We start from the raw sequence: 144179 nt of genomic DNA on the forward strand, positions 1-144179 counted from the left end.
GGGCGGTCCCCAGAGGGGCGCTGCGCCTGGGGCTCGGGCTGGCTCTCCGCGCGCGCAGCCGTCCGGGACAGCCTTCCCACGATGCCTGCTGCGCGCGCACACGTCCGGGACAGCCTTCCCAGGGTCCCGGCTGCGCGCGCGCACACGTCCGGGACAGCCTTCCCAGGGTCCCGGCTGCGCGCGCTTCCGCACTGACGTCGCGGTCTCGGGGAAGTCACGCTCGCCCTCCCCGGCCCCCCCTCCAGCCTCTGCTTTGGACCCTTCCGGCTTCCGCCTTCCACGGACGGTCACGTGGCCCGCACTCACGTGACCTGCGCCCCTGTCATCCTGCGGCGGCTGCGGCTTCTTCCTACCTGTGCTGCCCTCAACGTCTCCGTGGTTCACGGTGGCCTCCACGCTCCTTCCTTGACTTTCCGCCGCTGCCCCAGGCTCTGGACCGGGCCGGAGACGCCGGTGTCCCAGCCCCGCTGTAGTCCCTACGGCCCGGACCGCCGCCCCCTCGCCCGCGTCCTTCGGGTGCGTCGTCGGGCCCCCTGGGGTCGGTAGGTCAGACGGTCCGCGTGTAATTTGGCCTCGGGCACCTGTCCAGGTGAGGTCACCCCGTCGGGTTCTCAGCTCTCCGGAGGCGTGCTGGTCCCTAGCCTCTTGACCCCTTCCGTCCTTGGCCGGCCCCAAGTGGTCAGATTTTTCTTCCAGGCCTCAGCCAGGTCTGCAAAACGGGAGGGCGGGAGGGGGTGGTGGGGCGCGGGGGGGGGGGGGTGTCGCTGTGATGGGCTCAGGGCCTCGCCTGTTAAAGGCACCAGGCGTGAGGTGCCCTGGGCCTCCCCAGGAAGGCCGCTGCTTGGTTCCATAGTTCTAGCTGGGCCCGGACCCAACCTGTTTATTCCAGAAATCCAGCAGCTCGCACTGCTTGTTTAGGCAGCAAATCCCAGATACAGAGATTAAGTTCCAAACAGACTAGTCATTGTGAACCCGGAATGGAATTTGGAGTATGATTTTCGTTTCTTTGAGGTTGAGGACCAAAACTTCTATTTAGCAAATGGAAACCTATGTTTTGTGTCATGATAAAATCAGGTCTAAACTTGTTTGCAAGTTTAAGGGTGAGAATTACTTAGAAGCTCATTATTATTGTAGGTTTTTCTCATCGGACTAAATTACCATTGTTGGTTCTATCTACATTGTAATAGATTTTTAGTTTCAGAAATGTCGCCCCAAATTGAAACAAATTGCATTTGAAAAGGGAAGAATCATTTTCTGAGAATTTACTTCCCCACCTTGTATATCTTATGTATAATGAATAATTTTAGAAACACATGATGGTTTCTAATGGGTTACTCCAAATGATGCTTAGTGAATGTTGATTAAGTACATGCAATACATGGCCTTATCTGTATTATACAGGTTTTTTATTTTTTCTTTGTCAGAAGAGGAAAGTTGAACTCAGTCATAAATTTAAAATAATGTTTTTAGCATATGAAGAGCCTTGAATCCAATCCTTAGCACCAAAAGAAAACTTTCCTTTTTTATTTTGTATCACTGTTCCATTCAGTCATGGTTTCTGATATCAGTTTCATAGCTGATAATTTAAAAAGTCTCAGTGTAATTATTAATGCTAATAAACTGTCCTGTAAAAGAAAAAGCCTATGGAGTACCATTTTATGGAGAAGTGTATAAGATTTGAGATGTACTAATGTTTTTAGGTAAGATATTTAACATTTTAGTTGAGTTCCTGGGAGAGACTAAACAATGATGATGAATAGTGGGAGTTTTGAAAAAAAAAAATTCCTGTTTTTACTTTGCACCTAAATTGACGATCTGCTGAAAACATTCAAGATCATAAAGTGTTGATGACCAAAATGGATATTCGAGGTGCTGTGGATGCTGCTGTCCCTACCAATATCATTGCAGCCAAGGCTGCGGAAGTTCGTGCCAACAAAGTGAACTGGCAGTCATATCTTCAGTAAGTACTAATTTGTGATCATCATGTGCTTTTGCATCAGACTTTTTCATGGTCACGCTTATATGAGGGAAAAAGTGAAATACATGCTAATAAATGTGGAAGAAGCATTTCCTCCTTCAGATGATTAGCCATCTTAGGGAAAGATCCTAGTGTGATGAAAATACACTAAGGTCTCTAATGGGGAACAGTTGCTCACAGTGTCTTTTTTTTATAATCTTCTTGGACAGGAAAGAAAGTCCGTTTGAATGAGTGGGAAGCATGGGAGGAATGTTCATTGCCTATGGAGGGAGGAAGAGGACCTGTGTGGCAGACCAGTGGGCCCTGGTGATCACAGTTGGGAGAAATGATTGCTAACACAGTGTAGATGTTTTTGAAGTTCTCCCCTTCTCCTATGCAAGGCCTCTTACTTGTGGGCCAGTGAGCTTAACCACTTAAATAACACCCTGAACTCTTTTAAGTTTTGAAGTCTGGATTACTGTGGTTCTTTTCAGTAGCTTGGTGATCTTCCGTTAATCACTTAGTTTCTTTGAGGTTCATTAAAGTGTGAAATGAGGATCTATATTCTACAGGCTTATGTTGAAATAGTATGTTTAAAGTATTTGTATATTTTTCTTTATTATAAAAATACTGTACAGAGGGGTTACAGTTACATGAGTAGGGTAATGAGTACATTTCCTATCGAGCATTGTTACTAGTATGTTTAAAGTGTTATCACAGTTGAGTACAAAGCATTAATGTGTTTGTTTCTTCCCCCTTTCTCTTGTGTGTATTGAGATTTACTGTACTGATATTTCAGTATTATGTATTTATTTGTAAAGTAAGCACTTAATCTTAAACATTTTATCATGTTAACTTTAGTTTCTATGTGATTATTTTAACGTATTTGTAACTGGAAATTCAGTTTAGGTTTGTGTATACATTTTGAAAAAACAAATTTAGAGATTTTTTTTTTTTTTTTTGGGTCCGGTCATGGGGCCTGAACTCTGGGCCTGGGCACTGTCCCTCAGCTCTTCAGCTCAAGGCTAGCACTCTACCACTTGAGCCACAGCGCCACTTCCGGCTTTTTTGTTTATGTGGTGCTGAGGAATCGAACCCAGGGCCTCAGGCATGCAAGGCAAGCGCTCTACCACTGAGCCACCTTCCCAGCCCCAAATTTAGAGATTTTTAAAAAATATTTTGAACAGTTTATTTTGTAGTAGGAAGAATATGATTCTTCTATAATTTTGTCAGCTATCATAGTGATTTGGGGCATTTTTTTTCTAGTCTTTGTGGCTATAAAAAGAATATACAGTAGCATCCTGAAAGGAACTCATATGGTATAAACACTTCATCTTACTTTAGTGTATTAACTGTGATACTAGAAATAGATCCAGGAGCTGATGTACACAGACAGGACTGGTAAGTCTACCCTTAGAAGTTTTTTGAAGGGAACAGTCCCTGAGTGGGGTTTTCAAGCATGAGTAGCATTTGGCTAAGAATGGTCTTTCAAGTAGAGCAGCCTTTGCCTGAATAAAGACAGGAAGGAGACAGTATGGTATGGTGGGTAGAAGTCATTCATGTTTTGCAGGTATCCAGTATAGAGAGCTGTGAGACATAGCTTATTGTGAAGGTTCTGGGTGCCCTTGGGTGAAGTGTGGACTTAATCCTTCCAGTCAGTGCTTTTATTGTATGTGTGTGTTCTAGTCCTGGAGCTTAAACTCTGTCTGGCCTGGGTGCTGTCTTTGAGCTGTTTTGCTCATACCAAGTGCTTTACCACTTGTGCTACAGATTCACTTCCAGCTATTTGGTGATTACTTGGAGATTAGAGTCTTACAGACTTTCCTGCCTGGGTTGGTTTTGAACTGGGATCCTCAGATCTCAGGCTGAGTATCTAGGATTACATGTGTGAGTGAGCAGCACCCAGATAAGTCAGTTATTTTATTTTATTTTTATTTTTGGGTTCGGTCGTGGGGCCTGAACTCTGGGCCTGGGCGCTGTCCCTCAGCTCTTCAGCTCAAGGCTAGTCCTCTACCAGTTGAGCCACAGCACCACTTCCGGCTTTTTTTCTTTTTGCTTATGTGGTGCTGGGGAATCGAACCCAGGGCCTCATGCATGCAAGGCAAGCGCTCTACCACTGAGCCACCTTCCCAGCCCCTAGTCAATTATTTTAAAGGTGATTTTATAGCCATGAAACTAATGATTGATTTGATGTCTAATAAGGAAGCTCAGTATGTAAAACAGATGAAAATGATAGTCGAATGGGGGTGAGTTATGTGTGCCTCAGAGCCTTTTTTTAATAAGGCCATTCACAATCCTAGTTAGGGTTCAAGGTTCAAGTTTAAAAATCACTTCTGGGGTGGGGTATGTAGCTCAGTAATACAGCACTTGCCTAGTTCAAATGAGACCCTGGTACCACAAGCTCCCCAGCACCATAACAAAAACAAAAAAAAACAGCCCTAAAAATAGGTGTTGTAGCTGTTGAAATTTTTAGTTTGGAGTGAGACTGTTAGATTTGCGTCTTGGTTTGATTATTTTGTGGATTGTGTTATGAGTAGACTTGGGAGTAACAAGTTTATATATGGAGAAGTAGCTGTAGTAGGTAAGATTGTTAGATTGGACAGAATTGGATAGATTTGAGAAAGTTTTAGTGATTAATGTATGGGCCTGAAAGAAGTCTAGGATGATTTTTAGATTCCTGCTTTTGAGGAACAGGGTTATTGTGGGGCCAGCGACTGAAGGAGAGGAGTTGGAGGAGAGGGAGGGTGGGGTCAGTTACTGGAGGAGGAGAAAGAGGAGGAGGAGGAGGAGGAGGAGGAGGAGGAGGAGGAGGAGGAGGAGGAGGAAGAAGAGGAAGATTTACTGAGGTTTACCTTGTTCCTTGTATCTTGCCATTGTATAAGTCCCCTGTAAAATTAGGATTCTGAGTTCTGTTTTGTAATTTCTTTGGTCAAAAGTGTGTTTAGATTAAAAATGAGTTCCATGTTTATAAAGCCTGAATTTGTTTATAATGTAAATAGAATAATATTGTTGCTCATAAAGCGCTAACAGGACTTTCTCAAGCTTTGGTATTTGGAATGTTTTTAGTGATGAGGTGGTTTTCAGTTGCTTTCTCTTCTGTTTTTCCTGTGCTTGGAATTTGGAAGAACAGACGGGTACTATGTAAATTGTATTCTCCCTTCTTTCATAGTTTTGTCCTTTATTCTTTTACCCATTTCATATCTTCCTTTCCTTTCCCTTTTGCTTCCTTTCAGCTTTTCTTTTTTTTTTTTTGTCGGTCGTGGGGCTTGAACTCTGGGCCTGGGTGCTGTCCCTCAGCTCTTCAGCTCAAGGCGAGCGCTCTACCACTTGAGCTACAGCGCCACTTCCGGTTTTCTGGTCGTTTATTGGAGATAGGAGTCTCACGGTCTTTCCTGCTCGGGCTGGCTTTGAACCGCGATCCTCAGATCTCAGCCTCCTGAGTAGCTAGGATTACAGGCGTGAGCCACCAGCGCCGGCTTTCAGCTTTTCTTTTTTGTGCTGGTACTAGGGCTTGAACTCAAAACCTAGACATTGTCCCTGAGCTTTTTTGCTCAAGGCTAGCACTCTACCACTTGATCCACTTCCAGGATTTTGGTGGTTCATTGGAGATAAGAGTCTTATGGACTTTTCTGCCTGGGCTGGCCTGAAACATTGATCCTCAAAGCTCAGGCTGAGTAGCTAGGATTATAGGCAAGAGCCACTGGCATTCAACTCCACACATTTCTTTAAAAAAACCCTCTCCTCTGTGTCTAAATGAGTAGCATCGTCGTATTCTTGCTAGGCCTAGGAAATGTTGTGGGAAGAAAGTTATGTTAACACCAGTGAATATAATGGTAAATTGTGTTTGGCTCATACATCATTTAGTGAGTACCAGTGAAGAGTGGAAATCAGTAGACGAAACCACCTATAATAGCAAACACGGCTCCTATGGATAAAACATATGGAAATGAGCGACTATGTAGTATGTATCGTGGAGAACAATATCGAGGGATGAGTTGGATAGTACAATTCCAGTTAATCCTCCAACTGTAAATAGGAAAATAAATCCTAGAGCTCATAGTATGGCTGGGGATCATTTGATATTTCCTCCATGCAGTATAGCTAGTCAGCTGAAGACTTTTATCCCTTTGGAATGGCAATGATTATAGTGGCCGATGTAAAATAAGCTCGTGTATCTACGTCTATTCCTACTGTGAATATGTGATGTGCTCATACGATAAATATTACATGTTAACTATGTGCCTGTTTTTGACCTTGTTGACCTTGTTGATATGGATCTCTGATGGGTGGAAATGTGCCTTCTTTAAAATACCTTACAGATTGGTGAGAGCTAGACATGACATGTAGTTAGTCAGAGAATTTTGCATCATGGAAACATGTAGAAACATGTGGAAACATATAGAAGAGTTTCCAGTGTGAGAGTGGCAATGTGTTATTTTTCCTTCATGAGTTAATATGTTGTGGAAATAAAGGATTTAAACGTGTTTATATGTAATTAAGCTTTTTACCTAACTTGAGAGTACAGAAATGAGTGGGTATGTTTCTAGCCACACTGGAATCCAATTTTATTTATATATATATATATATATATATATGTATGTACATACATATATATATGAATATATATTTTTTCCAGTACTAAGGTTTGATCTCAAGCAGTAGTCACTTTACTGCTGAGATACATCTTCTGTCCTCCTCCCCACTCCCACTGGTTGTTTTTGAGATAGGATCATGCTTCCTGCTCAGGTGTGTATCTGGACACCTGTCTGTCGGCCTGTTTTAGGTAGGTAGGATGACAGCTATCACACCTAGGTTCTTTCATTGAGATGGAATATTTCATATATATATATATATATATATACGTATTTTTTTTTTTTTTGCCTAAGCTTGCCTTGTACTATGATCCTACCAATCTCAGCCTTACAGGTGGCTAGGGTCATAGTGAGCACTGTGTGTGTGTGAGAGAGAGATGATACTGGAGATCACTATAGAAAAATAACTGTCTCTTTTGGGTAAAGAGTAAAGCAGAGGGAATTTTATTACCGTGCCATTGAAATGAAACTGTTGGGAAAATTTCTTGTTATCTATTGATTTCTCAGGGTCAAATAAAAACTCAGTTTCAGTTTGGCGATGTGAGACCCTGTTTCGATTTTGTATCCTTTTGTGATTATCTGTCTGCCTTCCTACCTACCTACTACCTGTGCCTTACTGAGGCTTAAACCCAGGGTACTGTGTGTGTGCCTCTACTACTGAATTAAATTCTTTAACCCTTTAAAGATGTTTTATTTTGAGATAGGCTCTCACTAAATTGCATAAAGCAGGCCTTGAACTTGTGTATTATATATAATATACATAATAATATGTTTATGTTATATATATATATATATATATATATATATATATATATATGAGACAAAGGAAATATATACCAAGGGCATTGCAAATAATGTCTGGGAGCCCTAGGAACAGTTAGCAGAACACATGTAGCTAAGGTTTGGAAGAACTTGGAGTGGTTAGGGGAGCTTCAACTAGTTTATGTTGGCTCCGTCTGATCTGCTTCATGCCAGCATGTGTCCTAAGGTACCTAAGGCTTACAGAAGTCAAGCATGGCTGTTCTGTTGACCTGTCTTTTATTTTAAAGAGTATCTTTCAGGAGACGGGGACATGGCTCAAATTGTGGAGAATCCTGAATTCACCTCCCAGTACTGTCTAATTTTTTAAAAAAAAATTTTGCTTTAGAGATTAGAATGAGGATGGAGAGATATTTCCTTGATATATTTTATAGTACTGGATGAGTGCAAAGGTTGGGAGGTGAAGCTAGCTTAGAGCTGTAGATGACTGAGTCAGTGGTAATGATGAAAAATTTGTTTCTGTATAGAGGTGAAGACAGTTGGAATGAATTTCTGTGAGAGGGAAGACAGGACTGTAGATTTGAATTCTTATGAAGTAAAGAATTTGGGAAAAAAAAAAACCCAACAAGTTTATAGGGATCAAACCATGAGGAGAAGTCTTGAAGAACAAAGCTGAAATGCTGAAAGACAGGATGGGAAACAGAGAAGTGTGGGATGATTTCTGAGTGGAGAAAAATTCATAATGGAGAGATTATTTTTTCAGAGAGGAAGAGGATAACTTGAACAAATAACAAAAACCTGGAGGACATGATCGTAGAAGTTCATTGTGAACTGGCTTTGGTTGTGGTGAATTAGAAGGCCAAGCAATATTTTTGCTTGGGAGGAGGAATGAAGGATGCTAAATGATGACATTTTATTGACTGCTTCCTATGGACCAGATGCTATTTAACTATTTTATTTGAATTGTGTATTTTTACCTCAGTACAAGTCCCTTGAAAACATTATAATTACATTTTGTAGATAAATTACATTTTGTAGAGGTTTGAACTGAAGCTTTGAACTGAAGCATGGCTCTTAGCAAGGCCTCAGTCAAAACTTGTAGTTTACTATGATCAAAAGACAAACTTACAAAGAACTTAGTGATCTTAATTAGCTTTATTTGTAATTCAAGAATCACACTTCATTTCATAAAATAAGTAAGTATTCTGATGGGCTTAGCAAAAGAGATTAGTTTTATAGACAAAGGCTGAAGAATGCAGAAAAATTTCAAGGTTACACTCCTCCTGAGGTATAGGGACAGAAATAACAGTAGAAAAATAATTCTCTTTTGGATAAAGAGTAGAGCAGGGGGAATTTTATTACCATGCCATTGAAATGAAACTGTTAGGGAATTTTCTTGTTATCTTTTCATTTCTCAGGGTTAAATAAAAGCTCAGTTTCAGTTTGGTGATGTGAGACTCTGTTTTAATTTTTAGTTAGTCTTTTGAGGTCCAGTGCAGGGACCTATCCCAAAACAATGGCCTCCTACAATTTTTATTGAACACTATCACAGAGAGAGCAAGGAGATTAGGATTCACTCTGTCCTTTGCTCACATTGGCTGTCCATCTCTGATTGAATAAAATAACTTATTTTTATTTTCTAGGGGCCAGATGATATCTGCTGAAGATTGTGAATTTATTCAAAGATTTGAAATGAAAAGAAGTCCTGAAGAAAAGCAAGAGATGCTTCAAACTGAAGGCAGCCAGGTGATCCACATAGATACTTTGTTGTGATGCATACTTGCAAAGCCATTCTAGAAAGGGTTGAAAAGATAGCTGAGTAGTTGAGTGCCCGATAAGAATGCACAAAGTCCTGTATCCTGTGTTTAACCTTCAGTATAAAAATAAAAATCACAGAAAAACTTAAGGACTATATGACATTACAATGTAGGTATGCAATTGTGTGTGTGTGTGTTTGTGTGTGTGTGTGTGTGTGTATGTGTGTGTGTGTGTGTGTGAGAGAGAGAGAGAGAAAGAGAGAGAGAGAGAGAGACTGGAGATCAACTCAAGGCTTTACATATGCCAGACAGGGTTTGTACTGCTGAACTCCACAGAAAGTGTTTTATTATTTTCAGTTTTCTTTGTTAATTTGGGGGACAAATGTTATGTTGGGTGTTTATTTTTGTATCCTTTTTTGACTATCTGTTTATCTGTCTGCCTGTCTACCTACCTACCTAACTACCTACCTACCTATCTATCTACCTATGCTGTACTGAGGTTTAAACTTGGGGTACTGTGTGTGCCTCTACTATTGAACTAAATTCCTTTTTTTTTTTTTTGAACTAAATTCTTTAACCCTTTAAAAATGTTTTATTTTGAGATAGGCTCTCATTAAATTGCCTAAGGTAGGCCTTGAACTTGTGAACATTTTGCCTTGGTTTTGCCTCCATATCAGGGTCTTTTCTACATTTAAAAACATACAAAATTTAGACCTTGTTAGAAGGATTTCTAAGGGGAATCTATTTCAAAATATATGGAGTTCTAAAACTAGCTTTTCCTTTACTTTCCTCTCCCCTCCTTCCTTCCCTCCTTCCTTTCTTTCCTACCTTCTTTCCTTCTGCCTTTCCCTTTTTCTTGGTTCCTGGGGCTTGATCTTAGGGCCTGGGTGCTGTTCCTGAGCCTTTTCATTCAAGGGTATGGCTTTATCATTTGAACAACAGCTTCACTTCTGGCATTTTTGGTGGTTAATTGGAGATAAGCATCTCCTGTACTTCCTGCCGGGGCTGGCTTTGAACTTTAGTCTTCAGATCTTAGTCTCCTGAGTAGCTAGGATTACAGGCATGAGCTACCAGTGCCCAGCAATATTTTTCTACTCCATATTCTTCATAGTTATATTTGAAATACCTAAAATAATTAAATATTTGAATTTATAGGGTCTATTCATGAAATTGTATTTTAATAATTGACTTATGAAGTTTTGGTACCTTTTTTAAAGTATATAAAGATTTTGAATTTATAAGATTTTTGCACTTCTTGATTGACCAATACTGCTTCTGTGTGTATGTTTGTGTATTTGTGTATGTATGTATATGTGCATGTGTGTATGCATGCTCTAGGTATTCAACACAAGGCTATGTGCCTGCTAGGCATGGCTTTACTACTTATTCAGAAAAATCTATTAACAAAAAGTCTATTAACATTTGCCATATTTGTACCAAACATGGTTTTCTTATTACCTTTGAATTGCTTTAGAGTTCTTTAATATACAATAGTTTGTGTTTGTATAGTTACATATATTGATATTTTACTTTCGGTTGTGATTTGTTTGTTGTATAAAAATAAAATGCTATTAAGTCAGAAAGAGAAAATAAGCATTAGTTTGCCTGATAGTTTCCTGTTTAAGATGGAACCTGTGGCTCAGTGGTAGAGTGCTTGCCTTGCATGCATGAGGCCCTGGGTTCGATTCCTCAGCACCACATAAGCAGAAAAAGCCAGAAGTGTTCACTGTGGCTCAAGTGGTAGAGCACTTGCTTTGAGCTGAACAGCTGAGGGACAGCACCCAGGCCCAGAGTTCAGGCCCCATGACCGCTGTTGACAATATGCCTATGGCTTTTAAAAATTATTGGGTAGTTTTCCATTTAGTGAAAATGTAGTTTTCCATGTACAGCCATATGTTTTAAACCATATTTCCCCACATATCTTAGTAACTTTCATTTTTTCCCTCTGTATTGAAATCAACGTTTTTAATTATTTCCTCATTATAAGTTCTAGGATATGATTGTTGGTCAAACAACTTGATGTCTATAAGGGTTTTTATACATATCATAAAAATGCTCTCTTGATAATTGACCAATTTGTAATGCCTGTCAGCAATATGTGGGTATGTCCACATTCACCAGGAACATGGACATGCCCACAGAGTGCCCACCAGGTTCCTGGATATCTGGGCCCCTAGGTACTAGTACCTACTTTGGATCAGTTGTGGGGCTTGATCTCAGGGCTTGGGAGCTATACCTGAGCTCTTTTGCTCAAGGCTAGTGCTCCACCACTTTGAGCCACAGCTCCTCTTCCTTCTAGTTTTCTGGTGGTTAATCTGATCTAAGAGTCCCATGGTCTTTCTTGCCCAGGCTCGCTTTGAACTGCCGTCTTCAGATCTCAGCCTCCTGAGTAGCTAGGATTATAGGCATGAGTCACCAGTGCCCTGCTATTATTGCATTCTTGTCATTTTGATAGGTGAAATGGTATCTTAGTACAATAGTGTAACACATTTTAAAGTGGATTTTGGTCTCTTTTTTTTTTTTCCCTCTGGGTGGTTGCATCTCATATTCTTTACTGTTATATAGAAACGTGTATATACTTAATTGATTTGTCAGATTCCTTTATGTGATAAATATATTAGTTCTGTGTATGCCCTTGTTTCCAGCTCATTTGGTGAATTTTAAACTTGGTTAAATGGTACATTAATGAAGTTTTAATTGTGCCATTAAACTTACTCCCTTCTTCCTTTGTGGTGCTAGCTGTGGATATGTCATCCTTTGGGAAAGCTTCCCTGTCCCAGATGCATGTGCATCAGAGGGGACTTCTCATTCAATGTTTATTCAGCATGTGGGTACTGAGGCCCCGTTAAGCACACAATTAGACTGAGGAAAATGTGTTAGTAAAGTTGTTAGTAAGTGAAGGCTCTTCCCTTCAGGAATTAAACTATAGGCTCTTTCTTAATTGCAGTGTCTATGTGATGGATCTTTTATGGATTGTGCCAGGAAATAAGCATTTGTTTTATTCAAAAAAATTGACAGTATATCTGAAAAGCTAAAATAGCAATGCTGTGGGTAATTCATACTTTGTTTTGTGAAAAAGAGTATAAGTATACTTTAATGTTATTGACTAAAATATCCAATTATTCATTACTTTTAGCTTTCTAAATAATTTGAAGTTTATCATAGGTGTATTTTCTAATCTCTATAAAGTTCCACTCTTTTTTTATTAATTAATTAATTAATTTTTACTGTGAGAATCCCATACACAGGAGTAAAGTTCCACTCTTGAGTATGGTAGGTAGACTGTTCACAGAAGATACAACTCAGATCAGAATGAGTATGAGTTTTGACAAGATATGTACTCCTACAGCGTGATCTCATCAAGACTGATGCTGTACTACTTGAGCCATGCTTCCAGCCCTGGCATGATCTTTGTTACATGCTATATGCTGCTGTTGAGGATTTACTGAGTGAATCAATACTGAATGAAGTATACTTTAATTTATATGCCCTTACGTGCTTTGAAAGGGTTTTCAGATCATACCTATTATTGAATACAGTTGGATACATCAGAGAACAGTTTTAATTGTGTTGTATTTGATTTTTATACTGATTTTAAACATAAAACCTAGCATAAACCTAGCTGAGTTTTGCATGGCCTTCTAACAAGATGTAATTCCCTTGCCCACAGATTTTTTGCTGAAGGAGCCTGGTAGATTGAAGGAGCCCATATACAATTTGTTCTGATTCTCACAATAGTGTTGGGAAAATTAGAGGCAACTTGTTTGTTGTTGGATGCAGTTTTATTGAGTTCCCAAGAGAGATCATGTAGTTGATATATTGTAGAATAGAGAGGGATCAGGACCCTTCTGCTTACAGTCTCTAGTACTCTGGTTCTGCTGTTTTGCTTCCCAGTAAGTGTGCGCGCACACACACACAAACAAAATAAAATAGTTACTTTTGTCTATATAACTTTGTGCTGTCATGAATAATCAAGAGTTGCTTAGTGCCTAGGTGTATCTGTTTTAAGCATAGCAAACATTTTGAAGTTTAGCACTAGAAATGATCAAATGATCAAAAATCTGATGAAGTCATATGGTCCTTTATCATGACAATAATTATAAAAGAAATACATTTTCAGCAATTCTGTTTGCTAATTGCATTTGTATCCTCTTTGATGAAAGAAATATTTTACAGAATTTCATTAAAACGGGGTTTGCAACAATTAACATTAATTTCATGTTTTTTTTCCTAGTGTGCTAAAACATTTATAAATCTGATGACTCATATCTCCAAAGAACAGACGGTGCAATACATACTAACGATGGTTGATGATATGTTACAGGTAAGTATATTCTTTTTTATTTTATTTTATTTTTTTTGGTGCTAGTCCTGGGGTTTGAGCAGGGCCCTGAATACTGTCTCAGAGCTTTTGTGTTCAAGGGTGCTCTACCACTTGAGCCACACTTTACTTTGAAGTACTTCACTGAGGCTGTTCATCCTCCCTCATTGAGTTTCTTTGTTTGGCATGCAGGGTATTCACATATCAAACATTGGTATTGGTAGAGGCATCTGAGTAACTTTAGGAACAGCAGAGAAGTATAGGCAGAGAAGTATAACATAATTTCATCCCTTTTTATTTTTTGGTTGGTTGTAGGGCTTGAACTCTGCCTGGGTGCTGTCCCTGAGCTCTTCAGGTCAAGGCTAGTGTTCTACCTCTTGAGCCACAGTGCCACTTCCAGTTTTCTGAGTGGTTAATTGGAGATAAGTGTCTCATGGACTTTCCTGCCCGGGCTGGCTTTGAACCATGATCCTCAGATCTCAGCCTCATAAGTAGCTAGGATTAAGGGTGTGAGCCAGCGGCACCTGGCAGTTTCATTACTTTTGATTTAAAGTAATCGTAGTAATTAAACAATTTTGATTTGTAAAATATGTCTCTACTACCATCCCTACCCTCTGCCCATAATAATATCAGTGACTGACAAGTAGTATATATACATAAAGTGGAAAAAGAACACATACAGATGATCATAAAATGGAAGGTTGGGAAGCTGCACAATCGGTACATTCTTCAGTACAGTTCTGTGAGATTAGTAATATAATTTCTTTTCTGTTTAGGAAAATCACCAGCGTGTCAGTATTTTCTTTGATTATGCAAAACGTAGCAAGAGTACTGCATGGCCCTACTTTCTGCCAATGTTGAATCGCCAGGATCCCTTTACTGTTCATATGGTAAATTTTAATCACATTTTGTGTGTGTGTGTGTGTGTGTGTGTGTGTGTGTATCATATTGTTCAGTAAAGAAAGGACATTGCTTGAGACAGTGTCTGGATTGTAGATAACTGTAGATAATTGGATAATGATGAATTCATTAACATCAAAGTACATGGTGAAGTCATGTATGTAAAAAGTTCATGGTATCAATAAGAGGATAAAGGATATTTTACTATGTAGAAATTAAATTTTTCTTTGAAAAAGCTACTGAGTTGTTTTAATTAAGTAATGAATTGCCTTTTTGTATCTTAAGCACTTTTGTTTTAAACTTAGTGAGAAGGGCTCTAATGTATGAAGGATCTTTTTTTTGGGGCGGCCCCGGGGTGGGGGGTGGAGGGTCTGGTTGTGGGGCCTGGACTCTGGGTCTGGGAACTGTCCCTCAGCTCTTCAGCTCAAGGCTAGCTTTCTTCCACTTGAGCCACAGCGCCACTTCCAGCTTTTTTCTTTTTGCTTATGTGGTACTGAGGAATCGAACCCAGGGCCTCACGCATGCGAGGCAAGCGTTGTACCACTGAGCCACCTTCCCAGCCCATGAAGAATCTTTTATGGAGTCCAGAGAAGTAAGGAGAGAATAAACCATTGTATAAACAAGCCCTTTTTATTTCCAGTGAAGTGGGATTATGAGCGTGATGTGGAGGGAACAGGCAGGAGCTCTGGAGGTTTCTCATTTCAGTGGAAGTCTTTAATTTTTTATGTCAAAGGTCATGGTCTCCAAAATATTTTTGTCCAATTTGTCTTCCTTTTCCTTTCCTCTTTCCCTTGCTCCCCTCTTCTCCTTCTCTTTCTCTTTCTCTTTCTCCTTCCCTTCATGGCCCTCTTCTCTTCCTCTTCATCATCCTTCCTTATATATTTATATTTATATTAGTGTATATATATATATATATATATATATATATATATATATATTTTGTCGGTCATGGTTGTGGGGCTTCAACTCTGGGCTTGGTCGCTGTCCCTGAGCTCTTCAGCTCAAGGCAAGGGCTCTACTGCTTGAGCCACAGTATCATGTCTGGTTTTCTGGTGGTTAATTGGAGATAAGAGTCTCACGGACTTTTCTTGCCCAGGCTTGCTTTGAACTGTGATCCTCAGATCTCAGCAGTAGCTAGAATTACAGGTGTGAACTACAGGTGCTCAGCTTATTAATATATTTTTATATCTGATATATTGAAATATTTGTAAAAAGAAATTAAAAAGGAGGACTCGTGAAATAAACTGCACATTAATTAAAAAAAATCTCCAGGAATGTATGTTTTGACTATTTGGATGTTCAGATGTTGTCTTCCTAGTGTTATAAAACTAACATATATACAGGTAAGGCAGCGTTTACATTAAATGTACAGGTGCAGCCAAGTCCTAAGTAAGTTTTTTTTTGTGTAGTACTGGGAACTGAACCCAGGCTTTGTTGATGCTAGGCAAACTGCGTGCTATTGAGCTGCATTCCCAGCCCTATATTAACTTTTTTATTTTTAATCTGTCATGGGGCTTGAATTCTGGGCCTGGGTGCTGTCCAGAATATTGGATGGGGGAGGGGGTGGGCGTGTAATGTCATAAAGTTTGATTGTGGTAATAGTCACACAACTTCAAAAGTACATTACAAACTGCTGAACTACAAATGGATGAGTCTTATGGCATGTGAAATTTATTTTAATGAAGCTTCTTTTTTGTTTTTTTTGGTCAGTCATGGGGCTTGAACTCTGGGCTTGGGTGCTGTCCCTGAGCTCTTCAGCTCAAGGCAAGCACTCTACCACTTGAGCCACAGTGCCATTTCTGTTTTTTTTGGTGATTAATTGGAGATAAGAGTCTCGTGGACTTTCCTGCCCTGGCTAGCTTTGAACTGGGATCCTCAGATCTCAGCCTCCTGAGTAGCTAGGATTACACGCGTGAGCCACCAGCGCTCCGCATAACTTTTTGATATATAAATGACTTTAGCTAATATGTACTGATATGGTTTATACTAGCTGTAGAAATGTCAGAGTTATTTATCATTATCTTTTTGTTTATGATAATATTTTCAATCTCTGTGTTCTTAACAGGATTCTTTTTAATTCAGTTGTTTATTTTGTGAAGGTTTTTTGATGGTCTTAAGATGAATCCTAAATTTCACTTTTAAAATGCAAAAAGGGAATGTCATGACATTCTTAGAACCCAGCTAGTTTTAGTTTATTTTAAAAGAAGTATTTAAACAGTGCATTTTGAATGTGTTTCAAGATAAGTTAAAAAATTTCTTTTTGCAGGAATTGAGTGTGACAGAAATCATTCAGCAAAGTGGCTACAAGTCCTGGTTTTTAAGGTATGCAAAATGATTTTAAGAATCAATATTATATTCAGATGTTTCTTATTCATTTTTAGGCAGCAAGAATTATTGCCAAATTAGCAGCCTGGGGGAAAGAACTGATGGAAGGTAGTGACTTAAATTACTATTTCAACTGGATAAAAACTCAGCTGAGTTCACAGGTAACATAAATTTCTTTTAATATTTTTGAAAGGAACATAACATTCATGTTCCTTTAAGCTGTATTGAATTTGATAAATATGCTGAACTACTACTCATGGGTGTGGTTACATTTGGGCTTTACTTGTTCTTTCTTCAGTTATAATTTAAACCTTGCTGCCTTTTCTGCACTTGGGTTTCCCGTTCTTGTTTTTCAGTGGTAAGGGAAAGTTTTCCTTCTAGGTGGCTGCCGAGATTGTATAGCTTGGAGAAATGAAAGGATCTACAGAACAACAATAAGCTGCCCCCATGAGGCTCCTGATATAGGAAGAGAAGTGGTCCAGCAGGAGAGAGTGGCCTGGCCAGCTCTAGGACAAGAAGCTTCAGGCACACTTCTCCATCTGTCTCAGGAATCTGAACCAACAAGATTTGTCTGAGAAATATTGGCTTCTTGGAGAGCTCTCAAAGTTTTTAATGAGGTCTGGTCAGCTAACCAGGCTAAGCTGTTCAGCTGGTTGTGCCAGTAAACAAACTGGTCTTGAGTGCTGCCATGGGAATTTCCAAGTGCATGCAGAACATTATAGATCAATAGTGAATATGCTTGTCTTTTTCTTGACCAAGTGTCTGTTCCAGGTTTCCAGGTATCCCTGAGTAAGATTGGACTTGTTCAGTCCAACTGTGAGATGATGAATGAGCAGTGGCTCATTCTCCACAGTGTACCAGTGTGATCATGGGATTCAGCAGCTAAGCCCAAATTGAGACATGGTATCTACTTATTGATGGTTTTGGTTGCTTTTAGGTCTCTCCAGCTATGTTTTTCCATGGAAGAAGATAACTGTTTAGGAACCTAACAAATTTTTTTACATTTTTTCCTTATGGTTGCTTAAAATAGGACAAAAGATGGGGCATTTGAGATGGTCCTTCAGGGTGTTTCTTTTAGGCTTCCAGCAACTGTTATGTGAGGGTAGAGGCTTGGTGGGAATATACTCAGAAAAGGAGAGAAAGGGAGGTGAGTGGAGAAGAGTATTCTGGGGATAGAAAAGGTACAAGAGAATGAGATTTTGCTGTGGAGGTTGTGACATGGGAGAATAACAACAGGAGAAATAATATTGATACTTATAGTACTGTATTAATAATATTTAATTTTTTGGAAAGTTTAATTTTTAATTAAGGCAACGAATAGTAGATTTTAATTTGAAGGATTGAAAGATGCCATGATATTTTGCTTAGATTCACTTTTTGTCTTATTATTGCATGCTTTTTTGGGGCTAATTGCCTTTTTTTTTTTTGGTACCAGTACTCAGGGCCTAGGTCCTGTCAGCCTTTTTTTTTTCCCCTCAAGACTGGCAGTTTACCACTTGTGCCGCAGCTTCACTTCCAGCTAGTAATAGTTATTTGGAGATAGGAGTTTCATGGACTATCCTGGCTGGGCTGGCTTCAAATTGGGATCCTCAGATCTCAGCTCCCTGAGTAGCTAGCATTACAGGTGTGAGCCCCTTATGCCTAGCTCGCTAATTTCCTTTTATGTTTGGATAAAGGTATTTTGGAGTGAATTTGTTAATTTGAATGGAATTAAAATTTTAAAATGTCAATAGAATCAATTTTAACTTCTTATTGACTCAATTTTATAAAGTGTTTTTATAAGAACCATCAGTTTGCAGATTTTACTGAGTTTGGAAGGTATGTAAAATATGAAAAATAGGTGTGTGAAAATGAGATTTTAAGTCTCTAATAAATGTATGTCCCTTGGAATCAGAATGCTTAATTAATTAGGAAATACTCCCTTTCCCTTTTGATCTTTTCCCTTTTTTGATCTTTTTCCCCTTTTAAAACTATCTGTCCTTTTCAATAAACTCCATTTTTATTTTACTGTTATTTTTCTGGTTGGGCTCAGATGTAACTGAACTCATACAATGAAAACTGGTAGGGAAGAGACTACTATAGTAGGAGCACTGTCTTTTTGGGCAGTTTCACTGTAGCTTTTCCTCATGGCAGTGTCATTTGTCTTGTGCCTCAGATGATTTGTCGTTCCTAAATGATTAACATGTGTTTCATGCTCACATGGTGGTAACAATGTCCAATAAGTGGGGGAAAATATTTCTCTCTTTACTAGTGGTAGGTAGGAAGTATTGCAGTGTCTAGAACAGCCTTCATCAGAATCAAACTACTTTGTATTAGATAAATGCTTTCTAAGACCTTTTCCGCATTTCTCTTAGTGCACTGTTTTTAACCACAGTCTTTGGCTTTTATTTGTGCAGTAGTGTTTCTGCTTTGCAAGGCCTTCTATTTCAAGGTGCTTCTTCAGGGTACAGCCAGTCTGTCCTTGCTTCTGAGTTTGAGCACTGCTTCTGCTTGGCTCTCTGATCTTGTTCTCTCCTTTGCCCTGAACAGAAACTTCTTCCATGGTTAAGTTTTAGAACTTATTTATTTATTTTTGTGCCAGTACTGGGGCTTGAACTTAGAACTTAGAGCTCTTGCTTGGCTTTCTTGCTTCTAGCTGTCCCTTTACCACTTGAACTATACCTCTACTTTCGAGGTTTTATTTTCTGCATCAGTCAAATGTTGTGTAATAGTGCTGTATGTGGAAAGTCTCCTTTTCTTTACCATAAATGCTTTCTCCTTCATGTAAAAGGATTCATGATTCTGGCAGAATTAAACTTTGAAAAGCCTAAGTTTTGCAATTTTGGGTATTTTGTGTTCTTTTATGTTATTGTGGCAAATTTTGGAAGATAGCTACTTTATTATCCACTAAGTGCCTGGCAATTCAATGACTATACTTAGTAGTTACTGAATAAAACGAAGTACACATTTTCTTTTAGAAATTCATTATCACTTTTCTCTTGCACATTCAGCCTTTGAATTTCTACCATATATTTTCTTCAGTCATTTCTACGTAACATTTAATTTTCATGATAACTTGTTAGCTTTGTTATGCATAACCAGATTTTAAGTTCATATAGTATCTTCCTCTTTTTTTTTTTTTTTTTTTTGGGTCCGGTCGTGGGGCCTGAACTCTGGGCCTGGGCACTGTCCCTCAGCTCTTCAGCTTAAGGCTAGCGCTCTACCACTTGAGCCACAGCACCACTTCCGGCTTTTTTCTTTTTGCTTATGTGGTTCTGAGGAATCGAACCCAGGGCCTCAGGCATGCAAGGCAAGCGCTCTACCACTGAGCCACCTTCCCAGCCCTAGTATCTTCCTCTTATCAGGCACCTATTTCACAAAGTTTTGCCACTACTGGCATAGTCAGTATATGCCAGTCTTCTGAAAAAGCAGTCTAGTTACTAAATCCTGAGGGAAATTTTTGCTAGTTTCACTTGTGAAACTTAGCCAGAGCTTAACATTCAGTTTGTAATGTTTTTACTAGTTTCTTGATTAATGTATTATCTGGAAGAGTATAATGACAGAATATTTTATATCTTCATGCTTTTTGTAAAGTAGAATTAGTGAAAAATTGTGAAAAAAATAGCAAAGTGTAAAATTCACTTTGCCCTTTTTTGGGTAAGCTGGTAAATTAGGGCAAAATTAAAAACAAAACTAAGTAATAAGTCATTTATTTTGCAATAGAAACTGCGTGGTAGCGGTGTTGCTGTTGAAACAGGAACAGCCTCTTCAAATGATGTAAGTACATCCCTGCTTAATTCACCAGCTTCCTAACACTCAGAAATACATTATTTTGATTCTCAGCCATTTATAGTTTTGAAAGTGTTTGCCAAAATGTAAGCCCATGGTGTTGATATGTTATCTGTCTCCAGTCAGTATAATTGTATTGAAAAACTATACACAGATATATGTGGTCTCTAGTGATTGTTTTTTTCCCCCCTGTGGGAGACTTGAGACTTGTCCTTCCTTGTTTCTGTTTTTTTTTTTTTTTATTTTCCATTTTAGATCTGAGAGTCAAAGCAAGAATCTGAATTCAAATGCAGGATTGGAATAAATAATCATTAGGCTACTGTCCTTATACTTCATTTGTCTTATAAACTACAAAAGAGGACCAGTGAATCAAAACTTGGTAGGAATTCAGCTAACTGATGGCCCTAAACACACCCTGTGCTGTGCTGCTCAGGGATTGTGTGGAGTCCACCTCCTTCTTCATCCCATTGTCTTTTCTTCGTGCTAGAACTAGGGCTTGACCTCAGGTCCTGGGCACTGGTCCCTTGTCTTTTCTGCTCAAAGCTAGCATTCTCCCACTTGAGCCACAGCTCTACTTCTGGCTTTTTGGGAGCTAATTGGGGAGTGAGTATCTCATTGACTTTCTTGCCCAGTCTTGCCTCCAATTGTGATCCTCATGTCTCAGTGTTTTGAGAAGCTAGGATTATAGGCATGAGCCAACAGTGCCTGGATTTTCTTCCAGTCTTTACTCACATTTGTATGGAGGTTTGAGCTTAAAAGTTAAGATAAATTATAGTCCTCTATGTTCCTTTCTTGGGTAATATTATTTTTCTCAGTTTGGACTGGTTTAACTTTATGCTCTAAGGAATCTACTCTAAGCCTAAGAACTAGACACCGTTTAGACAAGTAAGGATGGGCATGATTTGGGACCAACTGAGGTTAAAAAAAAAAATACAGGTGCATTGAGCTTTAATAAAGTTGAGAATACCTCTGGAATGCAGAGCTTCTACATGCCACCTAATGTAGATATAAATAAAGCTCTGATGAAACCATCTAATCTTTATATTGATTACTGTAGCTTTCTTCCAAAATTGGAATGAATAAGACTGAAAATAACCATGGAATTAATTTTCAAAGCCAGGAGCTGGGACCCCACTGGGGCATGGATTGAAAGGATTGACAGTCGTGTTAGGCCAGAAAAAGTGAATCTAAGATCCAAAAAAGGGAGTCAGAACAAGTTTTCAAACTGGAAGTACCGTGATAGAGAGAGGAAGTGGCATATAGGAAGTCCAGTTGTTCAGTGCTAGCGTGCGTGTGTGTGTGTGCGTGTGTGTGCGTGTGTGTGCGCACACACACGCGAGCGAACACACACATTTATATTTGGAGTCTTCATATTTTGTGATTTGTATTTCTACCAGTTTTAAATTTGCAAAATTGTTTAGCATATGTTTTAGACATATTGGTTTATTTCTAACACAAGATATTTTCAGAATGATTTGCCTTATTTTAGTGTTTTTTTTTTCTTTTAAAGGTGTTTATAAGTTAAAGCTAACATAAGGAGGTATAAGCTCTGCTGACGATGAATGCTTATTTTACTCTTTTCTGGAAAAAACAACATGGATTGAGTTGGCTGCTTGTTAGTGTCAGTAGGGTAGTTTCATGCATATAACATTTCAGCTGAGATTAGTATTGTGAGTCAGTTTTCCCCTTTCTTCTCACTAATGTTTCCTTCCTTCCTTCCTTCCTTCCTTCCTTCCTTCCTTCCTTCCTTCCTTCCTTCCTTCCTTCCTTCCTTCCTCCCTCCTTCCCTCCCTCCCTCCCTCTCTCTCTCTCTCTCTGTCTCTCTCTCTTTCTTTCTTTCTTTCTTTCTTTCTTTCTTTCTTTCTTTCTTTCTTTCCTTTCTTGTCCAGTCGGTCGTGGGGTCTGAACTCTGGGCCTGGGCGCTGTCCCTCAGCTCTTCAGCTCAAAGCTAGCGCTCTACCACTTGAGCCACAGCGCCACTTCCGGCTTTTTTCTTTTTGCTTATGTGGTGCTGAGGAATGGAACCCAGGGCCTCATACATGCAAGGCAAGCGCTCTACCACTGAGCCACCTTCCCAGCCCCGTCACTAATGTTTCTTAAACCTGAACCTAGTCTTTGAATCTTTTCAAAGGGTCTCATTTTTCATACTTGAGATTAAGAATAGGGCAACAGCCCTTTTTTCAATGCTTGTAGTGAAGAAGTAGCTAGTACTTATATTGAGCACTTACTATGTGTCTGACAACTGTTTGTTAATTTTACCTTTTTTTTTTTTTTTTTTTTGCTGGTCCTGGGGCTTAAACTCAGGGTCTGGGTACTGCTCCTGAGCTTCTTTTGCTCAAGGCTAGTGCTCTACCATTTGAACCACTGCTCTACTTCTGGCTTTTTCTGAGTAGTTTATTGGAGATAAGAGTTTCATGATCTTTCTTGCCCAGCTAACTTTGAACTGTGATCCTCAGATCTCAGCCTCCTGAGTAGCTAGGATTATAGGCATGAGCCATTGGCTTTCATTTTACCTTTATCTCACTTTGAATAGTCACACTTTGTTAAGTATAGGCCATCATTTACATTTATGAATAAGCAGTGAAACTGCAGAAAAGAGTACCCAGATTAGTTAGTCATATAGCTAATGAATAGCAGAAAGTCTAATGAAGCAAATTGCTCTGTAAGAGGATTGTTCCTGAGAAAATCTAATTTAAATGGATTTTTAGGGATTCCTCAAGCCATGAAGGCTGTTCAGCCATTAAAATAAATAATTAGCCTAAATTAATTGTGCAGAGGGCTTCTTTGTGATTTTTTCATACATGAACAACATGAACTTTGGTCAAATTCTCTCCTTTTATGTCTTTTTCTTACAGACATTTTGATATATCAATATCGTGTATCTTAAAATTCCTTTAGATTTTTGATATGAAAGCAGTTTGGTAAACTGTATTCCATGGTCTTGCCACTTGATGGCAGTATAAAACAGACAAAAAAAACCCAGCTGTACACTGCAAAGTAAGAAACAGTTCAACAGTCCTGTCTTTCAAAATGTCCACAGAAGCATCATCCTAAGTTATGACTAGATCATTGCAAACATTTAATTACATTACACAAACAGAATTTTCTTAAAATATGTTATCTTTAGATAGTTGTGAAAATAATAAACAGCATCATATTACATCTTTGCCATCTCTATGGTTCCCAGTTTTATAATGTGAATTATAATTCTTTTCTTCTGAGGAGACATCATGGCTTGGGAATAGATTGCTGGGCAGATGGCCTGATCAAAGAATGCTGTGATGGCTCATAAACTTTGGAATATTTGGAAAGAATATGGGTGCTGGATGTGGTATTATATGCCTCAGGCAGGGGCAGGAGAATCTTAAGTTCAAAGTTATCCTGGGCTACATAGCAAGACCCTGTCTTAAATTATATAAAATAAGAAAATCATTTAGCATTTTGCCTGGTATATTAGAAGCACTCACAAAAATTGCTACTATTGGGGGAGAGGAGGGTGGATTTGGGGAAGTGGGGAGGGAAGGGATAGTAGGGGAAGAACAAAGGAGGGGGTAGAAATGCTTGATAGGAAATGTTTTCATTACCTTACTCATGTAACTGTAACCCCTTTGCACAGTATCCTAACAATAAAAATATATTCAAAATTGCTACTATTAAAAGAGAATTTGGGAAGTTTTCTTTGTTTCTTTTGTCCTCTGTGGACTTTCACCTACACCTGTGTGCAGGTGAGCAAGATAGCTTCCTTCTCAGGACTTTCACTTTCACCTTTGTGCAGGTGAGCAAGAGAGCTTCCTTCTTTTGTCCTCCTCTTGGCTACTTCTGTTGCAGACCTCTTCTAGCATGAGCTGTTTGTGGATGGACGTTGTAGACTCTAGTTCCTGCAAGGGCCCCATGTCCTGTCCCTGAGGGCAGCCACTAGCTTTGGAGTTGTTGGCAATGTGGCTAGTGTGAATGACAAAGTAACTTTTCAGTTTAAGTTTCTTTTTAAAGCTTTATTAAGCAGGGTGCTGGTGGCTCACACCTGTAATCCTAGTTACTCAGGAGGCTGTGATCTGAGGATCAGTGTTCAAAGTTAGCTCGGGCAAGGAAAGTCTATGAGACCCTTATCTCCAATTAACCACCAGAAAACTGGAAGTGGCACTGTGGCTCAAGTGGTAGAGCACTTGCCTTGAGCTAAAGAGCTCAGGGACAGCATCCAGGCCCAGAGTTCAAGCCCCATGACTGACAAAAAAAAAAGCTTCATTAAAATATATTTCACACGATATAAGATTCATCCATTTGTAGTTCAGCAGTTTGTAATGTACTTTTTTTTTTATTGTGAAAATACCATACAGAGGGGTTACAATTACATGGGCAAGGTAATGAGTACATTTCTTATCAAGTATTGTTGCTTCCTCCCATCCCTCCCCATCTCCCTCCCCCCGCTCCCCCTTTTCCACCTCTCCTCACCCCCACCCCTTGGCCAAAGTTTTAAAGTTCGTTTTTCCACATAACGTCTTGTACATCTCATCGTTGTAATGGGTCCACCTGTATCCCTATTTAAACAATTTGTTTTTACCCTTCCCCTCCACAAATTAGACCAACATGAAATACAGTGAAAACAGGGGTCAGATAAGTTGATGTTAGGCGAAAAGAACCCCAAGATAAGTACTCAAATGTTTTTTCTTTCTTGCGATTGTTTCTAATATGTTTATAAGATGATTTTTTTTTTGCTTTGTCCCTCCACCACAGTATAAGCCCTGTTTTCACTGTATGTTGTAATGTACTTTTGAAGTTGTGTGACTATTACCACAATCAAACTTTATGACATTTCAGTACCTCCTGGCCTCCCTCCGCCCCCCCCCCCCCCCCCACTACTCTCTGCATCAAAAGTCTTCCCCATGCCTGCTCTCCTCTCTCAGGCAATGGAAGCAGTTACCTATTTTTGTCTCTGTATCATCTATTCATTTGTAGAAATAAAATTGCTGCATAGTTTTCTGTGACAGGCTTCTCTCACTCTTTGTAATGTTTTCAAATTTCATCCATGTCTGCATATGCAGTGACAGCAAATTCCAATGAAATTTTTTTTTTTTTTTTTGCTTTTGGACATATTAAGTTGTTTTCTGTGGCATTTCTAATACCTTTGTTGATGGAGGTTGGTTTTCTGCTTTGTCTTGATTTTTAGTTTAATGCTTCAGAGATGAAGAGTGAGTTTGATTTGGTTCTTTGCCACTTTGTTAGGGAGTCTGTCAGGCTGGTAGCAACATCAGTGTTGGTAGTTCCCCCAGTGCAGGCCTGCTCTTAATTTGTAGACTTCTCTAGCTGGGTAGTTGTGAACTCCTTAGAGATCCAGAGAAACTCACAATCAATATAGTGGTTCTTTTCTTGTCTGTGGTATTGCTTTTCAGTTACCAGAAGTAAATAAAGGGAAAATTCTAGGAATGTATAATACATACTTTAAACACCTTTTAAAATTGTAGTTATTATTAGAATTGTTCTGTTTTTTTTTTTTTTGTGTTCTTAATCTCTTACTGTGCTTGCTATAAATTATACTTTGCCTTCATAGAAATGAAAACCAGTGCTTAGGCTTCCACAGGGGACTAGTGGATATAAAGGGTTTACTGTACATATTGTATAAGTTTTAAGAGCACTGTTATTTACTGAGCTGTTTTTGATTTTTAAAAATTTATTGTCCTTCAAACAGCGAGAATCTTTAAATAAAAAGTAAGAAAAAGCAGAAACCAAGTGTGGTGGCTCATGCCTGTAATCTGAGCACTTGGGCATTTGAGGCAGGAGAGTCATGGGTTTAAGGCCCATCTGGACTACATAGGGACCTTGTGTTCATTCTCTATCTTGATCTTCAAAAAAAAAAAAGAGAAAGCTAAGAAATTATGATTTTTTTTCTTCTGATCCTTTTTAGAAGGATTACCTGGAGATTTATTCTGGTAATGCCAAAAAAATTAAAAATGAATTTGAGAGCAAGACTTTGATCATTTAATACTAATAGTTATGATGAGGTACTATAATACGTGTTAGATATGTTCTTGGAATTGTCTATAAAACAATAACATATAAAGTAAATCAACAGTCAAGCACTACTTGATGACTGTAAATTTGTAAAGTAGTAATGAAATTAAAACTATGTCTTAATGTGTCTAAGGTATTTTCTTGAAATATTGTACTGGTGTTTGAACTGAGAGCCTCCTGCTTACCTGAGGACTGTAAATTTGTAAAGTAGTGATGAAATTAAAACCATGTCTTAATATGTCTAAGGTATTTTCTTGAAGTATTGTACTGGTGTTTGAACTCAGAGCCTCCTGCTTACCAGGTAGGGTTCCACTGTTGGAGTCACATCTCCAGTCCTTTTTTTGTGTTACTTATTTTCAGTTAGGTTTTCATGTTTTAACACTGATGAGCCTTTATCTTCCTCAAGGCCAGGATTATAGGCATGTACCACCATGCTCGACTTAATTTGTTGAGAGATTGGGGACATTGCAGACTTTTTGCCTGGGTTGGCTTGTGAGCCATGATCCTCCAGATCTGTGCTTTTCAAGTGGCTGGGATTATAGGTATGAACTACTGTGCCCAGCTCAAGTTATCTCTGTTCATAAGGCTACTTCAAGAGAATTCTTGGGTATTTACATGTTAGTTTTTGAATATAATAGTAATAATAGATTATTATTATAATAGATTATTTTGCAGTTATCTAGTGTTTTATAGAAGTAAATATTGTTACAGCCGCTTTATGTTTTATTTAGGAAGAGTTAGTCTTACTTTATCATTGATGAAACAGTTCTGAAGAGGTTGATTTTCCCAAGATTCCATGACTGTTATGAAACTTCTGATTCTTCCTGTTCCTCCTTCTCCTTAAAAAAAATTTTAGGAAGGGATAAGGTTGAAATTCAGGGCCTTGTATGTTGTTGGCAAGTACTCAATAACCAGCTGTATCAGATCTCTCCCTTTCTTTCCTCTCCCACTCCCTATCTCTCCCATCCACTCCCTTTCCTGTCTATTTCTCCCTCTCTCTCTCCCACTCCCTCTCCTGTCTCTCCCCTCTCTCCTACTGCTCTCTCTCTTTCTCCCACTCCCTCTCCTGTCCCTCTTCCTCTCTCACTCCCTCTCCTGTCTCCCTCTCCTTCTTCTTCCTCTCCCATCCGTTTCCCTCACCCTCTCTCTTTCATGAGGTGATTATTGCACTACAATATTTTACGAGTTTACATTTTCAGCAACATCTGCAAATTTCTATAATAGTATCTTAAATGTGTTAAGTAAAAGTAGTATTTAATTAAATTATTTATTTATTCCAGTACTGGGGCTTAAACTCAGGACCTGCTATTTGCTTTTCCTGCTCAGGTTTGGAACTCTACCATTTGAGCCACAGTGCCACTTCTGGCTTTTTCACAGACTTTTCTACCTGGTTGGCTTTGAACTGTAATCCTCAAGATCTTAGGCTCCTGAATAGTTAGGATTATAGGTGTGACCCACTAGCACCTGGACGTCATTTTATCACTAAGATCAATCTAGTGATAGGTTCTCAGCCAGGTGCAGTGCACAAGCTTAAACGTGAAAGGATTTAGTTTCTAATGCTAACCCATGACTAACTTACCTTTTCCTCTTTTTAAGCAAGAACAATATCTATTATAATCGCTAATTTTGACATTTCATATTAAAACCATGAGCACAGGGGTAGGCAAGGTGGCTCAGTGGTAGAGCGCTTGCCTTGCATGCCTGAGGCCCTGGGTTCCATTCCCAGCACCACATAAGCAAAAAGAAAAAAGCCGCAAGTGGCTCAAGTGGTAGAGAGCTAGCCTTGAGCTGAAGAGCTGAGGGACAGCGCCCAGGCCGAGTTCAGGCCCCATGACCGGACCCAAAAACAAAAACAAAAACAAAACAAAACAAAAAACCATGAGCACAAACAATTCCAGCTGCTGTTATATTTTATCAGTATTCCAAAAATGTGCAGGAAAAAACATCTTAACTATGAAAACATTGAGAGAGAAAAGATTTCATAGAAATACTTCATTTTTATGCATCAATTTTCCTACATGTAGGAAGTATGAAATTTTTACCACTTGTAACATTGTCATCACAATACAATGAGATGATCTGTGTATGCTATGCAGTTCAGAAAGTGAGTGGAAATTGCTTAACAAAGAGAATTAATCTGTCATTCACTAGAAGTAACATAAGGAAAAGTAAGGAAAGTAGCTATTAGGCCATCTCAGGTTAGAATTCCTGACCATCAGATTGTGTTTACTGGGAAGACTTCCTCATCTCATGCAGGCAACATAATATCCATTTAAAATTATAGTAGAAGATGTGGATTAAACAAAAATGTTTCCCTATATGAAGAGTTTTGTATGTAGAAGACACTTGTTTCTCTCCAGCCACCTCTCCTAGTATTTCTTGTTTTCCATCAACATTTTTGTAGTAATAAATTTCTGAGAGTAGAAATAGCAATATTTTAATTTTATTTTCTAGACCCCCTGAATGTTACTGTTATCTTCAATATCTTGACATTATCAAAGCATGTGACATAGCTTTTTCTCCAAGCCTGTGCTATTTCAAGTTGTGGCTCTCCCTCCTTCTGCCCTTCCTCCCCGCCTTCCTTCCCTCTTTCTACCCCTCCCGTCTTCCCTTCTCTTCCTCCCCTCCCTTCCGCTCTTCCTCCTTTCCTCCCCTCCTCCCTCTTCTCCTCTCTTCCTCCCTCCCTCCCTCCCTTCCTTCCTCCGAATCTCCTCTCTGCCTCTCTCTCTTTTTACAACTTGGGGCAATAAAAAGGCAACTCATGGAAGTACCTTGTCTCACTGGATCTCTCAAGGATTCTTTTCCTTCCAGTTTTTCTCTTAAATTATGGCTTTAATTTTAGCAAATTATATTCTTTATTTTATTTTGTTTTAATTTTATTGTCAAGATGTTGTACAGAGGGGTTACAGTTACATAAGTAAAGTAGTGAGTATATTTCTTGTCTAACTTGTTACCCCCCCCCCCTCATTTTTCTCCCTCTTTCCCTCTCCCCAGCTACCCCCATCAGTTGTACAGATCATTTCCTGCATATTTTTTTTTTCTTTTTTTTGGGTCCGGTTGGTCGTGGGGCCTGGGCGCTGTCCCTCAGCTCTTCAGCTCAAGGCTAGCCCTCTACCACTTGAGTCACAGCGCCACTTCCGGCTTTTTTCTTTTTGCTTATGTGGTGCTGAGGAATCGAACCCAGGGCCTCAGGCATGCAAGGCAAGCGCTCTACCACTGAGCCATCTTCCCAGCCCCATTTCCCACATACCGTTTTGTGAGTTTCGCTGTTGTATAGGTTCCCCCTTTGTCCTTTTTCTCACTTCCTCCTTCCTTCCCTAGTTGAGATAATCCCCTTCCCCTCCCTAGTTCAGATAAATGTATATACAATACCCAGGTTACCAAAATTGAATGCTATATTAACTTTTTAGGCCTTGAGTTCCTCATCTGAAAAAATGAGTATCATAGTAATGAGCTGTTAATTTCATTAAGATAAGAATTTTCTGTCCTATTAAGTAAATGATTTGTTAATTTGTAATACTATTTATTTGCAAGTACTTTGAAAAATACAGTTGTCTTTGTAAAAATAGGTTTTTTTTTTCTTTTCTGGCATATTTTTAGGCTCAGCGAGTAAAAAATATTTTGATTATAGAAAATATAAAAATTTTGTGAGAGAATTAATTATATGATGCCATTAAAACAAAAAGAAACAGTTCTCAGGAAATAATATAATCATTTGTAGCTTGACTGTGTTTTTGGGTAAGTCAGGCCAAATACAGATGATACTTGGAGAATGAATTACTGGCTCATTAAAAATTTAAGTAGGAACTATCTTGATAACTTTTTTTTTTTAAAAATTAGTAAATAAAAGCACTTGGCTTTTTTTTTTTTTGGGTCCAGTCGTGGGGCCTGAACTCGGCCTGGGTGCTGTCCCTCAGCTCTTCAGCTCAAGGCTAGCACTCTACCACTTGAGACACGGCGCCACTTCTGGCTTTTTTCTTTTTGCTTATGTGGTGCTGAGGAACCCAGGGCCTCATGCATGCAAGGCAAGTGCTCTACCACTGAGCCACCTTCCCAGCCCATTGGCTTTTTTTTTTTGTCTTTTTCCTTATTATATCCCTGGTATAAAGGGTGCTTCATTGTGATATTTCCATACATGCATGCAGTACACCCTGATTAAATTCTCCCTGTCACTGTCCCTCATCCCTATTTCCCCCCCTTCCTAAAAAATATTTCAGGTTTAAGAAACAGGTTTCTTTGTTTTATTTTCTTTCTTTTCTGGTGGTACTGGAGTTTTGAACTCAGGGCCTCACACTTGCTAAGCAAGAACTTAACACACTGAACCATTCAGCCAGCCTGCCTGTTATTGTGTTGGTTTATTTTCAAGATAGGTCTTGCTTTATAACTGAAGCAGTATGGACTGTGATTCTTCTGTTACTACTTCTCTTTGTTGTTAGGATGACAGGCACATGCCACTGATTGAGATGGAGTCTCCCAAACTTCTATGCCTAGGCTGGCCTTTAACCTTGATCCCTCAATCTTTGCCTCCCAAGTAGCTGGGATTAGAGGCTTGAGCCATTGTGCCTAGCTTCTTGGTCTATTTTCATACATGCATATAATGTACTTGAATTGTATTCATCCTTTTTTACCCTCCTCATTCACCTTCTTGCAACCGGTACCTACCCCTCAACATAACCTGTTATGGGTTCCTGTCATCCATTATCTTTATTTTACATAGGGTGTTCACTGTGATATTTCACAATGCATGTATTATACTGTATTACTTTCTCTTCCCATGTCTCCTTTACTCCTTATCACTCAGTGGCTTCCAGTGAGTTTTGTCATGTCATTTTCATACATACATGCAATGTATTTAAATATTATTTACTCTCCACCATTCTCTTTCCTTTTCCACTCTTGGATGGTCTCTCAAATAGTCTCACAATTGGGTCTAGATTCTACATATGAACAAAAAAAAAATCAAACCTGTGCACCTTTTGTCCTTCTGAAGCTGAATTTCTTTGCTTAACATTATGGGCTCTAGAGCCATCTGTTTTCTGGAAAATACTGTAATTTTATTCTTTATGGCAGAATAGTACTTAATTTTGTATGGAGACCATATTTTCTGTGTCTAGCAGTTGTAGGACATCCGGGATATTTCTGTAGTTTGCCTATTATGAACAGTGTTGCAATGAACATAGATGCACAAGTGTCTTTTTATCCTGATTTACATTCATACACATGTTGTTTCCTTCACTGTGAAGAAGTGCTTTTTTTTTTGTTTGTTGTCGTCTTATTTGTCCATCTTCTCTTATTTGCTGATCTATTGGAGTTCTATTCAAGACATTGCTATGTTAATATACTCCACTGTTTTGAAAATGTTTTTCTGTAATAGTTTCAACATTCAGGTCTTACATTGAAGTCTTCAATCTACTTTGAATTGAGAGACAGATCTAGTTTCAGTCTTCACCATTTGATGAAGATACTGTCTTTTATCCAAAGTATGTTTTTGGCAGACACAGAAAAGTCAGTAACTGTGTGCTTATTTCTGGACTTCCTATTTTGTTCCATGGGTCTTATGTGTCTGCTTTTGTACCAATACCCTGATAGTTTTCTTTCTATAATTTTTTAAATTAAAAAAGTTATTTTTTACTATGGCTCTGGGCTAGTTTGAAACAAAATATTGTGTTACCTTCAGTATTACCGTTTTTGCTTAGTATGACTTTGGCTATTTGAGGTCTTTTGTGATTCCATATGAACCTTATAATTTGATTTTTCTATTTCTGTGTAGAATGTCATTGGAATTTTGATGGATATTTCATTGAATACATAGATTGCTTTTGCAGTATAGTCATTTTTACCATATTGATTTTGCTAATCCATGAGTGTGAGAGGTCTTTCCATCTTCTTTCTTTAATTTCTCTCTCCAAGTATTTATTGTTTTTATGGTAGAGGTCTTTCACTTAGTAAAATTAATTGCCAGATATTTTAGTTTTTTAGCTTTATGAATGAGATTATTTTCCTGATTTCTTTCCCAGTCAGCTTATTGTTGGTATATAGAAAAACTAGTGATTTTTTTTGTATATTGATTTTATAGTCTTTTATGTTATAAGAAGTGTTTTATCAGATCTAGGAGTTTTTTTTGTTTTTTAAGGAATCTTTAAGGTCTTTCTTTTTAGGGTCTTTCAAATATACATATCATCTGTAAATAGAGATAATTTGATTTCTTCCTTTCCTATTGGCATCCCTTCTCTAACTCTTGGTTCTGTGCTCTGAGTAGAATTTCTAGCACTACATTGAATATGAGTGGAGAGAATAGGTATCTTTGTCTCATTCTTGACTTTAGAGACATGATTTAACTTTTCTCCCATTTAATACAATGTTGGTTATAGATTTATCATGTATAGCATTTATTATATTGAGGTACATTCCTTGTATTACTAGTTGTATCAGAGATTTTATTATAAAAGGATGTTGAATTTTAACAAAGACCTTTTCTGCATCTATTGAGATGATCATGTGATTTTTGTCCTGTTCCATCCTGTCCTAGACAATCTTTCTATGTCTCTCAAGGTGGTCTCTAGCTTGAAATCCTCTTGCCTCAGCCTTTCAAAAACTGAGATTATTGGTCCTTACCACCATCCCTGGGTTCTTAACACTAAAAACATTTCCTAGTAAAACAGTATGTCATAGAGTAAATTCAAAACTTATGAGCAGTTTATCAAGGAGAGGCAACCTAAATAATTAAAAAAAAAAAAAAAAAGAGCCAGGCACCAGTGGCTCACACCTAGAAACCTAGCAACTCAGGAGGCTAAGCACTGAGGATCAAAGTTGAGGCCGACCTGGCAGGAAAGTCTGTGAAACTATTATCTTCAATAAGTGACTCAGAATCTCCAATAAACTACTCAGAAAAAGCCAAAGTGGCACTGTGGCATAGAGTGCTAACCTTGAGCAAATGAAGCTCAGTGACTGTTGCCCAGGCTCAGAGTTCAAGCTCCAGGACTAGGAAAAAAAAAAGATATTGCACGGTTTAATAATTGCTTTAGGAAAGACTTTTGACAGTTAGATTTAGTCTTGGTTTGATATACATTGATGATACGACATAACAGTGTTATATTGTATGTATTTTTTCTAATTTTTGTATTATAAAGATGATGTACAGATGATTATACTTCTTTGAGTCAGGTAAAGAGTAAATTTCTTTTTTATTTTTTTCATTTCAATAAATTTTATTTTATGCAATCAGATGCACATAGGTATTAAGCCTTTGTGTTTTTCTCCTAAGAATATTTTCCTTTGGTCTCACTTTGTGTGTGAATGCCAAGAGACCTGTATAATTTATCATGACCCAGTGATTTTTTTTTTTAACCATCCAGTATGTTTGCTCCTAGATTTATAGGCACATTCTACTTAATAAGAATGGGTGTTGTATTTTGTCAAAAGTCTTTTCTGCCTCAGTGGAGGTAATCATGTGGTTCTTGACCTTGGCTCTGTTGAAGAGTACATTTCTTTTTGGACATTATCACCTTCTTCACTTTCTATTGTATATATTCTTGCAGTATTACTGTTATTGTAGCAATTTTAAGCATGATTTTAAATGTTTAGACTATTTATTGATTGCTTTCTATTAGAGCACTGTTTGTTTAGTATGTGTTATAGGGATTATTTGTAATTTATTTTGGGGAGTCAACAAACACTTATTTAGTGTTTCCTAGGTATAGTGCATGAAGTTGACATATAATACTGAACATAATAAATGTGAGTCCTGTCTTCAGAGGGCTACATTACGTTTGGGGATGACAACATTAAGGAATTACACAGTTTATTTTTGTGGCACTGAATATAAGAAAGATGCACAGAGTTCTTTAGTGGTATAATAAACGGGGTCTTTTAATGGGTAGGAGGTTTGCTTAGGCTGTCTTGGGAAAGTTTAAGGAAGGAGGTTGCACCCCTGGGAGAGAGATCTAAATGGTGAAAGAGGAGGATACAGACCCTTTGGAGCTATGTTACTTTGTATTTGGAGCATAACCATTGTAACAGTATGTGAACTGCTTTATTGTGAACAGTAGGAAAGAGTCATTGTTGTAGGACCAGGACCCCACCACTGCTTATTTATAATGTGAGCACTGAAACTAGAACGGAAAAAGAAGAACCCTTACTTGTCATGTAATTCAACAAACAGTGAATGGACATAGAAAAGGCTTATAATGAACCAAGACATTTTTTTACATTGAGAGACCATAGGTGATAAGTGGAAAAGGAGAGAATTCCTTGGGTTGCTTTTTTATTTATGTATAGAAATCTTACTCAAATTCTCTTTCTAAACAAGAAAGATAAATCCTTCTTCTATAGTAGAAGTTTCTACTGCAGACTTAATTGAAAAGATGCATATTTTATTATGCCTTAGATGATTCTTTTAGAGTTGAAATGCACTATTTGTCTATTAATTTCTGCTAATGTTTTGAGTTTTCAGGCAAATTATATTCCTGGATATATTGTGTGAATGATATTTACTACTCTTTAGGTTGAATATAGATAACTTTTGTTTGTAACATTTGTTTATTTAAACCAAATGTACTTATATCATTGTGTTTTTGTATTTGAGTGCATAGAATTTCTTTGAAGAGTTAGTTTTTTTTTTTTTTTTAATAGATGATGTTTAACATAGACCATGAAGTTTACTAGTATCATGAATGTTAGGTTTTTTTGAATTTCATAACATCTATAGTTCTTCTGTTAAAAAGACTGTATAATTATTTTTCATGAAGTCTACAGCCTTAAAATTCCCTTTTGTCCACATAAGCAAAAAGAAAAAAGCCGGAAGTGGCCCTGTGGCTCAAATGGTATAGTGCTAACCTTGAGCTTAAGAGCTGAGGGACAGCGCCCAGGCCCAGAGTTCAGGCCCCATGACCGGACCCAAAAAGTAAAAATAAAAAAAAATTCCCTTTTGTTTCTCTCTCTCTCTCTCTCTCTCTCTCTCTCTCTCTCTCTCTCTCTCTCTCTCTTTTGTGCCATTCCTGGTGCTTGCACTCAGGGCCTAGGTGTTTTTCCTGAGCTTTTGTGGTCAAGGCTAGTGTTTTACTCCTTGACCCACAGCTCCACTTCTGGCTTTTTGTTGGTAATTGGAGGTAAGAGTTTCACAGATTTTCCTGCCTGGGCTGGCTTGGAGCTGTAGTCCTCAGATCTCAGCCTCCTGAGTGGCTAGAATTATAGGTATAAGCCACTGGTGCCTGACTATTTCTCTGCTTCTTAAAGATGTAAGGCTCATTGCGTATATTTTAAATAAGTGTAGGCCTTTTATCTGGCTTACATTTTTTTTTTTTTCAATATCAGTTGTGAGGCTTGAACTCAGGGCCTGAGGCATTGTCTCTGAGCATTTTTTACTCAAGGTAGTGCTCTACAGCCTTGAACCACAGTGCCACTTACAGTTTTCGGGGGGTTAATTGGAGATAAGAGTCTCAGGACTTTCCTGTCTAGGTTGACTTTGAACCATTATCCTCATATCTTAGCCTTCTGAATAGCTAGGATTACAGGCATGAACCACCAGTGCCTGGCATTGTCTTTGGTAAAATAGAGGTCTTTGAGACTTTTTTATTTGAAGTTTCATGTTTAAGCACAATTTCTGTGCTTAAACAGCTACTGAACTGGCAGTATTAAAACCAAGGACTTCCCCTGTCCCTTCCTCCGCAAGTGTTTTTGTAACACTTTTTAATATGCCAACCCTAGCTTTTGAGGTTTTCATCTGGCTGTATGCTAAATTAGTTATTTTCCTTAAACCTAACAGCACCCTTCAGGCATTGTCCCTTGGTAGTGTTTCCCTTATTCTAGACAAAGAAGCTGAGCACCGTTTGGAGAGATTTAGAAACTTGCCAGAAGTTATTCAATTATGAGCTTGCCACAGAACATCCACTTTTCTTTTTACTCTTTTTCTTTGGTATTTTTATTTTTTATTTTTGGGTCTGGTCATGGGGCCTGAACTCGGGGCCTGGGCACTGTCCCTCAGCTCTTCAGCTCAAGGTTAGCGCTCTACCACTTGAGTCACAGCGCCACTTCCGGCTTTTTTCTTTTTGCTTATATGGTGCTGAGGAATTGAACCCAGGGCCTCATGCATGCAAGGCAAGCGCTCTACCACTGAGCCACCTTCCCAGCCCTTTGTTTTTTTTTATAATTATGCAGTGTTATTCTCTCTCTAGAGTGCCTTTGTTGTTCAGGAGTATGTGAAATATGGCAAATCAATATGCTTAGTTATCAAAGTATCAAAGATATCCTAAATGTGTTCAGTAATGAATTCTGTAGATTAATCTGGGATACAAACTTGTCTTCATTTCTGTGAAGTAGAGATTAAAGCAAACTTGAGGATTGGCTTTTAAGAACATACTTGTGAATTTGGGGTGCTCAGAGGCTAAAACATTGCAGTAAAAATGAGATTTTTATGTAGAAATTTGTCTGATCTCAGGACTTTAAGTGCTTTCCAATTTAAAACTGTGCACCTCTTCTTGTGTAGAGTTCTCAGTATGTACAGTGTGTGGCTGGATGCCTACAGCTGATGCTCCGGGTCAATGAGTACCGCTTTGCCTGGGTGGAAGCAGATGGGGTAAACTGGTGAGTGCCCTTTTACTTTTAATGTAGAAAACTTTTAAAAGTATTTCTCCTTGACATTTCAAAGAAATTAATACATTAATTATCTGAAAGAAGTATTTTTTTTATGTCTGGTTTTACAGTGGATTATGTTAACCTTCCTTGAAGTCTATAACTATCAAACTGAATGTTTCCCTGTATTTGAACTTCACTTTTCCTAAGAAGCTAAAGCAGGACAGAACAATCCCAAGTATTAGAACACAGACTCATTATAAAAGTATTGAGTGGAGAATATAGGCAGAAATCAATAAAGGAAGATCTTTTCCACCTACTTTTTATTAATATCTTTAAATAGTTGTACCAAAGAATTTTAATTTTTTAAGTTTATTTTTTAATTTTATTGTCAAAGTGATGTACAGAGGGGTTACAGTTACATAAGGAAGGCAGTGAGTACATTTCTTTTCCATAACATGTTCATTTAGGTATATAATGCATCTTGGTCATTATCACCCTTCCATCATTCTCCCTGCCTTCTATTTATCCCATTCCTATTAATTTCAAGTTTCCTAGCTCCATTGTTATATATGTATATGTGCATACATACATGCATATGAGTCTATACATTTTCATGTTTATGTTTTGGGTCTGACTTCTACATATGAGAAAAAACATGCATCCTTTATCTTTCTGACCTTTACTTATTTTTAACAAATATGATTTTTTTCAAGGTTCATCTGTTTCCCTGCAAGTGATCTAATATTCTTCCTGATGGATGGGTAAAATTCAACTGTGTATACATACTACATTTTCTTGCTCTGTTCATCCATTATAGGGTATCTGGGATGTTGCCATAACTTCACCATGGTGAATGGTGCAGCAATGAACATGTGTGTAGGTGCCTTTATTGTATCCTCATTTGCAATATCTTGGAAAAATACCCCAAAATGGAATATGTGGATCAGAGATCAGTTCTGTTTTTCATTTTTTGAGAAACCTACATACAGATGTCCATGATGGTGGCACTAATTTGCATTTCCACTAACAGTGTATGAGGATTCCCTTTTCCCATACATTCTCAATAGTATTTGTTATTTGTTTTCTCAATGAAGGTGATTCTGATCCAAGTGAGATGGAATCTCATGTTCTTTTGATTTTTATTTCCTTTATGTCCAGGGATGGTGAACATTTCTTCATATGTTGATCATTTGCTCTTCTGAGAAGTATCTGTTTTGCTACTTTGCCCATTTTTTAGTTGGGTTATTGATTCTTCGGGGTTTTAGTTTTTTGAACTTCTATGTCAGTCATTTAGCTAGAAGAGATCTTCTCCCATTCTATAGGCTGTCTTTTTAGCTTAGTGATTTTATCCCTTGTCAATTCTCCACTTTTCTTAGCCCCTGGTCTTTTATTCAGGAAGTTCCCATGTAGACCCAATAAGTTCTTGTGTTTACTTTTTCCTGTAGTCATTTCAAGGTTTCAGGTCTTACATTGAGGTCTTTGATCCCCTTTGATTTCCTATCAGTACAGTACTTCTGTGAGAGACTGGAGTCCAGTTTCACTCTTCTGCATATGGACATACATTTTTTTCTCCAGTACCATTTGTTAACAAGCGTTTTTTTCCCTCAACATTTTTTTTTTTTGGTTCCTTTGTTGAAAATCTGATGGTTATTGGTGTATGGGTTCTTTATTCTGAGTTTTCTTTGTTAATATGAAGTGGCCATCTTTTTGTCTTCTAATTTTGATTGGAAATCTACTTTGTTTGATTTGCCAGCTTTTGGGGTCTGTTTGTTTGGAACTTGGAAGGCTTTTTCTAACATTTCACCCTAGCCAGTGTTTGTTTTTGTTGATAGATATGTTTCTTGTAGACAACAGATGGTTGTATTTTTCATTTTGATTCAACTTGCTATTCTGTTTTTTGATTGGAGAATTGAGTCCATTGACATTGAGTGTGAAGTTTAAAGATATGTAATCATTTCTTCAATATTTTCTTTCATATTTTATGTACATATTCTATGAATGTTTTATTTACTCATCTGGAAGGATATGTTTTCTCTATTTTTTTCATCTGTTTTTAAGAGATCTTTGAGTATTTTCTGTAGTCTTGGTTTATTGGTAATAAATTGTTTTGATGTTTGTTTTGGTTTTCTTTTAAAAAATTGTTCCTCAATTATGAATGAAAGTGTATACTAAGGTACTCTGGACTGGCAGGTGTTGACTTTTAGTGCTTAAAATTTGGAATTCTAAGCCCTCCTTTTAAAACAGTTATTGTGAAATCTGTTTCTATTTTCACAGTTTCCTTTTTTTAAATACATTTTTTAGGAAGTGGTGCTGTGGTTCAAGTGGTAGAGTGCCACCTTGAGCTGAAGAGCTGAGGGACAGCGCCCAGGCCCAGAGTACAAGCCCCATGACCAACCAAAAAAAAAAAAAAAAAGTACCATTTTTTATTGTAAAAATACTGTAAAGAGGGGTTACAGTTTATATAAGCAAGGTAATGAGTACATTTCCTATCAAACATTGTTACCTCCTCCTTTGTTTTTTCCCTACCCTCCCACCTCTACAACTACACTCCCCCCCACCCCACCTAAATTATAAACTTTGTTTTTCAGCATAGTGTCTTGTACATCTCATTGTTAACAATGGGTCAACCTCTATCCCTATTAAAGAATTTTGTTTTTTCCTTCCCCTCCCCAAGCTAGAGAAGTGTATATGCAAGATGCAAGGCACCAACATCAAATACAGTGAAAACAGGGATTATACCATGGGGGAGGAACGTACGAAGAAACAAAAAAAAATCACATGGCACATTATAAATAGGAACAATAGCAAGCAAGAAAAAACCATTTGTGTCCTTATCTTGGGGTCATTTCGCTTAACATCATCTTATCTGGTCATATGTTCATAGCTTTTGGCTTTTTCTGCTTGTCCCAGATACATACTATTTATTGCAAATAAGGGAAACCATAGGACTTATGTTTCTTTGTGCCTGTTTTACTTCACTTAATATAATTTTTTTCCAAGTCTTTCCATTTCCTAACAAATGGGGTGATGTTATTCTTTCTGATGGAGGGATAGAATTCCATTGCGCGCGCGCACGCACACACACACACACACACACACACACACACACACACACACACACACACACACACACACACACACACACACACACACACACACACACACACACCACATTGTCTTGATCCATTCATCTACTGAGGGGCATCTGGGTTGGTTCCATATCTTAGCCATGGTGAATAATGCTGCCATAAACACAGTTGTACTGGTAGCTTTAGTATGGTCTTGTTTGTGATCATTTGGGTAAATGCCCAAAGTTGGATTGCTGGGTCATAGGGCAGCTCTATGTGGAGTCTGTTGAGGAACCTCCATACTACTTTCCAAAGTGGTTGAACAGGTTTACACTCCCACCAACAATGCAGTAAGGTTCCCTTCTGGCCACATCCCCTCCAGCATCTATAGGTTCCTTCTTGTAAGTGATTTGTTTTCTTAGTTTTTTTCTTTTTTTAAACTTTCCTTGTTTTCTTAACTATTTAACTTAACTATTTAACTACTATGTGTGAAGAAGTTCTTTTTTTTTTTTTGGGAGTCTGGTAGTGGGGCCTGAACTCTGGGCCTGGGCACTGTCCCTCAGCTCTTCAGCTCAAGGCTAGTGCTCTACCACTTGAGCCACAGTGCCACTTCCGGCTTTTTTCTTTTTGCTTATATGGTGCTAAGGAGTCGAACCCAGGGCCTCATGCATGCAAGGCAAGTGCTCTACCACTTAGCCACCTTCCCAGCCCAAAGAAGTTTTTTTCTGGTCTGATCTGGTGGGTGTTCTGAAAACCTCGTGTACTTGAACGACTTCTTTTTTAGATTTGGGAGGTTTTCTTCTTTTATTCTGCAGAAAATATTTCATATGCAGTTGCTATTGTCTTTATCTTTACCAATACTCATAAAATACAAATTTGATCTTTTACTTGTCTTGAAAATCTTACAGACAGACTCCTTTTGTGTTTCTTTGATCTTCTTTTCTGTATGTTCTAACTTTCCTGCCATATCTCTTCAATCTTCAGGCCCTAAAATCTGCTTTCCATATTATCTATTCCATGTGAGAAACTTTATACTTTATTTTTATTTATTTATTTATTTTGGTTGATTGTGGAGCTTGAACTCTGGGCTTGTGTACTGTTCCTCAGCTCTTCAGCTCAAGGCTAGTGCTCTATCACTTGAGCCACAGCGCCACTTCTGGCTTTTTCTGCTGATGTGTTGCTGAGGAATCCAACCCAGAGCCTCATGTATGCAAGGCAAGCACTCTACCACTGAGCCGCCTTCCCAGCCCCTACACTTTATTTTTTTATCTATGAGATTTCTATTTGATTTTGTTCTGTATTTCTAATCTCTAATTATTAAGATCATTGTCACGTTTTGCATTAACTTCATTAATTTGTTTATCTTTGTGTTCTTTCATCTCTTAGTTACAGTCTCATTGAAGTCATTTAACTTTATTTGTATCGACTTGAGATTAATCAGCTTCTTATCTGTGCTCTCATTGAATTCCTTTATTTCTTTGTGTTCATGTAGTTTATTGTATTTTCTTTCATTTCATTAAACATTCTTAACATTCTTTGGATCTCAATATGTCTGCTTTCCTCTGCTTTGCTTTCTTTTTGATCCATTTGTTGTTATACTTGTTGATTTTTAAAGATTTTATATGTCTCTATTTTCCCATATTTCTTGTTCTTCAATGCTATACTCATTTACTTGTATTTCTGTGGGTTTTACTCAAAGAATCTTTGTGGTCTTCACTTTTATTTTCCTGAAGTCAACCCATTTGGTAATTCTCCATAGTCTCACTGGACTAGGTGTTGGTATAGTTGGTGAACTGTTTCTTGTATAAAGGTGAATGTCAGCTGTATAAATTCTTCAAAGTCCATCTAAATAATTATACACAGTAAGATATCATTTATAGTTTTATTTGCACTACCAGTCACACTATGTGTACTAGGGGTTGGATATTTGTATAGTATAGAGATTAGAAGTAAATTACGAGGTGTAAGGAGGGTGAGGGAAGAGATATGGAATAAGGAAGATGGTGCCAAGGGTAACAGGTAGGTTTGTAGTTCAGTTGTGAAACAGAGTAGTGACATCAGAAGTTAGATATCAGAAACAGTAAGCATAGCAAGGTAAGAAAAGGTGTAGTTGGGGTAGGTTACTAATGAGGGAAATGAAAAAGAGAAAAAGAAAAAAAAGAAGAAAGCCCCAAATTAAGCAAACAAATGAGCAAAAACTGTAACACAGTAATGAAGTTCTAAAACAGTTTTTTCATTTGGTGTGAAAAAGATTGTTGCCAGCTGGGCTTTATTATCTAAATACATTCATCTCAGATCCTGCTTGGGGATCTGATTTGAATGAGACTAGATCCTGAAGTGGAAGAGAAAGTGTTTGCCTCTTTTGAAAACCACTATTTACCTTGGTCAGGTTGTGCTGTGAAGCATGGAACAGGGAAGTGTCTGATGCTGTTTGTGTAACTGCGCCTGCTATTTTGTTTCCAAACTACTCCAGACTGTGAGTCCTCCCCTCTGCAATTGCAATTAGCTGCTACCTCTTAGGGATATTTGGATGGCACTCTCTGCCACCGCTGAAATTCCCTTCTAATCGCAGCCATCTGATCCACTGGGTCGATACGGGCAGGTGTACCGTGAGAGATGGATTATGGAAATAATGAACAAGAGCTTGTTTTTGCCTGTTCCAATGGGAGCATGGGAATTCTCCCTATCCCACTGCAGATTTAGAAGCTATACTCAGCTGTTTTCCCCTGGTGGAACTGCTGGTCTTTGTTCTTTCTTTAGAGTTGAGCAAGGTTCTGAGTCCTGATGTAGTGACTGTCAGGTACTGATTCATGCTGAGTTAAAAGACACAGAGGTCTGCACTGCATTTTTTTCCTATTTGGACTTGCACTGTATAGTTGAGCTAGTCTGCTGATATGTCTGGTTGTGGTGTGTCACATCAGAAGAAACAATAGAAAAGAAAAAACCAACAAACAAAATCACCCTAAGATCCAGGACTTTGGTCTAGCTTCTGTGATTGTAGTAGAAGCTGCCACATAGAAGGTGTTCTGTTTAAGATACTAGTCTTGTGTTAAGACTAGCACATTTCTGTGAGTCCTCCATATACATTTTCAAACAATCTTAATTTTTGTATGAACTCAATTTAATTCAATAAAGATGCAAATTTTTTCAGCCCCTCCCCCTCCCCCCCCTCCCCCCACCAAAAGGTGTTCTGTTTACTCCAGCCTGGCTCCATTTTAGCAAGGATTTTTGTTTTTGTTTTTGTTTTTTTCTACTTTCTGAGGTTTAAGATGTAATAATTTTGATTTCCACTGGTCCCTGTCATGATTATTTAGTTCTTAATTTTCCAGTAACAATAGCCCCAACAATTATCATCTGGTCTAATAAACCTTAAAAAAACATACTATTTAGTCTTTTTTTTAAATAAAAAATTGACAGAAAATAGTGAAAAACAACAATTAGACATTAGAGAAAATAGTGAAAAACTTAGAAATTTTAGTAAGAATTTATAAACACAAGCACACCTTATTGTAAAAAGAACATTTTGATACACAAATACCATCCAAGATGAAAGAAAATTACAATATATTCTAATTATAATAAATTCACCATAATGGTCAGTATTCTGAAGTTGTTCATGTTTAATGCTAACTAGGTAAGGATACTATATTTAACTTTTTTTCCTTAGAAAAAGCACATTGCTTACTGATCAGTTTTGAATTTGAGGAAGTTCACTTATAATTATCTGAAGACTCAGTTTAATATTTTACTTGTATGGACAATTTCTCCATCATTGTTAGAAAATATGATAACATTTCTTTCTTTGTTTCCATCTTAATAATGGAGTAATTGTCACATGCCTTTCTCTGTTAATTGTCATTAGGGGTAGAGTATTTAAAAAAGTTTATTTATAAAAATGTTAACACTGTGTGTGGATATTCAATAGAGTCATGCTTCATAACCATTTGAGAGTCAGCAATTAGTAGTGCTCACAGCTAGAATTTGTTATAGAGGTGAGCTAAGGAGACCTAGTTGGAGTTGCAGGCTGAGTCTGGAGGAATCTTTGTACACAGGATGGATACTCTTTGGATGCTAGTACAGGATGCTAGTAAGAAGGATGTCCTTCTTTTTTTTTTTTTTGGTCCAGTCATGGGGCCTGAACTCTGGGCCTAGGTGCTGTCCCTCAGCTCTTCAGCTCAAGGCTAGCACTCTACCACTTGAGTCACAGCGCCACTTCTGGCTTTTTTTTTCTTTTTGCTTATGTGGTGCTGAGGAATCAAACCCAGGGCCTCAGGCATGCAAGGCAAGCGCTCTACTACTGAGCCACCTTCCCAGCCCAGGATGTCCTTCTTAGCAGAGCCTAACAGGTAGGCATGTAGTGGAACAGATTTTGCCCATCTCCTGAGTCTCAGACCCACCATCACAAAACCAAGGGTAGCAAAGGAAACAAGGTAAGTATGGTATCAATAGTATAAAATAACATGATTTGGTAGTAGTTGAGATACTGATGCCAATATTAAATAAAAACAAATTTTACATAACAACCCAAACTGGAGCATACTTGAGAGGGAAATGATGTGTGAGAAAATCAAGGACAATTCAGTACATTTAGAACTGCATATAAATCACAAAAATGGACAATTGACAAAGATATAAGCCTTTCACTAAAGTAATCATAGGTTTCCACTATAAAATTAGAGTTTTAAAAACTTATAATATTTAGGTATACAGAAAAATGGGAGATTCAGAGTGCACATATTTATGTTATTCTCCTCCCTACCAAATATTCTACTATTACTAACATATTGTATTAGTGTGATAACATTTGTTTCAATTAATGAGTCAACAATGATACATTATTACTAAAGTCTATAGTTTATATTGTTTCACTATGATGGAGATACTCTCAACCCAAATCATTATTTGATAGTCTCAATTGATAGTTGTTTAGATATAAACATCCCAGGGAAATTTTCTTAGCTCTCTTCTTTTTGTGTTTCCTTCCTTGGGATACTTTCATTTCTATGAACTTTCCTGATTTCTTTTTCTTTTTAATTGTGAAAATACTGTACAGAGGAGTTACAATTACATAGGCAAGATAATGAGTACATTTCTTATCAAGCATTGTTGCCTCCTCCTTTGTTTCCCCTTCCCATCCCTTCCCATACCCTCCCCACACCCCCCCCCCCCCGCCTGATCCTTGCCCCCCCCCCCGAAGTTGTAAAGTTCGTTTTCGATATAACGATTTGTACATCTCATTGTTGCAATGGGTCAACCTGTATCCCTATTTAAATGATTTGTTTTTTCCCTTCCCCTCCACAAATTATACCAACATCAAATACAGTGAAAGCAGGGTTATACTGTGGGGGGAGGGACATACGAAGCAACAAAGAAATAATCTTATAAATATGTTAGAAACAATTGCATGAAAGAAAAAAAACATTTGAATATTATCTTGGGGTTCATTTCCCTAACATCAACTTATCTGACCTTTTCTATTTGACACAGACATATACTAGTTATTGCAAATAAGAGAAACCATGGGATCTATGTTTCTTTGGACCTGGCTTACTTCACTTAATAGAATTTATTCCAGGTCTTTCCATTTCCTAACAAATGGGGAAGTGTCATTCTTTCCGATGGAGGCATAGAATTCCATTGTATATATATACCACATTTTCTTGATCCATTCATCTACTGAGGGGCATCTGGGTTGGTTCCATATCTTAGCTATGGTAAATTATGCTGCAATAAATATAGTTGTGCTTGTAGCTTTGGTGTGGTCTTGTTTGTGATCATTTGGGTAAATGCCTAAAAGTGGGATTGCTGGGTCCAGGGGAGCTCTATGTGGAGTCTTTTGAGGAACCTCCATACTGCTTTCCAAAGTGGTTGAACAAGTTTACACTCCCACCAACAATGCAGGAAGGTTCCCTGCTGTCCACATCCCCTCCAGCATCTGTTGTTATTAGAGTTATGGGTTATAGCCATTTCTAACTAGGATGAGGTGGTATCTCAATGTTGTTTTGATTTGCATTTCTTTTATGGCTAGAGAGGTTGACATTTCTTCATGTGTCTATTGGCCATCCTTCTTTCCTCTTCAGAGAAGTTTCTCTTTTAAGTCTTTAGCCCACATTTATTGGGCAGTTGTTTCTTTGAAGATTTGTTGTTTGGGAATTTAATTTTTTGAGTTCCAGGTATATTTTAGATAAGAGACCCTTGTCTGTTGTATGGCTAGTGAAGATCTTCTCCCAATCCATGGGCTTTCTATTGATCTTGCTAGCTATGTCCTTTGCCATGCAGAAGCTCTGCAACTTCATGCAATCCCATTTGTCCAACCTTTCTTTGATTTCTTGTGTTTCTGGGTCTCTATTAAGAAAATTTCACCCTGTACCAAGGAGACCTAGGATTTGTCCTATTTCATCCTGTAATGTTTTCAGAGTGTCTACTTTGACTCCGAGGTCTTTGATCCATTTGGAGTTGATTCTGGTGCAGGGTGATATATAGGATCTAGCTTTATTTTTCAACAAGTAGTTAACCAATTTTGCCAGCACCACTTATTGAAGAGGCTGTCTTTCTTCCATTCTATTTTTTTAGCTCCCTTATCGAAGATTAGATGGCTGTAGGTCTTTAGGTTCATTTCTGGGTTTTCAATTCTATTCCATTGGTCCTGAGGTCTGTTCTTATGCCAGTACCAAGCTGTTTTGATTACTATGGCTTTGTAGTAGAGTTTGGTATTGATATTCCTCCAGCACTGTTCTTTCTGTTAAGGATCGTTTTTGCTATTCGGGGTCTTTTATTGTTCCATATGAATTTTTGGATTGCCTCTTCTATTTCCTTGAAGAATGAGGTTGGAATATTGATAGGAATTACATTGAATTTGTAGATAGCCTTGGGAAGTATTGCCATTTTCACGATGCTGATCTTTCCAATCCAGGAGCCTGGGAATTTTTGCCACTTTCTAAGTTCTGTTTTGATTTCCTTTTTCAGGTTTTTAAAGTTTTCATCATTGAGGTCCTTCACTTCTTTGGTTAAGTTAATTCCTAGGTATTTTATTTTTCGTGGGGCTATTACGAATGGAGTTGCTTTCCTAATTTCAGCCACACTTCTCATTGTTGGCATACAGAAAAGTCATTGATTTTTGAGGGTTAATTTATACCCTGCTACTTTGCCAAAGTTTTTAATCAGCTTGAGTAATTTGGGATCGGAGTCTATGGGATTCTTTTCTTTTCTTTCTTTTTTTTTTTGGGTCCGGTCATGTGGCCTGAACTTTGGCCTGGGTGCTGTCCCTCAGCTCTTCAGCTCAAGGCTAGCACTCTACCACTTGAGCCACATGCCGCTTCCGGCTTTTTTTTTTTTTTCTTATATGGTGCTGAGGAATCGAATCCAGGGCCTCAGGCATGCAAGGCAAGTGCTCTACCACTGAGCCACCTTCCCAGCGCCTCTATGGGATTCTTTAACAAGATCATGTCATCTGCAAAGAGGGAAAGTTTTACTTCTTCTTTACCTATTTGGGTCCCCTTTATGTTTGCATCTTGTCTTATTGCTGTAGCTAGGCATTCTAATACTAGATTGAAGAGCAGTGGAGAGAGTGGACATCCTTGTCTCGTTCCTGAGTTAAGAGGAAATGGCTTTAGTTTTTCACCATTAAATATAATGCTGGCTGGAGGTTTGTCATATACAGCCTTTATGTTCCATGGATTCCTAATTTTTCCAGAACCTTCATCATAAAGGGGTGTTGGATCTTGTCAAATGCTTTTTCTGAATCTATTGAAATAACCATGTGGTTCTTATCCTTGCTCTTTTTGATGTCACAAATTATATTAATTGATTTGCGTATATTGAACCAGTTTTGTATCCCTGAAATGAATCCTGTTTGATTGTAGTGTATGATTTTTTTGGATGAATTGTTGAAGTCCATTGGCTAAAATTTTGTTGAGAAGTTTTGCATCAATGTTCATCAAAGAAATGGGTCTATAGTTCTCTTTCTTTGATGAGTTCCTGCCTGGTTTTGGGATGAGGGTTATAATGACTTCATAGAATGAGTTCGGTAGTGAACTTTCTCTTTCAATTTCATTGAAGAGTTGGAGGAGTATTGGTGTGAGTTCTACTTTGAAGGCCTTGTAGAATTCCACTGTAAAACCATCTGGTCCTGGTCTTTTCTTAGATGGGAGGTCTCTTATTGCTGTTTCTATTTCAATGCTTGATATGGGCCTGTTAAGATGGTTTAACTCATCTTGGTTTCGTTTCAGCATGTCAATACCTGCTGAAAGGTCCATTTCTGCCAAGTTCTCAAATTTATTAGCATAGAGTTTTGCGAAGTATTCCCATATAATGTTTTGGATCTTGGTTGTTTCTGTTGTGATGTTTCCATTCTCATCTCTGAGTTTATTTATTTGGGTATGTTCTATTCTTTTTCTGATAAGATTTGCTAAGGGTATGCCAATTTTGTTAATTTTTTCGAAGAACCAACTCTGGTTTCTTGATTCTTTCTATGTTTTTTTTGGATTCTAATTCATGTAATTCTGATTTAATTTTATTTATTTCTTTTCGTCTACTGGATTGGGGTTTAGCTTGCTGTTCTTTTTCAAGGAGGCTCAGATGTCTCATTAAATTGTTGGTTTCAGATCTCTCCAATTTGTTGATGTAGGAACTCAGAGCTATAAATTCGCCTCTCAGTACTGCCTTTGCTGTGTCCCAGAGGAGCTGGTAATTTGTGTGCTCATTTTTGTTGAATATCATGAACATTTGAATTTCCTTTCTAATCTCTTCCATGACCCATTGGTGGTTTAACATTGTGTTGTTCAGCCTCCATGTGTTACAGGACTTTCTTTGGTAGCTTTTGGTGTTGAGTTCTAATTTTATTCCTTTGTGGTCTGAGAGAATGCAAGGTATAACTTCAATGTTTCTGAATTGGGACAAGTTTGCTTTGTGACCTAAAATGTGGTCTATTTTGGAAAATGTTCCATGTGCTGCTGAGAAAAACGTGTATTCTGACCTGATTTTTCTTACTTAGGGAAATAAAGCATCAGGCTAGAAGTTTCTAGAGCCTTTTTCTGATCTCTGAATTCTTTGATTGGTTATATCAAATTCAAGCTCATCACTGGTTTCATCCAGTCATCTGAGTTTCCTATGTATTTTAAAACTATGCTTTCCGTTGTTCAAACTCAAAAACATTGCTGTAGCTGGGTGCCAGTGGCTTACTCCTTTAATCCTAGCTATTCAGGAGTCTTATTTCTAGTTAAATAACAGAAAAAGCCAGAAGAAATGCTGTGGCTCAACTGGTATAGTGCTAGACTTGAACAAAAGATGCTCAGCGATATCACTCATGCCCAGAGTTCAGGCCTAAGGTTCAGCAAGAAACAAAAAAAAAATTGCTATAAAATTTGACTTGAAGATACTCATTTTGTCCCCACTTCCTGTTGATTTCAGCTCTATACTGTCTGTCACATTCCTTTTATCATTCCTGCTGCCCTCTGTAAGTTTTGGTTACTTTTTTTGTTGCTTCTCTGGAGCAAGTGTGCCTGTTTTGTGAGGTCTTGTGACTTTGGGTGAGGAAGTAAAATGGAAATAGTCCTTTGTAAGTAGCAGTCTAGCTGAGTGCTATTGGTGGTAAAAAAAGAAACTGAGGACATAGTTCAGAGACTTGTTCTATTAGGGCACAGAGACGAATTATTTCCTTTTTTGTTGTGCCTTCATATTAAATGTTTCCTAAATGTGTTTTTTTTTTTCCAGCATAATGGGAGTTTTGAGTAACAAGTGTGGTTTTCAACTCCAGTATCAAATGATTTTTTCAATATGGCTCCTGGCATTTAGTCCTCAAATGTGTGAACACTTGCGGCGCTATAATATCATTCCTGTTGTGTCTGACATCCTTCAAGAATCTGTCAAAGAGAAAGTGACAAGAATCATTCTTGCAGCATTCCGTGTAAGTGCCTTGTGTTTTTGTGGTTGTTGTTATTGTGTTAGTGATGGCTGCGTCTGTGTATGTTTGTGTAGCATTTTCTACTGTACTGTATATTTGAATTTTTAGCATGTGGAAAAATTGCTTATTTTTTGTGTAGTTATAGAGTTAGAGTCTATTAAAGTGTGTCTTTATGACATGAAGCTGTGGGACAGGTAGAAGAAACCACCTAAGTGAACGGAGTGCCTGAGTTAAAGTCCTTGAAGGAAGTGTACTGTCATTACATTCACATGGAGGGAGGCACTTTGTGCCCCATGCTCATCAACAGACTGTTCTTCAAGGAGTTTTTTTCTTTAACAGTCATAGTAGATAGAGATATTGGATCTACTGACTAGTAATATGTTTCCAAGACAACCACAAATACCTGTAATTATTATTTTTAAAATTTTTAAAAATTTTTTATTTTTATTGTGAACATACTGTACAGAGGGGTTACAATTACATGGGCAAGATAATGAGTACATTTCTTATCAAGCATTGTAGCCTCCTCCTTTGTTTCCCCTTACTATCCCTGTCCTCCCATCACCCCCCCTCCCCTCCACTAAAGTTGTAAAGTTTGTTTTCAACATAACTTCTTGTACATCTCATTGTTGCAGTGGGCCCACCTGTATCCCTATTCAAATACTTGTAATTATATTAAAGAGTAAAATTATATCATTAGGAAATTAGAATCTTCACAATTAAATAAAACAACTTCCTGTCGATCAGATGAGGAAGCTGAGGGCAGAATTGGAGCTGTCTAGAATCTGAATTCTAGGTAGGTAAAATGCAGAAATAAAATATTCTTATTTGTTTCCTTAGAGATAGTGTCTTTACCATCTCTGCTAGTAATTTTGCTGATTCTTTTAGGACTTGATAGGCTTCTGAGACATTGCTGGCATAAAGTCTCATCCTAAAATGGCCATCGTGATGTTTATCTATAATCTCAGCACTTGGGAGGTGGAGGCAGGAAGACAGAAGGTCTAGTACTACTACTTTTGTTTTTTTAAATAAAAACTTTATAAATAATGTCAAATCACTTTTTAAAAGTTTGCTGATTTATATTTTTAGGAGTTATATATTGGGGGTTTATGTTTTTCTGCACTCCTATTTACATTTATTATTATCTTCTGAGTTTTAAAAATCTTAGCTAAAAAGCAAAATCATTGTTTTAATTTGCATCCTATTAATAATGAATGTAGATGCATGTATTTTAATATTTTTATTCACCATTTACTTTCTTTCTATAAATTGCTTATTCATAGCATTTGTCACTTTTTAAAATGGGCAATTTAATGTGTAGGAACTCTTTTTTCAGATGTCTGTAGTTAATAACAGCTGATACTTATTGAGAGCATATACTGGGTCAGAACTGTCCTAATTACTTTAAAGAATTACACATTAAATCATTCTAAAAGCTCCATATAGTGGTTCTTAGGTCATCAAGGGTTAAGTGATTTGCCAAAATAGCCAAGAAGCAGTACCGAGATTTAAAGTCAGTTTGACTCACGCACTTGATCATCAGTTAACCTAGGTTTGGTGCTAAGTGTCATAATTGTTGAATTTTTAAAACTGTATTTTTTCTTGTCTTTTCTTTTTTGGTACTGGGGATTGAACCCTGAACATGTACTTTCTAGGCAAGTGCTTTGAGCTACATCCCAGTCTGATTGTTGTTTTGATATATGTAGCCTTCATAATTAACTTATAGAGCCTTTTATGACTTTATTTTCTCCATGAGGAAATTGAGACTTGAGGGAAAGTTCTTCACTTGGTGGAAGGTTCACATTGCAGGTGCTCTGTCAACTCTAAAACTGCCTTTTTTTGAGTTCCAGTTTTTATTTTATTTTAATATGTATATAATGCCTTCTTCTTAACCATTCCAGCATCATCATCCTCTTTTCTTTTTTGATTCATTTTCTTAGGAACTTTAAAGTGTCATTCAGCGGGGAGGGGGGCGGAACATAACAAAGAAAATTCAAAGGTAATTTAAGAAGTCAAAATTTCTTGCTGTTGGAATTTCTCATCTGTTGAAGCATTAAACTCTGTGTCTTTCCAGGCTTTCAAGAACATCGAGGGGGTGATTGAAGGGTGGAGAAGGGATCAGTGTAGTCCTGTGGAGAGGTAGAAAGGAAATCCAGGTGTGATCTGCTCAGTGCTCACCAAGTGTTAGCTAAGTGTTGCTCTGGACATTAGATTGACCGTGTGTGTGTGTGTGTGTGTGTGTGTGTGTGTGTGTGTGTGTGTGTGTGTGTGTGTGTGTGTGTGAGTGTGTGTGTGTGTGTGTGTGTTAGCTAAGTGTTGCTCTGGACATTAGATTGACCGTGTGTGTGTGTGTGTGTGTGTGTGTGTGTTAGCTAAGTGTTGCTCTGGACATTAGATTGACCGTGTGTGTGTGTGTGTGTGTGTGTGTGTGTGTGTGTGTGTGTCTGGACATTAGATTGACCGTGTGTGTGTGTGTGTGTGTGTGATGTTCCGGGGCTTCAACTCAAGGCCTGGGCTCTGTCTCTGATCGTGTGTGTGTGTGTGTGCGCGCGCGTGTGTGTGATGTGCTCTGGACATTAGATTGACCGTGTCTGGATATTACATTGACCGTGTGTGTGTGTGTGTGTGTGTGTGTGTGTGTGTGTGTGTGTGTGTGTGCGCGCGCGCGCGCTTCAACTCAAGGTCTGGGTTCTGTCTCTGATCATTTTTGCTCAAGGCTGGTACTCAGCTTCACTTTCAGCTTTTTCCATGGTTAATTAGAGATAAGAGTCTCATGGACTGCCTTGCTTGGGCTGGCTTCAAACCACAGTCCTCAGATCTCAGCTTTCTGAGTAGCAAAGATTATGGGTATGAGCCACTGATACTTGGCTTAGATTGGCTTTTGATTATTGATTTTTATTTTAAAAAGTTCTGTGCTTTTTTGGTATAATTTGGGGAGTGGAAGGGAAAAAACAAATTGTTTAAATAGGGATACAGGTTGACCTATTGCAACAATGAGATGTACAAGACACTATGTCAAAATATGAACTTTATAATTTAGGCAGGGGTGGAGGGGATTGGGGGGATTGAGGGGAAGGGGAGAATGTAGTTGTGGAGATAGGAGGGAAGGGATGGTAGGGGAAAAATAAAGGAGGAGGCAACAATGCTTGATAAGAAATGTACTCATTACCTTGCTCATGTGATTATAACCCCTTTGTACAGTATTTTCACAATAAAAATCTAGTTTTAAAAAAAAGTTCTATGCTTTTTCATGAGATTGTTTGGGACATATAGGTATGGCTCAAGTGTTAGAATGCCAGACATGAATGAAATGCCCGGGGAAAGGTCCTAAGTTCAAGCCCCTGTACCAGAGAGTTTCCTCATAAGAATTAGGTAAATGAAATGTTTTCTTATCCCTCTTCCTCAGCATGGTGAATCTGGCATGTGTATTTCCAGCAGTTCTCTCTAGGCAAATTCAATCTTCAGTAGAAGTTGGGTGTCATGATGGGAAACACAAATCAAGCATCTGTGGTATAATACTGTCTTTGCATCTTGGTTATCCATGGCTTTTTTCCTCAACTTCCATCTCTCACTGTACTTAGCGTATAGACTAGGTTTATTCAGTGAGATAACAGGTGGAGTACAGAGTTTCCCCTAATAGTAGTGTCTCTCTCTCTCTCTTTTCTTTTTTCTTTTCTTGTGCCAGTCTTGAAGCTTGAACTCAGGGTCTGGGCGCTGTCCCTAAGCTTCTTTTGTTCTACTAGCTACTTTTGGTAGAGTTAGTGCTCTGCCACCTGAGCCATAGCACCACTTCTGGTTTTTTTTTTCTAAGTAGTTTATTGGAGATAAGAGTTTCACAGACTTTTCTGCCTGGATTGGCTTTGAACCTCGATCCTCACATCTCAGCCTCTTGAGTAGCTAGGATTATGGGTATGAGCCACCAGCACCTAGCTGCAGTGTGTCTCTTAAAGTTCCTCTCTCTGTAACTTGAATCTTTGCTATATTAAGGTTGAGCCCAGGCAAAGATCCAGTGCTGTTTTATAAAAGGCAGCATGAATATTAAACTAATATTTAGTAAGCTATAAAAGGTTTTATTTGAACTACAGTCATACTTTCAAATTTTGCTCATAATGCATACATTTGTCATAATTTCTAGACTTCCATTGTCTCCAATTTTGGATTTCAGATTATTTTAGAAATAGACCTAGGTCATTGGCAGAAGTAATAGCTCTTTTAGACTATCTTGTGTTAAGTTTTGGTTAATACAGTCAGTTATGTGAACATGCAGAGGGCTAAAACTCAAAAGAATGTCTCTAAGACAACCACAAGTTTCATAGATAGGACTGAAGTGTTCATAAGGCTGTAGTGCAACCATTGATTGAAATCGTCAGTCAGGTGGGGAAAATAATATTTTAAAAAATAATCTCAATTCTCTCCGGTGCCAGTGGCTCATAACTCTAATCCTAACTTCTCAGAAGGCTGAGATCTGAGGATTGTGGTTCAAAGCCAGTCTGGGCAGAAAAGTCTCCCTGAGACTTATCTCCAATTAACTACTCAAAAACTGGAAGTGGAGCTGTTACTCAAAGTGGTAAAGTGATAGCCTTGAGGAAAAGACCTCAGGGCCAGTGCCCAGGCCCCACATTCAAGCCTTACAAGGACGACAAAATAAATAAAATAAAAAATAAAACTCAATTCCTTTATCATTTTAAAAGAGGTTTCACCAATCAGATTGTTTGAGGATTGTTTGTTCATTATTTTTCCCACCTGAAACTTTTGTGCTGAAGTGAGGAAGCTCATTGAGCTGCTATGAGCCAAACAAATCTAACAGCTGTTAATTATTATTTCCTTCCATTTAGCTGGATGAGTTTTATTTTTGAAAATGTCACTTACTTATTCATAGTAGGTGCTGAACTCCACGTCTCTGCAAATGTTATTTCTGTTGGTTCGTTTGATTTGTCAGTCTTTAGTTCCTAAAATAAATTAGAATGTTTTGGGGCTGTGACTGTGACAAACATTGGAAATTGTGTTTGTTGTCTAGAATTTTACCTCTGTTGTGAGTTTAGTCAAGAGCCTGCATTTTTTGTCAGATAATAAAGTAAATTATAGTTTTACAGCTGTATGATTTTCATTAGAAAGACTTAAGAATTATAGCAAATTTAAAAAAAAAAAACACTTATCTTTTTTCTTTTCCTTTCCTTCTCTTTCGTCCTTCCTCCCTGCCTGCCTCCTCGCCTTCCTGCCTGCCTCCCGCCTGCCTCCCAGCCTCCCTCCCAGCCTCCCTTCCTTCCTTTCTTCCTTCCTTCCTTCCTTCTTTCCTTCCTTCCTTTCTTCTTCAGTTCTGGTCCTGGGGTTTGAACTCAGGGCCTGGGCAAAAAAAAAAAAAAAAAAGCTCCAACCAACCAACAGCCTTATGGACATATGGGCTAATGAGCTAAAGAGTCTTCTCAGAAGAAGGAGTAAAAATGGGCAATAGGCACATGAAGAAATGCTTAACATCTCTGAATATAAGGAAATGCTAATCAAAACAACATTGAGATTCTACCTCATACAGTTAGAATTGCCTTTAGCAAGAAAACAAAAAAGGGTACCCTAATACACTGTTGGTGGGAACGTAAACTTGTTCATTCACTCTGGAAAGCAGTGTGGAAGTTCCTCAAAAAAATATAGAACTACCCTGTGTTCCAGAAATTCTGCTACTGGGAATGGTCTAGAGGATTTCAAACCAGGATACACTAAAGCCACCAACACAACCATGTTCTTTACAGCACTATTCACTATAAAGTATAGAATCAGCCTAGTGCCCTTCAATGGATAAATGGATGGAGAAAATGTGGTATATATACACAGTGACTTACTCATTCATTAGAAAGAATGATATTATTTATAAAGAAATGGAAAGACCTAAAAAAAATTACACTGTTAAAGTAAGTTAGACCCAGAGAGACAAGGGATACATGTTTTGCTTTACATGTGGAAGCTAGATTTATCTTATAAATCTTTAATAAACACATTGGGCAATATGCAAGTGGTTGCAAATGTCTTAACTAAATACGGTAGATTCAAGGGAGAACTAAATAGTGTGATTAAATTACAGTAATAGCACAATTTTTTTGGAAAGGTAAAGTTCAGAGTTCAACAAAATAAACACCAGCAAGTGGGACTTGAAAGGATTGGATGGGATGGGGTCAAGGGGAGAGGAGTAGATTAATGAAGAGGAGAAGTAATAAGGGAGAATGCAGTTAATAATTGAATGTATATCCTACAAAATTAGGAATGAGGGAAGGAGTGGGCAGAAGAAGGATGAGTGAAGAGTGACATCGATCAAGATTCATAAACTGCTTTGTTAAATAACAACTCCATCATAGTAAAAAACAAAACAAAACAAAACAAAAAAAAACAACCCATCTCTGATACCTAGCCTGGAACTATGGATTTTGTATCTCACAGTTTAGTAAAAATACTAGGCGTCAAGATGATTTCCTTTGCCCAGTGGGTTACATATTGTTATACATTCACATAGAAATTAAAAATGTAGTCTTTAAAGAGGTAGAGTGCTTGCCTGGAGCTGAAGAGCTGAGGGACAGCATCCAGGCCCAGAGTTCAAGCCCCACGACTGACCAAAAAAAAATGTAGTCTTTAATTGAATTCCATTATGAGGATAGAACCTTGTCTGTAAAATTGTATAAACCTTTTGAAATTTGAGACTTGTTTTATGACTCATAGTGTATCACAGTGAAGTACTATGTGTACATGAATGTACTATGTGTACTTTGAAAGAATGAGGAATTTGTAGGTGGGAATAGTGTTCTCTAAATGTCAATTAGGTCAGGGTTGTGGATAGTATTATTTAGATCTTCCATGCTCTGATTTTGTCTAGTGGTTCTATCAGCTGCTGCGAATTGCTAAAATCTCTATTGTAGATTTATTTATTTTCCCTTTAATTCTTTCAATTTTTGCTTCATGAATTTATGAATGTTATATTTGTTTGATGAATGGACCCTTGTGTCCATTATGAAATATCCTTATTACTGATAATATTCTTCGTCTATTTTATCTGAAAGTAATGCTCCAAGCCTATGGTCTTCTGTTTGTGGTTTGCTTAATAAATCTTTTCCTGGCTTTTTTAGTATCACCTTATGACTTTACCCTTAAAGATTACTTCTTTTAGACACTATCTTGGCTCTTGAACTTTTATCCAATAGTCTGTTAAGCTGAGTGTTTAGTTGACTGGCATTTTAAAGTAATTATTGGGTTGGATTTAGAACTATTTATGTTTTAGAGATTTTACTGTTTGTTTACCTCATTTTGTTGTTTGTTTTTTGATCTTAATTTTTTGCCTTGTCTTGTGTTAACTGAATCCTTTTTAGAACTTTATTTTAATTTTTCCATTGGCCTTTAACTGCCCCCTTTCATAGTTTCCTAATTCCTACAGGTTGTTTCATTGTCACAATATGCACCTTTAGCTTTTCTCATTATATTGAAAGTTAATATTGTACTTACTCAGTTTTATGTAGTCCAACAAATAACAGACTTGGCCAAATCTGCTACCACCATTTATATATAAGTAAAGTTTTATCACTTTAAATTATTTTGCTTTGTATTGGTTTTTAAAAAAATTGTAAAGGTGATATACAGAGGGGTTAGAGTTATGTAAATAAGGTAATCAATACATTTTTTTTGTTTGTTTGTTTTTGGGTCCGGTTGTGGGGCCTGAACTCTGGGCCTGGGTGCTGTCCCTCAGCTCTTCAGTTCAAGGCTAGCGCTCTACCACTTGAGCCAACAGTGCCACTTCCAGCTTTTTCTTTTTGCTTATGTGGTGCTGAGGAATCGAATCCAGGGCCTCAGGCATGCAAGGCAAGCACTCTACCACTGAGCCACTTTCCCAGCCCAATACATTTCTTTTTTAAAGTGTTACCTCCTGCCTCATTTTTTCCATTCCCCCTGATCCCTGGACTCTCCTCCCCTCCAAGTTGTAAAGTTCATTTCCAACAGTGTCTAGGGCATATCACTGTTGCATTGGTTCACCCTTTGTCGCACCATTTCTGTGATTCCTCTTCCCTTCCCCAAATCAAATAAACTTATATATAAGACAGTGAGTACAGAAATCAAAAGCAGTGTCAACAGGGAATAAACCAAAGGAACAAAAAAAAGAGGAAAAATAACCGAAAACAGTACACTAAAAAAAATCATTTCCGTTTCTTGGAGTTCGTTTTGATTAGCATCATTTTCTGTGGTCATTTGCGCATAGGTATTGAGCCATTCTGATCCTCTGCTAAGAGGACTTTATTTATTTATTTATTTAGCACTTTAAAGACAGTGTTCTGACTTGCCTGCATTGCTTTGGATGAGGGGGTCACCCTTCTGTATTTATACTAGTTTTCTCTCTATATATACTAGGGATTAAGTTTAGGGTCTTGTGCTTGTTAAGCAGACATTCTATGTTTGAGCCTTTTTTTGCTGGTGTTGTTTTCAAGGTGTGGCCCTGTTCAAAGGCTGTGGTTCTCCTACCTGTGCTTCCCTGTGTCTCTGGGAGTTAAGTTGCATGCCGCTGCTCCCAACCCTTGTGCTTCTCCTGTAGCTGTAGATGTTATCTTGTGGTCACACACTACTATGCCCAGCTATTGGTGTGGCTGACTAACTGCTCTTTCCCTCTTCAACTCTGAACTGAACATTGTGTTTTGGTTGGTGGTTCAGGTTGTAGTTCAGATCTTTTCTCTTTGGCTGAAATGCTTTGAATCTGTTCTGTGCCTGAATGTCTTAAGGGGTTGGTTCCATGTTATCAGACAGTATTTGAGTCCTTTTCCTGACTTGTTTTCTTCTCTTCAACATTCATTGTCCAGGTTCACTATTGTTCTTTTCCAGCACCCCAAACTTACCATTTGGCTTTTTTTTGTGGGTGAGGGGGTTCTGACTGTTATCAGGCCTGATGGGACAAGTGTATTTAATCTCAAAACCTTTACTGACAGAGGCTTGCTTATGTTGCTCCCTGACCTTCCAACTGCCAGTGAGTGCACTCCAAACCAGAGTTCTACTTACTTTCCCGCTGGTAATTGCTTTTTCAGCATGTCATGGTTTTATAGTTGTTTCTTCAGGAGAGAGGTTCATCCAGTAGCTTCATATCTGAGTTGAAGTTCATGTTTTTAGTTTTGAAGCAGTTCTAAATGCAAATTAATTGAGCTACTTTTTACTTATAATAAAAAGTAATTCATGATATTATAGGTAAAAGCACTCAGAAGCAATGTTAGTAAGTTTACAAATATCTTATTGAATTTAAACTCTGAGCCAAACAATAATATAAAGCAAATGAGAAAATGAGACATTAGTTTTCAAGTATTTGAAATTTTGTGGAAACATAAGGGAAAGAGTGGGCACTGACAGTGCTAAGTAAATATTTTTCTGTATTTATTTAGCATAATTATTACTGGTATAACTTTCTTACAAAATTAAAATTCAAATTTTAGTACCATTTATTTTGAGTTGTTGCTATGTGAATATGTGTGTGTGTGTGTGTGTGTGTGTGTGTGTGTGTGTGTGTGTGTGTGTGTGTGTGTGTGTGTGAGGGCAGGCAGTTCATGGGTCTTTTTTTTTTGGATCAAATGGTGAAACTGGGTTTCTTGAGATTGTGGCTATGTCTTGGTTAATCTTGTTTCCAGAATTTAGCTTGCACCTTGTCCAGAAATAATGGTTTCAAAGAACAGCTGATCTTCATAAAGGTGTATGTTCCTTTGGTGTTTTCATAAATACTTTTAAGAAATAGAACAGCATAGAAGAAATGTAGAATTTGACTGTATTCTTGTATAAAAAAGAAAACTTTTTAAGTTTTTCTTTGTGCCTTGTCCCCTTAAAGAGTTGATTGTGGGGAAGGTGGCTTGTTAAACTTGAGAGATACTTGAATGAACAATCTTTTTTTTTTGTGATACTGAAATTTGAGCTCAGGGCCTCACACTTGCTAGGCAGATGCTCTATGGTTGAGTCGGGCTTCTAGCATTTTTAGGATCCTGTGTTCTCTAGGAGAGCAACAAATGAAAAGTTCAATGTGGTGTGCTGAGAAGCAAAATCATGGTCAAGAATTGTGATGGGGATTTAGTGTTATTTCCCTTGTTTGTGTGCGCTATTGAAGTTTTGTACTCAGGGATTTATGGCTGCACTTGACCTATGCCTCTAGCCCTTTTTGTTTTAGTTATTTTATTTTTTAGATACTACCTTGTGTTTTATTGCCCAGGAAAGGATTGTTGCAGGAAACAGGGATTATGGGTAAAGTCATTCACTTAAAAGTGATAGTTTCTGACACCTAGAAGGAGGATATGAAAGGAAGTACAGAAATCTGCAAATATCACATGACAAATTATATTAGGTTTTCATTGTCTCTTTGTCTAACCCAGAACTTTTTAGAAAAATCAACAGAAAGAGAAACTCGCCAAGAATATGCTCTGGCTATGATTCAGTGCAAAGTTCTTAAACAGTTGGAGAATCTGGAACAACAGAAATATGATGATGAAGATATCAGTGAAGATATCAAATTTCTTTTGGACAAACTTGGTGAGAGTGTCCAGGACCTTAGGTGTGTTATATTCTTATTTTTAAAGTTTCCTTATACTGGATTTGTTTGACTTAAATAGTGTTTCGTTTACATTTGGTTTTAAGAGTAATGGGGAGGAGAGTCCTCACTAAGTTACCAAGGCAGATCTCAACTTCATGTGTTCAATATAGATCCTCTCACTTCAGCTTCCTTAATAGCTGAGACTACAGATGACCCACTGATTTACATAGCTTTAAATATAATTTTTCTGTAAAGGTGCTATACCTCTGTATTACAACTATAATAAGTCAGATGAAGAATACATTTTTGAAGAGTATTATCTCTTACCTTGTTCTCTTCTAGTTTTTCCTTTCTGTCTCTATTTTCATTTTCAACAGTGTCTAGTGAGTATCACTGCTACATTTATTTACATTTGTCCCACCATTTTTCTGCCCCCCTTTACCCTCCCAAAGGTGCACGAACAAACAAGACAAAAGGAACAAAAAAGCAAAACAGCAACAACAACAACAAACACCTCTTGTTTCCATTTCTTGGAGTTCATTTTGATAAATACTATTTCACATGATCAGATGCACATAGGCTTTGTGCCTTTGTGTTTCTCTCTTAAGAATGTCCTCCTTTGGTGTTACTGTATGTGTAGATGCCTACAATCCTGTATAATTTATCATGTCCCAGTATTTGTTTTTTTCTTTTGCCATGAGTATGTTTACTTGTAGATTTATAGGTACATTCTAGTTACCACAAATGAGGGAAACTGCAACTTATATTTCTTTCGGTCTGGTTTACTTTGTTTAATATAATTTTTTCCAAGTCTTATCATTACCTTACAAATTGCATAAGTTTTCTACAAAATTATTGAAGGGGCTGAGAATATTTAAAGGGATGATACCGATCAAGATGCATTGTACTTGTAAACTGCTTTGTTATGTTAAATGACACCTCCTTTGTACAGTTACTTAAAGATAATAACACATTTAAAAAAAGAAAATTGGATTGGTTGTCAACTATGAAAACTGAGAGATTTCCCTAAATATCTTCTGTTACCTCATTGTTACATGGTAAGGTGGGTGAGAGCCTTCTGTCTTGTGGAGATTCCCATAATTTTATTTTCACAAAGATAATAGATTGATGGGTACAGCTGGTTTACCTATTTTGGTTATTATAAGGCTTAGGATATGGATGTTAAAAATTCTAGTAGGAGAAGAATGAGGGAAGGGGTAACAAGTTTGACAAGAAATGCACTACTTATGTGTAACTGTGACCCCTCTGTATATCACCTTGACAATAAAACAAGAAAAAAAAAGGAAACAAAAGCATCAAAGATGAAACAAAGCAAATTCTAGTTAACTTCTCATACAGACTGGCCCACATTAAAGTAAGAAATTGTTTAGTCAGGAACTCTGGTTACACAGAATTACCAATGAACATTTAATGGACCAAATGGTCACTTAGATATTTTATTTTCCTTTTTAGTCTTGGAGTAGCTTTCAGATTCTTATGAACTTGAACTTTTTCAAAAAACATTTTATAGTTCCTTTGATGAATACAGTTCAGAACTTAAATCGGGAAGGTTGGAATGGAGTCCTGTGCACAAATCTGAGAAATTTTGGAGAGAGAATGCTGTGAGGTTAAATGAGAAGAACTATGAACTCCTGAAGTAAGTTGTTATTCTGCCTTGTGCCCTGAAAACCTGTGTTTTCAACTCATTAGCCTTTTTTTATTATTCTCTACATTTTAGATGTTGTGTGGTTTTACCATATTTTCTTGCTGGAAAAATGTGATTGAGTGGCCTTTTTGTGCTTTTGTCATTTATACAGATCTTCTTGGAGATGTGCTTGTTAATTTTATTTCTGTTTTATGGAGTTCTGTATTTTGAATTTGAAACTTTTGGTCATATATTCATTTGTTACTCTTTTGTCTCACTCTGTCTTATGCCATTTCACTTTTTAATGGTGCCTTGAGCACAAGCTTTCAGTTTTAATGTGGCTCAATTTATTTATCTTTTCCTGCATGGCTAGTGCTTTTCTGTCTCTTGGTTAAGAAGTTTTAGCCCTCTATGGGCACAATGATTTCTTTCTGTTTTCTTGTAAAAACTTGTTTAGCCTCTTCTCCAGTTAATCTGGAGTTGATTTGGGATAAAGCATGAAATAGAAGTCAGGATTCACTTCTTTCCTTGCCTGATAAATGAATGAACAAGCATCCTATTGTTGAAAGAAGCATTTTATCCCATGATCTATAGACTTTTTTTTATCATAAGTGGCTGAATATCTGTATTTGTATGAATCTGCCTGCTATATAAAGCTTGTATTTGTGCATTTGGGGGCTGTTTTCTTATTCTTACCATAATGTATTTATGGTTTAGTAGTATTCATCATTACTTGATTACTTTTTTATGGTTACATAAATAGTCCATTGTATGAATAGACTACTTTTATTTTGTTTTTGATTAAAATCTAATATTTAAATTAACCTCAAGAATGTTTTAAAAATAATATATGTATTTTTATTATTACCGTAAAGATATGATGTTCAGAGGGGTTACAATTACATAAGTCATGTAATGAGTACATTTCTTTTTGAACAGTGTCAATTCTTCCCTCACTCTCTTCCAGTTCATTTTTAATGTATGTCTAGTGAGTATCACTGCTGCATTTGTTCACCCTTTGTCCCACCATTTCTGTGTTCTCCCTTACCCTCTCAAAGACAGGCAAAGAAAGGCAAAGAAAACAAAAACAGCAACAAAGAAAAAAACCCTTTTGTTCTAAAGAATGTTTTTAAGTTTCAACTATTTTTTCTTGGTTCTTTCATTTGTTTTAAGTTGCTCTTGTTTGTATTTTTGGAGCATTTTGTCTTCATTGACCACTTAGAACCGTTTTCAGACTCTAATTGTTTGGCTTGATATGGCCTGTTTTTGAACAAGGTCGTGAGATGTCAGATATATGTTAACAAGAATTCTACCTGCCAACGATAGAATATTGACATCTTTCAAACCAAAGTATACATTTTGTTTATATTCTTATGTCGTTCTTCCTTCTGAGACAGTGATTTTTTTATGAGCAATTTTATTTGTAATCATGTCATTACTTAAATCCTTCCTCTGATCGCTGGCAAAATGTGACAAAGACATCCTCATGTACCTACTTTAGTGTAACCTCAGATAAACTAAAGCCACATTTTATGTTTAGATGTTTGGATTATTTCTATCTTTTGGTTATTATATAATGCTACCAATAATACTATAAAGCTAATATTTGGACATTTTTATTTCTCTTATTTGAGTAGATAATCTAGGAATATAACTGGTAGACTGTTTTTCAAAGTGGCTGCACAATTTTATATTCACAGAAAATAAAGAGTACTAAGTACCAAATGTTCTTATTCATCTCCTTAACTTCTATCAGCACACAATTTCTAGATGTTAAAATCTCTTATTTCTCCTGCTTTTAGTTAATTTGTGCCAGCAAAAACAGTCTAAATATATGCTACAAATACATCTTCAATTGGTTAAAAGTGGGTTGTTTCTAGGGTAAGAATGATAGCAGTAACCTTTAGTAGAATGGATGTTTTCTTGATATTCTGCATATCCATGAACATGGGAAGTCTTTCCTGCTGTCTTCTTCAATTTCTTTAAAGTTGTTAATTTTTTTTTGTGGAGGATCTTCATCTCTTTGGTCAGGTTTATTTTGGTGATTAAAATTTTTTTATTTTTATTAAGTAGTTTTACAAAGGAGTTTCAATCCAGAAATCCGGTTATAAGTTATTTTTTGCTATTGCAAAAAATAAGTTGTTTCCATTTGCATTGTATATAGAATTTTAATATATTCCTTATATTGAATGTTTTGGTATGTTTACTTAATACGGCTTAGAGTCACTTAGAATAACTTAACCATTTTTAAAGATAGTATTTATGTAGAAATGTGAAAATATTTCTCTAGGGAATATTCCTAGAGAAAGAATTGCTGGGGTAAAGGAGCTATCTATTTTATAGTATATTAGGAATAGGGCTAGAGACATGTTGAAAGTGTAGAAGGCTTACCTACGATGTGTGACACTCTAGATTAAACCCTAGTCCTGAAAAAAAAAGTTAAAGAAAAGTAAAATAAACCAAGGACTGTTAAAATTATTTTTTCCAATGGCATCATTAACATTTATTGTTTTCACCAAGTATTTTCTTAGCTTCTACTATGATTAATACTTTTCTATGTTTTGCAGAATTAATTGAAAATAGAATACAGTCCTTATAATCACTAATCTCACATTGTATTTGAGTAAGAAAGACTAAACATATGCATATGGTCAGGGAATAAAGAATGTAAATGGCAAGTGTTGATTAGTATTATGAAGAGAACTGAAGTAGAAAAAGAGAATGATGGGTCTTAGGGTGATAGGACTCTTAGATGAGAAAAGATATTTGAGCTGAGAAGTAAATTTGTGCTCGCAATGTTCTACTAGGTTGAATCTGTAAGGTTTTTATGTATCATTTTAATTGAGTAGGTCTTTCTGGTATATTGTAATGTAGTAGGTTTTACTTATTAATCTTTTATCTAGCTCTCAAACATTACTCTGATTATCACTGTTCTCCTTTGCTTGTAGAACGAATTGAGAAATTTTCCACGTATTTTTGGGCTTTTGAGGAGTATATCATAATTTAAACATTCCAAGAATAATATTCAAGAAATTACCAAATTCTTGAATGGGAAAGCAGTCTATTTTAAGCTCACTGGATTCTTAGCACTGTGCCTTACCACTTTGCACCCAAGGACATGTACACTCCCAGAGAGAAACACTGCCCTTCTGGCAGTATTGAGGAGGGCAGTCAGACCTTGACAGAGTAAGGCCTTTTCTGCTATTGGTCCCTTGGCTTCTGTTCTCAGAAGTATCTATCAGATGCCAATGGAAAATTCCCTCTGTGTGGTTGTTCTATGAAGAGTTATTAGGAGAAAGTCTAGATGGTGATTTGGATTTCTGTCTCCTAAGAAACATGTGCTTGCCATAATGGATTTAATCTTAGTTGTAAAGCATACGTACTGGCCTTTTGTTAGAATTGGGGAACGCAATGGTAGGTATGTGCACTAGTGCTCCATCTACTGTCTTGAATGTGGGGTCCTGAAAAGATTTTGCCCTAGTACTAACAAGTAGGTACTATGGTTTACATACTGTAATTACCAAAGATCTACTCATAGTTTTATAGTAAAATTATTTATATTCTAGTTTCATTCTAAGCAGAGAAAGAGGAGTAGTTCATGATGTTTGGGGAGTTTTGTGTTGTATTGGTTTTGAATCTGGAGGCAACTTGTTACATATACATATACATACATATATATATAGGTTTGAAAATGACTAACTTGGTGTAATTGTGAAAGATGATTATCTTTATAAATATCTACTTTGAAGATGTCAGTATTATACCTATGCTCTATTGTGTTATTTAGAAATCATAGAATTTGATGTCTCTGTATAAAATTTTTTTCAGAATCTTGACAAAGCTTTTGGAGGTATCAGATGATCCACAAGTCTTAGCTGTTGCTGCTCATGATGTTGGGGAGTATGTGCGGCATTATCCCCGGGGCAAGCGGTAAGGGAAACCACAAAGTACCCAGTTTCTTCAAATTGTCAACATAGAGATCTACTAATGTACTTACGTACATAGTAGAGAAACTCAGCTAGTAAATTAAATCAAGATTACTACAAAAGTATTATATATCCTCTCCTACTGAAAACAAGTATGCTTTACATGTTCTATTTAGTACCATGTTATTTGCATATCTATGTCTAATTTTTCTTAATCTTGCTGTTTAAAATGCCATCTTGATGTAGTACTGAAGTCCTATGCAGCTTTCCAAATCCAAGAGTCTGTGACATGCCTAAGGAGGAAAATGTGTGTGTCAGATAAGCATCTTCCCAGCTGGAAGGAATATAGTACAGGACAAGCCAGGAGAACACCATGTGACCCTATTCCTTGAAACTATTATAGAGGCTCCAAAGTAGATGATTGGGGCCTGTTTAAGGATTTCATATCCTTTATTAAGAGCAGTGGGTGCTGCTGGGTTGTTTTAAACAGGGAAAATGTTATTTAGAATTTTGTGAAAATTATTTTGGCAACAGCAAGGAGTGTATGTTGAGTAGGAATAGCTCTCATACCATCAGCATTTTGGTCAAATAAACTGCTCTGGGCTTACTGTACTGCAGGACCTGGATGTTGTGGCCGTTGATTTTCACAGTAACTGTATGGGAGCTTTTCTTTTTTCTCCATATTTGGTAGGGTGAAATTTACTAGTTAAATGATTTTCTACTCTTAAACTATCTGAATAAAGAGCTGATTTATGAGAACATTTCAGAGCATTGGTCTTATGTTACTATGAATATGAGATAATCTTTAGTACTGATTTTAAGTAAACCAGAAGTATTTGTAAATACTGAAGTTTAACTTCATATTTAACCACCTAAAAACTGTAGTCTAGAATGTTCTAGTCCATGAAGTATCCAGGTAGATGGCATTTTCTTAGAATAAGAAATGAGGATATGAGTTGGATTTGTCATTAGGAATTAAAAAAAGAAAACGTGAATCCTTGAAGTCTGTGATGTAAGTAGATACATACTGGTTTCTTCAGTCAATTGTAACTTTTCTTTAAAAATAATTTGGGTGTTTGAATGTTGTTGAATGAACATAAGTTGAAAAGTAATTGTGAAGCAGGTGGCTCATGCCTATAATCCTAGCTGATCAAGAGGCTGAGATCTGGAGATCGTGGTTTGAAGCCAGCCTGGGAAGGAAAGGCTGTGAGACTCTGACAGTAGAGCACTAGCCATGAGCAAAGTAGCTCAAGGACAGCACCCATGTCCTGAGTTCAAGCCTCAGGATATGTGCCAGTGGCTCATTTGTAATCCTAGCTACTCAGGAGGCTGGGATCTGAGGATCATGGCTCAAAGTCAGCTCGGGCAGGAAAGTCTGTGAGACTCTTATCTCCAATAAACCACTAGACAACTGGAAGTGGCACTGTGGCTCAGGTGGTAGAATGCTTGCCTTTAGCTGAAGAGTTCTGGGACAGCGCCCAAGCCCAGAGTTCAAGCCCCACGACCCTGCCCCCCCCCCCCCCCCCCACACACACACCCTCTCACACTCACACACACACACACAAGTAATTGTAGCATCTTCACCAACTCTTTTCTGTTCTGCAGTGTTATTGAGCAACTGGGTGGGAAGCAGCTGGTAATGAACCACATGCACCATGAAGACCAGCAGGTCCGTTACAACGCCCTACTGGCTGTGCAGAAGCTCATGGTGCACAACTGGTATGTCTTTATGTCTTGCTTATTCCTATACCATGATTTGCAGGCTCTCATTTGTCCATGCTAAAAGTTCTTATGTAAATGCTCTTATAAGTAATTGCTTTAAAATCAGTTATTTCAGTTAAAGTTCTGGTAATGTATTTTACAAAAACAGTGATATGATAATTCTAAATGGGCTGACTTTACTAGGGGTTCTTAAGTAAGGTATCACATTCAAAGTACTAATATTGAAAACAACTACAGAAGTAATTAAATGGGCCCTTGAGACAAAAGTGAACTAGTGTTTCATGTTGAATGGAATATGATTGTACTATTAATTCCTCTACGATTTTGCAAAACTTACTATGCAGTGTTTGGTTAACTTGAATGAATTTTATCAGTTCACATAAAAATGTTCCAAACTAACTTGGATTCTACTTGTTTACTTCCTTCATTATAGCATTTTGCTTTAGAAGTAGCCAAGATCATGCTTTTCTCCCTTCTGTTTAGTTTTAAAATCTAGATTATTGATCTTTTTGTATCTCCTTAAATAAAGAGTAGCTTTAGTCATAATGGTGAGACCTTTGTGTACTAGACAAATTGGATGAAGATTCCCTTTGGGATAGCTGTTTTTAGTTGTAGATTAGCAGTTCAACACTCCTCTGAACAGAGCAAATGTTCCTATATTCCCTGCCTACTTTCATTCCCTGCCTGTTCTTTCATTTTGGACTTTTTTTTGTTGATGTGCTAGTCCTGGGGCTTGAACTCAGGGCCTAGGTACTGTCTCTGAGCTGTTTTGCTCAAGGCTAGCACTCTACCAAATGAGCCACAGCTCTACTTCTGGCTTTTTTGGTAGCTAATTGGAGATAACAGTCTCACAGACTTTCCTGCCTGCACTGCCTTCAAAAGCCTTCTACTCAGCTAGGATTACAAGGGTGAGTCACTGTTGCCTGGCTTGAACTATTTTTGTTAAGGCATAAGGAACAAATGCATATTGCTTCTAACTGACAAAAATACTACCAAAGGAAAGAATTAATGGTGCATTAAAATAAGGACATGTGGAATTGCTGTCAAATACATTGCAGGGAACTAGGCATGTTGTCTGGAGCTCATGTACAGACTTGGCCACAACACTGCCAGTGTTTTCTCATAAACGCTGAAATTTATGCATTTTGTAACAGTGGCTTTTTGAGCATCTTCATTGTATCCTGTATTTTAAGGGTCAGGCTAAAGATAAAATGGAAGAGAGTACAACTTTGCATAAAACAATTGAAAAAGGCTTCCCTGAATAGGACAAAACTGTTAGGCTGAGGTGATAATAGATAAGCAGTATGACCGCTCAATTATTGAGATAATTAGCATTTGAGGTGGAGTGAATAAGACGAAAAAAGGCAAAGCAGGAATGAGCCTGGCTTGTTGAAAGCAATTCATGGTGACATATTTGTTTGTGATACTTAATGGGAATATGGCGCATGGTATGTAGAAACCAGGGATGCTAGTGAACATTCTACTATTCATAGGCAACCCCCTCATGAAAGAACTGTGCCTGTACTGAAGTTGGAAACTAATTTGAAGGGACAGTTCCAGCATCTGCATAGAGAAATACATTTAGGAGGGCTAGTATCTCCAGTGGTCTTGTTGACTAACATTTGACTCTTACAAGATGGATTGAAAGCCATTGACAGGTTTTTAAGTGGTGAAAGGACAAAACTTGATTTGTGTTTTAAAAATATCACTATGGCTACTTTATAGAGAATATATTACATAGGTAACACTGAAAGCAGGAAGACTGCTTTATCTCTCTTGGGTAAAGATTGTTGTTGGCTTACTGTTGGCATTAAAAGTTGAGAAAAGAAGTTGATGAACTTGGGAAGCCTTCAGAGTTCTTGTGAACAGCACTTTGTGAGCTGAAAACATTTTATATTTTCCTATGTTTTGTGTAAGAAGAAAAAGCACAGGGTACTCTGAAATGATATTTTACCTGATTAGTTGGAGGATAAGACTTCACTTGTAAAAACTAAATACACCACTAGATTCTCTTTGAGATAGATATATTTTTTTTTTACAAAAATCAATATCTTGTGACTATTTTTATATATCTTTTATACAACTATTTAAAAAATGTTGGCATTTAATACATCTGGAGTCTGTTGTGACAAGTGAGCTTATATTTGCAAAACTTTTTTCTTCCTGAATGAAGTTTCTATGAAAGGCCCCATTTAATTTTTCCTTAATTTTTTTTGTTGAAATTAAGGATTCTGAAATGTAATTTTACCTTCTTTTTAAAATAAATTTATTGTCAAGGTGATGTACAGAGGGGTTATAGTTACATAAGTAAGGTAGTGATTGGATTTCTTGTCTAACTTGTTAACCTCTTCCCTCATTTTTCTCCCTCTTTCCCTCTCCCAATCCTCCCCCTTCCAAGTTGTACAGATCATTTCCAACATGTTGTATAGGTTCTCCCTTTGTCCGTTGTCTCCTCATATTGTTGTTCACCTTCCCTTCCCTAGTTCAGATAAACATGTATACAATACTCAGGGTACCAAAATTGAACTCAGTGGGCTGGGAAGGTGGCTCAGTGGTAGAGTGCTTGCCTTGCATGCCTGAGGCCCTGGGTTCGATTCCTCAGCACCACATAAGCACAAAGAAAAAAGCCAGAAGTGGCGCTGTGGCTCAAGTGGTAGAGCGCTAGCCTTGAGCTGAAGAGCTGAAGGGCAGCGCCCAGGCCCAGAGTTCAGGCCCCACGACTGGAACCCCCAAAATAAAACCAAACAAAATGGAACTCAGTGACAACAGGGGATAAACTATAGGGAGGAAAACACAAAAGAAATCATATAGTACATTGAGAACAACAGCAATAAAGAAAAACCTCTTGTGTCCATGTCTTAGAGTTCATTTTGCTTAGCATTATCTTACATGGTCATATGTGCATAGCTTTTGACCTTTTCTGCTTGTCTGGTAAGATTATCCTAGACGTATACTAGTTATTGGATATAAGGGAAACCATGGAACCTATGTTTCTTTGGGTGTGGCTTGCCTCACTTAATATAATTTTTTCCAAGTTTCCATTTCCTAACAAATGGGGTGGTGTCATTCTTTCTGATGGAAGCATAGAATTCCATTGTGTGTGTGTATAACTATCTATCTATCTATCTATCTATCTATCTATCTATCTATCTATCTATCTATCTATCTATCTACATGTATACAAACGCACACCATATTTTCTTGATCCATTCATCTCCTGAGGGGCATCTGGGCTGGTTCCATATCCATTTTAATAGCTCTTTTTCTTAAAGAGTCTGTTGATGGGTTTAGCAGTTTTTGTTTTTGTTTTTTTGTTTTTGTCAGTCATGGGGCTTGAACTCAAGACCTGGGAGCTGTCCCTGAGCTCTTTTGCTCAAGGCTAGCATTCTACCACAGAGACATAGCTCCACTTGAAGTTTTTTTTGTGATTAATTGGAGATAAGAATCTTGTAGATGGGCTGGGAAGGTGGCTCAATGGTAGAGTGCTTGCCTTGCATTCATGAGGCCCTGGGTTCGATTCCTCAGCACCACATAAGCAAAAAGAAAAAAGCTGGAAGTGGCGCTGTGGCTCAAGGGGTAGAGCACTAGCCTTGAGCTGAAGAGCTAAGGGACAGCGCCCAGGCCCAGAGTTTAGACCCCACGACTGGACCCTCCCTCCCCCCCCCCCCCCCCCCAAAAAAAAGAAAAAGAATCTCATAGATTTTTCTGCTTGGGCTAGCTTTGCACCACAATCCTTAGATCTCAGCCTCTTGGGTAGCTAGGATTTTAGGTGTGAGCCACCAGTCCCAAGCTTAGGGTGTTTTTTTTTTTTTTTAAATGTATATTCCTGATGTGTTAGATATGTGAGAGAGATGTATGAAAGAGGAGATTGACATGTTTTCGCTTTGCCAGTAGAGAAAAATACATGGTTGAGAGTTTTTGATCATGCATTGAAAATGGATTAAAATTTGATTTTCTACCTTGATTTTAAAACTTGACTTAGTCTCATAGTACATTTTCCATGCATGATTTTCTATGTATATATGTATGTATGTGTCTTTAAAGACAGAAACTAGCTTATGTACTATTTATTCTTGACTTAAGGAGGGTAGTCGTTTTTTTTCTCCCTCTTCCTAATTATGCACCAACCTATTTTAAATCTTAATATTTTAATTTAGATAAATCTCCTTTGCATTTAGTGGTGGTGCTTAGTGTCAGTATTTTGCTTTACTCTTTTTTGTAAAAGAACTCGCTTTTAGTTCAGGATATCCTTGAACTCAAGATCCTCTTCTTTTAGCCTCCAAGTGCTGGGATTATAGGCATGTACCACTACATCCAGCATCTTATACTTTCTTCAAAAAGGAATCTTCATATGAAGATCTGAGTTTGTATATCTTCTTTGACGTTTACATTTTCATAATTTTTGTTCCAGAGAGGGAAAATTACCTAAGTAATATTTATTTCTATGTTAGATTAATATGACACTACATAGAATCTCACATGAGAAGTTAATCTTCTGCAAAGTACATCCATAAATATAAGAGTATTAGATACATATCTTTATGTAATATCTTTATGTAAACCTAGCTATCTTTATTAAACTATGCTGGTAAAGACTGCCTTTTTATCTACCTAAAATGGGGATTGTGTGTTGGGGGGCAAATGTATGTGTACTCATGTGCTTCCTCACAGTTTACCTAAAATGTGCCACTGATATTCTAAATATTTATTTCATTGCTTTTATGAAGGTCGCTGGAAACTGCTTACATTAACACCCAAGTGGAAACTTGAAAACATAGTTGATCTTCTCTTAGCATTTTGCATTTGTTTTGATTTAATAAAGTGGTTTATAATTGATAGGTTTCAGTACTCTGTAATATAGTAAGACATTTATGAATAATTACAAAATAATTGTAGATGGAAGTCTGTCTGCCTGCTGGGTGGCAGTAGCTTTTCTGCATAGCCTGAGTAGATTTTTTGGGCTTCCAGGTTGGGCCTTCAAGTTGCCAGCACCATCTTAGTTTACATTTTATCTCCTACACTAGAGAATTTGTAGGCTTTGGCTTATTGGACTGAATTATGATTTTTGATATAGTAAAATTAAAATTACATGTTAAAATTAAATCATATTTATGAAATCATGGGACTGGGAACCCATGTATCTTGATTTTTATTTTCTTTTAAAAAAGTTAAATATTAAGTTTCATGATTATGTAGGGATAGATTTGGACTTATGTCACATGTATTATAGAACTATACAACATATGAAAGTACTTAATGCTTTTTCAGAGCTTGACTGAGTTCAAAGTTATTTCCTTGAATTTAGTTGTCTTAGAATTGCTATTTTTCTTTTCCCTTCCATTTAACATCTGTATTGACACAGAATAATTGATTACAAGTATTCCTGAGTGGGGGAGGGGAGTGTTGGGGAAGAAATAGAATCACCATAGATTTGGGGGCAGGAAGGCTCCACACCTTGGAGCCCCTCTACTCAGGGGGCCTGGAACTGGCAGTCTTCTGCTCTCCCTCCTTCCACATGACAGCATGCACCTCTGAGTTTTCCTCACTCATTATGGCATTCCTGATGTAGCCCCTGTTTTTTCACCAGTGATAGATTACTATACTCATAACTTTGAGCAAATTATATGACCAGTGACCATTTACTCTAGAGAACTTTTGTACATACTTCTGTTCATACTTTATTAAATAGTTCATCATCATAAAATGTCATCATTTTTTTCCTACAGAATGATTTTAAATGTAATCAGCCTCTAATGCAGAAGCAATAATATGTGCATTTGGACAGCTCAGGACTTCACTGAAAGAAACACTGAATTCTGTAGGTAGAGGATCTTATGTAGAATATTCTGTTTTCTATTTCAAGATTCATTTTCAACCTTGTCTCAAGCAGAATAAATTATGAGTATTAGCTTCTTTAGATCTTTTATATCCATGGGCATGGATAATACTGCTTTGTTCTATTATGGTTATATTAGCTTAGCATATTCTAGTTATTCTGTGTGTAGCTATAAACACAGTATTTACAATTTCTATTTATGCACTGAAGAAAAAGAAGCTGTTATGTATTTGAAGCTTTTGGTACTAGTACTAATGTTACCAAAAGATTTCCTTATGATTTTTAATAAGCACAACATTCTGAATTTAAATATCTTTTAGAATTAGTATTTAAAAATTTGATATCTTTTTGGGAGCCTGCAATTTCCACATTAGTCTTATCATATTGTTAGATGAGGAACCTTTGAAAATGTCTTTGGTATCATATAGTTTTATACATACACAGTAAAATTCTACTCCTTCAGAAAGAATAATAATGGACCATTTGTAAGGAAATGGAAAGACTTGGAAAAAAATTATATTAAATGAAGTAAGCCAGAAACATAGGTTCTGGGGTTTCCCTCTTTTGTGGTAACTAGAATGTGCCCATAAATCTACAAGTAAGCCCATTGGATGCTAACAGACCAAAAATACACTTGGACATGATAAATTACACAGGTCTTGAGACATTCACACAGTAAGACCAAAGGAGAATATTCTTAGAAGATCACAAAGGTTTAAAAACTATGTACATATGATCATATAAAATAATCTTTATCAAAATGAACTCCAAGAAATGGAAACAAGGGGATTTTGTTTCATAGTTGCTGTTTTTGTTTTCTGTACCTTTTGTTTTGTTTGTAAGTTTATCGGTTTTTAGACGGGTGATGGTGGGGCACAGGGTGAGCAAATGCAGCAGTGGTACTCACTAGATATCATATTGAAAATGAACTATACAACTTGTGGGGGAAAAACTGGGAGAGAGCAAGGGAAGGGGTGACACTGTTAAAAAGGAAATGTACTCATGTACAATGTAATACCTTTACAATAACAATATAAAATATTGATATATAACTATTTATAATAATTATTAGGCTGGGACTGTAACTAGTGGCAAAGTGCCTAACTTATATGTGATCCTAGATTCAACTCTCAGCACTGCAGAATAAATATGTATATAGGTATATATATATATATATATATATACATGCATTCATACAAATTCCAAGTGCCTACAGAATTCTAAGATGTTTTCTCATATTCAGATCTCAGTCTAAGATTTCTTCTGCTTTGATAATAGTTGTTTCATGAGGTTGTACATTGTGTGTTAATAATTACAACTGAATTGGCAATGCCAGGAGAGCATAAACTTTAGGTTGTTGCAAAGTGCCAGCTTGTATAATCGAAATAGATAATGGACATTTTGATAATAAAGAAAATGAAGAAATTTATTTTATTTTCTGAACTTCAAAAAGATATTCATAGGGAAACAAGTTTTTTTTTAATTAAATATAATTTTGAGTGCAGATTCACATAGGTCCACATGACTAAGGAATAGGATCACATGATCTGTGGATGCAGTACAGTTGGGCTTTGACAAGCAGATCCTTCATATTCTTTCCTTGAACTCAGGGCCTGGGCATTGTCCCTGAGCTTTTTTGCTAGTGCTCTACACTTGAGCCACAGCTCCACTTCAACTTTTTGTTGCTTAATTGGAGATAAGAGTCTCATGGACTTTTCTGCCAGGCTGGCTTCAAACCACCATTCTCAGATCTCAGCCTCCTGAATAGCTATTACAGATGTGAGCCACTGGTGCCTGGCCACCTTTCATATTCTTGATCAGAGGTTTGAAAAATCTGTAAAGAATGCCTACTATCAACAAGCCTCTGGATTTCATCTATTTCCAGCACTGCAAGAAATCAAAACAGAAAAATGGTGGCATCATTTTCCTGCACTTCATGCACTGTTAAAAGCTCTGCTTGTCATGCCTTGTTTTCTTCAAGGATTTTAGTAAGGCCGGAGACTAGCAGGTACTTGAAACACAGCCTCTTGGATGACAGTTTTCCTACCTTAAAAAAATGCTGTAGAAACATCTTAGGAGAAAACATTTTAGTGTTCGGTTTGAATAATGCTCTATCTGTTCATACTGTTTTTTTCTCAGTTAAGGGGATTGAGGGAGTATTTACTTTTAGCTTTGTAATTAGTAACTTGCAATGATATATACTTATTAGAGAATTAAGTACATGCCAATGCAGAGAAATAGGAAGTAGAATTTCACCTGCTGGACAGCTGAAGGAATAGTATAGCAAACTGCCTGTTACTAGATTCGCCACTTGTAGATATTTTTACCATATTTATGAGTGCTCTCTTTCACTCATGCTCTCTCTCTCTCTCTCTCTTTCTCTTTGTGTTTCTCTGTCTCTCTGTCTCTTTCTCTCCCTTCCCCCTCCCTGTCTTTCTGAACTATTTTCAAGCGATAGTATGACCTTCAGCTTTAAATATAGTGGCTTCCTTAAGTGGCACAATGGTTCAACATACAGCTCAAACTCAAATTTGCCTGTTTGCTATGTATACTGATAGCAAAATGTTTTTCTCCAATCCAGGAAAGTACTGCATTTTGTTGCCATTTTTCTCTTTGGACTTTTTTTGTTGAACAGAACAATTCTTTAGTTTCTCAATGTGGTTCATCTGATGTTTCCTCGTAAATAGATTCAGCCTATGCACTTTTTGGTAGAACCTCTCAGGTGGGATGTGGTATCCTTCTCCATCTGGCCACTAGGAAGCCACTCAATGAGTTTGTCATGTTATAGGTGATATTAACTTTGATCAGTGGTTACAGTAGTTTTTGTTAGATCTGCCACTGTCATTAGTTTATTTTCCCTTTGTAGTGAGTAAGCAATCTTTGGAGAGATTCTGTGAGACTGTAAAAACTATTTTCCAACAGATTGTCCCCCAACTTTTTAGCATTTACTGTAGGTTTTTGTTTTTTCCCTTCCCCCTTCCTTCCTTCCTTCCTTCCTTCCTTCCTTCCTTCCTTCCTTCCTTCCTTCCTTCCTTCCTTCCTTCCTTCCTTCCTTCCTTCCTTCCTTCCTTCCTTCCTTCCTTCCTTCCTTCCTTCCTTCCTTCCTTCCTTCCTTCCTTCCTTTTTCTTTTCCTCTGGTCATTTACTTAGTGGTTTTAAGGGGATTTGAAGTCAGTGCTCATGCTTTCTAGGCTGGAGTGATACCAGTTGTGCCATGCCTCCAGGCTTTTGCTTTAGCTATTTTTCAGAGGCTTGCATTTTTTGCCTTGGTTAGCCTGTGTCCTCCTAATTATGCCTCCTATGCTGAGGGTACAGTATCTGCTATGATGCCTGGCTTATTCTTTGAGATAACATTTGATTAACTTTTGCCCAAACTGGCCTCAAATTGTGATTTTCATATCTCCTCTTGAGTAGCGGGACTATAGGCATGGGCTACTGCATGTATTTCATTGATGTTTCTATCTGAGTCAATTATTGCTGTAAAGGCTGCAAAGTATCTTTTATTTTTAGGTATAATACCTTTTGAGTCAGAAATACATATTGGTCAGTGCATAGAAAACTGAATCTTATGTGTAAATAATGTAATGGTTTAGTAAAGAATCAGAATTGGGAGACTGAGCAGGATGCAGACATAACCGGGCACTTGGCATTCCAGAGCCCTGCTTTTGGATGCCAGTGAAGTTCTATTATTTCTCTGTCTTCTTTCTTTCAGTGCCTAGTGAAAAGTACTTAGATACTAGAAGGAGAGGAGGAATGGAAATAAGATAAAATTGTTCCTTTATTCACTTTAGGTAGTTATCTTGAGAAAGCTGTAGCTTAATATCAACTTCTAATCTCAGTTATGATTTCTGGATATGGCACATTTAATCTCTTATAAGGTGTTTCTTATGATAAACATAATGTCGTTATTAGAGAATTTTCTCCTACTCAAGCTTTTTAGCACAAGTTAGTATCAGAGATTTTATTTGGGATACCAAGAATGAATACACTGTGTGTGTATGTGTGCGCACGTGCGTGCTCGCACGCGCGCTCATGCATATGCGGGCTTGAACTCAGGCCCTGGGTACTGTCCCTGAGTTTTTGTGCTACTTCCTTGAGCTACCACTTGAGCCATAGCACAACTTCTGGCTTTTTTGGTAGTTAATTGGAGTTAAAAGTCTCATGGGCTTTCTTGCCCTGGATGGTTTTGAACTGGTAACCTCAAATCTCAGCCTCTTGTGTAGCTAGAATTATAGGTTTGAGCCACCAGTGCCTGGTTATATAAATACAATTTTAAGAAAATAAATTTTAGCATATTTAGCATATTCACTTGTTCAGTTTTGTTTAGTCTGTATAAGAAGTTCTTGTGGCCTGTTTGTATGTATGTGTAGGCATATACACAAACTTTGTTTTTCTGGTCCTGGGGCATGAACTCAGGGTCTAGTTGCTATCTCTGAGCTTTATGCTTAAGCTGTTACTCTACCACTTGAGCCACCGCTCCACTTCTAGCTTTTTGGTAGTTCAGTGGAAATAAGAGTCTCACAGAGTCTCACACTGGCTTTGAACCATGATCATCAGGTCTCAGTCTCCTGAGTAGTTGGAGTACAGGCATAAGCCACCAGCACCTAGCTGTATTCTTCTTTTCTAAGATATCTTTAGTGTTTTTGTACATTTAAAATCAGATATATCTGCACTTGTTTGTTTTTGTCTTAAGAAGAATGATATTTTAAGGTAGGCATGGGACACATGCCTGTAATCCTAGCCATTCAGGAGGAAGAGATAGAATTGTGTACAAGACCAGCCCAGGCAAAAAATTTGTGAGATCCCTTTGCCCCTTAGCAGATGAACCAATAAGCTGGACATGGTGTAGCGTATGTCTGTAATTTTAGGTGCATAGGAGACATAGATAGGAGACTTATGGTTTGAGGCCAGTGTAGGCAAAAAGTGTCCAGTTCATGCTGAATGTTTTTCTCATGGTTGAACATTTAATATATTGTATTATAAACATGTACTTTGAGGGTTACTTGTAATTCAAGGGCTGTGAATGGAACCAGGTAGTGAGTAGGAAGCACTATAATTCTTTGAGCATGTTCAAGTATTCTCCAGTTTTTTTAAAAAATCAGTTACCATGTGTTTACAGATAGCAGATGGCCACATAGTGAGACATTGCTATTCCAGACTACAGGAAAGACGAGATTTAACATAAGCCAGGCACCAAAGAGACACTGATCAAAGACATGCACTGTTTATCTTCACACAATTATTTCTTCATGATAGATGTTACTATAGATAAGAAGTCTTGGATGTAAGACTGTCTAAGTAATTGCCCATGTTCTCCTAGTTACAAGAGTAGGTTAGAACCTAGGTCTGTTTAATCCCAAATTTGAACTTTGCTGTCAGTCTATCATGCTCCTCAGTAAGCCATACTTGGGACTTAGCAGGCATACAGTTGATTGTACTCTGCCCTTTATATAGGTTCTTCCTAACAGACATTTTCTAGGCTTTACTTTGCATGCAGAAAGCAAACGTCATTCCTCCTTCCCTCTTCCTCCTGTTTTCATTGTCTGTCTAGAGCTTACTGTCTTTATGAGCCCTCTCCCATCCCTATGTCCTTACCTTTGTTATCTCCATTGCAGCTACCATGTCTGCAGTTGGCTGAGTGATTGATTTTTTTGTTTTGTCCCTTCTGTTCTTTTGTTCCTCCCTCACTCTGGCTTTTGTATAGGCAGCTGGCTGTGTAGGTCTTGCCCAGCAATCAGAAGCTCCTTTCCCAATGCTGAGGACTAATGGAGACTAATGGGTTGGCCACAGTAGGTTGATTACCTGGTCTTCTCTTCCTTTAGCTTCATTTAATCACTGCCTGCTATTGCTGGCTCTTTGTTGATGAAAAAGAGGCCATTTACCCCATTTCCCATGTAACTTTAGCTTAGGATGATCATTCTGTTACCACTGAAAAGGCAAGTGACTGACCTCTGGTAAGCAAATGGCTGCTAGGGAAGACAAACTGACAGACTCCCCTCAGCTAAGTACCTTTCTATATCTTTTTAGGAGCAGATGGAATGTGAGTTATGACAATTTAAATCAAGTAATAGCTCTTAACACAGCCTGGCCTGAAGGCAATGGAAAACGACCGTGGGATAGTAAAAAGTTCAACTGTACCATTTTAGGAACGCCATTTTAGAGAGAGTGGTGGCTGTTGGATTGCAGTGAGACTAAAGGAAAGCATGAGTAAGAAGACTGCAGCTCCACCCAAGCCATAGATTAGTATATGTCAACTAGGTAAATGTGTACTGAGTAGACAACTTTTATAAGACCTGGACACTGCTTGGATGGGGATGGGAGACATAAATAAAATTGAAGAAGCCAGCAGTTTTCCAGGTTTATACTTGGTATTATGAGTTACCAAACAAAATCCAAAGTACCAAAACCTCTTCTTGCCTTGTATGTAGAGTTCCAAAGTTACATCATCATTATTTCTTTACATAGCTCTGAAACTCACTGCAAGTGATTATAATTCATGAACAGATCACCACCAGGCCTTATATTTTATCTTAGTTTTTGAGTATCTCATGGAGAAATGGCTCCCTAAAGAACAGTTTGGCATGCTGGGAGATCTCTTAAGCTTAATTGCAAAGCTGATTTAATTCCCATTCTATCAGTTTTCCAGCTGGAATATAGTAGTACATTTCTACAATCCCAGATAGATCATAGTCAGCCTAAACAGAAATGTTAATAAGGCTCTTATCTCAAAAAATAAGCCTTGAGCCCTAGTTAATTAGGAGGATCTCAGCCTGAGATCAGCCCTAAGCAAAACCAGGAGACCTTTGTCTGGAAGAAAAACCCCCCAAAACTAAGGCAAAAGGACTATAGGGATACGATAGAGTACTTGTTAGGAAGCACAAGGCCCCAAGTTCAAACTCTAGTACTTGTTGAATAAGTAAATATAGCAGACTACTAAATATGGACTCTTCAATGTAGAGTTAAGTTGTCTTGTTTTTTTAGAAACAGATTCCAAAGATGATTTTACATTATGTTTAAGCCATTCTGCTATAATGTACTGTTAGATTGTGGAAGAGTTAGTTGGTAGGGTTAACTGCTGACGTCTTTGTTTCTTTTGATATATCAGTATATTTCTAGGAAAAGGATGCTTCCTTTTTCAGGATTTAATTACCCTCTAGGAATTATTCAACTTCTTTTGTTGCTGGAGATAGAACTTAGGGGCACTTGACTGCCAGATAAGCACTCTGACCTCTGATTCACCCTCTCCTCACTTACAAATACTTCTCATAGAATATGCATTAATATCTTAGTTTATTCTAGGCACCTGAATACCAGAGCATGTAAATTTTTTTTATCCTCTTGTGCTTCTGTTCTTACATTCTAAATAGAACTCAAGAAAAAGGAGTCTGTAATATATCTTAAATGTGACTCTGCTTATTTACTATGGTTAGTTTTTAGATGTCATAAATATAAATATAAACATAAATATATCTTTCCCCCACAACCATCATCACATTGCATAACTGGGTTTATATGTGATGTGATCAGTTAAGGATGTGCTGTGAATGGTGCTGTGGTCTTTTTGCTCCTTGCTGATCAGGAACCAGCATCTTTAAAAGGAGAAGGGGGCTTCCTGCCAACTCTGATATTTTCTTTTTTTTTTTTAATTTAATTTAATTTTATTTGAGAACATACTGTACAGAGGGGTTACAATTACATGGGCAGGATAATGCATACATTTCTTACCAAGCATTGCAGCCTCCTCCTTTGTTTACCCTTCACCTCCCTTCCCAGCCTCCCCCCCACCCCCACCCAATCATACCCGCCCCCCCCCACCCCACACACAGACATTGTAAAGCTGGTTTTGACATGACATTTTGTACTTCTCATTGTTGCAACAGGTAACTCTGATATTTTCAATGGCCGAACATATTACATCATCATCATATGGATGAAAAATGAGGACATTTTGTGAAGTATTACTGACCTAGTAGCAGAGGGGGTAGGTTTAAATAGAGACTCCTGATAAGCATATATCAGAACTGAAGAAACTCAGGATTTGGCTAGATATATTTAGATCTTACAACTAGTTGAAAACGATTTGAGCTGGGTACTAATGGCTTATGCCTATAATCCTAGCTACTCAAGAGGCTGACATACGAGGATTGTAGTTCAAAGCCAGGTCTAGCAGAAAGTCTTTGAGACTCTTATCTCCAATTAACCACCAGGAAAAAAAAACAAACAAACATGAGCAAAAAAAAAAAAGAGACAGTGCCCAGGCCCTGAGTTCAAGCTCTGTACTAGTACAAGTGCATGTATGCGCACACACACACATGATTTGATAACTAGAATACTTACAAAAAGAACAGTTATTAAAATTTGCATGCTTCTTTTGTTGCAATTCATTTTTGCTTTCTCATTTCATTTATGTATTTATGTGTGTATGTATTTATTTATGAATGAAAGTATTGGGTTTGGACTCACTGCCTCATGCTTGCAAGGCATGTGTTTTGCCACATAAGCCATGCTCTTGGCTAGTTTTTTTTTTTTTTTTTTTCCAGGAAAAGTCTTAGTTTTTTGCCTTGGATAGCTGAAGGCCATTATCCTCCTACCTACAGACTCCCATGTAGCTGTTTTCATAGAAGTATGCCACCGTACCTAGAGTATTTGTTAAGGCATAAATATTGCTAACTTTTTACCTGGGTTGGCCTTGAACTAAGATCCTATACATCCTGAATGGCTACTTTATTTTTAATTTGTATGAAGCTACATATATAGGCTATAATGTGATCTTTTGGGTCATGTGTATAATTTGTAATGATCACCATATACATTGTGAATATGGTGAGAACATTCCAAATCCTCTTGTGGCTATTGTGGAATACAGTTTAATATAATTGTTTTCAAAATGCATATTTTGTTTTATGATTACTAGAGATTAAAACTTGCCATAACTAGCCTAGGATTAGAATCACTGACTTGTTTTTTTAAATTGTACAGCACACCTTATTAGTGATTCTGCTAATCTGTTATGCTTTGAATTTAGATGCTGACTGAAAATGAAGCAGCTAGTGATTATGAAAATGTATTCCAGAAAATAGAGATTTACACTGTGATTCCAAAGCTCTCTATTCTCATATAGTAATATATAATGTGTAAGATATATAATATGTAAGATGTAATATTAAAAAAGCAGAATAATGTACTATGGCACAGTATTTTCTAGTCATTGTAAGTTTTAAAATCAGACAGAATTGGGTAAAAAATACTTTTCTTACCATTAACTAGTTATCCTAACCTTATTGCATGTCATTTATCATTGCTAATATGTAGTTTCCTATCTATAAAAGTAGAGTATTTCTGTCTTTTATGGATGTTATGAAGAGTAACAAAAATGTGTATTCTTCCCAGTGTGGTGGTATATGGTTATAATCCTAGCCACTTGGGAGAATCTGGGGTTCAAGCTCTTCCTCGTAAATGGTGAGGCTATGTCTCAAAAAAAAGAAAAAGAAAAAGAAAAAAACTGCAGTTAGTACAATGCTTAGTTAAGGAGAAGGCAATAAAACATTGTAGTTGTTGTGATGGTCAGTACCACTTTTCTAGCCAAGTGCTGGTGGCTAATGCCTATAAGCCTAGCCACTCAAGAGGCTGAGGTCTGAGGAGTATGGTTCAAAACAGTCTAGGCAGGAAAGTTCATGAGATTTCATCTCTAATTAACCAGTAAGTACTTGCAAGTGAGCTGTTGCCCAAATGGTAGAGCATCAATTTTGGGCAAAAAGGCTAAGAGATAGTATCCAGAGCCTGAGTTCAAGCCCTAGTACCAGTACAAATCCACTTTCCCTAGGCTAAGACTTAAAAATTTGGGGGAAGCAGTTTAAATAGTACTGACTTTGAGAATTTGTGTTTGTACGTGGTTCTGTTGCTACGTAGGAAAACCAAAGTTTGTTAACTCAAAATACAAGCAAAACTTATATTGTTTGTGATTACTAAAAAAAAATAAATGTTGAAGGACTCAATTTACAATTAAACTATAGTGAATTACCATTAAGATAAGACTATAGAAAAATTTTGCAATTTATTTTTCCTCTTTAATCAATACAAGCCTTTATTCTCAACAACTATAAAGTAAGTAACAGAGTAAGTTGGGTTGACAAGTATCAGATAATTATGAGTATTATAATTTTAATTACCATTGTGATAAAAAGTGGGATATATATTCTAGGTATTAATATTCTAGGTATTAATTGGTTTTGGAAAATTTTTGCACTGAAAGAAGACCAGAGAAAACAATTCAAAAATGATGTTAATAATGGTTTTCTATAGAGCTTGGTAAACAAAGTAGGAAAGAAAATGGGGACTTTGTAGTTTTCATTGATTTGTAAGTTAGAACTTACTTGTTCCTCACCCTAAATTGTAATGCTAAAGTTGCAATGTGTTTCTCATTGTATGGGTAGGGTTAGTTTTTGAGTACTGTGAGTCAGTGTCTTCAACTCTAGTTTTAAAGGAAAAAGGTTGGCCTCAAGTATATGCAAATATGTTTGCATATGTGAAAGTGCAGCACTAATTATAATACAGTGAAACCTCTCTGTTGTTCCAAGGGCTAAGGTAGCCCAGATGCCTGCTCCTGGGTCTTGCTTCTCAGAGAACAGAAACATTAATATTCACAGTACCTCTGTCCAATTGTAGCTGTCTGAAGGGGCCCTATAGGAACTGGAGAGCAGTTCTGAATATTTTGTGATGAGATAGATATTCTGCTATAGCATAATAATCCCTTTTGTATGTTGTTTGCTTGGATTGTGTGTGTGTGTGTGTGTGTGTGTGTGGTGTGTCCTGGGGATTGAACTCAAGGTCTAGACATTGTCTCTGAACTTTTTTGTTCAAAGCTAGTGCTCTATCACTTGAGTCACTGCTCTGCTTCTGTTGTTTTGGTAGTTAATCAGAGATGAGTCTTAACAGACTTTCCTGTCCAGGCTGGCTTTGATCCTTTGAACTGCCTCCTGAATAGCTAAGATTACAGGCATAAGCCATTGGTGCTCATGTTCTTGGATTTTTAAAACAGGGAGTGAGTCTTCAGATTGCCTCTTTATTTCAGTTGCAGAGATGTTGGGGTCCCAGAGATTTTACTAATACATGAAGAGTATTGTACTTCATAAAGATTTCTTCTGGGGCTGGGAAGGTGGCTCTGTGGTAGAGCGCTTGCCTTGCATGCATGAGGCCCTGGGTTCGATTCCTTAGCACCACATAAGCAAAAAGAGAAAAGCTGGAAGTGGCGTTGTGGCTCAAGTGGTAGAGCGCTAGCCTTGAGTTGAAGAGCTGAGGGACAGCGCCCCTGACCAGAAACCCCCCCCCCCCAAAAAAAAAAAAAAAAAAAGATTTCTTCTTAGGCAGTAGAGGAGATTTAATGTCAACTCCCAACTACAGATAGAAACAGCCCTCTTGAGTAAATTACAAGTTAAGTTTTTGTTTTGATCTTCATATATAGAAAGAGTAATTCACTTGAAACACCTTTTGTACTTTATTATAGATGCACTGAAAGCTTTTGAAGCGAGATCCATGCTAGCTTTTCCTTTGACTGACAGTAATGTAATTTGGACCTGAAGAAATTAGTCAATACCTCTGTTTTCTAATCTGTAAAATAGGAACAAATACTTCACTGGGTCTTATGGGAGGCCTGTATCCACACTCAAGAGAAATGGGATGAGAGCCCTGGCCAGGCCATGGGAAGTTACTGTCACTTTCTTAGGCTCTGGTTCTTCCCTTGTGAAATAAAAGCAACCCATACCTCACAGGCTCTATCAAGATGAAGGATGACACAGCACTACGCATGGATAAATTTCTGTGATAGCTTGTGATAAAAGACAGAATGGTAGTGGCCATTTTGTGTTCCCAGGTTCCCTGGGTCTGGAGCCACAGAGGAGTTGAGAGTTGAGCTGGGTCTCTGAGTCTTGAGAAAACTTCAGTTGACCTCATGTTCAGAGGATCCAATTTCCCCCAAAGAATATAGATTAGGCAGCACAGTATTCTTTCACTTGAGTGTGATTCTGATCCCTCTGGTATTTTAACTAGTCTCATGCCATAATAAATACAGTGATGAAGACTGTCTAATTTCAGGTCAAAGTCCTTAGTAGTACTATCTGTCTGTCTGTCTATCTGAAACTTTGTAATAAACATTTAACACTCCCCCTCCATCCCATACCCAAGACCACAAAACAAATAGATGTTTTGTAGTTGCAGGCCTTCCCAGAGTAGCAACATTCATAGTGACCATGAACGTCTGTGGTTTTGTCTAATAAAATTGACAGGCTAGCTTTTCTTTTGGTCCTCACATAAAATAGATATATCTATTTTTGTTGGAAATCAGATTTTCTTTGTCTAAATTGTTCAGGATGGTTCCTGTAACACAAAAATAGTCTACACTTTAACATTTAAAACACCTAAACTTAATGCGTCAGTTGTAAGAACTTTCCTGTTCAGATAGAAAAGACAGAAAACAATTTGGTGATGTGCCAGTCTCAACATTGGAGATCATGGTTCAGTGTCCTCAGCCTGTAGGAGGAATGCCCTATACCTCACACCCAGCTAGCTCGTGTATTCCCTTCTTCTGTGCATTTTACTACAATGTGATATTCCTTCCCTTGATTATTGCCAGAGTTTCCTTCTTCTTTCAGCTTGTTTCAGTTTCTGCTCCTCTGGATGAGGTTTTGACAGCACAGCAGAGTATGAGATTGGTGCAACATGCAGATCCCTATCCCCTCTCTGTGCCTTTGAGGAGGAAGGCAGGGTGGCATTTGCCAGTGATGGTGCAAACATCCAAAGGCTGCTTCCTGGAGGTACTCTAACAAGGGAGAGGCTGAGTGACCAGTTGATTGGGTGAGGAGATGGCTCTGGCCCTGGGCCTGATGCTCTGCCTCCCAACCATGCATTTTCAACATGCGTCCCTTCTTTAGCCCCTAAGGGAGCACTGTGACCTCTGCACACAGCACCATTGTGATGTGAAGTTTCTAGAATGTAAAGCCAGTTTCTATTCCATATTCTATTTCTATTTCTATTCTTTTTTTTTTTTTTTCGGTTGGTCGTGGGGCTTGAACTCTGGGCTTAGGCGCTGTCCCTCAGCTCTTCAGCTCAAGGTAAGCGCTCTACTGCTTAAGCCACAGCGCCACTTCCAGTTTTTGGTGCGTTATTGGAGATAAGAGTGTCACGGCTGGCTTTGAACCATGATCTTCAGATCTCAGCCTCCTGAGTAGCTAGGATTATAGGCGTGAGCCACTGGCGCCCAGCTATTTCTATTCTTTTTATAGGAGGGAATTTTCTTGTCCTCATTAGTTGGTTCTAAAAAGTATTTGAGCGAATCCTTAATAGGAAAGTAGAGAAAAGATCATCTTGGGCCTGGAGTTAGTGGTGGTCCTGTCTGTGACTTAGAGCTAAGTCTATTTGGGGGGTGGGGGGCATATGTTCAATTTGTCTTTTGAAGTAAAGTGTGATCTAAAGAGGCTACCATTGGAGACTACCCTTCTAAGCACAAAGACCCTATGGATAAAAAGAGGATCTGCTTCTCAGCCCTGAGAGTGTCAAAGATCTATTACCACTGTCCTTGTGTGAACTTTGGGCTGTCCCATTACATAGCCAGTGTCCAAAACAATAGTTCTTATCTGTGATATGATGCCTGATGTTATGATCAGATACTTTTTTCTGTTAGACTCAAAACTTGCATAAGGTAAACAACGAATTGGCTCAACACCTGCACTGGCTTATTCAGGAGGGGATCTCCAGAGCAATGTTTGAGTCCCCCAACTACTTACAGACTGCAGAGTTTTATAGGGGAGGGCAAGTGTGTTACTGGAAAGGTATATTGGAGGGGCTGTGTATTGATGGGTGAAGGGAAGAGGGTTGGGGTCTAGCCTGAAGCAGGATTGTTAGAGATTTAACTAGCTTGAGGTTAGGCTATGTGTTGCTTGTGGTCAGGCTAAGTGTTATGCTAGCAGGGTCAAAGCTGCGATCAGGGAGTATCATGTATAATGGGGTGTTTTGCTGCTTGTAGCTAATACCAAGCAAAATACTGGTCAGGGACCTCAGGATGGAAGCACCAAGGCCAACTGTGACCCTAACTTGCATGTGCCCTATGTCCATCCTAAAATCTGTAGTCCTGCATTTGCTAACGTGAGGACATCTTTTTGTTTATGGCATGACATAGAATTGTAACTAAGTTCTTTTGTGTGTGTGTGCTGGTCCTAGGGCTTGAAAAGTTCATTTAAAAATTTATATTGCAGAAGTGGCAGCAGTTATAAACAAGACCTTTATGCGATCAGGAGAGTAGATTTTCCCCATAAGGAATTCCAGTGCCTGTGATCATTTGTTGTTTGTGCAAAATTAGTAACTCACAATTTGTGCTTATGTATGGAATTAGGGGGATGTTCATAGAGTACAGTACTTTTGAAAAATTGGGATAGTTTAGTTGCTCTAGGGCTATTATTTTGTAGATCTCAAGAATGACCTTGTTATCGAAGTTCTAATTTGCCTTGTTACCTTGTTCTCTCTCTCTCTCTTTTAGGGAATATCTTGGTAAACAACTCCAGTCAGAGCAGCCTCAGACTGCTGCCGCCCGAAGCTAAGCTGGCCTCTTTGACCTTCCCCTGTGCCTCTCTGGCGGACCACTTGGGTTGGGAACCTCAGTAGTTAAGGTCAAGAATATGTAGTTTTAAATTTGCTAGTAATTTTTTCTTCTTTTGTGTAGCTTTTTCCAGTGCTAATTTAAAAAAAAAGTGGTGTTTGCCTGTGATGTTGTAACTTTCTGTGTCTAAGGAAAGCATTAGTGTTACATATACTGCTTGCAATTTCTGTATTTATTGTTCTATAGAAATAAATAGAATTATTAAAGGATTCTTACTCCCAATGTGCCATTTCTCTTTACTAGTTCCTTACTTGGGTTTTGAACAGTGGTTACTTCTTGTCCCTTCTCAAGCCAAATTGAGAAACTAGATGCAAAATAGTGATATGGAATCTTTGGATGTTCTCGGTGGGCAGAGCCCACACAGCCTTTCTGACATCACAGCCCTTCTGGATCCACAGCTGGCTGAGACCATTAGGGTTCAGCCCTGTAGCAGGCAGCACCTGCTTAGTGTTACAGCTCAACTGCGATAATGCCTGCCAGTGTTGCTGTTCAACAGCATGTCATGTCTACCAATGTCTGCTGGCTTCTCCCTGCCGCTGCTACTGTGTGGGGTTCTTGTCTCAGGAATTGAAGGAATGAAGTGGAGGACAGTGGAGGGTGAGTGAGAAGAACTTTATTCAGAAATGAAGTATCTTGCTCAAAGTCTGTTGCTACTCTGTTTTGGTGTGTTCTTGTAGCTCTCAGTGACTTTGAGATATTTTATTTCCTGGTTTGTACTCTCATTGATTTCCCTTATTATAATTGGGTGCTTTGGAAGGTAATACTTCACTGGTCATGAACTACAGCATTCTGATTTGTTGTTAATTCCTAATTAGACTTTTTCTTCAGACTCTTTCCCCAGGGTCATAGGAAAGCTGTGGGAACTAGAAGTGGTTAGGAAGAGTCAGAAGCAAGATATTCTGAAAGAATGTCTCTTTTGCTTCTGATTTTGCCTCTTTTGCTAGGCCAAGATGCTGTCCCTGAATGAAGTCTGGGTCCTAACTAATCTACCATCTCAGAAGTGAATGGCAAATAAATATTTTGAAGTTGTTTTTTTTTTTACCATTTTCTGATCAGCATACACACACACACACACACACACACACACACACACACACACACACAAGCATGTATACACACTAGAGCTATTGCTTCAAGTGAGTTAAACAGTGTTGTATTGCTTAATAATGGGATTATATCTTGAGAAGAGCACCCTTAGTATGCCATTGTATGAATATCATAAAGTGAATTACACAGACCTCGGTGGCCTAGTTGCTTAACTTAGCATCTTGAACTCAAGAAATATAGTAACATGAGATGGGTAAGTCTGTTGTTGGTATAACATAGCACATTGTTTTTCAGTAATTTTTTCCTTTTCTTCTTTTTGTGCCATACCAGGACTTGAACACAGGGACTCTTGATCATCTTGCTGGCTGACAGTTGGATTCTAACATTTGAGTCATGCCCCCAGTCTGGCATTTTGCCAGACTGTTTGGAAATGCTTCAAACCTCACTCCTGGATCTTAGCCTCCTGAGTAGCTAGGATTGCAAGTGTGAGCCACTGGTACCTAGTTTTTTGTTTTTGTTTTGTTTGGCTTATATTAGTTACATGAGGGTAAAGAGCTTTTTATTGTTTCATCTTTATACATGTTTACGCTGTAAACAATTTCACCCCATGTATCATACTCCCTGCACCCATCTCTTGAAATTTCTTTTTAATTAGTAGACTACACTCAAATACATTGTTAATAGTATCAACAATGTCCAGGCAATGGTGGCTTACTAGTGAGGAGACCAGCCCAGGCAGGAAAGTCCACAAGACTTTTATCTCCAATTAACCATGAAAAAGCCAGAAGTAGAGTTGTGGCTTAAGTGGTAGAACAGTAGCCTTGAGCACAGAAGCCCAGGGATAGTGCCCAGACTCTTGAGTTCAAACATCAGGATCAGCAACTCCCCCCCACCCCCTCCCCCCCCAAAAAAAAGTGTGTTTGAAGGGCCTTATTTAAAACAGACAGACAAAACTTGGAGAAGGGATATAGCTGCTTCTTTCCTCACTAGCCAAGATGCTTGCTTCTAGATAAGCTCCTGCCCAGCAGCAACTGGTACTTAAATTTATGTATCTTATCTGGTTTTACAAGTACTCACTCCATCATGAGATGGAGCCTTTACACTTCAGGTCAGTTCTCCTGACCCCACTCATACCTTCAAGTTACTTGCTTCTCTTTTCATACAGTATAATTTCTTTTTATGGTCAGACTTTTTTTTTTCCATCCATTGGCTATTAAAAATCCATGCTTCATAGTTGAATTTGAATCTGTTTTCCTTTTTTTTTTTGTAACTCACACACCTAAAAATGTCCCTGTTTTTGCAACCCAGTATAGTCAGTGCCTTTCCAGATTCTTAGACATTACCCATTTCTGTGATATTCAGCCATGTTGTATGCTTCATCCTTTAGGAGATAATTCCCTCCCTCCCCCCATTCTGTTGAAAGATTCTTCTCTGTCTCATGGACATTCTCCATATGTCAGAAAAAACTTTAAAAGTTGAAGTATCTTGGGGAAAACATAGAGTTGAATTTAGATATTGTTTCATTGGAATTCTTGTTGAAGGCATAATCTTTTCTATGAAGTTTAATAGGAAACCCATTTCTAAAATGTCATCATTAATCATATATAATAAAATTACTCCTGAGCAGGCATGCACAGTAATATTACAAAAGGAAAAAAATTCTGGCTGTCAGCATGTGAGAGGCACACGTGCAAATAGAAGGGAAAATGGAATCTTCCTTTCTTACAAAACTTCTCCTTTGAGTTTTATTGACCTTAATATTTTAAAAGACATATGCATGTAGCCTTCCCATTGGTGGTGAAGTTCATTTCCATGCACTGTACCTGGCCAGCTGTAAATACTGCATCACTTTCCTTTCTATTGAACCACATCTGAGTACTTTGTGTTAATTGTCTTGTAATTAAAATTTAAGTAATCTTGTAATTAGCTGTCAAATCTTGGAAAGCACAGGGCAGCTGAGATTGAATGCTTTTTGATCTATTTGACAATTACTTAAAAGGTTCTAGTTCTTTGATAATAGAGAATATTTTAGGCTAAATTTTGGAATCATTCAAAGTTAGTGGGTGGCAAAGTTACTTTTCACATTGAAACCTTGTGATGAAGTCTCTTTGTAGTTTGAAAATTTTCTCATTTTGCTAAAGGGAAAAAAAAGTTTGTTCTAGTTAAAAAATGTGGTTTTAACTTCCTAAACAAATTTCCAGTGTCAAAGAAAAAGTGTGGCATAATTTTTAGTCTCTCAACATCAAGTTCACATTCTCTTTTAGTATGTAAGAGAGAAAGTATTTATTACTCTACCCAAAAGAGAAAAGGATAAAGACAGAACAAACCCCTCTATGATTTAAAGCGGTACTCGCCAAGGTGCTGTTCCTTCTAACCTTGGACTTTTTCCCTCTCAGAAGAAGAAAGAAAATGTCAAGTGACTTGGGTGAAGGAACCAATGTTAGAAAGCACATTGAATAGTAATGTTTATAATGTAGGTAGAATGTAAATGTTTGGAACATGCAAGGAGGGCATAAGATTCTTCTAAGGTTCTCACATTAGATACAAAGTATTATAGCATGAATATAAAATAAACTACATATTTAATTCCTGGAATAATCCCTGACACATTAAACTGAACAAAAGGTCGAAATAGAATGAATAGTAAAACTACTTGCTTTACCCAAGAGAGAGCAGAAGAGGATCAGAAGAAAGGGACACACAGGAAATAACAAGAACACAGACATTAACCCAACAATAACAACCATAATACTACCACTTTTTACTGTTGAGGGAAAGCTTCTCAAAGTTTGCTCCCTGGGCTAGCCTAAAACTACAATCCTCCTGACATAACATTCTATGCAGCTGGGATGTCAGATGTGTATCACCACACTAAGCTTTTGGTTGAGAAAAGTCCTTGTGTGTATCCCTCAACTGGCCTCAGTATACTGCTCTCAGTACACTATTGACCCATGTGGCCCAACTTGTTTATTCTTTTAAAAATCCCTTCTAGCCTTTCAACTGAGGAAGCAGAAGTAAATATGTGTGTTCAGTTCTTTATGTTTCAGCTGAAGGCGGAAAGGTGTTATTTTTAATCAATTTTGACATGTGAAGTCAGGTTAAGAAAAATGAGATTAAATTTGGGGACAGTGGGTAGATACTCCAGTACAGGGCTCAGAGTTGAGAGGTTTTTAGTTCATCTATTTGAGCATCTGGATTGAGAGAATTCAGTGAAGTCTTGTGACTATTACGTGAGGTTTATGCCATTTTTACTGTATGGTGCTTGGCAGATACTTCTTCTGCCTGTATATGATTTGTACCCATGGCAGAGAGACTGTTACTGCAAATACCTCTGATCTGGTAAAGAAATTCCTTGCTTAGAGCTAGCCTCTGTTTCTTCTCCTTTTTAATATCACTACCAAAATTTACCTTTGAAATAATATAGATCAAGTCTCATCCTTGATATTCAACTTCCTTTTGTATTTGAAGTCAATGATTATTTAACATTGCCATTTTGACATGTTTTAGTTCAAGGTCTCATTTTGACATCTAAACATTAAACTGTGTTGGGCTGGGAATGTGGCTTAGTGGTAGAGTGCTTGCCTAGCATGCACGAAGCCCTCTGTTCAATTCCTCAGTACCACATAAACAGAAAAAGCTGGAGGTGGTACGATGGTTCAAGTGGTAGAGTGTTAGCCTTGAGCAAAAGAAACTCAGGGACAGTGCCCAGGCTCTGAGTTCAAGCCCCAGGACTGGCAAAAAAAGAAAAAACTCAAACTGTGGTTGTGTGATCAAACAGTGGCTTTGATGTCCCTGCCAAACTGTTTGGAGAAAAGATTGCATAAGAGAAGTTTGGAGCAGGCACAAAACTGGTTTACAAACAAGGCATCTTTTGTATGTTCCCTGTGACTCTGAGGACCAGTTGTTTGTCACTTGGAAGGCATGGCCTTGTCTAGACTTTGTGCAGAGATGTTATATTGGTTGCTGTTTGACCTCTGTACCAGCTCTATGAGAGCCTGACCCACATGCAGCAAATAGGAGATACTGACCACTGCTCAAGGACATGGCCTGACTCAGGCTTCTCTTTTGAGGCATCGGTATACAAGACTTACATGAAAGTAGCAGGCAATGAGATTGATACAAACAGAAGAGTCCTTAAGAGGAAAAAGCAAAACAAAATCATAGGCAAAAGTCATGAGGCAGAAAGTAAAGGGTAGCAGGGAGCTAGATGACATAATGGGAGCAGCAGAGAGGAAGAGATATCATAAACTTAGTGGAAAACTCGTTGTCAGTCCCTAAAAACTAGAGTGATGAGACCTACAGCCCGGCTCTGAAGTCCCCTCCTGTGGGCTGGCCACTTCAGTGGGCCCTGAATTGTCCTCTGGCTTTTCAGGTGGTCCTTGCTTGTTTCCACTGGCTGGCTTTGCCTGAATGTATCACCTGAAGAAGTCTGAAACATTACAGGTGGAGTTACTTGTGTGGCCAGAACACAGGAGAAGCAGACAAGAAGATGCTGAGGTGTGGGAAGTTCAGGATGGAAAGTGGGACAAGCTAATATGGTGAAAAACCAGACTTGTGTCACTTGCAAGGAGATTAGCCTGTTTTGAAGGTAAGGGAATATCACAGGTTCAAAGACAAAGACGTTAACAGCCCTTTCAGAATATCAAGGCTGGCTACATGTAAGACTTTGGGGGAGTAGACCCATACACACATGTAATCCTTTAACATGCTTCTGGCTGCAAGCAATAGAAAATTTGACTCACTGTTGCTTGGAAACAAATCACTGTGCTCCTAGAAGCATCCCAAGGTCATCCTGTTCTTGGGATGCTCCTAGAAGCATCCCAAGGTCATCCTGTTCTTGGCTTAGCTCAGCCTTTGTGCGTCTGCTTACTTACAGGCAACTTTCCTTAGCTTAGATGGACACCAGACTTGCCCCTGCTTTCTGCACCTGTCTCTTTCTGTGTCTGGAAATCCCTACAGACATCATTTATGTCCCACTGGCCTGCAGCAGTATGCATTCAATGGCAGGGTGGGGTGATTCAGTGTGATAACCTTGCTTGCCTTATAATCAGCATCTGGCAATAGCTGTATCTTCTGAAGCAGGCCAGGAGGGCAGGTGTCTGAACCCAGTGGGGTTTCACTGACAAAAAGTGGGGTCATGTGGACAGTATGAATGTCACTTCCTACCATGTATACCATGGACCAGTGGCTCTGGATTGTTGGAGGTGACATGCTAGAGAATTTGGGGGACCAGGAGACCAGGGCCTCTTTGTCTGAGTGCTATTTATAGGACTTGATTTTAGTTACACCCTCACTGGTATAAAAGCAAATCATCAAACAATCACTACTTAAAAGAGAATCTAGTCCTTCCTTGAAGGCCATGTTGTTAGGAAGTCAGATGAAATTGTCATTTTGTAACAATATTGTAAGGTTGTACATCTCCTAGTCACCATTTCTCCATTCTGTACTTTGATGTTTAACTCTAGCTTCAGCATCCACAGTAGCTCCCAGAAGTGGAGTTCCAACAACATAAACCCTCCCTACTCACTATGTTAAAGACTAAGTGATGTATAAAGAAATTGAGAAAATATAGTCATCCTGGGCACCAGTGTGCAGGCCTTTAATCCTAGATGTTCAGAAGACTGAGATCCCTAAGGACTTTGGTTCAAAGCCAGCCTGTGTAGACAAATCCACTTAGCTGTCATCTCCAATTAACCAGCAGAAAGCTGAAAGTGGAGGTGTGGCTCAAGTGCCTGTCTTGAGCAAAAAAGCCAAGCAAAATACAGGGCCCTGAGTTCCAAGAACCAGTACTCACATAGGCAGGCAGGCAGGCAGACAGACACACAGTTGTTTCCTATGAAACCTTCAACACCCTTGGCAGGCAGGGAGAAGTAATGCCATATGCAGAGTGAAAAATTCTTACAAAGGTGTGTAGCGTGAGATGCGCAAGGTACGCTTGGATATCAGACCTGAGGGCCCTTGTTCAGCTGCAGATGTTGTCTTAGATTTAGAACTGAAGGTTCTGTCCTGTTTACTGAATATGATTATTTCCTTTCTCCACTCATCTCTGTATATACCAGTCTGGCTTTGTGTCATTGCTTGGTTTTCTCTCTGGATTTGGTGGTCCCCATTCATCACATCACCCAAATTACTTCTGAGGCCCTATGGCCAGTCCCTCTTACTATTTTGCGTGTTCAAAGTCTTTCTGGATAGATCATCAGTTCTGGAGATGTGTTCATGCAGGCCACTGCTGGGTTAGTGAGTGGTGCAGGAAAAGGCCATCTGTCTGCACTGCTCAGTGCCAGCACGTTCCTCTTGGCCATAGAAAGCTGAGAACCCAGCAGACTGATGCCATACACAGCTAGTTTGAAAGGGCTTAGGAAAACAAATGTGTAAGAAAAAATTAAGTTTTAAATCAAGGTTTGCTCTTGAAACTTGCAAAAGAGGAGCCGTCAAAAAGAAGCTGCTAAAGAATCTTTCCGTGTGCAGCCATGTGTACTTGGATGAACCTGACTTCAGGAAGGGACAATTCAACTGACAATGTCTATATTTGTTAGCACGTGTTCAGCAGAGAGAAGGAATTCAGATACTGCTGCAAGCAGAAATCTGCATATTTTACCAGCTGAGATTTTACCAGCTAGTCTTCTAGGGAACTTGAACACAGAGGTTGGCAGGGATTTTGATGTGATTGTGAGTGTGTAAGTGTGTGTGTGTGATTGTGAGTATGTGTTTCTGTGTGCCTATTGCATCCAAACTCCTCCAGGCAAGTATTTGTTCACTCATTTTAGACCTAGCCTGCTGCTGGTAACCAGCACGTGAGTGTCAGTAGGAGGAGGGGTCTGAGCTCTTCGTTGAGTAAATCAATCTGTTCTTCTGACTTGGAATTTTTCTAGTGAGCATATGTAAAGGTTTTATTTTATTTTTAATTGGTGCCTTATTATACATGTGCATGAGGTGTCATGTGCTGTTTCAATACATTATATTCATTGTGTAATGATCCAGTCAGAGAAATTAGCATTTTCATCCTCAAACATTTCTTGGCAGTAAGAACATTCAGCATCCTCTTCTAGATATATTGTTAACTAAAGTCACCCTGCTGTGCAACAGAACTGCCAGAATCTTCCCTCAACTGAAATTTTGTACCCATTTACCTTCCCCTGGGCTTTCTCCTGTCCCAAGCCCCTGCCCCGCCCCCAGTAAACACTGTTGAATTTTCTACAGGTTTTTCAGGGAGAGCTGTGGGGTGAGAAACAGGAGTGGGTTCATATGTGAGGCTGGAAACATTTCCTCAGAATCCAGAACTGGAAGCAGACAAGGTACCAGGCAGGAGCCTGGTTCTATTCTGTAGTCATGGCCATGCTGGGTGAAGCTCATAGCTCACTATGGAGGCAGCAGTGGGATTCCATGTTGGGTGGTGGTATCAAGGGTTCAAACTCCCCACCAAATTTGGGTTCTTTCTTATAAGCAAGGGGTATGAACAGCTTCTCATCAGTGGTCTGATATTGGTGAGAGTAACATGGTTCTGAGCTTTCACTCGCAGTGGTTAGGCTTAAAACCTCAATGCCTTTGACCCTTTCAACCGCATCTATGCCATAATTCCCAGTACTTGGATGACATCAGTAATGCTCTGCCTTTCACCCAGTCATAAGCTCTTCCTTGGCTGAAGAGCTCTTCCCTTGCCTGCCCTGATGCTATGGCTGCCTCTTCCAGATAGCTTTCCAGGTTTGCCCTCCCACCTGGTTTAGTTTGTCAATAACTGCAGACCACAAAGTCACCTTCCTTCTGGAAGTTGAGACCTTTCTCATTGCTTCTCCATCAACCATTACTACCCTTATAACTCATCTCCCAAGTTTCTTCTTTCTAGAAGACCCTCTGAATGTGGACTACCAACCTGAGAACCATCTATGGAGTTGGCTCCTTTGGGATCTGAGGATGTAGACTTTAGAAGCACTGGCTATGATGGAGTGGAGATTAGACTCTCTCATGGCCTCATCTCACCCACAACAGAGCAGCCAGAGGTACATGGTAGGTAGGAATGGAGTTTTAGTGCCTTGAAAGAGAAGAGCAACTAAGAACTTACACAAATGTTACAATGTCAGGGAAGGAGAAGAGGACCTTCATATTAGTCAGGGACCATAGCAACCCATGGTGGACTCTAGCTCAGGAGGACACACTTAGGCAAAAGCTTTGAGATCTGGGCTAGGAAGGTAGCTCAGTGGTAAAGCGCTTGCCTTGCATGCATGAGGCTTTGGGTTCGATTCCTCAGCACCACATAAGCAAAAAGAAAAAAGCCAGAAGTGGTGCTGTGGCTCAAGTGGTAGAGCGCTAGCCTTGAGCTGAAGAGCTGAGGGACAGCGCCCAGGCCCAGAGTTCAGGCCCCACGGCTGGACCCAAAAAAAAAAAAAAAAAAAAAAAAGCTTTGAGATCTATGCACAAGATAGTATATTCCATTTTATAGATGAAAAAAGTAACATTAAATAATATGTTTAAGGAATGATAGCAAATTCAGACATAATAGCAGTTCTTCACAGTTGACCCTTTGTATGTTCCATGGGCACAGCAGACTCCTCCTCCCACAGATCCCAGGCTGATATGGAAGTGGCAGGCCTACTGAGCAGTGAAAAACAATCCTCCATCTTACATTTGCATTCAGGAACAGCATTGCTTATCGTTCTGGAGGAACAAATGAATCCTGCTTATGCGTCTGCCTACACCTGGACCCCACCCTCTGCCCAGCAGCTTCATTATTGGTGCAGGACTACCTTGGCTTGCCCCTGCTCACCAGTTAGAGGCCAGCTCCTGATGGTTTATTGATTCTTTTAACTTAGACCCTCCTGAACCTGTCAATGGTAACCTGGGAAGTGATTGGTACTTGGTTTCTATTCTGGCATTTTTCACTTTAATTGCAAATATTGGAGGAGAGAGATTCTGGCATGTGTATGTTAGATAGGTTGGCTTAGTGCAGGTAATTTCAGAGACAGGAGCTTTCCTGGTGAGACCGACAGTAGTTTTGTTTTCAAGAGGGGTTGTTGCTGTTTATATCCCTTCTGCCAGAATGGGACTGCATCACCTATTCTTTGCCTTCATCAAGATGAATAGCATAAGACTTATTTTCTTGTTTTGTATACTTACATAACTCCTGCTTCTCTGGCTTAGGTCAATCAAGGCAAGTATATATACCCCATCTATGAATTAGGCACTGACCAAATGTTCCCCCATATAAACACAGAGATAATATTATTTATATTGCATTTAAGATGATGCCACTTGCTGAATTAGTTTGATGTGAAGAGTTTATGACAGGTGAGACCTATCTCTAGTCTTGCGAAAGTTCTGTGGAAGCAGCCCTGCTATGTTGGGTGGACAGGGACTTTCTTTAACTTTGGGTTGTCTCAGAGGAGCTTTCTGGATGTTGCATTTTCTTTCCTTCTGGTTCTTCCTTCCACTTTAAATATTACCAATGTTTCCTGCATTGCTTTCTATTTAAATAATAGAAACTGGATCAGGTTACTTGCAGGTAGTAGTTCAAGAACATTAGCCATCATAGTAGCTTCAACCAAACCAAACTTAATTCACAAAAGCAACAAGGATCTGGAACACAAAAAAGAGTTAGTGGAGATTTATTTATTTATTTATTTTTGAAAGTTAAAGTTCTAACTACCTTCTCATGAACACCTATCGAGATTTTATTGATTTGTAATTGGAAACACAACTCAATATACTTATTGTAATCTAAGCACTTGGGAGGCTTGGGTGTGGAGGATGGAGAGTTGGAGGCTACAGGGAGCTCTAGTATAGCATACAATACAGATCCAGACCTCGTTTCAGAAAACAAAACTCAAAAAGATACCTTTTTTTTTTTTTTTTGTAGGTCGTGGGGCTTGAAGTCTGGGCCAGGCGCTTGTCCCTCAGTTCTTTAGCTCAAGGCTAGTGCTCTACCACTTGAGCCACTACACCACTTCTGGTTTTCTGGTGGTTTATTGGAGATAAGACTCTCCCAGATGTTCCTGCCTGGGTTGGCTCAGATCTCAGCCTCCTGAGTAGCTAGGATTATAGGCATGAGCCACCAATACCTGGCAAACTTTTTTTTTTTTTAAACCAGGGCCTGGACACTGTCCCTGGGCTTCTTTTGCTCAAGGCTAGCACTCTACCACTTGAGCTACAAAACCACTTTAAAAAGATACTTTTTAAGTATATTAACTGCTAAAACTATAAGAACAGCTTACTATCTTATACTTTACTTCCAACTCAGTTTGTCACATTAAGATGATATGCCACCAAAGAAAGGACGTTCTTAGGAGAGGATCACAAAGGCATATGCCTGTGTGCACCTGATCATATAAAGTAATATTTATTGAAATGAAATCCAGGAAATTTCCAGGAAATGGCAAAACACTTTTTTGTTGCTGTTTTTGTTGCCTTTTCTCTTTGTCTTGTTTGTCTGTCTTTGGGAGGGTAAGGAGGGGCTCAGAAATGGACAAAGGATAAACAAATGCAACAGTGGTATTCAATAGATACTATTTTGGCAATGATTGTACAACTTGTGGGAGAGATGGGAGGGAAAAACTGAGTGTGAAGGAAGTGGTGCCGTTGTCCAAAAGAAATGTACTCAGTTATCTGACTTATGTAACTGTTACCCCTCTGTATATCACCTTTATAATAACAATTTTAAAAGAGACAAAAAAGATGACAAACCATATCATCTGATGGTGAAATGACCCTTCTCCAGATGAATGTTTTGTTCCAACTATTAAAATAGTTTGGATTTTGAATCCCTACTTTGTGGTGGAACCTTTTTTTTTTTTGGGTCCGGTTGTGGGGCCTGAACCCTGGGCCTGGGCATTGTCCCTCAGCTCTTCAGCTCAAGGCTAGCGCTCTACCACTTGAGCCACAGCGCCACTTCCGGCTTTTTTCTTTTTGCTTATGTGGTGCTGAGGAATCGAACCCAGGGCCTCATGCATGCAAGGCAAGTGCTCTACCACTGAGCCACCTTCCCAGCCCCATTGTGGTGGAACCTTTAAGAGATGGAGGGAGAAGTTAGGTGGGAGGAAGTTAGGTCACTGGAGATTTGCCTTCTAAGAAGTTCGTGGAACCCTGGTCATCCCCCTTTCCTTCTCCTTTTGTATTTTGGCCAGTAGCCAAATGCCTCTGCCCTTTCATGGCATCGCATCTTGCCACAGACCACAAAGCAATAAGGCCTGGGCTGAAACCTTAAAACCAGAAAGCTAAATAGCACAACAGGTTTCCACATCTATTTCAAGTTTGTCAAGAGATGACTGCTGATACTCTGTTGCATGTCATTGCACACATCTGTGGGGCTGCCTTAAATGAGAATCAGAGTGACTCATGAAGTGCTATAGAAAACTCTGCCAGGGCTCCAGCTCCTCACACGCTTCCTGCTAAGAACAGCGTGTCACGGTTCTCATCAGCTCTGAAATCTCAGCATCCAACTCAGTTTGCTGTCTTTTTTTGCTCCCTGTTCTTATTTTTGCCCCAGTAAACTTCAGCTTCACTTAACCTCTTAGACCATTGTGTTTCATGCTTTTACTAAAAATGAAGAAACAGAAAGCAATTCCTAGTGTTCCATGCCATAGTAGGGAACCTTTTTTCGCCAAGAACTGTTTGTATAGGTCATACAGAATTATCTAGACAGTCAGACGAAGCTGAGGGTAGCAGACAAGAAGCATAATGTGTTTGTCCTGACAGTTCCCCAGTGATTGCAAGGGTCTTAAGTGGTCTGCAGAACAAATACTCCCCATCCCTGGGAAGGCTGGGTTTGGTCTACACCAGGCAAATGATCATAACATCTGTTACAAATACAGATATACTCCAGAGGCCCATGGTTCCATGGAAAAGCTTATGCCCAGCTCTCTCCAGAAGCTGTGAGCTACTCTGGAAGCAATACATGGGTAGATGTTCTGCAGGCAGCAGATTTCTGGAGCTAAGGGTATGAAAGAGCATGGATAAGAAAAATAAAACACAAAACTTTGGTTGTTATTTTAACAGCTGGCTCCTCCTCTATATCAGATTCACTTTCCCTGAAGCTACACTGCTGTGGGCAGTTATCGAAGATGCACCTTGCTGACCATGAAGGGTGCTCATCACTCACCCTTTCTTTGTTCTATTGTTCTATTACTTTCTCTTGCACCCTTGTTTTTTTCTGTGCCTCTTAAGGGCCTGTCTAGATGCAGGGTCCCAAATCCCAGTGAATACCAGCACTTTCTCATCAACTGAGATCATGTGGTACTTGTTAGGATGTTGTAAACCTTCACAGTGAAGGAAATTATTTAGAAGCAAAACAAAAGAAGGCAAACCAACAGTCTATGGAACAGTGATTCTGTGAAAGACTGTGAATACTCCTTTCTAGAATCCCAGTGAAATATTTAGAAATGTATTCTAGAATGTCAGAAGCCAATTTTAAGTTTAGACTCATCATATGGACAAGTAGAGGAACAGGATTTCCCTCAGGATAAGGGACTTGAAGTTGTGGAGGCAGGTGAAATTAGAGGCTGCACAGATGAAGGCCCTCAGCATTGTAAAAGAAGATGGACACTGAGGATTTTCATATGAAGCCACTTGGCAAGACAGAGGCTGCTGAAAAAATGCATCAAATCCTGTAGAGCTCCACTTACATGTCCGAGGTCTGTAGGAGTCATTTGTCAGTGGGCCTTGTTGGGACCAATTTCAGACAACTATAATTAATAAAAATCACAGCAACAGCCTCACTCTGTTCTTGCTTATATAATAGACCCACAATTATAACTAGGTGAACTTATGATGAGCAGAATCATAAAGGGGAAGGTAATTTTTTTCTTCCTCCTCTTTCCAGCAACAAAGGATAGACAGTAGGAAGATGGTGTTTTCCAGAATTTCTCTATACTACCACACTCCAGAAGTAGAAGGAAGAGAGAAGAGTAATTTTATAAAGTTGGTTATTCATTCATTTACTAACTCACTTGTTTTATTGACAGTTTTTTATATTAAAGGCTGTGAGTTGCTTTGTTGTGTGTACACACATAGAAAGATTAAATCAAGCTAATTAACATACTTATCACCTCACCTACTCATTTTTTTCTATAGTGAGAATGTTTAAAATTACTCTTTAGCAATTTGAAGATGTATAATACACAATTATTAACCCTGGTCACCATGTTATGAGATAGATCACTACATATTTTTTCCAACTGAATTTTTTTTTTGTCAGTCATGGAGGCTGAACTCTGGGCCTGGGCACTGTCCCTCAGTTCTTCAGCTCAAGGCTAGCACTCTACCACTTGAGCCACAGTGCTACTTCTGGATTTTTCTGCTTATGTGCTGCTGAGGAATTGAACCCAGGGCCTCATGCATGCAAGGCAAGCACTCTACCACTGAGCCACCTTCCCAGCTTTTATAGCAAAAGGATGCCAAGTGTAATTGACTAGGAGATTGACAAGGTGACCAGGTTGTTTTGCTAATTAAAAGTGAATATACAGTAGAGAACCAGGCAGAAAGAAACTTGATTAAAGATACATGGAAGAAAGGAGGAATTTGATGGAGCAAATTAATATAGGAATATATGGTAGAAAGTCTCATATGTCTTTTAATGAGATTCACTCATCCAACCCTATTGGTCCAGCTGCCTATCTGTCTATCCTCCTCTATCTATCTATCTATCTATCTATCTATCTATCTATCTATCTATCTATCTTCATCATCATCATCATCATCATCATCATCATCATCATCATCATCATCATCATCATCATCATCATCATCTGTCTCCACGTCCAATTGAAAGCACAACAGAATTAGAGATCATGTCTACTTTCTTTTCTCTTTTCTGTTTTTTTTTTTAATTTTTCATTTTGTTTCCATGCCTTTTATTTTCTTACTTTTCTTTTTCTATTCTGGAGGTCAGAATCAGAGCCTTATGAATGCTTGGTAAATCTTCTGCCTCTGAGCTACAGTCCTAGCCCCAGAGCATGTCTGCTTTAGTCCCTTAAACATATGTAAACCTCAGCCAATGACTGTACAAAGTAGAGATTCATAGATGTTTGTTGTATGGATATTGTAGAATTCCTCTCTGGATCTCTTCTACCACTGATCACTAAAGATTATAAAAACGTATTTTAATTTCACTGACTTCACAGAAGGAATGAAAATGGCAACTAGGATGTGTTGAGGTCCTTATGCTTTTGGCATTGTGGTAGAAATTCTCCCTGAAATGGCCTATGTGTAGACCACAAGGATGCTGTGATGCAGGTACTTGTTACAGGAGACCACTAGGAGAGGAAGAGGAATAAATTACAATGCCAAAGCCATGACTTAAATTGCACTCATAGTTTCTTCCCCTCTATGCCATGGATGATTATTACATCGAACACACAACCATTACTTTTCATATTTCATGATATTATTTTTAATGAGACTATATCTCTTATGGAAAATAAACATGTTTATAGATTTTTAGCTTCTTTTAGGTGAAGTAAAAGCGTAATATATTGTTTCCCTCTTAAGAGTAGAGCTGAATTTCTGCTTCTACCTGTGAAGTCGTAGGTGCTGTGGGAATGACTTCTGGTAATTGCTGCAAACCCAGTGGGTTATAGCCCACACTTATTAGCAGTTCCTCTGGATAGAGATTCAAGGCATGGATCTTCTGCTTTAGATATCATGGATTATACCTTTTCTAAAATTAAGCTTTTCTTGTAAGGGTAATGTACAGAGGAGTTCCAGTTACTTAAGTCAGGTAATGAGTACATTTCTTTTTGAACATTGTCATCTTTTCCCATGTTTTCTCCCAGTTTTTCCCCCTTGACTCACCTCCCCCACAAGTTGTATAGTTCATTTTCAACATAGTGTCTAGTGAGTAGCACTGCTGAATTAGTTCACCCTTTGTCCCACCATTTCTGTGCTTCCCCATACCCTCCCCAAATCAGATAAGCTTACATACAAGACAGAGGTACAGAAATAAAAAATAGCAACGAAAGGGGAAAAACAGAGGAAAAAACAACACAAAAAGTAAAATAAAAAGACTCTTGTTTCCATTTCTGGGAGTTCATTTCGATTAGCATCATTTTGTATGATCATGTGCACGTAGCTATTGAGCCCTTGTGATCCTAGCCTAAGAATAGCCTTCTTTGGTCCCACTGTGTGAATGTTTAGATTGCCGTTTAATCAGGTCCAGGTGTTAATTATTTGTATTTTACTGTCCATTGATTTACTTGTAGATTTATAGGCACATTCTAACTATTACAAATGAGGGAAACCATGTGATCTATGTTTCTTCAGGTATGGCTTACTTTGCTTAATATAATTTTTTCTAAGTCTTTCCATTTCCTTACTAATGGTACAATATCATTCTTTCTGATGGAAGCATAGAAATTTGCTGTTTATATGTATGTGTATATTATATCACGTTTTCTTGATTCATTTGACCCTGAAGGCATCTGGTTTGATATGTTGGCTATAGTAAACAATGCTACAATGAACGTGGTTGTAATGGTGGCTTCAGTGTGGCCTGGTTTGTGGTCAATTGAATAAATGTCCAGGAGTGAGATTGCTGGGTCATAGGGGAGTTGTATGTTTAGTCTTTTAAGAAACCTCCATAGTGCTTTCCAGAGTGGTTGAACAAGTTTACATTCCCACCGATAATGTAGTAGCATTCCCTTTTGGTCACATCCCTGCCAGCATCTATTAGTTTTGTTAGTTTTCTTGATAATGGCCATGCTAACTGGGGTAAGGTAGAATCTCAATGTTGTTTTGATTTGCATTTCTTTTGTAGCCAGAGATACTAAACATCTCTTCATGTGTTTATTGGCAATTCTTACTCCTGAGAAGTCTCTCTCTAACTTTTTAGCCCATTTATTAATTTGGTTGTTGTTTATTTGAAGATTTGTTTTTGGGAGGTTTAATTTGTTGAGCTGTGAGTATATTTTAGCTATGAGGTCCTTGTCTGATATATAACTAGTTAAGATCTTCTCCCATTCTGTGGGCTTTCTATTATCTGGCTAACTACATTCTTTGCCATGCAAAAACTTCAGTTTGATGCAATCCCATTTATCTAGTCTTTCTTTGATTTCTTGTGATTCTGGATTTTTACTTAGGAAGTTTTGACCTGTGCCAATGAGCCCTAGTGTTTCCCTATGGGTGTAGCTTTAGTTTTCTGCACATGTATGGCCAGTTCTGTAACACCATTTGTTGAGGAGGCTGTCTTTTTCCTATCCTGTGTTTTTGACTCCTTTATTAAATATTAGGTGGCTATGGGTTCATTTCTAGGTCTTTTATTCTATTCAATTGACCCTCTGGGCTATTCTTTTTTTTCTATTTTAATTTTTTATTCTACATATGTATAGAATAGCTTGTCACAGTTTTTTTTTTTAAGTTAATTTAATTTTATTTGTGAACATACTGTACAGAGGAGTTACAGTTACATGGGCAGGATAATGCGTACATTTCTTACCAAGCATTGCAGCCTCCTCCTTTGTTTACCCTTCACCTCCCTTCCCAGCCTCCCCCTCCCCTCCTAATTTTTTATGACGTAGTAAAGGAAAGAAAGACTCTATGCTTGGGACTGTGCTCCTCCTCCTCCGCCGCCTCCTCCTCCCCCCCTCCTCCCCCTCCTCCTCCTCCTCCGTCTTGTTTTGGATTAGGTCTATATTCTAAGTTAGCTTGACAACCTTTATGATGTTCTTGATATTTAAAGGTATGTTATTTTGTGCAAATGTCTTTATCTAAATTCTTTTTTCCCCCTTTTTTTTATTGTGAAAATACTGTACAGAGGAGTCACAATTACATGGGCAAGATAATGAGTACATTTCTTACCAAGCATTGTAGCTTCCTCCTTTGTTTGCCCTTCCCACCCCTTTCCATCCTCCCCCGGCCCCAATTCTCCCCGCCCCCCCCCCCCCCCCCCCCCCCCCCCCCCCCCCCCCCCCCCCCCCCCCCCCCCGCCGCACGAAAGTTGTAAAGTTCGTTTTTGACATAACGACTTGTACATCTCATTGTTGCAATGGGTCCACCTGTATCCCTATTTAAACGATTTGTTTTTCCCCTTCCCCTCCACAAATTATACCAACATCAAATACAGTGAAAACAGGGGTTATACTGTGGGGGAGGGACATACAAAGCAACAAAGAAATAATCTTATAAATGTGTTAGAAACAATCACATGAAAGAAAGAAAAACATTTGAATACATATCTTAGGGTTCATTTCCATAACATTACCTTATCTGACCTTTTCTGCTTGACTCAGACATATACTAGATATTGCAAATAAGGGAAACCATGGGACCTATGTTTCTTTGGGCCTGGCTTACTTCACTTAATATAATTTTTTCCAAGCCTTTCCATTTCCTAACAAATGGGGCAATGTCATTCTTTCTGATGGAGGCATAGAATTCCATTGTGTATATATACCACATTTTCTTGATCCATTCATCTACTGAGGGGCATCTGGGTTGGTTACTAAATTCTTTTATATAAGATCAGAGATTAATATCTATTTTATTTATTCAATAAATGTGACATACAGGTAATATATTAAAAGACATATCATAATTAGTGGAAGCTTTAATCAATTAAAAAATAATCCCAAACAGAATGTAAACAATAGATGGATCTTATTTTTGGTCAAATCTACTAATCTTCTTTTGATCAGAGAATTGAGTACATTAATATTTAGAGTCATTATAGAGAGATGTGTCATGTTTCCTGCCGTTTTCTTAATTTCCTATATTTTGTTTTTTTCCCTCTTCCTGTGTTTAATAAATTGATCTTCTAGTGATTTTTGTTTGATGTGTTTGAGTTTGATTTTTTTTTCAGATTGTATTCTTCCCTTTAGAATTCTTTGTAATGCTGGTGTAGTGATCATGAATTCCTTAAATGTTTGTTTGTCATGGAAAGTTTTGGTTTCACCATCTAGTGTAAATGATAGTTTCACTGGGTAGATCAGTTTGGGTTGGCAGTTGATCTTCAGTGTTTGGATTATATCATTCTAGGCTCTCCTTGCATTGAGGATTTGTGTGGAGAGGTCTGTAGTTATTCTAATTTGCTTTCCATTGTAATATGGCTCTTTCTTTAATTTTGCAGCATTTAAAATCAGTTCCCTGCTATTCATGTCTGATGGTTTTACTATGATGTATCTAGGAATGTTTCTTCTTGGATCCAGTCTACTGAAGTAAGATTTTCTCTCTTAAGAGTGGAGGAAATTCTCAACTATTATTCTACTAAATAGGTTTTTGATGTCTTTACTGTTAAATTCTTCCCCCTCATCAATTCCAGTTATGCATAGATTTGATTTGTTAGCTGAACCTGCCAATTTCTGGACTTCTCAGGTAGGTTCTGAGTATTTTTCCCATGCTTTTGACTTTCTAGCTCCTCTGTTTTATCCTTGACTTCTGAAGTTCTATTTTCCTATTCACTTATTCTGTTACCGATGTTATCAGGCCTATTCTTGTGCCAGTACCAAGCTGTTTTTATTACTATGGCTTTGTAATAGAGTTTGAAGTATGGTATTGATATTCCTTTGCACTATTCTTCCTGTGAAGGATTGTTTTTGCTATTTGGGGTCTTCTATTAGTCCATATGAATTTTTGGACTGCTTCGTCTCTATCATTGAAGAATGTTGTTGGAATTTTGATGGATATGGCATTGAATTTGTGGATAGCTTTGGGCAGTATTGCCATTTTCATGATGGTAGGTCTTCCAATCAGGAGCATGGAAGGTTTTTCCATTTCTTTAAATATGCTTTAATTTCTTTTTTTCAGGTTTTAAAAGTTTTCAGCTTAGAGATCCTTCACATCTCTGGTTAATTCTGAGTGGGTTTTTTTCTTTCCTGATTTCAACCTTACTTTTCTCATTATTGGCATAAAGAAAAGCTACTGATTTTTGTGGGTTAATTTATACCCTGCTACTTTGCCAAAATTTCAGAATAGTTCAAGTAACTTGGGAGAGGAATCTATAGGGTTCTTTTTTTTTGATCATGGGGCTTGAACTCTAGGCTTGGGAGCTGTTCCTGCACTCTTCAGCTCAAGGCAACTGCTCTACCGCTTGAGCCACAGCATCACTTCCAGTTTTAGTGGTTTATTAGAGATAAAAGTCTCATGGACTTTCCTGCCCGGGCTGGCTTTGAACCATGATCCTCAGATCTCAGCCTCCTGAGTAGCTAGGATTACAGGTGTGAGCCACCAGTGCCTGGCTTCTCTAGGGTTCTTTACATATAGGATTAGGTGATCTGCAAAAAGGAATAGTTTTACTTTTTTCCTTATTTGGATCCCTTTTATATTTGTTTCTTGCCTTATTGCTCTTGCTAGGAATTCCAGTACTCTATTGAACAGTGTGGAGAGAGTGGACATCCTTGTCTTGTTCCTGATTTTAGAGGAAATGATTTTAACTTTTTACCATTAAGTAGTGTAATGCTGGCTGTAGGTTTGTCATATACAGCCTTTATTATATTGAGGAATATTGAGACTATGGATTCTTAAAGGCACAAATTGATTAAGAAACAATGAAGGTTTTTGGGGCTAATCAGAGTTACACACACTTTAGGTGGGCTGAAATATGTTCTAGGCTTCAAAGGAGTTTCAAAGGCAAAAACCACACATGAAGAGTGGGGTCATATCATTTATTTGTGAAGAATTCAGGATTGATGCAGGAAGTACCAAGCTATTTTGTAAGAAAGGGACTGGCAAATTTAACGAATAAATCATACCTAAGCTAGGCCTTGATGCCTGACATCTGTGATCCTATCTACTCAAAAGGCTGAGATACAATAATTATGGTTTAAAGCCAGCCTGTGCATAGGAGTCTGAGAGACTCTTATTTTCAACCAACCAGCAAGAACCAGAAGTGGTTTGGGTGACTCAAGTAGAGCACTAGCCATAAGCAAAAAAAGCAAGAGACAGAGCTCAGGTCCTGAGTTCAAGCCCTAGTACTGGCATACACCAGATACTAGATTACCTTCCCTCCCCCCCCCCCCCCCACACAATCATGTACACACACATATTGAGAAGGAGAGAAAGAAAAATATAAGAGCAAATAAATTATTGGGGAAATAAGACAGTTAAAGATAAGATTGTCCTGGTGGCTATCACTAGGATTGAAAGATGTGGCTCTAATGAAAACTATGGCTCTCAGCGTGTAAACTATAGAATGTGACAAATTATACAAGGCCAAAAGTTTCTTTGGAGGTGGAACTGACTGAAGTCTGGTATCATATTTACTCTTGGCCTAGTATTTTGGGGCATTCCAATCTACCTTTGTCGATTTAGTTTTTCCATGGGTTTGAGAAAGCTGCACTCAGGATATTATCCAAGGGCAAGGGTCTCATCTGAAGTTTGAGATAGAGTACACTTACACACTCCTCTTCCTTATTGGAAGAGCCATCTGTTGTACACTTCTGGCTTGAGTGGTTTGGTTCTTTTAGGCTTTAGGCCATTGGCCATCCTCAGCTCTTTGGCTGTAGTATGTTCTAGCTAGTGATTCAACTTTAAGATCATGAAAGGAATGAGAGTGTCTTCTCCCAAGGGCACTGTGACATTAGGTAACATGATCACATCCCTTCCATAAACTTGCCAAAATTTGTTGTTTAGAAGAATGTTCTGGGGCTGGGAAGGTGGCTCAGTGGTAGAGTGCTTGCCTGGCATGCATGAGGCCCTGGGTTCGATTCCTCAGCACCACATAAGCAAAAAGGAAAAAGCCGGAAGTGGCGCTGTGGCTCAAGTGGTAGAGTGCTAGCCTTGAGCTGAAGAGCTGAGGGACAGCGCCCAGGCCCAGAGTTCAAGGCCCCACGACTGGACCCCCCCCCCCAAAAAAAAAAGAAAAGAAAAGAATGTCCTATATTCTGTCCACATGTACAAGATCCCATACAGATATAGTCATCAGGATGGGGAACCATGGAGTTATCCTCAAATTTGTGTGGCATATTTGCTCCCTTATCATATATGGCTGGAAACTTAGCTAGAAGAGACAAAATAGTTCTTGCAGACACAGGAGCACTCGGCAATCCCCAAGGGAAGAAATTCAGGCATTTCTTATGATTATCCTGGCTGACTAATAGAAGCAGGCTACAATAGACAAACTAGTGATTCTGCTCAGTGTGAGAACCAATCTATCTATCTATCTATCTATCTATCTATCTATCTATCTATCTATCTATCTATCTATCTATCTATCTATCTATCTATCTATCTATATGTAGAGACCACTATATGTAGAGACCAAAGCAGCTAGAATTTGTGGAACAGAATGCTGTGGAGGAGGGATCTATAAAGGATAAGTGCTGAAGATTAAAGAAGGATCCTTTCAAGTCTTTGAAAATGAGGTTAAGTGTGCATGGGTGAACCTTTACAAGGCTGAAAAGAGGGAGGAGGACCAGTTCCAGGCATTCACACTGGGCTGGGAAAGTATGTGTTCTTGCCAGCAAGGTGGAGAAATCGGGTAATACATTGAAGGTCTGATTTTTTCGAGGTGTCACACCTTACTTGTGGGGCTTTATTAGTTCTAGACTAATGATTGTTCTGGACCTATCATAAAGTGCTTAAAAGTATGCTGAGAAAGGACAATTGTCCTTAAGTAACCTATTTGTCTGCTCACCTTAATGGAATACGAGTAATTTCAGTGTACAAAGAACAGTCACAATGCCTAGCATCTAATTAAAAAAATTGTAAATTATGCAAAGAAATATCTTCAGCATGAAGAAAAAGAACTCTGGAGAAACAAATCTGTAAATAACAAAGTACGAATTTTTACAGGTGCTTTTTTTTTTATTGTTTTTTTTTTATTGTTTTTTTTGTTTTTATTGTTTTCTTTATTTTTTGGGGGGGGGGTCCGGTGGTGGAGCCTGAACTCGGCCTGGGCGCTGTCTCTCAGCTCTTCAGCTCAAGGCTAGCGCTCTACCACTTAAGCCACAGTGCCACTTCCGGCTTTTTTCTTTTTGCTTATATGGTGCTGAGGAATCAAACCCAGGGCCTCATGCATGCAAGGTAAGTGCTCTACCACTGAGCCACCTTCCCAGCCCAGGTGCTAAGTTTTTAAAAACTCTTATTAAAGGCTCCAACTGCTCACGAATGTAGAGGAAGGCATGACTATGACAGGGAGATAAATCAAAGATATTAAGAAGTACCTAAATGCAACTTCTAGAGATGAAAGAGGTAATCAGAGAATGGGAGAAGATTTTTGCCAGCTATATACCAGACAATGAATAGAGAGAGAGCTTAAAATGAAACCCTCACAAAGCCAACAACCCCCAAAAATAAATGGGCTAATGAGCTAAAGTGAGTCTTATTAAAAGTAAAAATTGCCAATACATACACAAAGAAATGCTGAATATCTCTGAGCATAAAGGAAATCAAAGTAATACTGAAATTCTATCTCATGCCAGTTAGAGTGGCCATTACCAAGTAATAACAGATGCTGGTGAGGATGTAGCCTAAAGGGAACACTAACATGCTGTTGGTGGTAATGTAAATTTGTTTACCTGCTGTGGAAAGCAGCATGGAGTTTCCTCCAAAAATTAAACATAGAACTACCCTATAACCCATCAATCCCACTCATGGGAATTTATCCAAATGATTACAAACCAGTGTACAGTAAAGCCACCAGCACAACCATGTTCTCTGGAGCGCTGTTCACCTTAGCCAAGGTATGGAATCAGCAGCCCACATGCCCCTTAGTGGATGAGCAGATCAAGAAAATATGATCTATATACCCAATGGAATTTTATTCATCCATCAGAAAGAATAATATTACATCATTTGCAAAGAAATGGAAAGACCTGGAAAAAATTATTATAAGTAAAGGAAGGCCCCAAAAGAGACAAAGAATATATGTTTTCCCTCATATGTGGAAGCTACTTATAGACTTCCAAGTAAATATGTTGTGTGGTATGAAGTGTATGCAAATGCATTAACTGAAATATGGTAGATTCAAGGGAAAGTTCATATAGTGTAATTCCTTAGAAAGGTGAATCTCAAATTCAACAAAATAAATATCAGAAAGTGGGTACTTAAAAAGAGTGGGATGGCGTCAAGGGAAGAGGGGTAAACAAAGAGGAGAATGTAGTTAAGAATTTAAATGCATATCCTACAAAATTAAGAAGAGTGAGGGTAGGGGTGGGTGTGGAGGGATGGGTGAGAATGTTGAAAGGGGAAAGATCAAGATGCGTTGCATTTATAAACTGCTTTGTTAAATGGCAGCTCCTTTGTACAACTACTTAAAGATAATAAAAAGAATGGAAATGAACCAGTTTTGCAATGCAGATATTGGTAATAAATACAGTTTTGTTATCTGAAAAAAAGAGGTGATCAGAATGAAACACACATTTGATTGCCTTAACAATTTAGGCTCAGGACATAATAAGACACTCTTGTTTCCAGGAACTGATAAGCTTCATTATATATGGTCCTATGCACTTAGTGATTGGGCTATTATGAAACCCTGCTAAGAATATCATAAATATATTCTAGTTTTTACAAATGTAAAACCATGAAACCGATATTTCTTTGGGATTGGCTTGCTTCACTTAATATAATTTTCTCCCAGACTTTTCCATTTCCTTACAAATGAGACAGTGTCATTCTTTGTGATGGAAGCATAGAACTCCTTTCTGTATTTATACTACATCTTTTTGATCCATTCATTGACTGAGGGGCGTCTGGGTTATTTCCATCCTGTATGCAGTTATTTCTATTTTTTCTTTCTGTTTTAGTTTTCTGTGCCCTTTGTCTTGTATATAAGCTTATCTGATCCATAGAAGGGAAAGGGAATCACAGAAACAGCATGACAAAGGATGAACTAATACAACAATGATACTCACTAGACACTATGTTGGAGATAAACTTTGCAACTTGGGATGGAGGGGACAGGGGAGTGATAAGCAGAAGAAAATGAGGGAGGGGTAACAGTTTAAAGAAATATACTCAAGGGGCTGGAAAGGTGGCTCAGTGGTAGAGCGCTTGTCTTGCATGCCTGAGGCCCTGGGTTCAATTCCTCAGCACCACATAAGCAGAAAAAAAAAAGCTGGAAGTGGTGTAATGGCTCAAGTGGTAGCATGCTAGCCTTGAGCTGAAGAGTTGAGGGACAATGCCCAGGCCCACTGTTCAGGCCCCATGACCAGACCCCCCCCCCCCAAAAAAAAAGAAATATACTCATAAGCAGTCAGGATGGCTGAGCAGTCTAAGGCGCTGCGTTCAGAAATATACTTATTACCTTATTTAACTGTAACCCCCCTGTTCATCACCTTTACAATAAATTTTAAGAAATTAGGCTCACCCTAATTTCTTAAACCTAATCAGCATTAGAACAGTAATGCTGATACTAATAGCTAGATCTATTTAAAATGAGTCACAGAGAGAAACAGGACTGGCAAAGTCAGTGTCAAAGTCAGTGGATCATAAGGAAGACAGGAGATGGGGTGGGGTGGAGAGTGGGGGAGAACCAGAAATGGGAAGAACTGATGGTCACTAATTTGCCACATTTTATGAAAACCATAAAACCACAGATCCACGAAACTCAATGACCCCTAAATAGAAGAAAAATGCTGGGAGCTCACATCTTAATCCTAGCTACTCTGGAGGTTGACATCTGAGGATCATGGTTTGAAGCCAGCCAAGAATTTCTGTAATACTTTTATCTCCAATTAATCACCCAAACAGCTGGAAGTGGAGCTGTGGCTCAAGTAGTAGAGCACTAGTCTTGAGCTAAAAAGCTTAGGGTCAGGGCCTAGGCTCTGACTTCAATCCCCAGGACTATCACAAAAAATAAATAAAAAAAGAAAGCATACAGAGACTCGAGAAAGAAATCAAAATCAAAATGTCCAAATAGATTAAGGAATCTCTAAATTATTAGGTTGAGAAGACATAAGATACCAGGCTTATTATATTTTAATAAAAATATAATCATCTTAATTAAAATTAGGTCAATTGGACTCAACAGTATACAAAATGAGGATACTACATCTTGCCCAAATAGAGTTTATTGAAGGATCTACTATTAAAAAATATTAGTTAACAAAACTAAGCAAATTTCTAGACTAAAATAAAAATGCAAAAGAAATGATGAAATTCAATACCTATGAGTGGTGGTAGACCACCCTACTCTCCCCGCAGTGATCCACGGTATAAGAAAGTTTCCTAATTCTGATAAAGAGCATCTACAAACAAATAACACAGATGACATTCTAAGATTGACTGTGCTTTCTCCTTAGATTAGTCAGCAGTGCAATGTACTTTCTAGTGTGAACAGGATGACATGTAAACTGGAAACCAAAATGTGAAACTTCATTTATTTACAGGTAACATCATCTATGCAGGAAATCTGAAATCATATACAAACATTCCTACAAGTAGTAAATATGATTCAAAGCCATTGTATAAAAACAAATACATTTCTCTCTGCTCGCAAACAGCGTAAGATATAAAACATTTAGCTGGGCGCTGTGGCTCATGCCTGTAATTCTAGTTACTCAGGAGGCTGAGTAACTCACGAAAGTCTGAGACTCTTATCTTCAAAAAAAAAAACCACTCAGATAACTGGAAGTGGCACTGTGGCTCAAGTGGTAGAGTGCTAGCCTTGAGCTGACAAGCTGAGGGACAACACCCAGGCCCAGAGTTCAAGCCCCATGACTGACAAAAAAAAAAAAAAACAAGGATATAAACCATTTGACAAAGTTGAACAAAATTAGTGCAAAGCTTATACACTGAAAACTACAAAACATACAGAGACAAATAAGAAAAGGAAAAGTAAATGAAGAGCTACTGTGATCATGGATTGAAAGATAGCAAAAGTTTTTCCCAGTGGACCTGTAGATTCAATATAGCCCCACTAGAAACACCGTTGAACTTTATGGAAGAAATTCACAAGCCAGTTTAAGATGTTATATGAAAATACAAAGAATCCACAAGAGATAAAAACAATTTTAAGCCAGTCACCTGTGGCTCACACCTGTAATCCTACTTAGGAGGCTGAGATCTGAGGATCACAGTTCAAAGCCAGCCCAGACAGGAAAGTCTGTGAGACTCTTATCTCCAATAAACCACTAGAAAGCCAGAAGTGATGCTGTGGCTCAAGTGGTAGAATGCTCGCCTTGAGCTGAAGAGGGCAGGGACAGCACCCAAGCCTAGAGTTCAAGCCCATGACCGAAAACAAAACAAAACAAAACAGAACAATTTTGAAATTAAGAATCAAATTGGAGGACTTACAATACATAGTTTAAAGTCTTCATGTCACTGTAGTCCTGGAATAAAAACCAACTTGAAAATCAGAATGGAGGACAGATACAGAGCATGGCAAAATAAGCAATATTAACAATCCCTAATCTTATTAATTTATTCTATTACTTATGTTAATGAAAACAAGATAATGCCATGTACCCATGGCTAAGGACTGTAATCCTAACTAGTTAAGAGACTGAGATCTGAAGATCTCAGTTTGAAGCCAGCCCAAGCAGCAAAGTTGGTGAGACTCTTAATTTCCAATTTACCAGCAAAAAGCCAAAAGTGGAACTGTGGCTCAAGTGGCAGAGAGTGGGCCTTGAATGAAAAAGCATAAGAACAGTCCCAGGCCCTGAATTTAAGCTCTAGTACTGGCATAAAACCCAACATATAAGAAAATTTTCCAAATAAACAAACAAATGCCCTAGAACAAAAAACATAGACAGCAATTGAATGTGATTTTTGAAGATCAATCTGAGTTTGTGTTCTAATCACCTTAGTTTGCTTGGAAGGAGAAGAAAGCAATTGCTTAGAGTTAAATAGTTAACTATTCATGCTGAAATATTTAGAGTAATTCTCAAAATGAAAATCAAAAGCCAGCATGGCTGCTCCCTCATCCTTCAGCTTTCAGAGTGAGGACATTGGTGATTCAAGGATGGAGTGGAGCTGGGAAATGTCTGCTAGCCTGAGCTAAAAGCTTTTTCATGAATTTTCAAAGGATCCAACAACATTTCTTCTAGTTTTACTTTCACACAATGCTTTGCATGCCCCCAACTTATGTACAGATTTCTCTAACAAATTGTATCCTTCACATCTTTTTAAAGATTGCAATAATTCAGGTCCTTGCTTTGGACAGAGCTCTTGCTGAGCAATGTGGCTTCTAACTGGCACTAGTGCCAATTTTCCTACCTTGGGTCTCTAAGATAATGAACTTTGTACTCACAACTTAAAATAATCTCTCTTTTTTGCCTTGCCTTTAAAAGTTTCCTTTGATCAGGGTGCCCGTGGCTCATGCCTATGAATCTTAGCTATTCAGGAGGCTGAGATCTGAGGATCATTGTTTAAAGCCAGCAGGGAAGTCCATGAGACTCATTTCCAATTAACCAGCAAAAAGCTGGAAGTGTAACTGAGGCTCAAGTGGTAGGTAGAGTATCAGCCTTGGCCTGGCATGTTAGAAAAAGCTAAGGGACAGTGCTCAGGCCCTGAGTTCAAGCCCCAGTATCTGCACACACACACACACACACCACACACACACACACACACACACACACACACACACACACACACACAGAGTTTCTTCTTGCCTCCATCTCTTTGAATATATTCATTGTATTGTGAACTCCCATTGCAACAACTACATTTGCATATGGGTGCCCATATCTGCCCCCTCCAGGACTATTATAAGCATGCAGGTAGTCTGTCTTCCCACAACACAGTCTAATCGGACTAAGGATAGGCCTCTTTTATCCAGGTTCTACCTTGAGCCCTACATGCAGGCATTGTTGGATAAATATTAGTGGTTTGTAGGAAATATGTATCTGTAAATAAGCCCTCACAAAGGATTTTGGAAGATCTGAAAACAAGAAAAAAGCAGAATGAAAGAGCACAAAATAGCTGGGTTCTATTTAAATAGATCTCAAAAAGAAAACCTGGTTTTGTCTTTAAATAGTCAGGAAAGGTGCCTTTAGTTGCTTAGTAACCTTGCACTGTTGCCTATGCAAATGTATCTATTTGCACAGGTGCAGTGGTTCTAGCTAGTTCCTAGAATGCAGAAAGTTTCCCAGAGACTAAGCTGATTCAGTGCAATGAGCCTGACTGTGTGTGTGTGTGTTTTCACATTTGCTAAACATATATTCTCCACCTTATCCTGTGAGTTGGATTTTGAAAATGGAATTTAAAAGATAAATACTAGCCAGGTACCCAGTGGCTTATACCTGTTATCTAACTACTCAGGAGGCTGAGATCTGAGGATCAGGGTTCAAAGCCAGCCCATGCAGGAAAGTCCATGAGCCTCTTATCTCTAATTAACCACTGAAAAGCCAGAGTGGAGTTGTGGCCCAAGTGGTAGACAGCCTTGAGCTTAAAAGATCAAGGACAACACCCAGGCCCTGAATTCAAGCTCATTCGTGTGTGTGTGTGTGTGTGTGTGTGTGTGTGTGTGTGTGTGTGTGTGTGTGTGTGTGTGTGTGTGTGTGGCCCAAGTGGTAGACAGCCTTGAGCTTAAAAGATCAAGGACAACACCCAGGCCCTGAATTCAAGCTCATTCGTGTGTGTGTGTGTGTGTGTGTGTGTGTGTGTGTGTGTGTGTGTGTGCCCAGACTAGGGCTTGAACTTAGGGCCTAGGAGCTATCGCTTAGCTTTTCTTGCTCAGTGCTGGTGCCCTACCACTTTTGAGCCACAGCTCCACTTCTGTTTTTGTTTTGTTGGTTAATTGGAGGTAAGAGTCTCATGGACTTTCCTGTATAATCTGGCTTCAAACCATTAGCCTCAGATCTCAGCTTCCTGAGTAGCAAGAATTACAGGCATGTGCTACCAGAGCCCAGCAGAACATTATGGAAGGATGAAACCAATCAAAAATTGTTGCTTTAGTTGAACTCAAGGAAACAGCTTTTGTTTTTGCTGATTTTGTGTTGCTTTTCTATCTTCTCATTTATTGTTGCTCTCATCTTTATGGTTTTTCTTCTCATAGTTCTATATTTAATTTATTCTTTGTGTTACTAGTTCTATAAATTATAAAGTTATGCTATTGGCAAGCTAGGTTTTTCCTTTTCTTTTTGGTGTCTGTTGGAGTTTGAACTCAGGGCACACTAGTGCTGAGCTATATGTCTAGATCTTTTTAAATAGTTTTATTTATTTAAAGTTTTATTTTCTTGTAAAGATGCTGTACAGAGAGGTTACAGTTACATCGGTAAAGTAATGAGCAAATTTCATGTCAGGCATTAAGGAGTGGGTAGTTAGTTTTGAACTATGGGTCTTGAGTCCTACCTGGAGGCATGCCCAGGCCACGATCCTCCTACTTTTTTATTTCCTTTCATAGCTGGGATAACAGTTGTGCACCAACACTCCAAGTATCCTTCGTTGAGCTAGAGTCTCTGACACTTTTCCAAGCTGGCTTGGAAGGGTAATCCTCTCTTTCTTAGCCTCCCAAATGGCTATAGGATGACAGATGTGTATCAACCTTGACCAGCTTAGTTAGGTTCTCTTTACTCTAGGTGATTATATTTATATATTTCCCCCTTGAACATTACTTCAGTGGCATCCTCTACATTTAGTATGTTGTGTTTAAATTTTTGTCTTTTTCCATTTTCTATATTGTCTGGTAATTACATCTTTGACTCCTTGATTTAGTAGTATGTTGTTTAATGTCTACATATTTGGAAAATATTCCAGTTTTCTGTTATTTATTTCTAGCTTTATTTCATTGTGGCCACAGAGTATGATTTATATGATTTCAGTCTTTTTACACTTCTTGTGACTTGCTTTCTGAAAAGCACATGGTACAGCCTTGGGAATGTCCGTGTCCATTTGAACAGAGCGTTTTATCTGCGCTCAGTGGGTAGACTATTCTGTAGGGGTCTGGTAGGTTTAGTTGATTTACCCTCAGTGTTATTCAAGCTCTCTGTTTCTCCAGTGACCTTCTGTTCGGATATTCTGTCCATTTATTCAACTCTGAAATTATTATTTTCGAACTATTTATTTCTTCCACCAATTCTGTTATTGTTTGCTTCATGTTTTCTGGGACACTGGTGTTTAATGTGCATATGTTTGCAATTATCCAGGCAGTATGCCCTGATTTGTCTTATAAAAACATCTGACTTTAAGTCCATTTTGCCTTATATTAGTGCTGCTATACCAGCTCTATTTTAGATACTATTTGCATGGTAAAAAAAAGTAATAAGAATAATAGTATGGCAATTGTTTTCTTTCAACTACTTTGGAGATAATGTGACAGTCTAGAATTGGCTAATGTTTTTCATTCCTGCTGGCAACATGTCCCTTTAAACAGCAGAGCATAAACAATTTACACTTAGAATGATTACTAAGATAGTATTTCTGCCATTTTTCTATTTGTCTTCCAATGTCTTGTATTTTTTTCTGTTCCTTTCTCCATTATGTCATTCATTTGTATTTGATATTTTCTTTCTTTTTTTTTGGTTCTGGTCATGGGGCCTGAACTTCGGGCCTGGGCGCTGTCCCTCAGCTCTTCAGCTCAAGTCTAGCGCTCTACCACTTGAGCCACAGTGCCACTTCCGGCTTTCTTTTTTCTGCTTATGCAGTGCTGAGGAATCGAACCCAGGACCTCATGCATGCGAGGCAAGCACTCTACCACTGAGCCACCTTCCCAGCCCCTGTATTTGATATTTTCTGAGTATACTATTTCCATTCCCTCTTCATTACTTATTTTCTTACATTTTAAAGTTTTTTTTTAATAGTTGTGGCAAGAGTAGCAGTTAATATCCTAAATTTATAGCAATCTAGTTTGATACTGACTTATTTTCAGTGGCATAAAAAAGCCTCTGCTCATATACAGCTCCATAGAGCCCCTCCTTTTATTAGCATAGATTAATTGTATAAAGTAAAGGGTTTCCTTGTGATATTTCCATACATGGATATAATGTATTTTGATCACAATCACACCTATTACTATTTCTTACCTTCCTATCTTTTAATGGTTTCATTATGACATTTTTCAGATATGCATTTGCAGTAGGGAGCTCAGGTCTGGCCAACACCATCTTGGTCTGGAATCTTGTCTTCATGGTAGGGAAGGTGAAGCACCCCCCCCCCCCCCCCCCACACACACACAGACACACACTCCTAGGTGATGTGTGTGCCCAAATCCCTGAAGGTGGGGGTGGGCACTTGGCTGATAGGTTACTAAATTTGTTAATCCAGTTCCTGGGACTGGGAGTTTCCTGTGACCTTGTCCCCTAACCTGACCCAGACTGGCTTAGGTGCCAGGACACCATTCCGTGTCTCTGTATCCTGTCTCTTGACTCTTCTCCAGTTACCAGCATGCGGTTACCAGCCTTTTAATGAAGACTCCAAGATTCAACCTCTCAATAAATCTGGATCATTTTCTCCCCCATCCTCATTCTCTTTTCCCCTGCCTACTGTTTTCCTTCATAGAGTCTCATTTTATGTTCATATCCCTCTCTTTAAAAAATATAGCTCCCACATGTGAAAGAAAAAGTATGTGACATACTTTTCTGAGTCTAATTTATTTTTCTTTTTTTCTTTTTGCTTAGTCAGGGCTTGAACACTGGGCCTGGGTGCTGTCCCTGAGCTCTTTCGCTCAAGACTAATAGTACCACTTGGGGTACAGAAACACTTCTGGTTTTCTGATAGTTAATTGGAGAGTCTCATGGACTTTCCTGTCCCAGCTGGATTTGAACTATAATCCTCAGATCTCAGCATCCTGAGTAGCTAGGATTACAGTGCCATCAGCACCCTGCTTTAATTTATTTTACTTTAAATTATGAACTCCAATTCCATCCACTTTCTTGAAAACAATATAATTTCATTCTTTTTGTGGCTGAATAATACTCCATCATGTGGTGTATGTGTTTGTATACATACACCATCATGCATGTGTGTGTATATATATATATATATATGCATATATATATACACCATATACCATACACACACATATATATACCTTACACCATACACACACACACACACACACACCACACACACTCACACACATATATATATATACCATCATGTGTGTATACCATACATACTTATACTATATATATACCTCATCTGATGATGAGTACCTAACACATACCTTCCTTATATTTTTCTTATCACAGATTATATTTTTATACTATGTGTGTCAACTAATTATCATTATCACCATCATTGTCATTTGTTATATTATTTTCCTATCTAGTGGTACTGAGGATTAAGTTCAGGGCTTATGTATGATAGGCAAGCACTCTTCCAAAGTACTGACATATTCATATTCATGTTATATGTTTTTGGTTTTTTTTTGGGGGGGGGGTCCGGTCGTGGGTCTGAACTCTGGGCCTGGGCGCTGTCCCTCAGCTCTTCAGCTCAAGGCTAGCGTTCTACTACTTGAGCCACAGCGCCACTTCCAGCTTTTTTTTTCTGCTTATGTGGTGCTGAGGAATCGAACCCAGGGCCTCATGCATGCAAGGCAAGCGTTCTACCACTGAACCACCTTCCCAGCCCCTGTTATATGTTTTTAAATTATTTAGAAAACTAAAACAAGTTAAAAGCAAAGATACAAGAATATTGGTTTTATCTTCACCTATGTAGTAAATATCTTTACTGTGTTGTTTTTATGTGGGTTCAAGTAATTGATATAATTTAACTTCTCCTTGAAGAATTCACTTTAGTATTGTTTGTAGGATGAATCTCCAAGTAATGGAGATTCATGGGTTTTATTTTTCTGGGAATTTAAATTTTACTTCAGTTTCAAAAAGTAGTTTTGCCTGATACAGAACTCTTAGTTGGCAGGTTTTCTTTTTTCCTTTTGGCTCTTTAAATATATCATCCCCCAGACTTCTAGTATTCATGGTTTCTGAGAAGAAATTGGTTGTTCATCTTACTAGAAATCCCTTGTGTGTGACAAGTCATTTCTTGCTGATTTTTTATTCTCTTTTTGTATTTTTCTTTTCAATGTTTGATTAAAATACATCTCTGTGTGGCTCTCCTTGATTTTGTACTACTACAAACTTGGTAAGCTTCTTGTTTATATAAATTCACATCCCTCATATATTTTGTGAAGTCTGGGGCCATTGTTTCTTCAAATATTCTTTATGTATTTCCTCTCTTCTTGGCGTCTTATGTATATGTTGATCTGCCTTATTCATCTCAGAAGTTCTTCAGGCAAGGCTCATTACTTTTCACTCTTTCTTCTTTCTTCTCCTCAGACTGGGTAATTTTAACCTCTAAATATTTGAATTTACTTAATCCTGCTCAAATCTGCTCTTGATATCCTCTAGTAATAAATTTATTTTAGTTACTGTATTTTTCAGCATCACATTTTTATTTGGTTCCTTTCATAATTCATATCTCTTTACTGATATTATCTATTTGTACATAATCACTTCCTGTTTTTTGTTATTTTCCTGTAATTCCCCTTACTTCTTTGAATACATGGAAGACAGTCGATTGAAAGTTTATCTAATAATCACAATATATGGACTTACTCAGGAATCTTTTCTCTTTTTTGGGGGGGGTTCTTTTTGCTTATGTGGTATTGAGGAATCGAACCCAGAGTCTCATGCATGCAAGGCAAGCACTCTACCACTGAGCCACCTTCCCAGCCCCATCTCAGGAATCTTTTCTGTCAGTGTTTTCCAGTGCAGAGGTCTTGGTAGAGAGTAACTGAATTTAAGTATTTTTTAAGGATAAATTCTTTGATTCAATTTTTCTCATTGATCATATTGTTTTCCTTATTGTTACACAGAAAAGAACCTGAAAGAATAGTCCATGTACCAGTTATTTTCAGAGTGTGATAAGAAGATCAGGGACCTGAGCACCAGTTAGGAACTGGTGATAATGGAGGTTCTTGGTTTAACCATATCTTTTCAATCAGAAGATCTGGGTGGGCATGGACTTAGTGGTTGGGGGTGAGAATGTTCCAAGGCAATTCTGATGTACACTCACATTGAAGGGCCATGGCATATGCCACCTTCCCATGTATTCTGTTTAATTCTTACTATTACTTGAGTTCTTCTCTCAATATACTACTGCTGTGATTCTTAACTCTAGTGGGACAGCTCCTTCAAACTTCCCAGGAAGCTTTCAAAAATCCTGGTGTCTGTGACTCAGACCAGGAAGATAGAGCAGTCTTTCTGGGGATGGGCCTGAGGTATTGAAGTTTTTTAAGATCTCAGGAGATCACGGCGGGCACTGACATTGGGGATTACTTTTACTGCAGGTGCTCTCTCAACATCATCAGTAAACTCCCACCACAAAGCCGGCTGCTTTCCCTGCACCCATCTTTCGGGGTTTGCAATATAGCAGAGTGTATTTCTGGCCTTTGAATTTTTGCTGGTGGGATGTTATTTGATACATGATTTCTCTTAACTCTCTCTGATCCTGGGTCTTCTTCCTACTCTTATCCTGGCTGCATCTTAAATCTTCCATCTTCTCTCTGTTTCTTCCTTTCAGTTTAGCTTTCAAGCATCTGACCCTGATCTTTCTCAAGATTTTAGTAGCATACGTTAATTGAAACTCCCTTTGCACAACTGTTTAAAGATAATAATAAAAGATTTAGGACTAGATAACAGTGACTTACACCTGTAATCCTAGCTACTCAGGAAGCTGGGATCCGAGGATTGTAGTCTGTAGCTAGCTCAAAAAAACAAAACAAAACAAAACATAAAATTCTTATCTTCAACTGACTAGCAAAAGGCCAGATATGGGGCTATGGCTCAAGTGGTAGAGTACAATTACTGCGTGAAAAAGTTAAGGGTTAAGGGATGGCACCCAAGCCCTGCGTTTAAACCCTAATGCATTAAAAAAGAAAGAAGAACTAAAAAAGAGCAAGCAAGCAAGCATGCCAAAGATTTAGTTGTAAGTCTCAACTGGATCTACTTCTCATCCATGTATACTCTTGGCTTCACTAGATAGTTAGCACAGCATTGTCTAAGTCATGGAAGTTCACAGTCTCTACCTAGTTAGAGACTAGAGTTATGAAATGTGAGGGGACCTTTAAGAGGTGACCTCATGGGAGATGTGAGACCATTGAGGACATTTCTTTGGAAGATACTAATGTAGTTTTGTGGGGGCCCAGTTTCTATCTATGATTTACTATCATGTGATCTCTGTCTGTCTCTGTCTGTCTGTCTCTCTTTCTCTCTCTCTCTTACTCTTTCTCTGTGCTAGCCCCTGGAACTTGAACTCAGGGCCTGGGTGCTGTTCCTGAGCTTTTGGGTTCAAGATTACTGCTCCATCACTTTGAGCCACAGCAACATTTCTGGATTTTTGGTGGTTAATTGGAGATAAGAGTCTTTCAGACTTTCTTGCCCTGGGGCCAGCTTTAGATGGTGATTTTCACATCCTAGCCTCCTGAGTAGCTATGATTACAGGTGTGGTTGCTATGCAATCTCTTTTCAAAAGCACTTCAGCTGTGTGGGGCCCGCCAAGGCGACTCTCTTCAGAGTTAAATTGATGGAGCCACCCAATTTTGGGATTTCCCTCCTCCAAACTGTGAACTAAACTATGAACTTATAAACTTGTTTTCTTTATAAACTCACTAGCTCTAGGTATGTTATTATAGTAATAGAAATGGACTAATATACTGCCAACATTTCTTTACTCATCTAGTTATAGTTTACAAAATCTTGCACAGCTTCTAGCATAGCATGTATCAACATAAGTTTGATATACTCTGTATCTAGTTACCAAGATTTGCCATTAAAAATTGTCTTAAAAATTCCATTCCAGTTACTACTCTTATAGTTTAAGCATCATAACCTCGAAGTTGGTCAACTGAAGAGGTACTCTAATTGACTTTACTCCAATCTGTTCCAAATGTTAATAAGTGACTTCTTCAAAATCTAGATCTAGACACCATGTTTCCTTTCCATACAGCCTAGAAGCTGAGGCTACAATCCTATTCTCTAAGCACTCACCCCATTTTAACCCCTCTATTGTCCCTCCTTATCTATAATATCCATTGGTCACATTCCCTCTCCTTGTTCTGTAATATCCATTGGTTCCACTTGCACTCATCTGACAAATTTCCAAAGCCTAGTTCAGTGAAATTCGTTAAGTCTTCTCTGGAGCCTTCACTTCCATCGACATATCTGACATCCCTTACCTCATGTGGCCTAGTGTTAGTGTTGCATGCAGTTCTCTTTCTTGAGTCTTTTTTAGCTGTGAGTGCCTGAGCACAAGTGTCCTGAGCCTTTCTTGAACCTCATAGAGGGTTTTGCACTGGGCAGGTACACTGGCTCCTATTATCATATTATCCTCATTTGGAGTCTGGAAAACTAAACCTACCTTCCCAGACTCCCTTTTACAGTAACCAACCTAACTTCTCCTCCTCTGGCTCTCTGTCTTCTCTCCCTCCTCCTTCTCTCTGTCTGTCTGTCTCTGTTTTTCTGTCTCTCTGTGCCAGTACTGGGCATGAACTCAGGGCCTTTCACTCTCATTTGGCTTTTTCCCTCACGGCTGGCACTCTACCACTTGAGTGGTGCCTTCATTTCCATCATTTTGCTGGTTAATTTGATATAAGAATCTTGAGGTTTTGTCTGCCTGAATTGGCTCTGACTCTTGATCCTCAGATCTCAGCTTCCTAGGTAACTAGGATTATAGCAAGGTAATGAGCACATTTCCCATCAAGCATTGTTATCTCCTCCTTTGTTTTTCCCCTACCATCCCTTCCCTCCCACCTCCACAAATACACTGTCCCCTCCCCCGCCTGCTTAAATTGTAAAGTTTGTTTCAACATAGTGTCTTCTACATCTTATTGTTATGATGGGTCGACTTGTATCCCTACTTAAGCATTCTGTTTTTTCACTTCCCCTCCCTAAATTAGAGAAGTGTATATACAAGATGCAGGGCACCGACATCAAATACAGTGAAAACAGGGGTTATACCATGGGGGAGAAACATACAAAGAAACAAAAAAAATCACATGATACATTACAAATATGTTAGAAACAATAGAAAGCAAGAAAAAACCACTTGTGTCCCGTCTTGGGGTTCATTTTGCCTAATATCATCTTGTGTGGTCATATTACATAGCTTTTCTTTCTTTCTTTCTTTCTTTCTTTCTTTCTTTCTTTCTTTCTTTCTTTCTTTCTTCCTTCCTTCCTTCCTTCCTTTCTTTCTTAATTTCTTTCTTTCTTTCTTTCATCAGTTGTGGGGCTTGAACTCTAGACCTGGGCGCTGTCCCTCAGCTCTTCAGCTCAATGCTAGCGCTCTACCACTTGAGCCACAGCGCCACCTCTACTTTTCTGGTGTCATCATGCTACTTTCATATGACTTTCATCATATTCACCACCATCACCTCTGTTTCTCCCTCGTGCTCGTCTCCACCCCCTTTAGCAGATAATACACTGTATGTTAAAGCACCTGCTATAGTGCACCTGATGACTGTGAGGACTGGAAGGAACCTTGTGTCCCACCTGGTGTGTGGACTTCCCACAGAGTCGGTGGGCTGTTTCTGTGGCAGCAGCCTACATGTGAAGCAGGTTTTATGGTGTGTGCTCTGGAACATGCAGACTCAGGAACAGAGATGGAATGGGCTTTTGAACCTCCTATTCCTCATAGTGGCCAAGGTTTGTCACTATAAGCTGGCAGGCCATTTTGGCATTTCTGTTCTGGAAATGACTTCTAGAGGCTCTCCCAAGAGTTTCCTTCAGCTGTCCTTCTAACAGTGTGGTGAGCAGCTTGTTAACTCTCTTTCTGCAGCTCAATCTTGGCTTTTATAAAATTTGATAACTTTTTATTCATTTGAATATAATAATAAAGGAAGTCATAATTGATTGGGTTTCTGTGGCTCATGCCTGTAATCCTAGCTACTCAAGAGGCTGAGTTCCAGAGGACCATGATTCAAAGTCTGAAATGCTCTACATTCAGTTAAAAAGCAAAAAGTCTGGATGGAGGTTGAACTCAATCACCCAGCAAAGCAAGAAGACTGAGTAAGCATGAGGGTCTGAGTTCAAGCCCAAGTACCAGAAGAGAGAGAGAGAGAGAGAGAGAGAGAGAGAGACAGAGAGACACAGAGAGACAGAGACAGAGAGACAGAGACAGAGAGAGACTATACGTCACAGAGAAACATTTACACAAATGCTACTTTCAGCAGTAAATAGCCAAGTATAGAATATAGTTAATATAGAGAGGCAACACAGAGGTTCATGTTTTAGAACCAAGTGCTAAAAATCGGGAGTTCAGTGCCTAGTCCTGGCTATTGTTTGGGTTGTTGCGTGCACAACACCTATCCAAATGGTGTGAAAAACCATGTCTTCACTCAAAGGCACAATCTGATGAACAATTTAAGGAAATTTCAGAAGGTTTCATGTAGGTGGCGGGAGTGATGGATTACTTTGGTTTGCAAGAACTGGAGAACATTTTACAGAGGACATGACGAGGCTTGAGAACTTTGTAGCTTTTCCAAGGGCTTTTGTACATCTTCAGCTCCCTGCAATGGCCACCTGCTGCTGCCTGCCTCCTATGTCACTGCTCTGAAATGCTGAGCCCATCCCATCTGTGGGACCACTTGGTCCTTATCCCAGAAGACTCTGCCTCTGTCATTCTGAACTAGCCCTGCTTTCTCTGGGAGATGAACTATTTTCAGTTCAATCTCCAAGCACACTTGGAGAGGAATAGCTGCACGCAAGTGAAGGACCACTGTTGGACTCTTGCCTCCTCAGGCAGGAATGTCTGAGTGACACTTACCTCTAATTACCCAACAAAAATCTGGAAGTAGAGATGTGGCCCAAGTGATAGAGCAGCAACCTTGAGCAAAATTGCTAAGGGGCAGTAACCAGGTTCTGAATTCAAGCTCTAATACCAGCACAAGAAAAAAGTGGCATCTTGACAAATGTACCAATGTGGCTCGTGCCTGTAATCCGTTCCTCAGATTACAGAAGGATTCAAACCTAGAAAAGTTTAGCTGGACCGTATTGCCAAAATAACCACCAAAAGTGTGGCTGGAGCTGTGAATCAAGTGCTTGCCCAGCAAGCAAACCCAGTGAGTTTAAGGCTCTGAGTTCAAACCCTAATACCAGAAAAAACAAAAACAAACCAACCACAGATCAGAATGGACCATTTGGAACAGGGTAACATGGAACCCATGGGGTATTTAGCCTCAGTGGCTAGCCATGGAGGGGAAAAAGCAGAGTGATGCCAGTGTCCCGCTGTGTCCCTTAGGACTAGTGCCCTTTCCAAAGGTCAGCCTTTGGAAGTCATTGCTGTTTTCCCCTCCCCATTTTCCCACTCTACCAAACAAAGGAGCAATCTAAGACACTGGGTTTGGTGACACTCTTTTATCAAGAGGACGCATAAAGCCCCCATTGTCTTCCCTTTCTGACATATATGGGAAACAGTATCCTGTTACCACTGGGTGGTTCTGAGTTCAGATACTTTGCAGAGTGAAACAGTGTGACAGTGCCACTTTTTATTTTGTGGTCCTATTTCTCATGTGGCAACCATGGAGAAGCATCTCCTCTCTGGGGAGATTTCTTGAAAGTATAGAGAGTAGCATTGAACATGGTCTTGAGCAGTGATATTGAAGGCCAAGACCAATGCATTTGTTTATGTACATACAGACTCACAGCCTAGCTTCACACCATGGGAGTGGAGACGAAATAAAGAAAGTCCGTGGGAAGAAATAATGCACACTGGCTAAAATGTCGTTTTGCTCCCAGGTCTCAGAAAAGAGAGAGACCCCTCTCATCTGCCCATTTCTAGGACTATAACTTAGTTCTCAATTTTACATGTACTTTTGGGGGCAGGAGAAAAGATTCATGCTTACTTTTGGCAAAAAGTAAAATTAAGTTTGCAAAGCAAACAAAACTTACTCAATAGGAAATATAACTATTTCATATTTGCACAAGCTTTTATTAAAACTTAAAGGGAAAAAATTGTACTTGCTGGGTCGTTGGAGACTGTGACATATTCACTGTGCTAATTAGTGATAAATGTCTTACACTCTCCACACTGGCCAGTGACACAGTGATACCTCTTCTTTTTACTGTTAATTTCCACAGAAGAGAAAAAAGCATACTTCTTTTTTGTGCTGGTACTGGGACTTGAACTCAGGGCCTGGGTGCTGTCTCTTTGCTTTTTTGCTCAAGGCTGTCACTCTGCTACTTGAGCTACGGCTTCACTTCCAGAATTTTGCTAATTAATTGGATATAAAAATTTCACTGCTGGGCTGGGAAGGTGGCTCAGTGGTAGAGTGCTTGCCTTGCATGCATGAGGCCCTGGGTTCGATTCCTCAGCACCACATAAGCAAAAAGAAAAAAAGTCGGAAGGGGCGCTATGGCTCAAGTGGTAGAGTGCTAGCCTTGAGCTGAAGAGGAGGTACAGTGCCCAGGCCCAGAGTTCAGGCCCCATGACTGGACACTCTTCCCCCCCCCCCAAAAAAAAAAAAGAAAGAATTTCACTGACTTACCTGCATGGGTTAGCTTTGATCTGTGATCCTTAGATCTCAACTTCCTGTGAAGCTAGTAGAAAAGAAATACTCCGCATATCCATCTATGGTATAATAAACACTTTGAACTTGAAGCTGTTGATGAAATAGAAGCTACTTAATTAAAACTAAAATTTGATACAAAGTTCTGGCTTACTACTGTAATTCTATATTTGTTATTCTAAATGTAACCATTTGAAATTATTGACTTGTTTGTATAAGTTTCTATTTTTCCCTCTATACTTATCCAGAAGTACAGCTGTTGCTTGATTAACCATGACCTTCCATTGGGCATTCTTTTAAAAAGGCTCACAATTGTAAACATATATTTCATATATTTTAAAGAAATGACTCTCATCATTTCTGAATGATGAGAGTCATTTCTTTAAAATATAACCAACCATGCAGTAGGCTATCTGACTCCAAACTCCATGAGGACAGATTGCTAGGTTAGATAAATGCCAGTTAACAAACACAGCTGGCCTGAATTCCTTTACTCTGCCTCTACTCACAACTGTCTTTCCCATTCCCTTTCTAAATATCTGACCAAAATAGAGTTCAACTCTTTACCCTATGGCTAGGCATTTATAAAATTAATTTCTAAGGCCAGGCATGGTGATGCATACCCATAATCCCATCTACTCTGAGGGAAAATACAGGAGGATTACAGTTCAAGGCAGCTCAGGCAAAAAATAAGGATGACCTTTGCTCATAAACCAGTGTGGGTGGAAGTGCATGTCTGTTGTCCCAGACACTTGAGTGGAGGAGGTAGGAGGGTATCAGGCAGAAGGCAACCAACACAAAGTTAGTGAGGGACCCGATCTGCAAAACAAGCTAAATAAAAGAATGGATTGCATTGACCAAATAGTAGAGAGCTTGCCTACCAACGATGAGATCCTCCAATATTGCTTCCCTCACACAAAAGAGAAAATTTCTCATTTGTAAGTGTAAGATTCTCTTATTTGTAAGATGCTTCGCAGAACCTAGGGTTTTGTGAGGCACCTTAAAGCTGGACCTTAAGGATGACTCTAAATTAGATGTAACTTGAAAGACTGATATCAAAGGAACTGCTCAGACTGCAATCATGACAGGTTGAAAGGTGCTGACAGTTCAATTACAAATAAAGTCTAAAATACCTTGAGAGAAATATCTGTGTCCAGTCAAGATGCAAGATATTATCAGACTGTCAGCTTCCAATGTCCTTAAAAATCCTGTCCACCGGCTGACCTGGGAGACAAATTTGAGCTTCCTTCCTGCTGCTTTGTCAGTCAACCTTCAATAAAACTACCTCTCACCTTCCTACTCTCCATTCCCCTTCTCTCTCTCTCTTTCTCCCACCCCCTCTCCTTCCTTTCCATCCTGCTGGTGATTGTTAGCTAGTATATCCAGCAACACATTTGGAATTCCACCACTTCCCAGTACATCTTGACAGCAGATATCCACGTTGTATATGGTGAAGAAGAAGATGATGGTAAGTAATATATTGGATGAGATTCATTCTTTTATCCCTTCAAACATTTACTCATGTCTGCTAAATGGCAGACAACCTGATAGACAATGAAATCACAGTCTAACGAATGGATTGGGCTGTTAGAGTTTTGGCCATGTTCATGTCATTCAGAGGAGCATGGAAAGTCTCTAAATAAGGAGTTCAGATTCTGTGTGCCCAGTGAGTGTATTCAATGCTTTGCAGTTAGCATGTGTTCAACAGTTGCTTTTTGAGTGAAAGTTTCTTGCTGCATCATTACATGTACGCTAGGAAAATCATTTGGCATTCCCCACTTGTTTTCCTCTTATACAACATGAGATTTTGGTCCTGGTGTAAATTCCTAATCATTTCACCCTTAGGGAAGGGATGGAAAAGTCTATACCAGGCTAGTCAGCTGCAGGGCACAAACTCAAGAGTGTAAAGCCCGTACTTTTAAAAGAACTTGGGCAGGGTACTCCTGGCTCATATCTGTCATCCTAGCTACCCAGAGTCTGAGATCTGAGAATCCCAGTTTGAAGTCAGCCCAGGAAGATAAATCTGTGAGACTCATATCCAATTAACCACCAAAAACCAAGGAGTGGAACTGCATTTCAAGTGTTAGAATGCAGGCCTTAGGTGAAAAAGTCAAGCAAGCGTGTGCATGTATGTGCACACACATTCACACTCATGCACAAAATGTGCTGAGGCCTCCATTTACTGATGGGAGAACATAGCATTCCAGAACAAATAAGTCATTTTAAGCCTTTCTGAGTCAGTTCAGGACTCCCTTCTGTTTGGATTTTTTCGTGCTTAGATATTACCGTGATGTTAGCACTAAATCTTCACCATTTCTTTCTGTCTGGGTGAGCATTTGCCAAAAGGAGCCGGTAGACCTTCTTGTCTTTACCCAGCATCCCACACCAACTCCATGTTTTCATGATAAGACCATCTCAGCCTGACACCTGTCAGGGAGTCCTACTTTTAGTGCTAATTTCTTTCTTTATCGTTTGTCATATAACATGACTCAAAAGTTATTCGTTGAGGGGCTGGGAAGGTGGCTCAGTAGTAGAGCACTTGCCTTGCATGCATGAGGCCCTGGGTTCGATTCCTCAGCACCACATAAGCAAAAAGAAAAAAGCTGGAAGTGGCACTGTGGCTCAAGTGGTAGAGCCTTGAGCTGAAGAGCTGAGGGACAGAGCCCAGGCCCAGAGTTCAGGCCCCACGACCAGACCCCCCCCCCCAAGAAAAAAAGTTATTTGTTGACTAAGCTAACAGGAGTTTGTAGAAGACCTGGGTGTTTTCCTACTGCTCTGTGCTATAGGGAATTTGAGGTACCATCTGGCCATTCTGCCTGGCCTTTCCCTACCTCAGGAGAGCAATGGAGCCTCCATAAACCTTCCTGCCTCCTGAGCCTCAGCTACATCGAAAGGTTCAAATCCTCCTCCGTGAGTCTTCAAGCCTGCAAAAAGGTCTCATTTTGACTGAGAACTATATCCTTTCTCCCTGTGGATGGGTGTGAGGGAGGAATCCCTCTCTAGCCATGGCAGACTCTCAGCTCTTTTCCAATTCTTTGAATTATTTCTGAAGTAGAGAAATTATTATTATTATATCTTCTCTTCATCTCTACTGCCGAAATCTGTTATCTGCTATATCTATTTCAGGCACAGTATCCCATTTAGAAAAGACAGAATCTACAAGATCTAAATTAAGATTTTTTTCCTCAACATTTTGTGATGTCATAAGGACTGCTTTTAAAAACAGCAGAAATTTCATGGGTTTTTTATTTCCCAGAAAAATGAAAAGAACACACACACACTCATGATTTATATACTATGTCCTCAAAAGTGTGAGGAGTTTATGTCCTTGATGTTAACTTTTGGTCTTGATCATGCATCAAGCAAGAATTTTATGCTACAAAAAATGCCAAGAATCAAGATTCTTTATGACAGGAAATACTAAAAAAATGATGTCAGAATCCTAGATATTTGAATGGAATAATAGGAAAAGATTTCCTCATGTCTTTGTTTCAAGAGTAAAAGAACTTTGTTTCAAGAATACAAGAAGAGTAGTGATTGCTCAGGTCACCCAGAGAGCTGCTGTTAAAGGACCTTGTGTTGAGATCCTGTCTCATGACTCGCATGAATGTCTCTCAGGTCTGCATAGTTCTCTAGAGGCAGGAAGAATCTAGTCTCAGGTCACACAGACCAGGCCTGACTGTCACGAACTAGGTCAACTGGTCTGATTCTTTGTTCTTTAAAACTGTAGTTTCCATTTGTGGAAAAATTAAAGCATCTTGCCCTCCTGTCTATCCTTTCTTTTGTCCTTCCTCTCTGACTCTTTCTTTCCTTCTTCTTTCCCACTTTTTCTTGTCAGAATCTGAGTGAATCCTGAACTAATGAGGTAATCTGTTGCTAATACAGGTTATACTATCTGCAAGTAATCACTGAGACAGAGTTTGAGGTATAATGTATTTATTATTTCCAAAATTACCAGGATGGTAGGGTCTGAAATCCCTACCTTTGACGATGCCTGGCCAAGGAGAGTGATGGAGTTTGGGCTCCTTGCAACTGATCCATGTTGAAAATAGGGCCATAGGTTGTCTGCTAACTTCATCCTTATAGCTGTAAGTAAGATTGCAAATAATCCCCAAGGAGGATCTAGGCAGCTTGGGTCTATAATGGGCTGCCCTCTGCCAGTCAGATCCACTTTTCCTATGTGTGTGGGCCAATCACTTTCACAGGGTTTATTTTTGCTGAGGGGATTGGAGAAGAGGGAGTTAATCAGGGTAAGTGACAGTCCTGATACTGTTGGAGTCTCATTTGCTACTCATTGCCTCCTCTTTTTGTCCTAGGGATATTGCCCACCTAGCAGCATCCTCTTCTGTCCTCAATGCATGCTGCTTAGCATTCCTAGCAAGGGATCGTTGATGCAGTAGCACAGGAACTAGTTCTGTGGTGCTGGGCTTTGCAAAAAGAAAAGTGTTTTATTCAAGGGGCTGGGAAGGTGGCTCAGTGGTGGAGTGCTTGCCTCACATGCATGAGGCCCTGGGTTTGATTCCTCAGCACCCATAAGCAGAAAAAGCCAGAAGTGGTGCTGTGGCTCAAGTGGTAGGGTGCTAGCCTTGAGCTGAAGAGCTGGGGGACAGTGCCCAGGCCCAGAGTTCAGGCCCCATGACCGACAAAAAAAACCAAAAAAATAAAAAAATAAAAAAAGAGTTTCATTCAAAGTTGACCTGCAAAGGGACAGGAGGCACACTCAAATCTTTCTTCTTGATTGGTAGCAAAAGAATTTAAGTGGGAAGAGAAACAGAGGACTGACTTGTTATAATCCAATATCTTGGTGAATAGACTGTATCAGGTACCCTATCCAGATGGAACTTGTGGATAATTCTAATCATTCCTGCAGATGTTTGCAGTTCCTCTTAATGGTAATGTAGGTCAGGGAGACTCTTTCTCACTGTTTAGGTTGTACTAGTGGCAGACCTTTGGTTTTGCCAAGAGTTCGAGGACATTTTAGGCCAGCTCCTAGGTTTTGGCAGTTGCATTTTAAAACAAAGCTTGAGGCTGGGAGTGGGTGGCTCATACATGAACCAACGATCATTGTAGGGTATCCCTCAAAAGACTGGCACTGGTGGCTCATGCCTATAATCATAGCTACTCAAGTGGTTGATATCTAAGGATCACAGTTTAAAGCCAGCCTGAGCTAGAAAGTCTCTGAGACTCTTATCCCCAATAAACTGTCAAAAAACTGGAAGTGAAGCTGTGGCTCAAGTGTTAGAGTACTAGCCTTGAACAAAAAAGCATAGGGAAAGTGTCCAAGCCCTGAGTTCAAGGCCCACGATGGCACGAAAGAAAAGATTGGGGTCTAAGGATCATGATTTGAAGCCAGCCCTGTGGAAAGCCTGTAATATGATCTCTAAATAACTGGCAAAAAGATGGACTGGAGGTATTGCTTAAGTTGTAGAACCCCAGTTGTGATGGAAAAAGTTGAACATGAATGCAAGGCCCTGAGTTAAAGTCCTCATATTAACACAACAACAACAACAACATAATAACCATAATAATAGTATCTTGAATAGTGTTTTGGAACAGGGAAGTTGCTAGATTTGTGGTTTAGTTTCAATTATGTAACTCAAGTTTCTTCTTTGGAAGACTGGGTTGGGGTGCTTTGTCTGTCATTTGCAGTCAATTGGACAGGAGAATTTGTATCTTTCCAGATTACAGGATCAGCTATAGCTCCCAATGAAAAAGTATGGATTTGCAAAGAGTGACAAAATTCTTTGTATCCATCACAGAAAGCTATGTGGCCTGAGGGATTTGAAATCAGGAATTTGGAACAGTGGTGGACAAGACTGTCCCAACTGTTAGCATTGGAATCTCTTCTCCCGCACAGTCCTATTTTCAGGATTATAACAGGAACAGCATGGCTACTGGACAGGATCTGGCTTCTCTAGTCAGATCGGTTGTGTGTTGATGTGATTCCCATGGTGTGGCCTTGTCATGCTCCTCCCAAATTTCCTACGATTCCAACAAGCATCCTTTGTCTCAGTTTATGTTATTCTGTCTCCCTAGAAGAGGCTTACAGGGATGAATTTGGGCTACCTTGTGAGTGGGTTTTTTTTTTTTTTTTGTAGTCTTGGAAAAACATCTTGTATTCCTGCCTTGGGATGCATAATAATCTATTCCAGGTAAGTAGGGATGATTAATGTCATTTTAGGAAAAAAAAAACTGGAGTAGATCTTAGAAAGGGAACCCAAATGGGTGTGGTGGTACATACCAGTAATCTCAAAACTCACGAGACAGAGGCAGGAGGATTATGAGTTTGAGGCCTGAACTATACAATGAGACAGTGAGACAGTGTCTGAGAGAGAGAGAGACAGACAGAGAGACAGAGAGAGACAGAGACAGAGAGAGATAGAGACAGAGACAGAGAGACAGAGAGACAGACAAGAGACAGAGACAGACAAGAGATAGAGACAGACAGAAACAGAGAGACAGCGAGAGACAGCAAGAGACAGAGAGACAGAGACAGAGAGACAGAGAGGGGGAGAGGAAGAGGGGTAGAGGGAGAAAGGGAGAGGGAGAGAGAGTGCAAGAGAGTGAGCACACTAGAGGAATGTGTTGTGTTTTGATATAGCTGTTAGTGGGGGCCCCTCAAGAGAGAGACTAGGGATGGGACCAATCAATCCAGGTACCACTGGTGAGAACAACTAACAGTCATGGGTAAGATTAATGCTATTTAGGATTTCCCTTGATTAGCAACAGGTGAAAAGACATAAGAAGGGAATATACCTCTGCCTTCTTGGAATGAAAGGGCAATGTTGGGAGAAGAGGAGGAGGAGAAGAAGGCAAGAGCAAAGTTATCTGAAGTTGATGGCTGGGCAGGAAGCTGGAGACAGGTTAATTGGTGACTGTTTTAGAAGGCAAGAGAGGCTCATCAGACATATTTGCATCTTTTGACTCTGTTACTTCATTCAAACAGGAGTCTATTTAAGGAAGTCAAAAGTGATTCTCACAGAGATTCGTCATAGATACGTATAGAATAATTATTTCAGTTAAATTGGAGAGAATCTAAATGATTAATAGCAAAGCAAATATAGTAGTCCAAAGGCATTTATTCTAGTCTATATTTTACACTAAGCTGCCATTGAAAACCAATTTGTTGAAGAACTTCTTAATGATATCAAATTTTCAATTTGTTGAAGAACTTTAATCAAGACAACTTTTCACAAAATTTTAACTGAAGAAATGATCTACATAGATTACAATTTTAAATATGTGAATTGATATCTGCCTGTATCTGTACATCTTTAAAATTTGGATCTACTGTGATCTAAATTTTTAGCTATTATACCTGTGTTAGGAAGAAAAAACCTTAAAATTTTATTTCCTAACTCTAAGAAAATCTATAAATGTTTATATAGTGATTTGAGTCTATTAAAGGAATGTCAGTGAAGTCACAGTTGAATTAATTATCATGTATTTGATAGTTAACTTTAGCTATTGATAATCCTACCTAAAAATAAACAAGTAGAACAAGCATTATAATCTCAAGACCATGGATTTGAAAACTATTTTCCCCAGTGATAAGCTCACAGCAGTATTTATCATAAATAAGTTATTCCATTTTATTGTGAAAAATCTGAACTGAAATGACTTCCAAGCTTTTTCATCTGAGGTTTTTGTTTTTCTTTTCTTTTTTTTTTTTTTTTTATCATTTGAGGGCTTTTATTATCCTCCATTGCCCTAGCCTCTCATGTTCTCTGAGACTCCTCTTCCATTTAAAACAAACCATAGTGAATAAGTGAACACTTAGCAGCCAGTATTACAATGATCCACCTTAACTGCAATTGGACCTTATGGCCTTTAGTTTTAATGATGAATTCAATCCAAGGCTGAATAAAAATAGGGGAGTTCATATTCCTCTCTTTCTATACTTCTTTCTAACTTTTGTTTTTTAAAAAATATTGTTATTATAATGGTGATGTACAGAGTAGGTACGGTTATGTAAGTCGGGCAATGAGCATGTTTCTTTTTGGACCATGTTACCCCTTTCCTTACTCTATCCTAGTTTTTCCCTCCTATCCCCACTCAGAAGTTATATAGTTCATTTTCAACGTAGTGTCTAGGGAGTACCACTGCTGAACTTGTTCACCTTTTGTCCCATCATTTCAGTGCGCCCCCTCCCCCCACAAATGTACCTTGAAGCAGTGGCTTCTCTTGATAACTACACAAATCCTCTTCCGCTTGTCTGACTCCCCCTCTGATTCTCTGGCACACTGATGTTTAGGGGGGCCTTGCAAATCCCTTCTTGATTAGCTTCTCCCTTGGCACCTGTTCCACCAGGATCTGTTACTGAAGCAGGCATGTCTTACCCTGCACACAGTAGGCCAGTCATTGATACAATGAATTACGCAAGAGGGAAAGAGTTTATTTGCAAGGTCTCTGAGCAGGGTGATGGGACACCAAAGTTTCAAGTCAGCTTCTGAGGAGTAGAGTTTAGGAATACTTATAGGGTAAATGAGTACCATGATTTAAAGTATGGGAAAAGCAAACCCAAAGTGAACGAATCAATACTTTGAATATTCATGGCTCTTCATGGAATGCAAATTAGAAAATATGGCGCATTAGTTTGATCTGAGGGTGGCATTTTCAGTATCTGAGGGGCGTTTGCACAGACTCAGCTGAAGAGTTAAAAATGTCCTTTAAGTCCTTGAAAAGTAACTTGTGCTACCATTATCATTATAATCCATATGTCAGATGTGTCAGCTACAAAAGTTACTGAGAGACTAATAATATGTAGCTCAATGATGTGATCTCCTATGTTCATGATTTTCATATCAGATGAAGATAGAGAACTTACTCAGGTTTTCCCTCAGTTTCAGGTCCAGTCCCAGAGCTGAGAGTCATTCTCTACTTTTCCTTCAGTAATATGAGATTTACTCTGTGTGTTTTTTGTGTGCTGCCATCCCAATGCAGTGAGGGTGGAGGATGTCATGCCCACAATCCTGAACCACCCCACAACACCTGGTGAATAGATGCTCAATGTGTGTGTGAACTGCTTCCAAAATGAATGCAATGGTCTATAGCAAAGACACTCTGTAATAGATAGATAATAATATCCAACAATGTTTATCTCTGATGGGAAGGACCAAGAATTTTTTTATTATTTTATTTTTATTATATTTATTTTGTTGTAAAGGTGTTAACAGAGGGGTTACAGTTACATAAGTAAGGTAGAGTACATTTCTTGTCAAACATTGTTATCTACTCCTTCCTTTCTCTCCCACTATCCCTTCCCACCCACTCCTCCCCTGCTCCCCCCAGAAGTTGCAAAGTTCATTCCAACATAGTGTATTGTGAGTATCATTGTTGCATTGGGTCACCTTTGTCCTTGTTTCACCATTTAGTTATTCCCCTTCCCTTCCCCAAATCAGATAAATGTATATAGAAGATGCAGGGTACCAGAATCAAAAACAGTGACTATCAGGGATAAACCAAAGGGAAAACTTAAAAAAAAAAAGAAAAGAAAAGAAAGAACTTGATACAATATATTGACAACAACAAAGTCAACAACAAAAAAGACCTCTTGTTTCCATATCTTGGAGTTCATTTTGATTAGCATCGTTTTATATGGCCATATGTACATAGTTATTGAGCTAGGACTATTCTAGACATATACTAACTATTAGAAGTCAGGGAAACCATGGAGCCTATGTTTCTTTGGGTCTGGCTTACTTCACTTAATATGATTTTTTCCCCAAGTCTTCCCATTTCCTTATGAATGGGATGATGTCATTCTTTCTGATGGAAGTATAAAATTCCATTGCGTATATATACCACATTCTCTTTATTCATCTATTGAGGGGCATCAAAACCATATTGAGATTGAGATTCCACCTCACCCCAATTGGAATGTCTGTTATCAAGAAAACAAATAATAACATGCTGTAAGGGCTGTGGCCAAAAGGGAACACTACTATACTGTTGTTGGTGGGAATGTAAGATGCTTCAACCACCTTGGAAAGCAGTATGGAGGTTCCTCAAAAGGCTAAACATAGAACTACCCTATGATCCAGTAATCGCACTCCTGAGCATTTACCCAAATGATTATAAGCAAGGGCACATTAAAGCTACAACTATGTTCATTGCAGCATTATTTACCATAGCTAAGATAAGGAACCAACCAAGAATTCTTTTTATTTTGTAATTTAATTGATTGATGATTGATTTGTGTGTGTGTGTGTGTGTGTGTGTGTGTGTGTGTGTGTGTGCGCGCGCGCGCGCGCGCGCGCCAGCATTGGGGTTTCAACTCAGGGCCCCACCCTCTCGTTTTTTTTCCACTGAACGATAGTACTCTACTACTTGAGCCATACCTTCATTTCCAAGAATTAATTTCCTAATATTATTCAATTTTTTTCTGTAAAAGGAAAGAATCAGTTTTGAAATCAGAGAAAAGCACTGGACAAAGGAAATCCCACTGAAGTTTCAGTGCAGAACAAAGGCGTTCTACATCCCCATTCTTTGCAGAACGGGAGCAGAGCCAAAGGTTTTGAAAACTTGAGGAATGGGCTGTGTTCAGGTAGGCTATGATACGGAACAACAGAAAACATGGGACAATTTGGAATTAAATCAGCCTCTGATTTAAAGAATCAAGAGAAAGTTAATTTGTTACGTGGTTTTGAAATTGTACATTGCATCTCTTGATCAATGATAGTAAGTTACATTGAGCTGTGTGGCTCAGAGGGTAGAACACTTTTCGGAGGAGTGATTTTTCCCATCAATGAATAGTGTTAATAATGACTGCTCAATAGCTTTGTTATGAACATGAAATGAGATCATATATTTTAGTTAGGGGCTTATTCCAGGCTCAGATTCATCCTTAGTACTTACTTTACTTTGATAACCAGGAGTAAATATAGTGAACTATTTCCTCCTGGAAGAGGGGCTCCCCAAGATTAGATACTACAAATATGCCATCCAATTCAAATTAGAATTAACTTTGGGAGCCATTATCATGAAGCACTCACTGGTTTGTAATTGTCTTCACTTTCTTATGGCCTATATTTCCAAACTAGTGGTTGTTTTCCTTGTTACCTGCTAATATCTGCCTTTTGAATGCCACTCAGCAATTATCATTGCTATGCTAATTTAGGTGAACAAAAGAAAGGAAGATTCTTTTAAAATTTTTCATAAATGCAAATGTGCTTATGGAGTTGAATCTCACAGCCTTGTTTTGGGGCACTGATTTGTGGGTGGATATCGTGAAATGCCATTTCCAACAGCAGATTTGTTTTTTATTTCTAGAACCTTGACCCATAAGTGAAGTCTCTGCCCCTTCTTTCAGTGAAAGAGACAATAGAAGCGACACTTTGTGTTCTTGCTTGCTTGCTTTTATGTGCACATCTGGACAAATTGAATGTGGAGTGCAAAGAAGCACTTCCTTACAGTTTCCAAAGGTGCATTGATGATAAACATCATTCGAATTGTCAAGTCTGACTTCACGGTAGAGGAGGAGAAACTGTGAGAAGAAAACTGGGGCATACACACAAAAGAACTCTGCGTAGCTTAGTGCCCTTGGTCCCCTTCAGATTCTCTTGTGAAAGTACAAGGGTAAGGAGGGGAAAAGACAGAAGGTTTTTGGCTGATTTGTTTATTTTGTGTGGGAAATTTTGGCTCAAACTCTCATAACTCCTGGGGCATCCATTTTACAAGAAATAAGCAACCCTACAAGACAATTGTGTTTAATCATATACTGTATTTTGCTAGTAGTTTCTAATATCAAAATAAAAATCAACTTCCATTTTTGGAAGTGTGGAATGTTTATGGAGTATCTCTGGTATTTTCACGATTGCTCACCTGTGCTCCTATTGGACGTCGATAACCCCTGGCCAATTGAGGGAGGGTTGGAGGTAAGGACAGGTGTTGTTGTGATATGGGGACTAGATATTGAGGTATGTGGAGGGAGGAGGAGGAAGGTAGGGGCAACAACAATGTAAATCACAAATGCCTGGGAATGGAGCTGAATTCAGTCTTCAAAATAAAGGACCAGGGAAACATGACAGAAAATTCAGGACCAGGAAGAAGAGGCAGGATAACTGGGACAGGGTGTTGTTCTGGGTTCCCAGCTGGAAGAGGGTGGGGGTGAGGTTAGTTGTGCTCAAAGGATGATGAGGGAGACAAAGTCTTTCCTAGGTCATAGCAGTCATGAAGTGGAACATTGTGTATGCTGAGGAGATCAGGTTCCCCAGCCAGACAGGAAAATGCTCTTGCAAACCCGAGTGTTAAATAGGCTATACTACTGTAGCCCAAGGAAAAAATCTGTGCAGTTGTAAAAAGTTAAATGATATATGTAACTCTGCTCTTAGCTTTAATGAACTCCTAATGGTTTCTCTTGTTGGTACTAATATGTGAGATACTGATTTGTTGTTCCTTATATTGTCTCTGTGGCTTGTTGTCCTTCTTAATTTCTCATACAGTTTCCTTTCCAGTTTGCAGTAAAAAAATGGCTCCACTGACATCTGATCCTGGTACTCCTTGGTAAACTATGCTAAGGCTTCAGGTCTCTGGATAGGCAGGGCTGGGACCCCTACTCAGCTTGAAGTAGTTATAGAAGATGGATGTTCACCCATCAACTCCCCTTATATTGAGGGACTGAAGTCATTTTTGATAAGATGAGGCATGATGATCAAAGGAGTAGTTATAGGAAAATAGTGGTAACAAGTACCCTCCCCCCCCCCCCCCCCCCCCCCCCCGCCTTGAGTATGGAGACCACACTCAAGTTTGGTTTTAGGCCCAAGCCTTCCATGTCTGCCCATGTCTAGCCTTATTGGAGATAATCTGGTTACCAAAGGTTGTCACCCTGGTACATTGTCCTGGGCGTTTGGAATTCTATAGTAGTAAAAGGAAATTGCACAGCTGCTGCCACTGCCTGAGAAGCTGTCTTAAAAACAAGTGGGACCCCTAAATATTTTATTGACTATTCCTGGCTCCAAGCCAGCATACTCAGAGGAAGCAACAAGGAGAGCACTGGGAGATACATGTCACTGCATCAGGTCCCCACCTTAGATTAAGTTAATAATGCTTCCTTAAGTCTCTGCAGAACTTATAGGCAACTCAGCAGGAGGCATATAAACAGGCCTGGCTCTGATCTAGTTCATTCCTTCCAGCCTTGAGATTCCATTTGGGTTAAGAAGTTCATTAGTGACAGCCTCACAGCCACCTAGAAGGTGGCTACAGTGTCATCCTGACCACCCTCATCATGGTAAAAATAGATGGAATCCCTGCCTGGCTTCATCACATGCCGCCTTTTGTGCACCCTTTCTGTCAACTCCTCCTTGGACCTTATTTATGTGACATTCTTTCTGTGGTACATAGATTTGTAGACCTCACCCAGCCTGACCTAGGAAATGCTTATGTTTAAGTTCAAAACTTTCTGAGTATATGGGTATTATACTGAGCCAACTCTAACTGCTAGAGATTCCTTGGATTACAGTTGGGATCAGCTAAGGCAAAGGGGAATTCTATGAAGTCTTTTGGAAAACATGTTGTTTTTATGTTTATAAAACATGTCTAGTACAGGAGAGCCTCTTTTGTAAAAGTAACTCAGTTAAACTCATGGTCCTAAGGACCCAATGCAGCCTTCTCACTAAAAAAAAAACAAAACCCAATGATTTGATTTCATGCACATAAAGCCAGGAATGAACTAAGGATATTGGGTCTAAGTAACAATGTTTTATTCTCATCGCCATCCTGGCATCTTAATAGGTAGTGGGTGCTTTTCGTCCAGTTCTGAGGTGAAACAGAACATTCTTTGAATTGCTGATGTGACATGTTGTTTAGCTCCAGGAAAGTTTTGCTACAGAGAATACTCACCCCTGGTTCTTCCCTTAGATGGTTTGCTTTTGTGGGCTTGGGTCCCCACTCCAAACATGTGGTTTTTGCCTTTAAAATCCTTGGTTTCCAGCTTTCTAATAAAGACTCCCAATTTTACCTCTCAAAATGTGGCTTCTCTGTTTCTCACAATTGAATTCCTGTATAACTATGCAAGAGGATCAGGACAGCCAGTTGGGCTCTGCACAGAGATTTCCTCTGAAACCATAGAAAGCATCCTTAGGACCGTTGGGGTGTGTGTGTGTGTGTGTGTGTGTGTGTGTGTGTGTGTGTGTGTGTGTGTGTGTGTGTGTGTGTGTGTGCTGATACTGGGGCTTAAACTCAGATCCTCAGGCTTTCCCTAGCTTTGCCATTTGAGCCATCAGTGCCCAGACTTTGGACCATTCTTGAAAGTAAGCTGTGAGGGGCTGGGAAGGTGGCTCAGTGGTAGAGTGCTTGCCTTGCACGCATGAGGCCCTGGGTTTGATTCCTCACCACCACATCACCAGAAAATGCCGAAAGTGGCATTGTGCCTCAACTGGTAGGGTGCTAGCCTTGACCTGAAGAGCTGAGGGACAGCGCCCAGGCCCAGAGTTCAGCCCCCATGACCGACCACAAAAAAAAAAAAAAGTAAGCTGTGAAATCAAGAGCATCTCTAAATATCTTACAGTGCAATGATTGGCCACCTGAAATGTGAACTAATATATGCCCTACTGATGTTACAGGGGAGAACTGGTCCCCTCCTTCAGCCTCTTCCACCATGTTGTATACACTG

The 144179-nt window shown here is 38.7% G+C and overlaps 1 protein-coding gene across 3 annotated transcripts; it reads left to right on the forward strand.

Moving 5' to 3' along the window:
- The first annotated feature begins 300 nt into the window (after window positions 1–300).
- Atp6v1h (ATPase H+ transporting V1 subunit H) lies at window positions 301–88432 on the forward strand. Of its 3 annotated transcripts, none has more exons than XM_042696137.1 (14): window positions 301–589; window positions 1834–1960; window positions 8952–9054; window positions 13300–13389; window positions 14163–14276; window positions 16668–16772; window positions 20314–20367; window positions 36869–36966; window positions 49737–49929; window positions 60288–60466; window positions 61977–62102; window positions 65919–66020; window positions 67622–67735; window positions 88102–88432. In XM_042696137.1, the coding sequence occupies exons 2-14, from the start codon at window positions 1848–1850 to the stop codon at window positions 88160–88162; spliced, it is 1452 nt and encodes a 483-aa protein (XP_042552071.1). In that variant the 5' UTR covers window positions 301–589; window positions 1834–1847; the 3' UTR covers window positions 88163–88432. The 3 variants fall into 3 exon arrangements, with proteins under 3 accessions (XP_042552071.1, XP_042552070.1, XP_042552072.1); XM_042696136.1 differs by having other exon boundaries at window positions 301–588; window positions 1813–1960; XM_042696138.1 differs by lacking the exon at window positions 20314–20367 and having other exon boundaries at window positions 302–545; window positions 1813–1960.
- Window positions 88433–144179: the final 55747 nt, after the last annotated feature.

This window comes from Dipodomys spectabilis, unplaced genomic scaffold (genome assembly GCF_019054845.1).
Source record: "Dipodomys spectabilis isolate Male_0828 unplaced genomic scaffold, ASM1905484v1 ptg000199l, whole genome shotgun sequence".
Classification (NCBI taxonomy): domain Eukaryota; kingdom Metazoa; phylum Chordata; class Mammalia; order Rodentia; family Heteromyidae; genus Dipodomys; species Dipodomys spectabilis.

Coding starts and splice junctions, on each gene's coding strand:
- Atp6v1h (XM_042696137.1), top strand. CDS start 1,848: ATGACCAAAATGGATATTCGAGGTGCTGTGGATGCTGCTGTCCCTACC. Junction 16,773..20,313: donor AAACTCAGCTGAGTTCACAG/GTAACATAAATT, acceptor ATTTTGCAATAG/AAACTGCGTGGTAGCGGTGT. Junction 66,021..67,621: donor CATTATCCCCGGGGCAAGCG/GTAAGGGAAACC, acceptor TCTGTTCTGCAG/TGTTATTGAGCAACTGGGTG.